Source organism: Phodopus roborovskii, unplaced genomic scaffold (assembly GCF_943737965.1).
Source record: "Phodopus roborovskii unplaced genomic scaffold, PHOROB, whole genome shotgun sequence".
Taxonomy (NCBI): Eukaryota; Metazoa; Chordata; class Mammalia; order Rodentia; family Cricetidae; genus Phodopus; species Phodopus roborovskii.
In genome coordinates this window covers 21,111,797-21,254,948 of record NW_026126517.1, presented here as the reverse complement: position 1 = coordinate 21,254,948, position 143,152 = coordinate 21,111,797, and the positions used below count along the sequence as shown (strand labels likewise).

The 143,152-nt window shown below is 49.7% G+C and overlaps 1 protein-coding gene across 1 annotated transcript; it reads right to left on the bottom strand.

The window, feature by feature from the left end:
• Positions 1-76,943: 76,943 nt before the first annotated feature.
• On the bottom strand, positions 76,944-138,777 carry Nectin1 (nectin cell adhesion molecule 1). The gene is made up of 6 exons (XM_051197200.1): positions 138,559-138,777; positions 92,854-93,204; positions 92,086-92,388; positions 91,671-91,788; positions 89,971-90,122; positions 76,944-80,942 (listed from the first exon to the last, which is right to left on the bottom strand). The coding sequence occupies exons 1-6, from the start codon at positions 138,635-138,637 to the stop codon at positions 80,398-80,400; spliced, it is 1,548 nt and encodes a 515-aa protein (XP_051053157.1). The 5' UTR covers positions 138,638-138,777; the 3' UTR covers positions 76,944-80,397.
• Positions 138,778-143,152: the final 4,375 nt, after the last annotated feature.

Sequence of the window (143,152 nt, the reverse complement as noted above, 5' to 3'; positions counted from 1 at the left end):
CGACACAAATCCACACATGTCCCAGGGGGCAGGATACTCCCTACGTCCTGATTTTGTCACCAGGAAAGATTTCCAGGGAGTGCTCTGAATTTCAGAATTTCAGAACCATCTTTCTAAAGCAAAAGTCTTTTTTTTTTAAGCAAAAGTCAAATCACAGGTACCTGGATAAGGAAAGGACCAAGCAAAAGGGTTATTTGCATTGGGGCTCAGAAAACAATGTCCTAAAGCATGCTGCTTTGAGCCAATGTTACTTTGAGTGGAAAAGCCTTAGAAAGAACAGGTGCAGGGGCTGGAGAGATGGCTCAGTTGTTAAGCGTACTGATACCTCTTCCAGATGATCTGGATTCAACTCCCAGCATCTGTGTCAGGCCACTCACTGGACATCAAGTGTCTCTGCAGACATCTGTACTTGCATGCACATATTCACACCCATACCCATGTAATTAAAAGTAAATCTTTTGTATTTTATATTATTATTATTTGTCTTTTGAGACAGAGTTTCTGGCTGACCTGGAACTCACTCTGCAGACCAGGCTGGCCTTGAACTCACAGAGACCCGCCTGCTTCTACTTCCTGCATTGCTGGGATTAAAGGTGTGCATCATTACCACATGACTAAAGGTACAAGGACAGACTTTCTGTGAAGCTCCCCTGTGAAGCCAGCTGTGAGATGATTAGAACCTCAGCTGATGTCACTTCCTTCCCACATGTCTCACCTGGCAGGAGGGATGGGGTGGAAAAGAAAAGAAAAATTGCCCCTCTGCTCTTGATGGTTCTTTGTAATGAAGTGGCAAGGGCAGATTAGTGTATGAATTTATCAATGTCCCTTCCCTTCTCTTGCCTCTTCCTGTGCCCTCCTCCAGTCCCAGTGATTTAACTCAGGGCCTTGTGTATATTGGGCAAGTTGTCTACCAATGAGCTGCATCCCAGACCCTTTGTATTTATGTGATAGGATTGCTCATGCTGGCTTTGAACTTGTAATCTTGCCCTAGCCTCTTGAATAGCTGGGATCATTGATGTACACTATCACACTAGCTTCCCTACTCTACTCCCTTTCCATAGGGGAGGAGAATAGTGGGGAATGTAGATAATGTTGAATGGGGTAACAAATAATTTTTAGAGGACTCTAATGGGCTTAGAGCATATACAGGGATCTGGGACAAAGTCTGGCCCACAGAGCAGAGAATAATTTGAAAATGGTTCTCTTTATAGGTCCAAAATATAGGGCAATGGCTTGTGACAGAAGTCTGTCAAGTTTTAGCTGGACATAGTGGCATATGATGTTCATCCCAGCACCTGAGGGAGAAGGCAGAAAGATGAAAGGCCAGACTTGGGGCTACTTGGTTTGAAGTTAGCCTGGGCTATGCCAGACACTGCAGCAAACAAACAATCAAATGTCTGTACAGTATTGTTGACAGACTTTCCATCTTTCTCCTTGTGATGGAAACATTTAGTGTTTTGTGTGTGTGTGTGTGTGTTCCACGCATGCTCATGTGGGTACCACAGTGCCCCCAGAGGTTAACAGACAATTTATAGGGCCTTCTCTCCTTCTACCATGTGAGTCCCAGGAATTGAACTCTGGTCCCCATGCTTGGTGGCAAGGGCATTTACCCACTGAGCCACTCTGCAGCCCCCTGCGTAGGAATACAGTGAGAGCCAGAGGAGAAGACCAGAAATCATTGCGTTTTTTTTATCCGTGTGTTTTACAAATCAGGGCTTTGGTGGGTGAGGGCTTCTGGCAGATGAGGGAATGTTGCAGGAAAGCTGCTCCCTGCCCTGAGAAGGCAGAAGTGGTAGGCGAGAGACAGCTGGATTCTGGCGCAGGCTCTAAGACTTCTTGGTGCATCACAGCACCAGTCTTTGGGATGTTTCTTGAACCCCAACAGATGGGTATCACAGGGCTAGAGCTGTTCCCATACCCATAGCCAAGATAGACTGTCACAGCTGTTGTTTGTTCAGCAGGCCTGTTCATCCTCCTGAAAAAGTATTTACTCTCCCTCTAAACTGCCCAGCCTTTCCTCTTCCTTCTATCCCCGATGAAATGGCAAAAAATTAATAAATCTCACTGGATTACTGCTCTCCCATGATGCAATGCTCTTGCTCCCACTAATCTGCCTCTTGTTCATTCTTTCCCTCCCTCCCTTTCTTCCTTCTTTGTGACAGGGTTTCATGTTGCCCAAGTTAACTTCAAACTTACTTACTATGTAGCTGATTCTCCAGCTTCCACCTCCCAAGTGCTAGGATTACAGGTGTGTGCTATGATGACTAGGAAACTCCATTTTTATGCTTGGTACCCACTAGCCATTTGTCTCTGACTCCAGCCCTGGAAGGTAAGTTCTCAGTAACCCTGACTCAGTGATCATGCCACCAAAAATACAGCCATCTACTGGTTGTATCATTGCCTTTTGGATTCTGTGACCTGCTTATGCAGACAGTCAAGGACTATTTTGAGGTCACCTTTACTACCTAACTTTGGCAGAGCAGAACAGCTCCTGGCTTGCTTGTGCAGATACTTAAGGTTGTCTTGTGGGTTTTGCCTTTAAAATTCCTCCCCTCACCCACCTTTGCATGGCAATCTCAAGTTTGGCACAGAGATCGTTGTCTGCTAGCAGCAATCAATAAATCCTTTAATTATAATTGGTATGGGTCTATGGTCTTTCCCCCGGGGTCAAGAACTCCATAACAGTGCCACTACGCCTGACTGTCCATTCATAGATTCAATACTGAACACTCATAGTGTAAAAGAATAATTTCCTTCACCCTCTACATTGGCAACCTGGGGCTTCTCTGATGCCACAAACTTCTGGGACTCCCTTCCATATTCCCCCCTATCCTAGACCAAGAAAGTGACCGGGAATCTGGAAGGACCCTCAGGTATCAGAGTCCATACTCCGCCTGATTAGAAACTAAGGAAGAAAGAGGCTGCTTCATCCTCCAGGTTCTGCACCTGAGGACAACCAGTCTTTTCCTTCTACTCATCCTAGGCTCACTGGCTAGGGCCCAGGAGACAAAAGACAGATTAACTAGAGAAAAACATAACAGGCATTCCTCATGCATATGTGGAAGATTACATTATTCGGTTTTCTATTGCTGTAACAAAATACCTCGGACAATTAATTTATGGAGAGACAGGGTTTGAGTTGACTTATAATTTGAAGGTTCCAATTCATGGTTGATTGGCCCTGTTGTTCCCAGCCTGTTGAAAGCACATGATGACAGAGCAAAGCACCCCATGGCAAAAAAGCAAAAGAGAGAAAGAGGAAAAGTTGGTGATCTCACAACCTACTACAGTGACATCTTCCAAATGACCCCAACTTCCACCATCTCCCGATGGTTTTGGAGGAGGGAAGCTGACAAGCTTTTATTTAGCACATTGGCCATAGGGGGATTCCAAGGCCAGTCTCTAGGGGCTGAAGGAATGGGTCAGTGGTTAAGAATGCTTCCTACTCTTGTAGCAGATCACAGTTTAGCTCCCAGAACCCACTACAGTAGGCTCACAATTGCCCTATAACTCCAGCTCCAAGGGACTTGACATCCTCTTTGGTCTTCAACAGCATGTGTCTTTACACACACACACACACACACACACACACACACACACACACACACATGCAAATAATAAAATAAAAATTTCAAAATCCACATTATAGTAGACATCCAGGGAAAGATTAGTAAACCTTGAAAAAGTGGCTTATATTTCAGACCAACACACCATCTTCAACTGAAACAGAAATAAGGAGCCCAGGGATTGCAGCAATGATGAGGTGGACCAAGGAAGTCATGGTACACAAGAATAAGGTTTGCTTCAGTCGAGGCTTTTCCCATTGACAAATGTCTCTAGTGACTCAGAGAGACACCCTCACAAACGGGGATTCCCCTTGAGGATGCACGCTTCCCTTTCAAAGGGGCATGGCATCCTCAGAGGCATAGCTTCCCCAGTGTCTGTCTGCTGTTCCTCAGAATAACCCTCATGCTGAAGAGGCATATTTCGGGGTGGGTTATTCTGGTCTGCTACAGTCTTATTCTGGGGTGGCATATTTTGTTGTTTTATAATTAACAGAGATGATCAGTGTCAGAACTGAGACGAGAAGCTAGTGTGAGAATGTGGAGCTGGAATTGAGATGGTGAAGGGCCAGAGTCCATGAAGAAGTACATTCTTACTGTTACCCTGCATAACTGAAATTTCCCTCCCTCCCTCCTTCTCCCTCCCTTCCTCCTTCCTTTGCTCCCTCCCTTCCTCACTCCCTTTCTCCCTCTCTCCCTCCCTCCTTTATTCCCTTTCTCCCTCTTTCCATCTCAAGCATCCCTGTGTGCATGCACTTTTTAAAATGTGTCTCTATACTCATGCACTGTTGCACCTGCTTGTGGTGGCCAGAGGCTGATGTTGAGTGTCTTTCTCAGTCTCTCTCCAACTTATTTTTTGAGACAAGGTTTCTCATTGGACTTGCTTCTGATGCAGCTAGATTGACCAGCCAATAAGCCCCCGGAATCCACCAGGATCTACCTTCCCAGCATTGGGATTGTTGGCACATACTGCTGCCTCTAGGTTTTTTAAATGGGTTCTGCATGATTGTACTCAGGTCCTCATATGTGACAAAAGGTTGTGTGGTGAATGAAGCACCCCACCTCGTACTGGTGAATGAAGCACCCCACCTCGTACTGGGACTTGAACCTAAGTCCTTGCATATATCAGGCTAGTGCTCCACCACTGAGCTGTGGCTTTAGATCTATTTTTACTTTTTATGTTGAGATAGAGTCCCTCTAAGTTGCCTAGGCTAGTCTTGAACTTTGGATCCTCCTGCCTCAGACTCTCGATTATCTGCCTCACAAGGTCTGAAAATAAAACAAAACAACAATAACAAACAAACAAACTGGGATTTTAAAGGAAACTCTGGCCAGGCATTTCCCTCTTCTTTATCCTCCCTTACGATGCAGGTGGAGGAGGCTTGTCTAGGAAGAGTGGATCTGGATGTTCATGATAGCCTCTCCAGTTCTGCAGACACTACACTAGGTTTCAGACCTTAGCCTTGGGTGATGGTGACCTAAGTACGGGTGCAGACACCCAGGCTGCAGGCCATTATCTATCTCTAGGAACTTCTGCCTCCCGTTCCACCCTCCTATCTTCCCAGACAGCCACCACTTTTTTTTTTTTTTTTTTTTTTTTGGTTTGTTTTTATTTGTTTTGTTTTATATCAGAGGTCTTTACCTTCCCAAACCGATGCAGAATGCCTCCTGCTGGCTGAATGAGGTTATTGTCTTCTAAGTTCTACTTGGGCGGAATCTTTACAGCTATAGAATTGTCATTAAGAAAACCATTTCCTAGGGTTAGGAGGCATCCTCGAAGCCCCTCAGCCTGTCCTCCTAGTCCTGGACACAGGAAAGGGCAGGTCTGGAGAGCTGAAGGAAGACTCCAACTCCAGAGCATATCGAACCTGAAGGCAGTGGTGGAGTCCCCTTGTAGGCTTGGGCTCCAGGATATGTTAACTTGGACAGACACAAACTGTCCCCATTGCTCCCAGATCAGCTCCCTTGTTAATTATGGCAGCAGACCGTGAAAGTTGAGAGCGGGTGTCTAGTATCTCCTAAGCCCCTCCTTCTGCCCTTGTAGTGGACTGGAATCCTTGTTCAGTCTTCAGTCAGGGATGCCTTTTTTTTTCCCCCCAAACTGCGGAGCGCAGATGCTTGCAGGCTCTTTGAATGACAACAGGGCGGCGGGGGCGGGGGCGGGGGACCACGGACGTCCATTTGTTCTGCCTAGCGGAGGAGGTCGCTAAACAGCGTTGCTAAAGACCGAGTCTCCACGTCCACAGGCTTCTGGGAGCCGTCTCAGCGGGGAGCTCGGGAGAAGATGAATCGTGTTGAATGACACAGGACATGGCAGATTGGATGTTTAATTTGGGTATCTCTTTAGAACACCCCCACACCCACCTCCTCGGTTCCCACTTAGCATCCTACCGGAGGGAGAATGAACCCTGCGCCTTGCAAATTGCCTTGACAGGCACAGAGAAAAATCCCAACATGACTGATTTTTGGGTGGATGCCTCCAAGTGCCCGGGAAGGGACCTGCATGACTGCTTAATGTTTCTTCATACAAAGACAGCCAAGTGCCAGAGCCAGAGATTTGAGTCAGACGTCAGAAAGGACTGCCTGTGGAGGGAGCGGAACAAGCAGGGGCATGAGTTTGAGAGTGCTGTGAGACCCTTTTGGTGGGTCTGGCTTCTCTGTGCGCGGGGGCGGGGGTTGGTGGCGGTACCCTTTGTGAGCCCTGAAGACTAGGTCAGCTGGATCAGCAAGCACACAATGGCACCCTGGCTCCCAGTCAGCGGCCTTCCCTGGCCGCTCTAGCACGACGCCTATATTCACAAATCACAACCTGTCACTGCCGTTTTCACTGCAGCCTCACCTGCCTCCAGATCTTTCCAAACAAGGAAAGAAGCTGCAAACATGGCAATCAGCTTTCTGGGCTGTGGCAGACAGCTGCCAGTGCGCAGCAGGAGCCAGAGCCCGCTTAACTTGCAGAGAAAGGACTGACCCACCCTTGGCAGCTCCCAGCCTCAAGCCAGACTAGACCTCACCTGGAAGCTCCCTTCCTTAAGCAGGTGTCCCCGGGCCAGCAGCTCCTCCTTCAAGAAACAGCTCCTGTGGGCACTGGGGATATGTAGCTCAGTGGTGAAGTGCTTGCCTGCCGTGCATGCACTAAGCCCTGGAGGAGAGGGAAGAAACTAGTTCCCAAGAATGTTGCAGTTCAGGAAGGAACCCTAGGAGGACAGGACTCCAAATTCCTTTTTCTGACAACCATTTGGGCAAGTGTCTTGAACTCTGCAGGTTCAACTGCTGTGCACAGGTAGGGCCCCTTCCTTCCACCCAAAGCTCCTGGAAGTCTCACAGGAGAAGCAGCTAAGAGTTGAACTCTGCTAGGGAGGGTTCTGAAGCTACACTTTCTGCTGTGTAGAAGGGGACTGCTTCCCTGTTCTACACTAATCACTAACCCACTTGGTGGAGTAGTGAAGTGGCTAGTTGGGGTGAAGAGGTACTGGACACATTGCAGTGGAGTGGGCCTCAGCCCTCAAACAGGCTGGAGAAGAGTAGCTCCTGGCACTGCTTTCTGGAAGCCTCCACAAGCCCTGGAGCCAGCCTGCCCAGTCTCCCTGAGCCAGTACAGCAGTGCTTGCAGGCATCCCAGAGCTCAAAGGCTGTCTTTCTGGAACCGCCTGGTTCCTTCTTCCTGAGTGTGAAGACAGATGGAGGGAAGATACTCAGGACCTGAGTATAAATGAATGACCTCCACTGATAGCACACGGTGGGTCATTCATCTAAATCAAGCAATAGAGGACGGCCTGTGGTTGAGGGGCATCAAAAAACAAAACAGGCTGGAGAGCCCTCAGGATCTGATCATTTCCCCCAAAGTCCATCATCCAGTAATCAAGCCCCCCAGTATCAATATGTGACATTCAGTGGGTGGATATTTCAATTCTCAACCATGACAGTCACAGAATGGTAAAGCAGAAGCTTGGTGGGACAACTGGAAAGCAGAGTCAGGAGGATCAGGAGTTCAGTATTATCCTTGTCTACCATGGTGAGTTTGAGGCTAGCCTGGGCTATATGAGAACATGTCTGGGGGAAAAAAGAAGATAAAAAAAAAAGGAAGGAACGAGGAAAATAAAAGAAAAAAGAATGGTGATTGATGGACAGAAAGTTCAAGAGACCTTTAGTCAAAAAACAGTGGTGGTGGAGAATGCTTGTAATCCCAGCGTTCAGGAAGCTGTTGCAGTAGGGTACTGAGTTCAAGGTCTTCTTGGGCTATGTGTGGTCTATAGGATAGGCTAGACTAGCTAACTGCATTCATAGGTGAACATGGAGGGAGGGAGGGAGGGGAGAGGGAAGGAGTGCAGAAAGAGAGTTCTCACTTGGCATGTGTGCCTGGCTTTGTTAAGCCTCCATTTTCCTATCTATAAACTGGGGGTGATGGTAAGACAAAGAACAGGACTGACCGTGGCAGTGTGGTGTCAGGTGTGAGTTCTTTTTGTTATTTTCACTCCTACCTAGCAGGAAGCAGGGCACCTGGCCAGAGAACTTTATCTAAGCAGTGTGTATCATCCTGTGGAGCCACCTCCTACCTGTACAGGTGCATGTTCCCTGATAAAGGTCAAGCGACAAAATAAATAAATAAATAAAGCCATTTCACAGGACCCGGGACAGCTGGGAAGAGCTATTTCTCCGGAGACCTCCCTTCAAAGTAGGGAAATTTGGAAGTTCCCCTATCTGGCTATTTCATACTTTTAGTGTTTGGAATAAGCTGACAGTGGAGAAAGACTATATGAATGATATGCATGCGTCTGGAAGTCATAGAACATTTGAGACCTAACTGAAGAAGGACTGCGTGGTCGGTGAAGCTTATACAGTATTCTGAGTTATAGAAGTTGTGGGGACTTGGGGGCTCTGGGAGGAGGGGACAACAGGCCACAGGCAAAGGGAGGCAATGCTGGTGACCGAAGGCTATCTTCCCATAGAGACAATTTTTAAGACAGCAGACTCTCAGAGAACAGTCACTAGGCTGAGCCAGTCTCTGTGGGAAGGCACTAGCCTTCTGTATCTGCTGTGATCTGAATGTGAAATGTGGCCCATAGGTTTATGCATCTGAACATTTGATTCCCAACTGTGGTACTGTTTTTTTGTTTATTGTTTTGTTTGGTTTAAGATAGGGTCTCACTAGGAAGCCTTAGCTAGTCTAGAACTTGTTATGTAGATCAGGTTGGCCTTGAATTCCAACTGTCTGAGCCACCCTCCTGTTGGGCCATGTTTAGTTTTATTTTAAGGTTATGGAAACTTTAGAAAGTGAGGCCTTACTAGAGAGAGTTTCTCTCTGTTTCTTGAACATATAAGGATGTCAGTGTCCAGCTCCCTCATATTCCAGCCCTGTATCTCCGCCCCTCACCCCACCCTTGGCGATGGGTTATATCCTTTCATCTGTAAGTGAAAATAAACTCTTTCTCCTGTAAAATGCTTCTTGTTGGGTATTTATCACAGCAACCGGAAGAGTAACTAACACAGTCTCTTTTCTGTAATACAGATCGGTTTCTCTAAGATAGCAGGATCCTCAGAGAAAGGACCCCTATCAAGAGAATTCCTCCTGAAGAATCTAATCTTAAAAAGATAAAAGAACCAGGCACGGTGGTACCTGCTTACCAGCCAGCACTTGTGAGACACAGGCAAAGGGAACCGTTGCCAGGTTCCAGGCCAGCCAGGGCTGAGACCCTGTCTCAGAACAAAAGACTCCCATTGCTTTCCACGTAAAGTCACCAAATGTACCAGAGTGTCTTGCCTGAAGGTTTCATCCTCTGAGCCTCCAAATAGGCAATATAGACTGCATGCTCCACACACGAAGACAGAAGGATGACTCTCCTCTGAGTACATCTATCTGCTATAGTCTGGATCTGGGGGTGTCCCCTGAAGTCTCATTTGCTATGGTCCCCAGCCTGGCACTATTGGTAGATGATGGAACCTCTGAGAATTGGGGTCTAGTAGAAGGTGATGGTTCAATTGGAGACTTAAAGGGCATTTATATTGGAGACTTAAATGCCTTTAAAGGGCACTGTGGGACCTTGGTGCCTTCCTCTTCCTCTCTGCTTTGAATTCTGACCATGTGCCCTGCCATGATGTGCCACCTTGCCACAGACCCAGAGCAGCAAGGCCCAAAACCATGGACTGAAATCTCCCAAATCATAAACCCCAAATCTACCTTTTCTCTCGGCAAGTTGATGATCCCAGGTTTACACTGAAGTTGTGGAAATATGATTCTCACTCCATCCCATGAGACAGTGGTGATCTGAGGGGAAATAGCCCTGTTCAGCTGGTCTGGAAGAGAGAGACAGGATAGTACCAGGCGTAAAAGCAAATTCTCCATCTACCTTCAATGCCAGCCTGCAGATACCACCTGGGTATCCTGTGATCCAGCTCACTTCTAATACCAGCCACACAGGGGTAGCACAGATTCGTAGGTTAAGAGGGTTGATCCTCTTTGGATGCCACCCCTAGGTGCAGAATGTTTCTAAGCCCCTGTACTTCTGCCTGGCCAGTTACAAAAAGGAATCCCCACATCCTACTTGGTCTTCAGACGATAATTCACTAGAGCAATTTACACTGACTACTTTGTATCCATGATGTTTGGTTTGGCTCTTGTTTCTTTGTTTTGAAACAGAGTCTCACATGGCCCAGGCTGGCCCCAAACTCTCTTTGTAGCTGAGATGATCTTGAACTGCTGACCCTCTGGCCCTATTTCCTTGGTGCTACAATTACAAGCAGGCAGCACCACACTTGTTTCTATGTGATGCTGGGTGTTGAACCCAGGGCTTTGTGCTTGCTAGGCATGCATTCTACTAACTGAGCCACAACCCCCAGACCTGATTACCATTGTATTCAAATGAACAGCCAGATGATACATGCAACAAGATCTGGAAGAATTCCAAGTTCAAGAACATCTGTCCTTATGGGACCAGGGAGGGCACCCCACCTCCTGGTATATGAGTATCAGTAGGCTCATCCTACCTAGGCACCTGTCCAAACCTCACTGTTTAGAGTTTCTATTGAGATTTCATTGTGTGGGCATGACTGATGAAATCATTGGCCACATGACTGAGCATAGATAGGCTCCAGCCTCTGGACTCTCCCTGAAGCTGAGGGTGAAAGTTCTCACACTGGAAACCAGTTGGCTGCTTTCCTTGAGCATTAGCCCAGTTCTGCTATGGAACTGTCTAGGCAGTCTATGGTGATTCACCTCCTCAGCACAAGCCCAGAAGTAGCTGGGAGGGGCTCATGACAATGCTCCTGTCATCCAGTACATTCCAAAGCAGTTGAAACTGTGTGATAGGAACTAGGGATTACAAAAATGTTCAAGACGTGTGTTTTTTACTCTATTGCACCCTCTTGCTCAGAGAGGGTCCAAACCCTGGCTTGACTGGGAAAGAACAGAACTTATTGGAAGAAAGCAGTATGATTGGGTAAAGCAAAATGTCCCGGGAAGGCAGGGTCACAGGAAGCCTTTAGCTGGCTGGAGGCCTGTCCTGTAGCAGGAAGCTCTTCTGCAGGAGGAAGTGGATCTGTGAGTGAAAGTGTCCTGGAAGGAGATTTCCCCAGCGCTGAGCAGTGATGTCAAGCTCCCTGGAGGCTCCTGGAACTGAATGCAAGTTCCACATGAATGGTGACTCAGTCTCTTGGATCTTTGCTGCATGCCTAGAGCCTGGATATTGCCTGGCAAAGAGTAGATCCTTAGTAAATATTTGGTAGAAATTTATTTGTTGTGTGCCCACTTCTCAAGGCTAGCGAAGGGAAGTTAGAGTGAACAGGATAAAGGCACTGCACTAGTCATGAATCATAAGCTTTAGCCTTATGCAGCCACTGAAAAATGATGATGCTGATGCTGATGATGATGATGACCTTGTAAACAGCTCATAGTTAGCAGGGAGACAGACATTCATCACTTTACCAATAAAGGACAGATCAAACCAATTCCAGTTAAAGATGGAAGGTTACACCTATCTATTAATTGATGCCCTCCTTGAAGCCTGTGGAAATGAAGGCAAAGGGTATTATTAAAGAGCACAAGCCCATCACTTCAAAGGTGATGCACAAATGGAGACTTTGAGGTAAAGGGGGCAGACTGAGCAGAGCAGTGGTGGCACACACCTTTAATCTCAGCAATTAGGAGGCAGAGGCAAGTGAATTTCTGTGAGTTCAAGACCAGCCTGGTCTACAGAGCTAGTTCCAGGATAGCCAGGGCTACACAGAGAAACCCTGTCTTGAACTACCCTTTCCAACAAAAAAGAAAAAAGAAAGAAAGAAAGAAAAGAGGGAATACTGAGCTCACACAATTAATCCTGAGTCTCCTCCTCCTTCTCTTGGTTTTTCAAGACAGGGTTTCTCTGTGTATCCTAGCTATCCTGGGACTCACTATGTAGACGAGGCTGGCCTTGAACTCAGAGATCCACCTGCCTCAGCCTCCCAAGTGCTGGGCTTAAAGGTATGTGCCCCCATGCAGGAAACCCTGAACTCCTTGAAAATCTTAGCGGCATCTGTAATCCCAACCCACTGAGAAGGTTCAGGCAGGAGGATTGCTGAGAGTTCAAGACCAGCTAGGGCTACATAGCATGGCCCTCTTTCCAAAACAAAACAAAATAAACAAACAAACAAAAACAAGGGGTAGGTTGACAGATTGCCTACCTAGCACATACAAGGGCTTAGTGCCATACAAAAGTGGGCATAGTGCACATGTCTGTAATTCTCAGGTCATCCTCAGCTACATGATGAGTTTGAGGCCAGCCTGGGCTATATGAGATCCTGTCCAAAATAAGTACAATGAAACCCTAAAGTGACTTCAAAGAACCTTTACATGGTTTCCAGAGGTCAAACTAAAGATGCCAGGTTTGTATGATAAACACCTTTATCTGCTGAGCCAATCTGACTTCTCTATAACTTCTCAAATTATTCTTTTTTAAACAAGATCTCACTATGTAGCCCAGGCTAGCCTCAAGCTTGCAATCCACCTGCCTCTGCTTTCACAGTCCTATGACTGTAAGTATGCCCCAACACCCAGCCCTGGCCCACAGTCGTAAGAGTAAGATCCGAACATTGGGGTTTGCACTTCTATGAGGAAGGACAGGGACATGAAGGGACAAAACAAAGAGGAAAAAGCAACTTAGCAGAATAAGTGCTATGCAGCAAGAAGAAATCTTCACAAGAATTCTAACTAATGTTCTTAGAGAGGTGGGTGACGATAATCTCATGTAACAGGAAGGGGTGGCATACAAAGAGCAATGACAACAAAGGAGCCCTTGGACATTAAAGATGGGACAAATGAGGAGAGATTTTCAACAGAAGCCTTAGAGGGCAAAGTTTCGGAAATCTCCCAGAAATTAGAATGAGGGAGACAAGAGAAGAAATAGGGAAGAGGAGCCATCAGAAGCGAATGGATTCTAGAAAGAAGCAGCAGAGGGGAATCTTAAGCCAACAAGCAGAAAGTCCTGGGCTGGGGGGGCGGGGGGTGGGCATAGCTCAGTGGTGTAGAGTGCTTGTCTTGCGTGCCTGGGGCCCTGGGTCCATCACTATCCCAAACAAAATGAACAACCAAGCCCTGGGCCTGAAGACATGAAATTCAAAACTGACCTGTGTAATTCTAGCACTTGGGAGGTGGAGGCAGGAGGATCATGAGTTCAAGGATAGCCTCTGCTACATAGTGAGTTCTAAACCAACCTCGGCTACACTGGCTCAAAAACCCAAAAGGTTCACAAGATGTTCACACACTGAAAAACCAGCCCATACTAAGACACATTGTCAAATTCCACTCTGCTGGGAACAGAGAGAAATTTGTAGTCTTCCAGAGAAAGCAGGTAGGATGCCATTTACAAAGGACCAGTTAATGCACGGCACCTTTATAGTCTTATCAGTAAATAATGATCTAACAAAAATAATACAGTCAATGGGAGGCATGAGGGGTATTTTTTTCTTTCTTTCTTGTGTGTGCGCGTGCGTGCGTGCGTGCGTGCGTGTGTGTGTGTGTGTGTGTGTGTGTGTGTGATAACAGGAAGATAAAGAAAGGCAAGTTCTCATTCTGCACAGTTGAAAGTCAATAGATAATGCCCCCAAATGAGAAGAACCATGATGTAACAATCTAAACACATTTTAAGAAAATGTGGATATAAAAGAATTTTCTGGAATCATTGACTAGCAAGTCTTCTAGGAAGTTGCTACCTCTTCCTGAGTTGGGGGTGGAAACCAAAGATCACTCTTCTTTTGTTTGGAGTATCAAATGAAGTAGAAAGGCATGACCCTTAGAGCTGTATGCATGTGTAACATTGCTAAAATAAAAAAGGAAAATAACAGAAAAGTTGGGTGCATACTTTCTGTTACATTGTATGTATTTGTATAGCTCTAAGTTTCCTAATATTTCTTTAAGCAAAACAAACAAGCAGGCAAGCACACAGTCCAGCTTCCTGGGACACTTTCAGGATGGGGGGTGTCTTCTGAGGAAGATTGAGTTTAGACAGAAATTGAAGGGAGATGTTTGGGGAGGTGAGGCTGGCCAGAAGAGAACAAAAGAGTAGCTAACACAGGCCTTTAATATGTTCTTTGTCCTGACTGGCTAATGACCACCTGAAATTTGCTCTCATAGGGAAGAAGGGATAGCTCTTGGGCCAACAGAGGGATCTAGATTTCTTCACCTAGGAACTGGAATGCCTTGAGGAAATGGCCCAGCATGACCAAGGCAGCAGGGAACGAACCAGTAGCTTTGCAGGAAGCCATCAATATCCAGGGTCCTGTGGAATTGGTGCAGCTGGAAGGGAGAGAATAATAAATAAGGGTTTCAAGGTGTAGGAAGAGAGTGTGCTGGTGCAACCTACAGGGAGCTTCAGTGGCTAAAATCACAGGCAGTTTTAAAAAGTTATTAAAGACATTTGCTTGCTTACTGTTTTGTGTGTGCATGTATGACAGATGTGTATGTAAGGTCAGGGACGAGTGTTCCATGGCATGGGCATGTACAGAGAAGGAAGGGAAACTTCCAGGCAGTTCTCTCCTCCCACCATGTGGGTTCCAGGATTAAACTCAGGTGAGCAGCCTTGACAGCGAGTGTCTTTATCCACTGGGCAATCTTGCTGGCCAGAATGTATCTTTTTTGCTATTTTTAAAAATCCATATATTTATCAGGCATAGTGACACACACCTTTTATCCCAGCACTCAAGAGGCAGAGGCAGGCAGATCTCTGAGTTTGAGGCATGCTTGTTTCACAACAGCCAGGGCAACATAGAGAAACCTTGTCTCAAAACAAACAACACCCTGCCTCCAATCAAATGTATATACTTCGTTGATGGGAGATGTCATTCTGTAAATATGTTTCTTGTATTGGTAATGAATAAGGCAAGCAAGATAGGTGGGACTAGGAGACAAGGAGGAAAGAGGAAGTAGTAAGGAGGAGTCAACATGGAGAGATTGGAGAGAGCATAATGCCGGCCCTTCTCTCCGGTAAGATAAGACCATGTGGAAGTACAGTGGAAGTACTTAGATTAATAGAAATGGGTTAATCATTAAGACAGAGCTAGCCAACAAGAAACTAGTAACTGGCCAACAGCGTTATATTTAATACAGCATCTGTGTGTGTTATTTGGGGCTGGTGTGACAGTGGGCCCAGGCTGGGGCGGGGGTGGGAGGGTGGGAGGGAACCTACTCCTAACACTTTGTCATTTACCAAAATTGTGTTGCTGCTCATCACCGAACAAAACAACAAAACTCAAAAACAAAACAAAACAACAACAAAAAAGATCCCATCAAGAGGAAAAAAATCTATTCAGTATTAAGAGTCAAGATTTGCTTCTGTCCTCTGTTCCCAGGGATGTGTGCGTGTCCCCTAGTGAGGGTAAGATCAGGACTATCTCAGGACACAGATGAAGGGACTTAAGCTTGGAGCCTAGACAGCTACCCTTGGGGTAGCATGACAGCATGTGTACACACAGACAGCATGGTTGTGGGAACAGTCTTCCAGCTTGGGTTCTGCCAAAGTGGGACAGGTGAGTGCTCTCCCTCTCACACTCACACATGCATGTGTGTGCCTGAACATGGCTGAGTTTCTTCAAGTGACTTTGTGAGGCTGGGAGACATCTCAGTGATTATGAATGAGTACTGCTCTTGCAGAGAACCTGTTTGGTTCCCAGCATTCACAATGGTTAGCTTCCAACCATCTGTTACTCCAGTTCTGGGATACCTGGTATTCTCTTCTGGCTTCCAAGGAGACTCTCATTCACATGCACCTCCTGCCCCACACAGTTAAAAATAAAGTAAACCTTATCATGTGACTTTGTGGTTGTGAATCATGTGTTTGTGAATCCAGAGTTGCATGTGTACAACTGTAACAAATGTGTGTATAGGTGTGTGGATCTTTCATGTGGATCAGAGTTTGTGTGATGAATATTGGATACACAGACAGGTACATTTGGGCTCAAGGAGTGCGTATGTCTGAATATGAATGCCTATACCAGTCTGATATGTATGTATGTATATGTGTATGTATATATGTATGTTTGTGTATACCCTATATATGCTTGTATACACACACACACACACACACACACACACACACACACACACACACCAGGGATAGGGAGTGGGAGAGAGAGAGGAAGATGGAGAGAGAGAGACAGAGACAGAAAGAGTAGCATGTGTCTCATATAGCCCAGGCCAATCTTAAACTCATTATGTAGCCAAAGATGACTTTGAACTGATGCTATTGTCTCTGTTCTCTGGGTGTTAGGGTTACAGATGTGTGCCATCGTACTGGGTCTCTGTGGTGCTGAGGGTTAAACCCAGGTTTTCACACATGCTAGGCAAGCCCTCTATCAGCTGAGTTCAATGTATATAAAATCACACATAAATAACTTGTTGTGTGTAGATGGAGGTGTGAGGTGTATGGTTCTGAATCCCATTCCTGGAACAGGTCAACTCGTGTGTGTGTTGGGGGGGTGTCTGGGTGAATGAATGAGATGAATGAATGTATAGATTCAGGTCTGCATATATGCATGCGCCTCCATGCATATGATAGCTCTGTGTGCACTGGAGAAGAGGGGCAGTCCCTCTGTCCCAGCCCCCATGCCCTCAGGTCCTGCTCCCATTTGGGTCTAGCACAGTGAGTTCACAAGAGAGAAGAGCACCCTTTCAGCTGCCTGTCACCAGCTCTAGGAGCAGTGACAAGAAAATGTGCTTGTTTATACCCAAATACCTTAATAACCCTCAATTTCACATGTGCGTCCAGGGAGGGATGGGGACAGGAAGCATTCAACTTGAAGGACACGCAGATATTAACACTCGATGTGAAAGTTAATTTGAGAGCGCAGGTAGTGCTTGTAGGGCTGAAGATACACTTCCGAGGCCCCAGAGATCTGGGCAGCATTCCCTTTTCACTTTCTGCCTCGCACGTCTTTTAACAGAGCCTTGGAATAACATTAATTTATTTAATGCGTGCACACCATAAGTTACTTTTTTAATTATTATGATCAAAATATTGCTTAAAATTGACGCCAGCTGCATGTGTTTCTGTCGGAGATCATAATTGCAATTGTAAATTGGGGAGCAGCTCAGTGCTCGAAGCCTCCCTGAGTAACAGCCCTGTTACCATTATGGAGAGGTGGATAAAAATAAACCAGAAGATCGCGAGGCAAAAATACGCCAGCCCGAGTTAAAAGGATAATTAGCGGAGCAGAAAGGGAAGTGTAGACACTTTGAGAGGCCCGAGGGGGCGGGTGCTGCGCTGCACCATGAGGGAGTGCGGGGAGGGGGCGCTGTGGAGCGCGGGTCAGTTTCCCTTTGGGGATTCTGTCTGTGAAAAAGAGAGAAATAAACTCTTGGGGCCCCTCAGTGATGATGAGTCCTGAAGAAGTTTCTAAAGTTCCCTGTCTAAGGAGGTCAGTGTTAATTAATTAGCTCAGAAAGGCTGGATGGTCGTTTTTTTCTTCACCTATCCTATTAGGATTGTTTAAGTTGATTCTCTTTTGAACCAGAACCTTGAGCACGCTAGGCCATTTGAGCTCTGTCCCCAGCCCTCTTTTCACATTTTAATTTTGAAGCAGTTTCATTAAGTTATCCAAGCAGGTCTTGAATATGTCTATAGCCTAGGACTCCTTGGTCTTCAAATTCTGCTTCAGTCTGGCAAATGGCTGGGGTTGCAGGCAGAGAGCCACCAGGCCATGCCTTTGTTTCCCATGCCCCCTCCCGTTCTTCCCCAGAGATTGAGCCTGTTCTGGGACCAGGCACATGCTAGGTAAGTGCTTTATCCCGTGGCTGCTACCCCCAGCCCAGGTGTGGGCTGACTCTTAGGAGGCCTACAGCTCCAAGAGCAGAAGGCTGCTCTATAGCCAGACACTTAGAAGCCCAGGTCTCTGAATTCTTGTTTTTGAGACAGGATCTCACTATGTAACTTCAACTGTCCTCAGATTCCATATGTAGACCAGGCTGGTCTCAAACTCCCAGAGGTCCATCTGCCTCTGCCTCCTGAGTGCTTGGAATTCTTTTATTTATTCATATTCTAGGACATTTCAGACACATCAGTGTACTGGAGATTGGCACCTTCAAGGAGCTTGTAGCACATGGAGCCAAGTAATAAATAGTGGGATAACACAGGAATGGATCCTACAGCTATTAGAAACACACACACTTCAGTTGTGTGATCTTGGTTGAATTACTTGACCCAACGCTGATGAACCTTTTGACCACGTGGGCACATGCCATCATCATGGTGGCACTTACACATCACCTGTTATTCCCAGGTGGTATCCTCAGTGATTGTGTGGTTGACAACTTGTGTGATCCCTAAGGAATCTGAGGCCCAGAGGGAATGTTTTCCTATTATAATAGTTTTTCTGTGTGTGTGCGCGTGCACATGTGTGCATGCAGGGGGCTGTGTGCTCAATGGTCCCTCTCACCTTTATTTTTGAGACAGTGTCTCTCTGAACCTGAGGCTTATCAATTCAGCTAGGGTGGCTGGCCAATGAGTTTCAGGGGTTTGCCTGTCTCTAGTTTCCCACCTCATCTTCTGCTGGGGTTACAGGAGCATGGCCCTGGCTTTTTACATGGCTTCCAGGGATCGGATTGCAAAGATCTGCATGCCTGTATGGTTTTACTTGTACAGTGGAAGAGACTGAGCCATCTCCCGGGCTGGAACTATGTTTAAAGCTTGTGAAGCTGTCACCCCCTGATCCCTATGACTAAGCAGAACTACCCGTCCTTACTTCTGTCCCCTCTACCACATGGGGCTCTGAGTGCAAATTTCCAAACCTGAAAAATGTCAACATTAACAGAGCCTAGTTTGAAGAGGTTATGAAAAATGTGTGTGAAGTGTTTAGTATGGTTTTTGATACATAGCTTATTTTCCTTACTGACCAGTGAGCATTTGATGTGGGGGACACTCATAGTTAGGGGCAGGGAGGAAGCCCCTTACCCTTTAGCCTAACTGTTGACGAGTCACCTGTAACTGAGTGGGCACATAAAACACCATTTGGAGGTCACTGAGGGGTGCTGCCTGTGAGAGGACCTGTGTTTCTGGATTGTTCAAACAGAATGAAATTGGGACTTAAATGAGGATTTTATGTTTCAAGACAGTTGGAAGCCCAGACATAAGTGTCCCATTGGAACATCAATAGAAAGGGATAGAAGACAGACAACAAACCCTCCACCAGACAGAACACAGGTCCTCTGAAAGAGCACTAAGTGCTATTAAACCACCAAGCCTACAGGCTAGCCTTTAAAATAATTAAACAAGGCTTGATGGAATCAAATGTGTATGTGGGTAGGGGTGTGGTTTCCTTTGGAGGAGGGCATTATGAAAGGATGAGACAGTCTGAGTTCCAAGGCTGGCCTGAGCTGAGGGTGGCCCAAGATCCCAGGAAGAGAAGTCTGACTAAATGTCACAGGTTGGGCCAGCTGGCTTTTTGTGCAACTGGGCAGTGATTTTGTTAAATATCTCTGAGACAAATAAGAGTGTTGGAGGGTCTTTGGCCGTAGCAAGGTGCTGGGGAGCAGAGGTAGGATGGGGGAGTAGGGGTGTCATTCTGAAATCTGGGTCTAGTCACATGAGGAAGATTGCTGGGGACAGTAAAACTAGGCTGGGGGACTGGAGGGCAGATTGCATACCCATTTTGTCTAGAGTCTAGAGACTCAAGCGACAGTCCCAGGCTGTCCTGCTGTCCTTGCCCAGGGCTTGCTGTGCCCCAGGCTAGCATGGCCTTCTGGTGGACTGAAGCCTCCTGTGGGAGCAGGGCACCAGAGCAGTGCAACCCCTGCTCTTGCCAGCTCAGTTCTCCAGTCTGAGCCCTGTTTGCCTCACCCTGCAGCCGCCAGACTCCACCCTCCTGTCTTCCTGTCACTCAGGGTGACTCTCTAATGACTATAATCAGGATGTGTTCAGAGAGGCGAGGGAGGCACAGCGAGCGGAGAGTGCTTCCCTAGCCACCCAGTCCATTAGTGGGGCAGCGGCCTGTCACAGCTGTCCAGGGTAGATGGGGCCTGGACTGGCCGTGAGGATGGGGACGTGGGAGGAGAGCCGGTGCCTTTTCCACCCCTTTCCACTCTTTCCCGCGTCCTGGGTACTACTGCTTAGGAGCTCTGCTCTAATTATAAATGGTTGGCCAGGGCCTGTAATTAAAAATAAAGCAGAGACAGGCAGCATTGTCTCCTAACATGCTTTTAATTGGTGGAGTTAATTTTAACAGGGCCTAGCCAGTGCTGTGGAGGAGGGAATTCCAGAATGGGGGGTTCTTGCTGGCATCCCCTAGAGTGCCCGCCTGGTGCTCATCTACCCAGCTGCCTTCCATCAGCCTGGGAGTACTCCCTGAGGCTTTGTGTTTGTAGCTGCAGTGCCTAGTACATTGCATCCAGAGGTAGGATTAACAGGGGAGTGAATGGCTGGGGCAGGGGCCCAAGAGCCTCTCTTTTGTTGGATTCTCATTCTTAGAATCACTGGGCCATTCTTCTCATCAGAATGGCAACCTGCAAGGAAGAGGTTCTCAGGCTGGCTCATGTCCCAGGGTGGGGAGAGACTCTTGGGACATCCAGGAGCAGGACAAGAGAAAACACCAGCTGCCTAGAAATCAGAATGGAAACAGAGAAAATCAAAACAAAAAGCAGAGAAGGAAGTCAGGGCAAATAGGAACTTACCCCATCCTTCCCAGGGGACTTGGCCCCAGTGTGTGTGTGTGTGTGTGTGTGTGTGTGTGTGTGTGTGTGATTATGAAGCCCTGGCTGGCCTGGAACTCATTTTATGTAGACCAGGCTAGCTTCAAACTCATAAAGATCTGCCTGATTCTGCCTCTCCAGAGGAATACACCACCTTGTCTGGCCAGTTTGGCATTTTAATTCCATTAACAGTTTCAAGATAGGCTGGTATGTTGAAATTTAGCTACTTAAAAAAAACAGAAAACACACACACATACTCACACAAAGACTAGGATAGCTCATCCAGTAGAGGAGATTTAACTCCCTGTCTGAGTTCAACCCCCTTCCTGGGATCCAGCTTCTTTGAATGCAAGGAATCCTGGCTCCTGGCAGACATATAAAGGAATCCCAGATCATGGGGCTGGAGAGATAGCTCAGAGGTTAAGAGTACTTATTGCTCTTTCAGAGGACCCAAGTTTAGTTTCCAGCACCCATGTTAGTCACAACTGCCTGTAACTCCTCTTTCAGTGAGATCTGACATATCTGGCCTCTGAAGGTACACATATCTACACATAGACACATAATTTAAAAATAAAATAAATTGTAAAAAAGGAATCTCAGCTCGGACACTCAACCTCTAGTTGATCCCCAGGAGCTGGAACAGTTCTGTTCCCATTCTTTCAGGATGCCTAACTAAAGGTCACAAAAGCAGAATTGTCCTAGTCTTTGAAGGGAACCTTATGGAACTGGGCACATAGTAGGTGCTCGGTAAAACCATACCATGCCATTTCCTACTGAGTGAGGCAGTGAGCCAGATATATTATTTTTTGTTGAGCTAGACAAGGAACAATCCCAACAAGACAGCTCTTTCTATAAATCAAACCTCATGGATCCCCTCATCGCCGTGCTCATCACCTGGGCTTCATCTCTAAACCTTGCCTGTTTCAGAAGAGGCTGCATAATGGTTTTGAAATATTAAACCAATAATGTTCTTACTGGCTAGTGGCCTCCACGCCCACAGAGTCAGTGTCATGGAAGCCTCTGGGGAGGGTGGCTGAAGGCTAAAACAAAGAAGTCAATTGAGCTGTGGAATGGATTTTTTTTTTTTTTTTTTAAACTGGAGGCAGCCAGCCACAGATACAATAGACTATGAGCCAAGTTTAATAGAGCATCAGTCTGGCTTTAAATTCCAAAACGGCTTAGTTTAAACTCAAGACCGACTATAGAATTTTGAGAAGTTAACCATTAAGTGTCTAGGGATGGGAGAGACATTTCAGTGTTGTATGAATTAACAGCCTAAGGTATAAAGGCATTGATGTAACTAATCATGCTTCTTCCTCTCTCATGCTGTGTGTCTAATATCAGCTTCTAATAATACTGACGATCCAGTGACTGAGAACGCCGCGCGTACGAGGAGGCTTGCTACAGGAGAGGCGCTGTGCTGGGGGTTTGATGCTTCTCATTTAACACTCTCAGCCTCATAAACTGATTACCCCTACCAGCTCATGCAAATCGCTGAATTCCTCACAGCAAGAACAATGGGCCTCTGTCTAGTCTTTCAGTCAATGCCATCACCCCTATTCCTGTTGCTCCTCCTTCACCTAGGATCTCTCTTGTCTCTGCTTTTGTAGCTTAGAGAAACCAGTCCCCACTGTCCTGACTGCCCTAGGGGAGGTAACTACTTCCCCTTCTGGGTCACAGCTACATTCCCACAAGGTTTCATCATCTTTGTACTCCCTCCTTTATTTGTTTACTTATCTGTGTATTTATTTGTTTGTTTATTTGGGTGGAGGAGAGGCGCACATGCACCATTTGGTGGTCAGAAAAATGACCTGTGGGAATCCATTCTCTCCTTCCACTATGTGAATTCTGGGGCTTGAACCCAGGTCATGTGCAGGCTTGATCTCAGGTCAAACACCTTTACCCATTGAACCACTCACTGCCCTTCATGCTTTTTGAGACAGGTTCCTTGGGCCAGGCTGGCCTTGAACTCAATATGTAGCTGAGAATGTCCTTAAACTCTTGATCTCTCTGCCTCCACCTCCCAAGTGCTGGAATTACATGTGAGCCCCCCTGCTTGGTTTATGTGGTTGATGCTGGAGACAGAATCCAGAGTTTTGTGCTTGTTAGGCAGCACTCTACCCACTGGACTGCATGACCAGCCCTCACCTTTACACTTTACATATAGAATGTCACTATAATCATGTGCGTATGTGTTTCTTCTTATGTTCGTATCAGAACAGGATCTAGCAAATGACCGGGACTGACAACTGTGAATGAATGACTGAGTGCTGAGTGAGAAGGAGCTTGCCATAGAGCTAAGACCTGGTGTTGCTTGGCTGTGTGAGAAGGACCCCTTCTTAGGAAGCTTGGGGAGCCAAGGAAAGAGCCAGAGCAGAGTTTAGAAGCTGTGGGGTCTGTTCAGTCCTCCATTTTCACTATCTATTTATTTATTGGACATAGGATTTCACTCTGTAGCCCAGTTTGGTCTAGAATTCACTATGTAGACCAGGTTGACCTTGAACTCAAAGCCCAAAGCGCTGGGATTATGGCTATGTCTCACCTGATTGGGCCTCACTTTTATTTTTCACTTATAGATCACAGGTGAGACTGAGATCAAGGCTTCTTCTCCCCCACCCCAAACTCCCAGGATGCAACAGCAGAGGACTTGAGAAAGACCTCAAGTTCACACAACAGCCAACCTAGTTCTTGGCTGGTGACCAGTGTGGAGGAAATACAGAGTGGCCCACAATCAGATAGACATGAGCAGGGCTAGCAGGGAGGGCAACCCAATAGCCATGATCAGTAATATTTTAGTTTTAGTTGTGTATAGTAACATATGCCTATATTGTCAGCACTTGGAAGGTAGAGGCAAAAAATATCAAGCTTGAGGCCAACCTGCTCTACATAGCAAGACCTTGCCTCAAACAAACAAGCAAACTTACTGTATCAGTTCTTTCTATTGTGCTAGGGATTGAGCCCAAGTGCTTGCCATTGAATCATATCGTCAACAGTATATGTATGTGTGTTATAATGATTATTTTAATCATTAATTTTAAAATTTTTATTACATTTTTATGTTGTGGACACATGTGTAGAAGCCAGAGGAAAACCTGAAGAAGGTACCTCTCTCTTTTTTCCATGGAGGTCCCAGGGGTCACACTCAGGTTTTCAAGCTGGGCTGTAGGTGCCTTTACCCATGGAGCCTTCTTGCTGGCTCTTACTATTTTTTAAAGGCAGGCTGACTATATTACCCAAGCTAGTCTCAAATTCTCGTGTTCATACTTGTAATTCCAGCCCTTGGGAGGCTGAGGGAAGAGGAGCAATAGGAGCTGAAGGCCAGGAGTTTTAGACTGGTCTATGCTGAACTAGGGCTCAAATTAACCACTCCTGTGGCACAATCCCCTTTACAAATTGTTGTTGTTATTGTTTGAGACAGGGCCTCACTATGTAGCCCTGGCTGACCTGGACCTCCTGATGAGCCTAACCTTGAGCTCACAGAGATCCAACAGCTTCTGCCTCCCAAGAGCACTTTGCAGAATTTTGATACTATGGTCTGATTTTTGGCATTAATTTTGATTTTCTAAAACCTTAGTATTAAAATATGATTTATTGGGGAAGCAATGGAAGGGTATGTGGTGGTTTGAAAGAAAATGGCCCCCAAAGGGAGAGTGCTATTAGGAGGTGTGGCTTTGCTGGAGTGGGCGTGGCCTTGTTGAAGGAAGTGTGTCACTGTGGGAGTAGGCTTTGGGGTCTCCCATGCTCAAGCTATGCTCAGTGTCAGAGATCATTTCCTGTTGCCTGCTGCAAGATGTAGGATCTCAGCTACTTCTCCAGCACCACGTCTGCCTGCATGCCACCATGTTCCCCACTGCGATGATAACGGGTTGAACCCCTGAAACTGTAAGTGAGCCACCCCAATTAAATGTTTCCTTTTATAAGAGGTACTGTGGTCATGGTGTCTCTTCATAGCAATAGAAACCCTAGCTAAGACAGGAGGGAACCTGACTTTTCCAAGTTGTCCTCTGACCTCCCACATGAGCACAGGTCCCCTATCCCACCCAGATACTCCAGGTTTGTCCTCTCAGTCTCTTCTATAAGCTCAGCATCTCGCTCCCCATCCTGCTTGCTTATTCTGCTCTCCTAGACATCTTCTCAAGGCAAATGCATTATGTGCATAATGGCAAGATTATCCATGGGGTCCAGTCTTTCTGTTGGGATGCAGGCTGTCTGACTTACTACAGCTGGAGGAGCCATTTACATCTGGTAAGTACCTAATAAATATGTGTTGGGTAGGCCCGCCTTCATTGGTCTGACTGAGTGCTCTAATCCTGAGTCTCCCTTCCTTGGGAGGGTGGGGCGGGGGGGGCTGGGGGGGAGTGAGGAAGGAGTATAAGATCCTCCATCTATTTTTTCATTACTGGTGGTGAACCAAGCCCTGGCTGAGGTGCTCCAGCAGCACATTCATGCTTGGAATGGTGGGTGACACAAGCCTGTCATCACAGCAGACAGAAGGGTGGAATTTGGAGCCAGTCTGGGCTATGTCACAGCCTGCCACAAACAGGAATAGTTCTATTAGCTTTCTGGTGCTGTGGTAACAAGTTACCACAAACTGAGAACTCTCCTTATTCTCTCCTGACTATGGAAGATGGCGGTTCAAAACAAAAGCGACGGGACGTCTCCTCCTCTGAGATTCTAGAGAATGTGATCTAACATTCTATGAAGAAGCCATGTCTATATTAAGGACTCTAGACTCAGCTTTGACCATGCATGCATGGCTGATTTGGGCATCATGATTATGGATAAATGGAATGTTTATCAAGGGCCTGAGTTATCTTAATAGCCATTTACAATCAACCTCAGTATCTGACTGAACCTGCACGGGACTTTTAGATAACACTCTCGGAATGTGGTGTTCAGCTTGGCCCAGCTCCGGATTCATCAGCCCTAAAGCTAAGGATGCTGTGAGATAACATCTGGGTTTTGTTGCTTTGTTTTGTAGTGAAGGTATTGAACCCTGGGCCTTGAGTACTGCAGGCTAGGTTCCAGCAAGTGCCACATCCCTGCCCCTCAGATATCATCAAGCCTGAGAAAACTGTAGCTTTGCTGTAGTTTGTTAGGCTTCAATCAAGAGCTAGAGAGTCCTTTACAGCAGAACATGACAGTCAGGATGTGAATGTGGTCACTTCGGTATGGCTCAGCAAAAACCGTCTTTTTTTTTTTTCCCTGAGGTAAAGGTGTTATTTTTATACTTGCATGAAGAATCTGGGCTGGGAATAATCTGTTATCTCAGCACTTAGAAAGCTGAGGCAGGAGGATCATGAATGTGTCCAAAGCTAGCCTGGGCTACATTTCAAGTTCCAGACCAGTTTGGGTTGAGTATAGGAACCCTGTTTTTGTTGTTGTTTACTTATTTTTTCTTTTTTAAAGAATCTTTTTTTTTTTTAATTTCTCTTTTTAATTTCTTTTTAATCCCAGCACTCAGGTGACAGAGGCAGGTGGATCTCTGAGATTTGAGGCTAGCTTGGTCTATAGAATGAGTTCCAGGACAGCAAGAGCTGTTACATAGAGAAACACTGACTTGAAAAACAGAATATATGTCATACCTTGATCCTAGTTTCTGATGGTTCTCAGAAAGTCTTAGAGTTTCTTGGGCCTATGGGATGACTTGGTGGGTAGCCATCTTGCTATCAAGCCTGATGACGTAGAGAACCTAAAACCCACATGATAGATGGGTGGATGAGGAGAATCGACTCTCTTGGGTTGTTCTGTGCCTTCCATATGTGCACCATCACACACACACACAGGCACATGCACATGCACGTGCATGCACACACGCACGTGCCTGCACACACACATGTTAAAAACAAAGGAAAGAAAAGAAAGTCTTGGAGTTTTTTGGCTTGTCAGGCATAACACATCCATCTCTGACTTCCCGTGACATTCTCTGCAGTATGACCCAAAGACTCTCCTTTAATTTTTAAAAAATTTTCTTATATCCCTTTCTTAAAGGACCACAATCACATTGGAACTGGGGTCACCTGACTTCAGTGACCCCATTTTAACTTGATTACATTTACAAAGAATCTGTTTCTAAACAGTCACATCCATGTTCTCTGGGTGACTGTGGGATGAGGGGTGGACGCTATTCAGCACTGCACAAAGCAAGCCCTTCTCTGAAGGAGACCAGAGTCCAGTGAAGTTGGAGCAGACATACCATCTGTAGCGATGGGAAGACAGATGTGGACATGTTGGAGCTGAGAATGGGCATGAGGAAGATGTTGCGCAGCCTCTCGGGAAGCAGAAGTTGGGTAAGGAAAGGTGTGCCAGGCAGAAAGAGAGGAGCAGGCATGGAGGGTGGCCTGGGGAGCTTAGAGACCTTCCAGGAGCTGGTGATGTAGAGCTAAAAGGTGACCAAAGAGTGATGCAGATGGGAGTTGGGGACAGTTCTGAGGCCCCTTGGGTACCATGGCGGCTATCAGAAAGTTTCAAACAAGGAAATATTATAGGAAAAATGTGCCTAAAAGATGCCCCTGGCCTCCATGTGAGAGGGATTCAGAGGTGAGACTGGGGTCGAGCCAGTCAAAGGGTTCCAGGTTGTGGCTAATCCAGGCTTGCAATAGCAGGCAAACTCTTCTAATATGGCTCTTGGCCAGTTTGTCCTTACTCTTCTTCCTGACACAAACTCCACAGATGCACAGTTCAAGTCTCATTTTGTAGGCTGAGCATGACCTCCCTTTTTTAAAAGGGAAGTGAAAAAGGCCCCTGAGATTTTTGGGAGGCTGTCTCCACGGAGGTTTCCAGCCAGGGCTCGCTGGCTGATTTTCTTGTGGGATCTCCTCCACGGGACTGCTTTGCCCTTTACCAGCTTGGCTGCTCCTCACATGCAGCCTGGTGGCATCTGAAACTATCCCACAGTGCCCAGGCGGTGAAGGAGCTCTCGGCTTGAGGATACTCCTTCCTGGGGACTGTGTAATGACCTTCTTCCCAGGGTTAGGGATATCCTCCAAGTACCAATGCCCGTGGCAGAGAGCTGAGACATCACTCTGCAGGGCCCTGCTGCCTTGTTCATTGTGTTTGACTTGGTCACTACTAATCCACGGCAGAGTCCCATGATGCACTTAGGATATTGTGACTCAGTCTTCCTTTTCCAGTGTAGATAGAGGAGACAGTCCACAGGCGACAGCGGATGTGAGTTTAGGATGGGAGTACCAGTGTGGTGGGGTTGACTGGCAGTTGACATGATTCAGGGGGCTGGCTGTGGGACCATGCACTATCTGGCAGAGGAAGGGTGGTCGAGGATTGCCTTGTACAGGAATGCAAGCTGAGGGAGATGCAGATGGGGGTGGCTGGGAGAGCAGACATTTGCTGTGGCATCCCAAACAACCGCTCATTGATTCATTATATATATATATATATATATATATCAACAGAAACAAAACCACTGTGCCAGACTGAAGTGGGCCAAGATAGTTGAAGGCCCTGCTAGCAAACTCTCTCCATCCTCTCCACTGAGGCTTTCGTTGCCTTTGAGCTATTTTACAAAGTTGTGAACATAACAACACATTGGATAAGGACTGTAAAGGCATGGCAGGACTGCGGTCTTCTGTTATGGTTGTTCAAACAGATTAAAGATCTGTTAGAAGTTCTTTGAAATTTGAGGCTTTTCTTTTTCCTTTTTGCAGTGTTGGGAATTGAACCTGGAACTTCATGCTCTACCATGGGGTTACACATCTAGCTCTCTTTTCATTTTTAACTTTTCTTGAGACAGGCTTTCTTGTGACCCAGACTGGCCAGGAGCTCAGTATGTAGGCAAAGTCCTCCTGAATCCAGTGCCCCAGGTGCTAGTCTTACACGCATGTACCACCATGCATGGCCATGAGGTTTTCTCCAAACCAGCTGTCACAACTTACTAATTCCTCTATTAATCAACATGCTAATTATATGTAAAATATATCTTTGACATAGTTTTTGTTGTTGTTGTTTGGTTTTGGGGATTTGGTTTTTTGAGATAGGATCTATGTAGCCCTGGCTGTCCTGGTATTTGCTGTATAGACCAGGCTTCCCTTAAACTCTCCACCTGTCTCTGCCCCCTGGCTGCTAGGATTCAAGGCATGTGCCACCATACCTGGCACCTACTTTCCTTTCTTTTCCCTCTCTCCCTCCCTTCTTCTCTCCCTCTCTCCCTCCCTTCTTCTCTCCCTCTCTCCCTCCCTCCCTCTCTCTCTCTCTCTCTCTCTCTCTCTCTCTCTTTCTTGTTCTTTTGGGACATGGACTGCTATTTAGTCCAGGCTGGTCTTCATCTCCCAGCAATCCACTTGCGTCTGCCCTCTTATAGGTGTGGGCCATCATCTCTGGCTAGCAAATATCTTTTGACTTTTCTGTCTCAAGGCTAATGTTGGAACTACAATACTAGGAATCCAGCCCATCCCGGCAAAAAGCCCACTGTCCAATACAGAAGCACCAGAGAGGCTCATTGGTGGTCAGCATAGGGTGACACTGAGGACACAGATGGAGAAAGTCATTGTGAGATTGGGATTTGGCTTTTTTTGCTGGGAAAAGATGAGTTTGGGAATCAATCAGGTGGTGCTTAAATTTACCCCTTCGAAGTTCTATGACTTTGGCAGGCATGGCTAGGTAGCACTCAGGATGCTGAGATGAGGGGATCTTGGGTCTAGCATGGGAATGATGAATTTCAAGCCAGCCTGGGCTACACGGTGAGTTCCAGACCAGCTTCAGCTTTATAATCTCAAATAAATTGGTGTTTTTTTATTTAAAACAAACAAACAAACAAACTGTAACCTCTGCCTTAAAGGCTTGAGAATTAAATGAGATGCTGTGTGCAGAGCTAGGTATAGGTGCTTACTTAGTAAATGCTACTGGGCTCATGCTTTCTGGCAGGGACTTCAGATGCCCCTCCCTCAGTCAGCCAAGGGCTACTGTGTAAACAGCCTGGGACAGGAAAGCCAGAGCCAGCAGCCCCAGTGAGCAATTTGCTTATGCTGGAGCTTCTGCTTGGAGAGGCTTCAATAGGAATACCCCTTGCACTTTACAGCTCTGGCCTCATTTAATCCCCACAGGGTTTATTTGGGAGGGTAGGGCTCAGGACTGGCCTCATTCCACGGAGGAGGGGCCTGGGCTTCTAAAGGAGGCATCAGCACAGCAGCCAGGTCTCTTTAGACCACATCCCTGCAGAGGAGGCAGGAAAGAAAAGGTGGGGTGAGGGAGGAGTTATTTCAGGGGAGTGAGGGGGGTGTTGGGGACTTGGGGAGGCCAAAAGTAGAGTCAGGCTAGTTGGAGGGAGCAGAGCCTATGAGGGAGGTAGACCAGAGTTCTGCCATTAACATGCTGCAAGACTTTTATCTACGCTGAGCCTTAATTTCCCCTTACCAAGTGGAGGTAATTGGAAAGCTCAGTTAGTAGAGCACTTGTGCAGAAGGCCAAGAAGCCCTGGGTCTAATCCCTAGCATTGCATAGATTGGGTAGACTGGGGCATGCCTGCAGTGTCAGTACGTGGGAGATGGAGGCAGAATGATCAGGAGTTCAAGATCATTTCGGCTATTTAGTGAGCCAGTGTGGGATATGTGAGACCCTGTCTCAAAGTGAACCTATCTGTCAATCAAGGGAAGCAACAAAATAACATAAACTCTGGACAAAGTGGCAGGTGCAGGTAGGCACTCCTTAGTGTTCACTAAGGGAAGAAGGAGGGAGTAGCCTGTGCTCAGCCCTTGTGTGTTGGAGTTATTCGATGGAACAAGATTGCTGTGGAACTCGGTGAAGCAGGGGGTCAGGGAGGGCTCTCCACCGGATCTGGGGGCATCTTCCAGGGGCTGTGGGAAGGACAAGCCTAATAAGACAACTCAATTTCTCTCTAAATTTGTTTTATTATAGTTGGACTGTGCACACTTTTATTCCCACCACTTGGGAGGCTGAGGCAGGTAGATCTCTGAGTTTGAGGCTAGCCTGATCTACAGAGTGAGTTCTAGGACTGCCAGGGCTACACAGAGAAGTTGTGTCTTGATAAAACAAACACATTTATTACATTATCTATCTATGTGTGTATGGACATGTTTGTGCTTGGGTGTATGTGTGGACATATCTGTGCCATGGTCAGATGACAGCCTTCAAGAATCTGTTCTCTCTTTCCTCCATGTGGGTCCTGGGGATCAAGAGCCTTTACCCAGTGTGTCCTCCCTCCATCTCTTACAACTATATATGGAACACCTGGGACACTTTCGCTCTGGAGCCGGGATATTTGGCACCTAGGCCACAGTTAGAAGCACACAAGCTAGTCCCAGAGGGCAATGAGGACAGACCTGTGCAAAGCATCTGATGGCCTAAGCCATAGGGGCAACCTCCAGGAAGGTGGACAGGGAGAGCTTTGCTATGTTCCTGTCCTGGCAGTAGGGCCATGGGCAGCTACCATCACATTTCTTGGGAACAAACTGCTTCCTAACTCTCACCCCAGAGCCTGGGGATTCCTTCCTTATTTCCATTCTTTCTGTAATGTTCCTGGAACCCTATTCCAGTTCTGATAGGTTTTCTAGTGAACTTTCCCTTCTGTTCCATTTATTCTTTCCCTCCCTTCCTTCCTCCTTCTCTTCCTCCTTTCCTCTCCTCTTCCTCCCATGCTGGTAAATTGAACCCAAGGCCTTGGGCACATTGGGCAAGCAAGTCTTCTACCACTGAGCTGCACCTCTATCCCTTGTCCTCCCCCTCCCCCCCATCCCCTCAGGATCTTGCTATATTGAATAGCATGGCCTAGGCTGGCCTGGAACTTGAGATCCTCCTGCCTCTGCCTCCCAAATGCTGGAATTGCAGTTGTATATTACCACATTTGGACTGCATCATGGATGATCTGGAAAGAACGTGGGTTTAGGGGAGGCAGAGGGTCCCCCACCCCCCACTCCTGAGACATTCAAGTCTCTGGTCCCTCCCCACCTGATCCTTGCCAGCTATGCCCACCCCACCCTGCTGGCTCCTTTCTGCCATCATTTAAATTGCTCAACTTACAAAACAAAGCAAACGAAACCCTCTCTCCTAGGGCCCCACCTGTCTGTTCAGATAACATCTTATCTTTCTCCCCAGTGCAAATCTCTAGACCACATCTCTCCTGCTCTCTCTTCATCTCCATTACTTTCCAAGCCGTTCAGAACTGGAGTCCCAGTGGCTTTCTGTTGAGGGTCTGGTACTAGTGTGCCCATTTAAAACCCAGCAGCCATTCCCAAGGCCTTCCTGCTGTCAAAAGACAAAACAGCAACAATTTGGCTTTGTTTTCAACTCTAGAATCAGGCAAATTTTGTTCTGTAAAACAGAGTAAGTATTCGAATAGCCCAAGCGAGATGCTCAGTTTTGCTCGGTTTTACAGAAAAGGGCTTAAGGAAAGACAAACCCCAAATCAAAAGCAAATCGGTCATTTCATCGAGGCGCCTTATATGTGGGAGATGGGAGACAGAACAATAGAGAAATAACTGATTGACTGACATCGGGTTACTTCAGGTTACCTTTTCCTACGTATGTGTAAGGATTAAGCCAGAGGGAATTTTATTATCATGCCAGTCGAAACCAGCCTGTTTGGGAAATTTGGCTGTTATCTCTCTAATCCTGGTTTCTCAGAAGAGGAGATAAACAGCTTAGTTTCAGCTTGGTGACATAGAACTTTAGCATGAGTGACTCCATTTTTATTTTCAGCCTGGACTGTTGGGGTCTAGGTAGAGGCTTAGTCCAAAACAATGTCTCCTATAAGTTTTATTTTAACACTGACTTGGGCAGCATTTGACAGCTTGGGTTCCTGCCATGAGATGCTACACTCTTGGGTTTCCTGGGGCAGACCCGTACTATACCTCTTGGTCTTCCATTGCTAGTTTCCCTCTCTTCCCCCTGCACCACTCCCTACCCCCTGTGCTCTTCAGTTACATGCAGAGGCCTCACTCTTCCAGTCTCCATGTGAACTCATCCTCCTGTGGCTTTCATTACCATGGGGAGGCGGTGACAGTCTCTCCAGTGCAGGCTTGCCTGGGAGCAGCAAGCTGAGCATCCTCAGAGCACCTCTGCATGGATGCCTCATGGGTTTTTACATTCTACATGTGCAAACTTGAACACCCTCTGAACACACGTCCTTCCCTGTCTTCCTGATATGGTCAGTATCCCAGCCAGCACTGCCTCCCACACCCTCATCACAAACTTGGACCTTGTCTTTTTGTTTTGTTTGTTTGAAGACAGTCTCTTCACACAGTCCAAGCTGGCCTTGTGCTCACTAAGGAGCAGAGGCTGGCTTTGGATTCATGATCTTCCTGCTCTACTTCGGGAGTCCTGGGGTTACTGGTGTGTGCCACCACGCTCAATGAGAGCTTGCCCTAAAAAAACTCAAAACACTCAAGGCTAGTCTGGTCTATGTGATAAGACCTTCTCTAAGCAAGTGAACAAACACCAAAACCGAAACAAAAAATCTTCCATGCACATTTGAGAGAGAAAATCTCTCTTGCTAGGTAGTCCAAGCTGTCTCACGATCCTCCTGCCTCTGGCTCCCTAGTGCTGGATTACAGGTGTGCACCACCATGCCTGGTCATCACTAATCTTTTTTGTATGTCTGTTGGATTGGATGGTTTATTTTTGGCATGCTTTTTGGATGGGGTGTTTTTGTCTTTCTAAGTAGCTCTGGCTGGTCTGGAACTTGCTGTGTAGGTAGGGCTGTCTTTCAACTTGTGTGCTCTTCTTGCTTCAGCCCCGGGTGGTGGGCTTATAGGCATGTGACACTTGCAGAATACTGTTTTTAGTGACTTGCTTTGCCTCCCCAGTGTCCCCAGAATGCCTTCTGCCTGTCTCTGCTCATCTGTCTCTGTGTACCAGTCTTGGATTAGTGTTTTTCTATTTTGATGGAAGAAATCTGGCTGGTTTTCACATGCATGTTACAGAAATAGAATTATTGTTCTCTGGTTGCATACCAGGTTCTGCCTTCCATTTTACCAGTGGCTCTTTGAGTGGGAGATCAATTGGACAATTCTTGTTGGGTTCTTGTGTCTTACACACACCAGTGGCTCTGGGAGGTGTCTGCTGGCCTCTGCTGTGGGTGTTAATTCTGTTGTGCTCAGAAAGCAGCACTCCAAAGTACAGAGCTCAGACACACTGAGCACTTTGAACTAAAAAAGGCAGCTCATGACCAAGTCCCCTCAAGTCCTTCCATTTCCTCCTTCTCCCGAGGATGGGGCTGTCTCTGAAGTACACTGTCTTCCGAAGCCTGGGCTCTCTAGGGGAAGATCTCACAGGACAGGTCCAGAGTTAACATGGTCCAGAGCCTTGATGAACTTTGCCCAGACTACTAGTTATTATTTTTTACTCACCTACTTCCTCTAAATACTTTTCTCTTTCTAAATTAGCAGCCTGCCCCTTCCTGAGGAGGCTACACATGCCCTTAAATTTCCCTGCTTGATCCTCACCATCCTGTGATGCCTCATGGAATAGACTTGGGCACTTTTTTTCTCTGTGAACGCTCGGTTTGAACTTTCAGAGTGCATGAGGCACATTTCTCTGGCTCCTATACATCCAGCTTTTAATATTTTAATTTTTTGAGACATTCGTCTCATGTAGCTTAGGTTGGTTTTGAACTCACTATGTAGACAAAGCTGGCACAGAGCTGGGTCTTTGTGGCTTTCTGTGTAGCTAAGCCTGGGGTATTTTGGCTCGGGCTCAGCTCCTCTCTAGTCACTGGGGTCTTGAGGCACTAGGGATTTGAGAGAGGAGATTCACCCTTTCTAGTTGACAGTGCTTTCCTGAGGTGACATGTTCTTGCATTCTACTCAGCTCTGTTTACCTCAGCCTGTCTCCTCTCCTGGTTTTGCTTTGGTCCCTTGGTGGTCCTTGAGAAAGGGGCTGATCGGATTCCTAGTACAGTGCTTGGTCACTGTGATGGCCAGCCCCTTCTAGGCTGAGGGCAAGTGTGGGAAGGTAAGGGCAGAGACACCTGGAGGACATAGCTCAGATGTTCCCAGGGTCCCATCCACCAGTGCCATAAGACCTGGCTTGGGAAGAATGGCCTTAGGCCAACCAGGCCGAGGGTTGGGGTTTGTGGCTTCCAGGATTGGGTCTCCTAACTAAGAGAGAGCCATTTGGAATTGGACTGGCCTAGAGACTTCCTTGCCTTAGAAGGAGGGAAAATTTATAATTTGGGACCTCTGGGCTTCTAAAAACATGGGTAAAGAGACTTGGCTAGATCAGAGTGTCCCAGGCTCTGAGGGATCATCAGCAGCTGTGGTTTGGTCCAAGTTGCTGGGTTCCTTAGGAGACCTGTCCATGAGATCTAAGATGGGAGTTGGGACAGGCAGGAAGAAAGGCCTCAGGTTTGAATCTGGAGACAAGTTGGGGGTACTGGAGAGTAGAGGCAGCCACCACATAGGGTCAACACTGATGCCTGGTCAGTAACTTGATGGTTCAACCTGCCTGATGTTGGGCCTGTCAGGCCAAAGAAGAGTTCAGAAGCTTTCATGAGAAGATGGGGAAGCCTACCTACGGTAGAGGAGATAATAAATCTCTATGAATTCACCCTTCCCATCCTTTCCCACACAGACTGTATGAGTGGCTACTTTCAAGCTTGCCCTTGTGGAACCCTGGAGAGAAGTAAGAGGTCCTCTTTATTGTAGAAGCTGCTTCCTGGCCTGGCCCACTTATAGCAGGAGGGAAAGGATGTGTGTGCATTGTCTCACGAGTGTCAAGGGGGTGAGCATAGCCCAGGGAGGCTGTTGAGAGGAAGCTGGCAAACGTTCTGGAGGACATGGCCCCGGGCACAGGTAGGTAGCCAATCCCAGTGCAGAAGTTTTCTCAGTGTCAGTGCTGGGGGCCTGGGGTTCTCATGCTAGAGTTCAAGAGAAAAAGAGGAGAGAAGAAGACAGGGCAGGACAGGAAAGGACTGGACGGGACAGGAGAAGAGAGGAGAGGAGAGCAGAGGAGAGGAGGAGAAGAGGAGAGGACAGGACGAGAAGGAGTGGGGACAGCAGGCCCCACCCATGCCAGGCAATTCCTTAGCTCATTTCAGCTCTCAGCAGCTTCTCCAAGATGCTGGGAAATGGCCCTCACTCCCGCTTCCACAGGCTCAAGGAAATGGCAGAGTTTGATCTGCACCTGTGGCAGGGACCTAGGGGAGCAGATAGAAGGAACACGTACCCTGGGGGGGGATGTGTGTGACAGTTAACATTAGAGCCTCGAAGGGATGGTCCGCACTTGGATCCTCACCATGCTGATCCCTGGAGGGGACACCTCAGGATGCTTCTCAGTGCCATCTGAAGTCTTTGTGTGGCTTCTCTGAAGTGACTTCTCAAGGGACTGTTTTTGGTCTCTGGGTATGGAGGCTGGGTGCCTTTCTTGGCCTTCCCAGCAGGGGGAGCCCTGACGTCCAGCTACTGTTTCCAAGGTCCTATAGACCTCAGGGTGGGAATAACAGGCCTTTTAAACACAGTGGAGAAAACCTTGGACTGACCACTGCTGGCTCTTGGAAGGGACTTCCAACACCCTTTGCCAGGCTTACAACTCTGTCCTTCTAGGAAGTTGGTCATAATAAAAGTTAGGCCATTTTAAGCCTCCTCCAAAGGAGAGCCTCCACTCTCCAGGTCTGGAGTAAAGGAAGTCTATCTGAAGGCTGCCCATGGGTCCTGGGAGCAAAGGGCACTTCTAGGAGGGGAAGGAAGCTCTCATCAAAGTTTCAGCACAACCCTGAGCTGCTCTTTGGGTACAACACTGTCCTCTCCCTGCCCACCTGCCCTGTGCCTGGCCACCTCTTGGCCAACACATTTGGAAGCTGGGTGGAGGCTGGCCTGGGCTGGGAGGCAGGGAATTTTCTGGTCATGTCATCTCTCGATGCAGCACAGTCCTGCTTCTGAAGGAGCTACTGCTGTCTGTGACTGTGGGGTGGAAGACGGCTGAGGAGATAGAGGATGGTGTGGGTAGGACAGGAGTGACAGAGGCCAGAGGAGTAGAGGTCTATGTGTGTGGATGGTATCAGAGTAAATGATATCCGCATTAGCACGACAAAGGCCTAGGTGTTACAGGCTTGGGCCCCTTCTATCATCTCCTGTGGTTGGAGGCTACAGGAAAGAGCTAACAGGTGCTTCTGTGGGCAGCACTGGTGCTGGTGTTGGGATTGGGGTCTGTAGAGTCAGGAAGCTGAGTGGGATGTGGGAGGTGTATCCCAGGCAGAGGGCAGGCTGGCAGCATTGAATCTTGCCAGTGTGACTTGATGCTAAGCCACGTTCCATCTTCTACCTGAAAATCAGCCATGTGGTACAGCAAAGGGGGTGGGGGGCATAGGCTAGCTTCAAGGCCCTGCATGACTTCATATATGACTTTTGGGACATTCTTCCACCTCCCAAGCTGGGTCACTTGCTTGGCAAACAGCCATAACACCTCACAAAAAAACAGTGAGTGGCCACATTTGACTGCGCTGCGGGACCTCTGAGGTCTCGAAGTTCTGTGAAATTATACTGTGTGCCTTCCTAAGGAGGACTTGAGGTAGCTAACCTGTTATTTTGCAAATGAGAGAACAAGCTTCCTGAGGCTGAGGGACTTAACAGGAGAATCCCTGGAGCTTCAAGCCAAGAACAGCTGCCTGAATGGCCACTCAGCCCCACTTTCTGGCCCCTCCAGGCACCATCATCCCTTGGGGGGACATGGGATGGGCTTGTGAGAAGGCAAGAACTGGCCTTCTCAGCTGTGGGAGCCAAGCTTGGGTGATCCATCGATGAGGGGGTATGGCCGAGTGTCCAGCAGAGGCGATGGGGGGCTTTGTCATGGCCACTACATTCTGTGAGTTTCAGACTCACACAGAATAAGCGGAAGTTTCCTGTGGTTTTGGGGGGGGGGGCAGAAAGGGGACTTGGGGGCTTTTCAGGACAGCAGCAGGCTTTTTCTTCTGCAATCTCACTTTCATTTCTATATGCTGCCACACCAGAGAACCTAAATAGTTAAAGAACAGCAATTTATCTTGAACCCATTGTAAAACAGGCAGAGTCGATTTGCTGCCCGAATTTTCTTCTTTATTCCACCCAACAGCCCCCATCAGCCCCACAAAGTCAACACCAGCTCTATTTAAAATGTACTGATACCCAAGTTCAGAGAGGTTCGATGACTTCTCCAAGACCACAGAGCCTACTAGGGGCTGGCTGGGTTAACTTTACAGCTCATTTTCAGAGTCCCTAGCCCAGGGACCTTTCAGGCACACTCAGACTGGCTGGGGTAGCAAGGATCTAGCTGACCTTGTCTTCCCAGGGTGGGAGCATGTAGGACTCTGGCCTGTCAGGGAGAGTTACATTCACAGGGTGTATGTTGGGGGGGCAGGCAGGGGGTGCTTTGACAGAGCTTTGATGGGGGAGCCTGACTTTGATCTTCTTTTGAAGTTCTGGCACTTGGACCAGGGACTTCAGTGGGGAGAGTGTGTGGGGAGGGAGGAGATGAAAGGGTGGGTTGGGGGGAGAGCATAGAGGGAGGGGGTTGGGGGAGGGCCAGGAGGAAGAAACAGATGTGTGAACAAGAGGAGGGAAGTCAGGGCTGTGAGAGAGAAAGAGAGGCTGGTGGGAAAGGGGCTGGACTGGGGAGTGAGAATGAGGGAATGGTCAGACAAGGCCAAGGGGATGAAGGGGAAGTGCTCAATGGCCTGGGGTGGAGTTGGGGGGCAGGAGAGAGAGGACCGAGGGGCAGGCCTCCAGGCCCTCGTTTCCTTTGCCTTCACTACAGAAGTTAGGGCTCAAGGTAAACCACGCAGAAGTACCCTAGCTCCCCACCCCCAGCCCCAGCCCTTAGTCTTTCTTCTCTCCCAGGAGGAGGCTCTCAGGCTGGTTCTGCCCAGGCTGCTTTGTTTCAAGTTCTGGGCTGAGGTCTCACAGAAGGTACGGAATGGCCCCAAGGAGGGAGTGGCGGGGGTGGGGGTGGGGGTCGAGGAGGCAGGAATAGAGGATATTATTAAGGGTATGGCCCAGGCTTGTGCCCGGTCAAGGGGGAGGGGTGGATGGGCCCGTGCACCTGTTCCTGTCTGACATTGCAGTTTTTGCTGTGGGGCTGCCTCAAGGCAGGCAAGTAAGAACATTGCAGGAAGGGGCTCTCAGGCAGACAGGGCTGAATCCCAGCTGCACAGCCCCCTCCTCCCCAGCCCACTCCACACCTCATTCTTCATGCTCACCCCACCCGCTACTCTTCAGGTCCTGTATGAGCTCGTCAGCCCTGTAGCTCCTCCCTTGTCTTGGGCATCCTGGTTCAGCTGCTCCGGGGCAAGGGTCTCTCCAGGCCTCCCCCCTCCACGTGGGAATGTTTGACAAGAGAAACCCCTTTCCTGGGTTCCTGCCAGGAGCGCCCAGGATTAATTTAGCCCCAGCCCCAAGGACTTCAGAGAGGCTGGGAGGTCATCCAAATGAGGATTTATAGGATTAACAGCTTTTCTGTGCATCTTCTCCCCCACCCCACAACCCCCAGCCTGTCTCCCCAACCCTGAGCCTCATGCCTGGAGCCAGACCTCACAAGAAGTTGCAGCAGCCCCTGAGAGGTGAGGAGGGCAGGTGGGCACCCTCCCTCTTGCCCACAGCATCCCTTCCTGGTGAGGAGATGCGGACCTGGAACAGGCAACGGGCTGGTCCTAGAGCCAGCCTCTGGAAGGATGGTTTGCACATGGCCCTTGCTAGGCCTAGCTTGCCTCTGCTGTATCTCCTATGAGGCTAGAGGCCCCATAGGTGGGGTGCTGCCTTGCTGAGGCTTAATGAGATGCAGCAGCAGAGGTTGGGGGGACAGTTTGTTGGTTTCTGAACCCAGCTGGCTGGTAGGAGTCACAGGCATTTCGCAAGAAGTCCCTTGTCCCTTCTGGGAGCATCTCCAGCTGCCAGCCCTCACTGGACCTGCCAGCTGCCAAGCCCATGCCACCTCTCATTTTGCTCTCTGTCACTCTTGGCCCGTCCTACCTCCTCCATCCTGTCTAAGCTAGTTCCAGACCAGGGCTACTAGGCCAGGGATATTCATATGCAGTTAGAGGGGGTCCTTTGCGCCTCAGGGAGGCTCCTTGGACCCTGCCCCCCCCCCCCCGCCATCTTCCCTAGCCAGTATTCAAGCTCTCTCTGCTCTCTAACCTCCCTGGGACTTGCAGTATCTTCCAGGGTGACACCCTGATGGCTACCTACCTCTGCCAATCAGCTCCCTTCAGCCTATGGGCTCAGAGGTCTTGAGATGTCTACTCTAATGGGTACCACTCATGGGCTAGGAACCACCACAGCCTTGACGCTCTCATCACCATGCCTGGTATAATGCCAGTTAATTGAGTGTGACTATTCAGCCAGATTGACGAATGTCAAAGACAAATGTGGGCACCCAGCCCTGGTACTGGGGACCCCTTGGTAAGAAAGGAAGGTGGAACATCTGGGTGTCTGGTGAGGGCTCAATGTCCATCTGTATCTGTGATGCTGGGAGTGAGCCACGTTCTATGGATGTGAGGGCCACTGGGGCTGGAGGGAGCTCTGGAGATCACCAGGTCCCCTCTCCTTTCTTCATAGGCTTGGGGAGAAGGGAGACAGCATATTTCAAGTCTTCAAGGTCGGTAGAAGTAACAGGACTGCTTTCCAGACCTCTGGCATCTTGGTTGCCTTCTACTTCACCTGGCTTCTGTCCCACCCCAACTGCTGGGACCCAGCTCTGCCCAACTCCTGTCTGCCATGCAGCAGGCACAGTTGTTGTCAGGAAGTGGAAGAGTAGGATGGAGCTGGCAGGAAATACCTGTTGTCCAGAGCTGGGTGACAGGCTAGGGGTCAGGGCTCAGCTGGATGGTGGCATACTCAACAGCTTCTCCTGGCTCTGGCACAGTGGTCTGTGGCCCTGGTACAAGTTTCGGGACTGAGGTGTCCAGCTCGGCATAGTGAACATCACTGGTTTTTAGACAAGAACTCTGGAAATTGGGCAGAGGGTGAAGGAGACAGACCCATGTTGCAGGGAGAGATGGAGGGTGAATGTGTGAGGTGGGTGTGGAAGGAGGAATGGAGGGATGGGCAGGAGAGGAGGGGCCAGAAAAGCAATCCATTAGTGACAATAGAAATCTAAGTTATGGGAGAGATGTTTTATGAGAATGGGTCAGACAGCATCATTTGTGTGCTCTGCTAAGCTATGTCCCTTTAGACTAGTGATTCTCAATCTGTGGGTCATGACCCCTTTGGGGGTTGAATGACTCTTTCACAGGGGTCTCATATCAGATATCCTGAAGGTCATATGTTTGGATTGTGATTCATAACAGTAGCAAAATTACAGTTATGGAGTAGCAATGAAAATAATGTGGTTGGGGGTCGGTCAACATAGCACAAGAAACTGTACTAAAGGGTCACAGCATTAGGAAGGTTAAGAACCACTGATTTAAATCCTGGGTGCAGGTGGGAAGAGCCAATGGGTCTTCTGCTCCTATGTGGGCTGTGCTCCGAGGGTTGATTTAGATCTACCCGCTCATTTTTCAGAGGGAAGAGAGGAGCTCTGGTGTGCCTGGGGTCATGGAAGTTTTCAACGACAGGCTGCAGAAACGGAGTCAGGATGCCTGCCTTTGGGTTTTAGCTGAGCCACTTGCTATGACTTGCCAGGCAGCTTGTTCAACCCATCGAAATTCAGTTTTTCATTTGTGACATGGAGACATAAAATTTATGAGCATTATCACTCCTGTTAGAGCCTAGGCTTCCCTCCCATCCTGGGCTATTTGTGGTACTGCTTTACTCAGGCTCTTGGTTTGATGTGGAAATTACCCGGGGCTGCTGAAAGGCGGAGACCCTCCTCATCTTGGCTGAAAATTTAACACTGGAGCCTAGCCAAGCCCTTCTTCCCAGGCCTCAGTTTCCTTAATGTGAGGGTGGCCTGACCATCTGAGGTTTCTCTGGCTCTTACCTCTGGCTCTTTCTTCACAGTTACTACCTCCTCCAAGACTCAGTGTTAGTCTTTGGGCAGAAAGACAGATTGTCCTGTCCACAGAGCCCAATGGGAGGGCTGGAGACAGGGTCTAGGATTAGGGATTCATGTAATTGGAGGACACCCCTACTAGGTTGACCCTAGGCTGTGCCTACTCTTGGTTGGGTCATCTGAGCAGCTGGCAAGGTCCAGCGTTCTGATTTTTGGTTGCCCTCCAGCGATACCCAGGTGGAACCCATCAGTGCCTGAGGTCATGGACAGGGGAAAGCTAAAATGAGCGCAGTTAGCTTCTGATTTGTCACAAGTGAAAGTCACACCTTGGCACCTTCCTCTGCAGACTTCTGTCCTCCCAGAGCCAGGCTGTAATGTGTAGAATGGGGTGGTGGAATAGGGAATATCTTTTCCAGAAGACAAGGGACCCTAAAGGAAGTCAGTTAGAGACAGAAGGAGGGGGAAAGGCCTGGACTGGCAGGTGGTCTGGGTCCTAACTATGAGTTGTGTGTGGGAAAGGGAAATGAAGGCTAACAGGGCAGGCTGCATGTAGCAATCATAAAGGGCGGGAGTGTTTACTGCAAGCTAAGATAGCATGGAGTTATCCTGCCCAGGCAAGGGTTGAACATGGGGACTAAATCCTCATTTCACATCCCCTCATCACAAGGGGGCCTAGGCCTGGGGCTCCAGAGAACGGGAGGCCTGGGGTGTCTGGGGGCTTCCCCCATGATTTCTCTTGAGAGACCACCAGTGTTCTGGTGAGCTCTCTGTAGGTCCTTCGCAATAACTCTTACTATATGGAATTGCTGTGGCTTTGACCCCAGGAGACTGAAGGCAGGGTGCTGGCAAACGTGGTTTGGGAATACCTTATCTAGGTAAGTGGAGGGGAGAGGGGGTGCTCATTTCACAGGTCTCAAGGGTTGGGGGCTGCCCTTTGAGCCCAGAACACATTATCTTAAAAAATTTTAATAGAACCTCCAGAGATGGACAGAAAGCAGTGACCTATGGTTCCTGTTAGGTAATGCTAAGAAAATATGCATAGAGGGTGTAATGGAGATTTGGGTCTAGTTTCCTCACTTCTGGGTAGTAAAGACTCCAGCCCCAGCAGGAAGTAGGGCACAGATGTGGTGATGCAGACCTGCAATCCTAGAACTTGGGGGCCAGAGGCTAGAGGTCAACCTAGTCTACATAAGGAGTTCCCAGCCTGCCTGGGCTACAGGATGGCACCCTATCTCCAAAAACAAAACAAAACAAAACAAACAAACAAACAAACAAAAAACAAAGCCTCCCACAACAAACAAACAAAAGGGCCAGTAAGGTGACTGAGCAGGTAAAAGCATTTGTGAGGCAAACCCAATGACTGCTTTTGATGCCTATAGAGGAATGAACCCTGAAAGTTGTTCCCTTGACACTAAACACACATAATCAAATTACAAAGAAATTTAAAACAAGCCAGCGGCTGCCTCCACTCCCCAGTAGCTTGGCATGTAGCTTTGGCATGTAGAAAATGACATGTAGGGGAAGCTGTAAGCCAGCGTTGCCTGTGCAATGAGTTTGAGGTCAGCCTAGGCTAAATGAAACCCTGACTCAATGAACAATCAACTCCCAAAAATAAAAAAGGTAAAACCAAAGCAGGGCACAGTCTCTAGCACAAGGCGGCAGCCACCACTGAATGTTTCACCAGTGGTGATGTGATGTGGAAGAATGTGTTCGTTGTACCTCTGAGATACAATGAGGTGAGGTATTTGAAACAGGAGCTGGGCACAGTGACTTTGGGACAGCAGAGGTGGCTTATCATGAAGCCATGTGGATACTGGTACATGAATAGTGAGCCATCACCAGGAAAGCTCAGTGTGAAGGCTGGTCTTCTGGTAGCTTCCAAAGAGACCCTTCTGCACTGGAGAGGATTCAGCTGAGAGACAGGACCTGGAAGCAGGATTCACAGAGAGCCAGAGGGCTCGGCTGCAAGCAGGGCTTGCTATAATGATGTAAAGACCCTGCTCCAGACAGCCCTGACCTAGCTGAGAGTGCATGGACAGAGGTTCTGATTCTGGATCACAACTGTGGCCTTTCTGTCCTGTGAAGAGTGGCTACTGCTCCACGCTGGAGGCTACCTCAGAGACGTCTTTGCTACGCTAGTTGCAGGCTGGTAATTAGGGTTTGAGTCTCACATGACCCAGCTGGGAACATGCTGGACCCAATTGAGGAAGAAAAAATCCAAAGGAAGGAATTAGCTAGCAGGCACAGCAGAAGCCAGATGAACACTCCTAGGTTAGATTTTATCTTACTTTTACAGTCTCCTTTGTAGCTCAGGTTGGCTTCCACTTTTTGTCCTCCTTTCTGAGTCATCTGAATAGTTGGGATTACTGGTGTGTACTTCCACATCTGACTTCAGGGTAGATTCTGACCCAGGGGCCAGAGCAAGAAGCAGATAGAGAAGACATTGACTTTGGGGGTGTTTTCTCAGAAGCTGGGATTTGGCACTAAGGAGCTTTGTTAAGGTTTGAGTCTGAAACATTCTCCACAGACTTATACATTTGAGCACTTGGTTCTGAGCTGCAGGATTTTTTTTTTTAAGTTGTATTAGGACAGTGTCACTTTGAAGGTTACATCTGCTTCTGGGTCCTTCTTTCTGCTTCCTGATTGGTCCATGCTATGGAGCAGAGCTCTTCTGCAACCATGTTTATCTCGCCATGATGGACTCTGCCCTCTGAAACTGTGAGCTGACAGATCTTCCACTCTTAATTTGCTTTTGACAGGTAGTTTGTAAGAGGACAAAAAAAAAAAAAAAAAAAAAAAAAAAAAAAAAAAAGTGACTAACAGAACCCCAGAGGCAGGCCAGTTCACACCACACAGGAGCTGATGCACTACCACCACAATGGTTTCTTGAACTATGGGGAAAGCCTGAATGTTGATGGCCTCTAGTTCTCATGTTGGAATTCTAAGGTGATGATATTAGGAGCTGTGGCTCTGGGAGATGAGTGGGAACCCACCCACTCTTTTACTATGCAAGGGCAGCAAGAGAACGAACCATCTAGGAAACACACATGATGTCTGATGGACATTGAATCTGCTGTGATTTGATTTGGGCTTCCTGGGCTTTGGAACCATGGGACACATATTTCTTTTGTTTAAAGGTCACCTGGTTGTGAGATTTTTATTTTTAAACAACAGCCTCAATGGACTAGGACAGTCAACTACTTGCTCTGGGTTCAATCAACTGTTAGTCCCAATTCATTTGCTGGAGCAGTCTTTCAAATACCAGCCAAAGGACCAGCTTGATAGCAATACAGTTAAACACAGCTTTTGAGTTAGACATATTTCTATGTGTATGTGTGCTGTTGTGTGCAGCAGGGTACAGTGCATGTGTGGAGGTCAGAGGACAACTTGTTGGAGCCAGTTTTCTCTTTCTATCATGTGAGTCCCAGGGATGAAACTCAAGTCATCAGGCTTGGAGACAGTGCCTTTATCTGCTGGGCCATCTCTCCAGCCCTTTGTCAGTTCTTTGAAAGGCCTCTAAATGGAGCTGTGTCATTTACAAGAAGAATACATGAATCCGTGAAACAAAACACACAAACACCCCCCAGTACCAAGTGGGGAACTTTTGTGTTTCCATTTCCATACCTGGGGTTCTGCAAGGGAGAAGGTTCCATTGGTCCAGAACCTGAGGCTACTGCCTGGCCACTAGAACTCCCTTTATTTAGGGCCTAGCAAGCAAGGTAAGGAGCCTTGTGTTAGTAGGGTAATTGATACCAGGAGGAGGCCACCTTCTGCTACCTGATGAAAACAAGGAATGTTTAGAACCTTGGTCTCTTTAACACATCATCTGGCCTGACTGTGAACTAAGACACACAAAATGCCTGGGTGAGAAGGGCAGGCTTTTCAAAGACCCTGGACCCCCAGGAACGGAGGTGTGATCATTTGCCAGCTTAGCCATCAAGACCTGCCAAGGAGGTAGCTGAAGGAGAGAAGCTAATGGACACAGGAAACAGAAAGCTAGCAAAGGGTGGTGGTGCATGCCTGTAACCCAGATCTTGGAAGGTAGAGGCAGGAGAATCAGGAGTTTAAGGTCTTCCTTAGCAACATTTCAAGTATGAGACTGCCTCAAAAGCAGACAGAAACCAAACAAATACAAATACAGAAAGGAGAATGCAATACCAGCCATGACCCTAAAGTCTTCCATGGCTACAGGGCTGTCTCTCATGAAAAGGACCATAAACAATCTGAACTTGGGTGGCGAGGACAACTCTGTGGTCTCAGGATGCTGTAGAAATTGGCTGCAGCCCTACCTGCCACCCTCTGGATCTTCCAACAGTGTTTGAGCTGAGGGCACCCATGGCCCAGGCTGCTCCATCTACTCATCTGTGAGGACTACTCAGTGCAGGTAAATTCCTTCGCGATGGCCATGATGGACTAAGTGTTCTCCATTGTTTGGCCAAACTGTGTTAACATCCTGAGATTCCCCAGGCAGTTCTCCTCTGGCTCCCTTTCCTTTCACCGGCAATAAGGCAGCCTTGGTGAAAAGCCTACTTTCTGCTCCTTCTGTATCTCTCAGAGTCGTCCTCCCAATGACCCCCCCCCATGTCTGATTTCACTGTGGCATCTGTTTCTTGGGGGCACTAGAATCGACTTAGTGACTCGAGTTCCCTAAGGCCAATGAGTGGCATCTTCATCTTCTAGCCTGGACTGTCTATTCACAGGGATCAGTAGATAAGAGCCTCTCTCCTTAAAGGTGGGGCCCTGCCTCCTCTCCCCTTTCTCTCTTGGACATCGTGGATTCACTGGGGTCCTCCCTAAGAGCAAACCTAGAGCAGCACAGCTTTCCAGTAGTACGTGGGTAAACTGCTAGTCCAGAAACTTCCACAGGCATCCAGGAGAGTGTCACAGCCTGGATTAGCACTCTTGGATAAATGTGCAGTGTGGACTTGGTTCACTCAGGGTGGACTTAGGCCCACTCAGGTTAGGGCTACTGAGCTTGGTTGAGCCTGAAGTTGCTAGCCTGCAGGCTCCTGGCTTCTCTGGAGTTCTGTCTCAGTGAATAGTGAATTCTCCCTGTCTCCCTCTCTTACCACTTGTTGAGAAGCAGAATTGATGACAACATCAATAATGTGACTTGTATACAAGCTGCACGGACAACAAACCTGAGTACTGGGGATAAATCCTTTCCTGGCCAGTAATTGCTCTGTAAGGCAAAAGGAATTACACCTTTCTTGGGAACAAGAGTGGAGCCTTCCACAGTGCTGGACTTTCTTCCCTTGGAGACTGCACACCCCACCCCCACAGGCCATTTCACCCAGATATCCCTGTTACACTGCCTTCTGGCTCACACAGGACAGTGGAGAGACATCTCCTGGCCCCATATCCTACCTGTGACTGGTGAGCAGAAGTGGATCCCTCTACTCTTGGTCCTCAGAGGCTTTTGAATAGATAAGCTTACAGAGTCAAGGTTCTCAACATGTGCGTCACAACCCCCTTGGGCTGCATATCAGATATCCTGCATATCACATATTTACATTATGACTCATAATAGTAGCAAAAGTATAGTTATGCAGTAGCAATGAAATAATTTTATGTTGGGGGTCACTGCAACACAAGGACCTGTACTACAGGTTTGCAGTGTTGGTAAGGTTGAGAACCACTGTTCTAGAAGATTCTGTTAGTCCAATTGCAACAGCACTGGAGAAGGGCAGACTGCTCAGAAGGGAGGGGGCTTAGAGCCATGAGTATGGGGCATGGTGCTTAGTGGGAACAAGGAAAGAGGAATGTGTAGAGGGGCCTGAGGGACTGGTCCTGTCCTTGAGTTAGAGCTGCAGGGTGTAGTCTGGCTTCTCCTACATCCCCAGGGAGCCCTGAGACTGCTGGGTAGAATGGGCAGCTGGCAGAGAGCAAGATGGAGGAAGTCGTGGTGGGGATTAGGGCCAGGCGCAGCTGTCTCCTTATATCACAGCGATTATTACAGTATGTCTTGGCCCACTCTACAGGGGATCCCACTGGAGTCTACCCACAACTTTCCAAATTGCAAACTTCCATCATCTTTTCTCCCTGTGCCACAGCCTTGGCCCCTCCTCCCTTTATCCTCCATCCACACCTCAGACTCCAGGTTGAGGCAGAAGGATAATTTTGCAAATCTTGGAAGAGGGGTGGCTTTCTCTTCTGGGAATGGTGGACCTTTCTACTCTATTTTACCTTACCCATTCTCAGCCACCTTGCCCACACTTCTCCTTGCTGGACTGGACATGCAGACAATAGACTTGGGTCCTTTTGCATCAGTAGGAAGCTGGAAGCTGCATAGGGCCTGCTTTAGGCGCCTGTGTCTTCTTTGCACTCCCTATGTGTCTGGTGGTCGGGCTGGCTGTTGTACACAGCACCTGGAAGCAGGCTCCCAGGGACCTGGAGGTGAAAGACCCCCACTATGCTTATTGCCTGTTTAAATTGCTCTTGCTAATTTGCCAAGGCCAAACTATGAGAAAAGTACAGGAGGGAACCAGGTGCTGCTCTCATCCAACGCCAACCAGATATCTGTGGTCTGTAGCTTGGACCAAAGCAAGGTCAGCAGGACAGTGTCCAGTATGCTGAGATAGTCATAACTGAATTCTTTGTATTCTTTGTGCCCAACCCGAATAACCAACTGTCCTTGGTTAACTACAACTGCAACATTTAGATGAAACAATGAAATCCCTATAACCATGCTTCTGCTTCTGTAAGCCTGCTTCTTGCCACCCCAACCCTATATAAACTGCCTGAGTTTTAACCTCAGCACGCTCAGTCCCCCCGAAAGACTGAAGCGTCCACAGGTACCTGTGTAAACAATAAACAACCTCTTGCACTTGCATCCAGTGGTCTGGTCTCGTCTCTTGGGGGCAAGGGCCTTCCCCCTGACAGGCTCCAAACTCTTGGGGTCTCTGGGGGTCTTTCATTGGAGGTTCCACCGAGATTGGAGACCCTTCCCCCTAGAGACTGACACTGACACCCACCGGGAGGTAAGCTGGCCAGTGCTTAATTTCTGTTCTTTGTTGTCTTGTTCATATGTCTTTTACTTGTTGCTTGTTGCGCAGCGATCGGTAATCGGCTAGGCTAGTCGAGTCTGTAGGCGGCTTGAGAAGGAGCTGACGAGCTCGGACTTCTACCCGCCACCCTGGGAGACGTCTCAGGGATCTGGGGCGCCCGATTTTTCGGGGCCCACAACGAGTCCCAGGGATTCGTGGTTTTGGGGGGGCCAGGGGGCTTAAGACCCTCTGTGCCTCCAACTCAGTATCTGGTTTCGGTTTTACGGCCGAAAACGCGCAGCGTGTCTTTGTGCCGGCTGTCTATGTGTTTTGTCTGTTCTGTTTATCTGTCTGATTCTTTATTTCGAAGAAAATATAAAACAATCTTTAACCACCCCCTTAAGTTTATTTTAGATCATTGATGATGTACAGAGCCGAGCTCACAATCAGTTGGTTAAAGGAAAAAAAAAACTGTGTCGGACTCCCCGGTAGCCAGCTGACTCTGAGATCAAAGGGAGCCAGCCACCGAAGGAACCTGCTGAGCCTTTCCCCTGCACCAGGCTGCTGGATTAGGAGGGCAATTTCAATTTCAATACTGGTCTTTCTTGGCGTCCAACCTTTATAATTAAAAAATCTAACAACCCCTCCTTCTCCAAAAACCCTGTAGCTCTCTAACCTACTTGAATATGGCTTTTGCAGGTCCTCCTAACCTTGGGGGTGGGGGGAACAACGCATCTTCCTGGGAGAAACGTCTTATTTGGCAACTCAGTTGCCAAATAAAATTGAAGAAATTTTTCCCCTAAATCGTCCCTGCTGGGACTTTAACACCTACGTCTTTATCGCCAGTTACTCACAGCGGGTCTCCGCGGGCCTGGGACGCTGTCCCAGGAATTTGGCTCAGGTAAAACAGATAACCCAGGGACCGGAGGAAACTCCGACTGCATTTTTGGAGAGGCTAAAGGAAGCCTACCGTATGTATACACCCTTTGATCCTGATAGTAACGAGCAAAGGGGCAATGTTTCTATGGCTTTCATTTGGCAGTCGGCTCCAGATATTAGGACTAAGTTACAGAGATTAGATAATTTACAAGATTATAGCCTGCAGGATCTGGTAAAGGAAGCAGAAAAGATCTTTAATAAGAGAAAAACACCTGAGAAAAAAAAAAAAAAAGACTTAAAAAGTTGCAGGAGAAAAGAAAGGACAAGTTTAAGAAGGAACTAAAGGAGGAGAAAAAAAGAGAGAGAAAGAGAGAGGGATCATAGGAACCGGAGAGAATTAAGCAAAATTCTGGCCACTGTAGCTCAGAATAATCATAGTGCAGGAAGTCAGAAAAGAAAAAAAAAAAAAAAAAAAAAGGAGGCCCAGGGTAGATTGAGACCAGTGTGCCTACTGCAAAGAAAAAGGCCATTGGGTCAAAGATTGCCCTAAGAGACCTAAAACTCAGAGGCGTGGAGACGGACTCCCAAGACCAACTCAGCTTCTAGCCCTAGATGAAGACTAGGGCAGTCGGGGCCAGGAGCCCCCCCCCCCTGAGCCCAGGCTAACCTTAAGAGTCGGGGGGCAGCCAGTCACCTTCTTGGTGGACACTGGAGCCCAACATTCAGTTCTCACTGAAACGAATGGGCCATTGAGTACCAAAACAGCTTGGGTACAAGGAGCCACCGGAGAAAAACAATACCGATGGACCACGGAGAAAAAGTTCATCTCGCATCAGGTAAAGTCTCACATTCCTTTTTGCATGTACCGGACTGTTCATATCCATTACTGGGTCGAGATCTACTGACTAAATTAAAAGCCCAGATCCATTTTAAAGGACCAGGAGCTAAAGTCTCTGGCCCACAAGGGGCTCCACTTGAAATATTGACTTTACAATTAAAAAATAAATATAGACTTTTTAAAAAGCCTCCTGAACAGCAGGAAGGAATGGACTTGTGGTTAAAACAACACCCCCTGGCCTGGGCAGAAACAGGGGGCATGGGCTGGCCATACAACAGCCACCCCTAATAATAACCCTGAACCCAGCCACCTTGTTACCACTGCTGGAGGAACCAGCCTCCCATGACTGTCAGCAGATCCTTGCAGAGATGCATGGAATGTGGCCTGATCTGACCGATCAGCCCTTGAAAGATGCAGACTACACCTGGTTCACAGACAGCAGCAGCTACTTGCTAAATGGTGAGAGACGGGCAGGGGCTGCAGTGACAAATGCCTCAGAGGTCATATGGGCCACTGTACTCCCCGAGGCACCTCTGCTCAGCGAGCTGAACTCTTTGCTCTGACTCAGGCTCTCCAGATGGCAACAGGTAAGAAGCTTAATGTGTACACTGATAGCCGGTATGCCTTTGCCACTGCCCATGTCCATGGAGAAATTTATCGGAGAAGGGGCCTTTTAACATCAGAAGGCAAAGAAATCAAAAATAAAAATAAAATCTTGACATTATTAAAGGCCCTGTTCCTTCCTAAAAAATTGAGCATAATGCATTGCTCTGGACATCAAAAGGGGGAAAAGCCTGGAGGCAAAAAAAAATCGCCTGGCTGATGAAGCAGCCAAGCAAGCAGCCTTAAGCCCCCAACTATTGACTATTAGCATATTGACTGAAAAGAAAACAGCTAAGACTCCAGATTGGGACTATGATGAAACGGATTTGGACATTGTTCAGAAACTAGGTGCAGATTATGACCCCAATCGGCAATGCTGGGTCTACCAAGGAAAGACTATACTGCCTATAAAAATGGCAAAAATGTTAATAGACCACCTCCATAAACTGACTCATCTAAGTGCCAAAAAGATGAAAACTTTGCTAGATAAACAAGAAATTGGAACTTACCTTCCCAATCGGAATTTATTACTGGAACAAGTAACTGCTAACTGTCTGGCCTGTGCCCAGATAAACCAAGGAAAAACCAAACTGAATTCTGGGACCCGGCTTTGTGGCAATAGGCCTGATGTCCATTGAGAAATAGACTTTACTGAAGTCAAACCTGGAATATATGGTTATAAATATTTACTGGTTTTTATAGACACCTTTTCAGGATGGGTAAAAGCGTTTCCTACCAAACATGAGACTGCAAAAATGGTCACCAAGAAACTATTAAAAAAAATCTTTCCCAGATATGGGATGCCACAGGTAATAGAATCAGACAATGGGCCTGCCTTCATCTCCCAGGTAAGTCAGTTGGTGGCCAGGTTGCTGGGGATAAATTGGAAATTACATTGTGCTTACAGACCCCAGAGTTCAGGACAGGTAAAAAAGATAAATAGAACCATTAAGGAGGCTTTATCCAAATTAACGCTTGAAACTGGCTTTAAGGACTGGGTACAACTCCTACTTCTGGCCCTTTATTGGGCCAGAAACACTCCAGGCCCTCATGGCCTAACTCCCTTTGAAATACTATATGACAGTCCACCACCAGCTGTATCATTCTTTGATGCTGACATTTCTGATTTTGCAAACACCCCTTCCATACAGGTGCATCTATGAGCCTTATAGATAGTCCAAGAAGAGGTCTGGAAACCTCTGGCGGCCGCATCCCGGGAGGAACAAAGAACCTCTTGTCAGCCCCACTCTTTCCAGATTGGCGATTCCATCTGGGTTCGGAGACATCAAACTAAGAACTTAGAGCCCCACTGGAAGGGCCCCTACACTGTGCTCCTGACAACTCCCACCGCCCTGAAAGTAGACAGGATTGCTGCCTGGATGCATTTTAAATAGACTGGTACTGTTCAAAAACACACACACACACACACACACTTGTCAGTTGTTCAGGCCCTAGTTTTGACCCAGCAGTACCAGCAATTAAAACAAATGAAAACTGAAAAACCATGAATAAAGGGTTTTATTCATTTTATAGAAAAAGGGGGAATGAAAGACCCCCACTATGCTTATTGCCTGTTTAAATTGCTCTTGCTAATTTGCCAAGGCCAAACTATGAGAAAAGTACAGGAGGGAACCAGGTGCTGCTCTCATCCAACGCCAACCAGATATCTGTGGTCTGTAGCTTGGACCAAAGCAAGGTCAGCAGGACAGTGTCCAGTATGCTGAGATAGTCATAACTGAATTCTTTGTATTCTTTGTGCCCAACCCGAATAACCAACTGTCCTTGGTTAACTACAACTGCAACATTTAGATGAAACAATGAAATCCCTATAACCATGCTTCTGCTTCTGTAAGCCTGCTTCTTGCCACCCCAACCCTATATAAACTGCCTGAGTTTTAACCTCAGCACGCTCAGTCCCCCCGAAAGACTGAAGCGTCCACAGGTACCTGTGTAAACAATAAACAACCTCTTGCACTTGCATCCAGTGGTCTGGTCTCGTCTCTTGGGGGCAAGGGCCTTCCCCCTGACAGGCTCCAAACTCTTGGGGTCTCTGGGGGTCTTTCAGAGGGTGAATGGCACTGTCCTAACTGCTCACTCGGTGGTCTTGGTTGAGGCTTTCAAGTTCACTGAGTCTTGGTTTCCCAATTTATCCAGTAAATATCAACAGGGCTCGTGGTTTAGATTGTTATGAGAGTAAGTGAAATAGCGCTTGGGGTCCAGCCAGCACCCTACACTGCCATTCTGATTTCTTTTGTGAGAGCTGGCCGGGCCATGCTGTACACCCTCCAATGGGGATAACCGTGGAGTAGGGTTCCTCTCCGAGGAGTCAATTTCATGTTTCTTCTTGGTCTGACCACCGGGTGGTCTTTTGTACCCTACATTGTGTCAGAAAGTGGAGGTTGGGCTGTCCTTCTGGGTGCGGTCCCCCAGAAAGGAATGTGACAGCCAGGATTTGGCACCTACGTTGGGCCTTCACTGGCACTTCCAGCTAAGAGGGAGGTTAGCTGTGCTGAGGAGACAAAGGCCTGCCTTGGCCACCAGTGCCAGGAGAGGGGGTGTTATCTTTGGGCCCAGCCGCTCTGGCCTGGGTCTCTGAGCTGGCACCATATGGTACTACCTTCAGTTCCCAAGCCTTCTGAAAGGAGCCGGCTGCGGGCAGAGGTAGCAGGCATTCAAGTGCTGATGGCCCTGTGAGCAGCTGGGAGTGGGGCCAGGAGAAGGAGCCATGAAGGAGCTTTTTGGTGGTTGGTAGAGCCTGGAGGCTTGGGTGCAGGGTATGGAGCTGGGGGTGATGCCTGGGGGAGTGAGAGCTCAGCATCAGGCCGGGCTTAGCAAACTCGGAAGCCCTGTCTCTTCTCTGGTATATACAGATACAGAACCCCTGCCCAGGGGCACTGAAGGGGGCTCCCTTCTCCCCACCCTTCCTGGCTAAGGATCTTATGCTTTCTCTGTCTCTCCCCCCCTCTCTCTGTGTGTGTTTATGTAACATGAAACATATGAGTTACAGCATACATAGAGGTCAGAGGATGGTGAAGAGTCAGTTCTCTCCTACCTTATGAGGATCACCAGGCTTGCCATTCCAAGTACCCTTAGCTGCCTAGGCATCTTATTGGTCCATTGTTCTTATGAGACAGGGTCTCATGCACCCCAAGCTTGCTTCAAATTCCCTGTGTAGCCAAGGATGACTTGGAATTTCTGACCCTGCTCCCTTGACTTCCCAAATGCTGGAATTACAGGAGTGCAGTCCCATGTCAGGATTACACAGTGCTGGGACTAAAACCTAGTGATTTTTGAGTGCTAAGCATTTAGTGCAAACACTCTGCCAACTGAGCTTTATTCCAAGCCCAACATCTCATTCTTTTGTTTGTCTTCTTTCCCTCTAGGGCTGCTAGACTGTGGGGAAGCTGGGCTGTGGCACTGTCCTGGGGTTTAGTCATCCTTACCAAGGGTCGGTAGATGGGGGAGACCCCCAGGTCATAGTAGGAGGGCTGTAGGGGCAGATCTTCTCCCTGCTGTCTTCCCAGCTCCAGATACAGACCCTGGAAGGAAAGAGGGAGCTGCACAGACCACCCCACACCTCGCTGCAGGTGACCGTTTCCATCCTAGAGTTGTTGTGGAATGTTCCTCCTGGTTCATGGGTCCCCACATTCACCACATGGTTGGTTTAGAGGTGATAAAGGTACTCTGTCAGGAGCCAGCACAGGCCGAGCACCTCACAAGGGAATATTGTGTTTTGGTATTGAGACAATCTTACATGACAGAGAAACCTCTAAGGAACCAAGGCTGGTCTTGAGTGCTCTCTCTATCTCTCTCTCTCTCTCTCTCTCTCCTTTCAATTTGATTTTTTCCCTCCCTAACTCTCTTCTTTTTAAAAACAGGGTCTCACTATCTAGCCCTGGCTGACCTGGAACTCACAGAGCTCTGCCTGCCTCTAATTCCTGAGTGGTGGGATTAAGGGCGTGTGCCATTCTTGGCATGGTCTTCCTGCCTCCATGTCCAGACCACTCTACCTTACTCAATCTATTCAGTGCCGGGCACTGAGCCCAGGACTTCACGCATGCTAGGAAAGTTCTCTAACCATTGAGATACACGCCATTGCTGGTTGAGAGGCAGTGAAAGGTTCCTCTGAGGGCTCTGGCTAGGATAGCCTGACTTTGTCGCTTCTCAGGGTGGGGCAATGGAAGGCTTTGACCTAACCCAGGGACACTGACTAGTTCATGAAGGCACCATACTCTCTTCAGGGTAGACTCCCTCCCTGAGGCTAGCTCTCATCCCCCCCCCATTCCTGTCTCCTCGGGCCAGGGGTGTTGCCCTGTGCTGTCCTAAGCTCACCTGAATGTCCTCAAGTGCAAGTTGGCTCTGCCTGTCGGGAGGTGGCTCCAGCTTCTGGGAGGGAGTCAGGTCCATCCTGGAAGAATAGAATGAGGGTGAGTTTAATACAGGTTGGATGGGGACTTTTGTCCCTGTCAGGACACCTGAATGTTACTGTCCTCAGAGCCCTGAGTTGCTGCAGGTGGACAGAGTTGAGGCATGGCTACTGGGCATGGTGAGGAGAGGCTGAGGGTGACCTGTCCATCCATCCTTTCCAGGTACCCTTGCGGTCATCCAGCCCAGCCTGCCTTGGACAGTGTAGGAATCCTGTGAGTCTTAGGTTTCCTAGCTCCCAGCAATAGTGAGAACTCCAGAGAATGCACCCAGGGCCAGGGGAAGGAGAACACAGGGACAAAATGTGGGCCAGCGACCATCTCAGCCATCACAGTAAATCATATTTAATGCAATATTTTTCAAATGAAAGTTAATGCAGAAATCCATGACGAACAAAGTAACACTTTAAGTAAAGGAGGATCAGTAATAACATGCTGAGCCACATTGGAGCCTGAGGCAAAGGGGAAAATCAGTCATTCTAATTCTGTCTCTATTTAAAATGTGGATATTTTGTTCATCCTAGATTTTTTTTACACCAATTTTAATAAAAAAAATATTGCATTCAAGCTTGGCATGAGGGTTGAAGCAGGAGAATGGTTTGGACCCAGGAATTTGAGGCTAGCCTGAGCAACACATCGAAACCCTATCTAAATAAAGAAAACAAACAAACAAACAAAAACCCAAACCCCCAAAACAAACACACACACACACAGACGTGTGTGTGTGTGTGTGTGTGTGTGTGTGTGTGTGTGTTTATATGAAAGAGAAGAGCTAAAATGTTATTGATGGTGATGACCAGAGTTTTGGGCTCCTTCATAAACTTTGTATCTCAATGGTGTCTAGTCTCCAGCTCACCCTTGGTCCGTGGCTAGGTCCAGTGTTTCTCAACCAATGGCCCCTTTGGGATCACATATCAGATATTTGCATTATGATTCATAACATTTAAAAAATTGCAGTTATAAAGTAGAAACGACATAATCGTATGGTTGCAGATCACCACAGCATGAGGAACTGTGTTCAAGGTCACAGTGTTAGGAAGGTTGAGAGCCACTGGGTTTGGAGAAGGTAAACCTGTAATAGTTATATAGCGGCTTCCTTGGCCACAGTCTTCCTCATCTGCAAGTTGTGCACTGACTTTGAGCCACTGTGAGGGTGAGCTGCATCTCTGTGACAGTGTAGGCATAGGGCCCTGCACACAGGACTGTCCCCTCCCACATGGGTTGAGGAGCACCTGACCACCTGAACCCCTGAAAAGGCCAGTGCTCCTGGGAGTATAAGAGCCATCGGGGACAGCAAGGGAGATGGGCTTGTCCACACTTACCCGTCTATGTCAATTCCTAACCTATTCTTCTGCTGCCAGTGGTACAGAAGGACGACGGCCAGAGTCACACCAAGGACGAGGACCATGGCCAGTGCACCCCCAAGGAGCCTGGCTGTACTTCCTGGGCCCCCTTGGGGGAGGGGCTTTTCTGGAACCAAGAAATCAGGAGGAGAGAGAGAAAAAGAGAGACAGAGGGGAGAGAGAGAGAGAGAGAGAGAGAGAGAGAGAGAGAGAGAGAGAGAGGCTCATGAGACAGGAGAGTCAGTAAGGCCAGCAAAACCTAGAAATTAATAGAATCAAACCCTGAGGCAGGTGTCCCCTGCTCCCCAACTGCACTCTGGTTCTAGGAGGGTGATTGCCTGGCTAGGCCAGGAGGTCAGAACCTCTCCCAGAACTGTCACTTCAGTGCAGGCTTGGATCCAGATCTAGGGCATGGAGGTGCGTGGGGGAATCCAGGGTTGGCTGAAGGTGCTCAGAGATGGGGCCCCCACCCCATCATTCCATTTCTGGCCCTGCAGGGGAGATCCCTGACGAGGAGTTTAATTCCTTCCCCTCCCCACCCAATTAACCAAGCAAATGAGCTAATTGGAGCCCTGCCCTCACAGCTCTGGAGAGGATGGGATCCTGAGGGGAAGAAGGCTAGGAGATTAGATGGGAAAGGGGTGCCTGGAGGCTCCTGAGGGAGCCCCAGACTCTTCAGTCTAGAGGGGTTAAAATCACAGGGAGCTGTAGTCTAATGTATGGTGGCTGAGTACAGCTTCTATCTGGGCTGGGGCATGGGGTGGCCCCTCTCAACTTGCTCTATAAAGGATATGTCGTCACATTTCTGGGCCTGAGATGTACTTGTTGGGGCATGGGGAGCTAGTTCCCAGTGTGAGCTGAGCCATCATCCCACCCTGCAGCCAGGAGTACAAGCAGATTTCTGGCTCTGCAGATTTGGCATATGAAGACACGGCAGGGGCCAGGCCCTTGTTTCTCCGTCTGCTGGGCTCCATGTCTCACCTCTGATCTTTGTAGCACTGGGAGGAAGAAACTGAGGAGGCAGTCATATGGAGTCCTTTCTCTGCTTCCTCCCCTCCACCACATTATACCTAATTAAACATGGAGAGGACCTGAATAGAGATGCTAAATTGCAGTTTGCAATAAACATCATGTAGCCAATTTTCCTAAAGTGGATTTGACGAGTATCACCTCCCCCGACACAACCCAGTCCCTATGCTATGAAGAAGAGGAGGAGGGGGGCTGTCTAGCAGGTACCCCAGCACAGCCTGGCTATCACAGAATCTGTAGCCCCTTTCTAGTTCTTGCAGCTGGTATTCAGAGGACAGTCTCTCTACAATGGTTCTACCGAGCCTCAGCATCTCTCCATCCATACACAGCTGCTGGCCTATGGCTCCATTGGGAGGGCTGTGTCTGCTGAATGGAGGCCTTGTACTGTAGTTACAGGCTCTTGAGGCTGGGTTGCACATGTATGTGCATGGTGTGTGCATGTGTTCACAGGGGCTAGGATGCCTCAGGCTCCTCCTTAGACCCTCTGCCTCAGCATCGTGTCTTTTGTTCACAGACATTCGGACTGGGACAGTATAGCCAGATAAACAAACCTTGTCAATCGATCCCCTCTCCTCTAAATGCCACCATCTTGCACAAGTGCTTCTCATCTGTGTCCCCAACCTTCCTGCTCTTCCCCAACTTCTCCTAACACTGCACTCTCTTTTCTCCTCGGGTTTAGCAGATACACACAGGTAGGAGCATCTGGAATGTCCCACAGTTGTTCTAGTCCTGGCCACAGAGATGTGAGGGGATGAGGCTATGCCTCTGAATTCCACCAGTCTTTTTATTTTCCCCCTCCAGAGCTACTTTCATATCATCAGTTGTCATCACAGGCTAAATGTCCTTGCCCCCTCCATCCCAAGTGATATTATTTCCTTCCTTCCTTCCTTCCTTCCTTCCTTCCTTCCTTCCTTCCTTTCTTTCTTTCTTTCCTTCTTTCTTTCTTTTTTCAAGATAGGGTTCCTCTCAGTAACAGCCCTGGCTGTCCTGGAACTCTGGAATTCACTTTGTAGACAAGGTTGGCCTCAAACACAGAGATCCACCTGCCTCTGCCTTCCAAATGCTGGGATGTCAAGACACCCAGCTTCCTTTCTTTCTGAGAAGACACAGTTCCATGTAGCTCAGGCTAGTCTTAACTTACTATGTAGCCAAGGGTGACTTTGGACTCCTGATCCTCCTGTCTCTACCCTGGGATTCTGGGATTACTGGGTGTGTACTGCCAGAGTCATTGTATGCTGGAGCTCAAACCCAGTGTTTAAAGCAAGCAAGCACTCTATTGCCTGAGCTACATTCCCATCCCCAGAATGATCTCCCTAAACTGCAAACCTGGTCAGTCCCTCCCCTCTTACAATCTTCCAGGAGCTCAGAGTGCTCAGCACAGGGTCTTAGTGCCAGGCTTTTGAGGCTCATCGAGGAAAGATCCTGATGTTTCTGTGTCCTCCTCTCCTGACTGTGCTGGATCCTCATGGCAGGGTCGCTGTTTCCCCTCTTGCTCAGGCGCTTGCTGTGTGAGCTGCTTTTTACTAGGGTTTCTCCCATATGCCCCTCTCTGCCAGGTCAACCAGATATCTGCTGCCCTCTTATTTCCTCTATCCCAGTGGCTGTCCTCCCTGGCACTCTCTTTCACTGCCTTGTCTGTGGACTGTGAGTGCCTGGGTGACTAGTTTGACTGGGCTGTGCAGAGGCTTGCCCAGTCCCCCAAGAGCAGTTCTGGGGGAGGGTGGGCCCAGGCGCTGGAATATTACCTTCCACTAGGGGGCAATCTCACCCTGAGCCACCTTTCTTGGCTAAGACCCAATTAAATCTGGTACCATGGTCCCAGCTGAAGTAGTCTGTCATTTCGGGTGCTGAGGAGATGGAGAAGCAGGGGAATGAACACATCTCCTGTTTGGCACTCAGACATCATGTTTCCCTTCTACCAGTCAATCTATGGGGCAGGAGCTACACCAAGGGGGCAGAAGGGAGGGGCAGCATTAGGGCCAAGGAGTGGGGTCTCAGACCCATTTGCTCTTCCTGTTTATGGGTAAAGGCCCTGTCTCCTGGCCCTTCACACATAATCCTCTGGAACCACTTTGGCAAGGAAGGTGGCTGTCTTAACAAGGGACCTGGTACCAAATTGTGTAACACATAGCAAAACAAAACAAAATAAAGCAAAAGAAATATCTGGGAAGGGTTTATATATGCATCAGGGTGGGTGGGTAGGTGGGGGATTAGGAGGACCACGGCCCACAGAGGCTGAGGGGCTTTGAGCAAGCCCTCACGTGAGCCAGGGCCAGGGTGAAGGCCTCTGACTTTGCATCTTCAAGGTTTGCCCGCTCAAAGTAGAGGTACCCACATTGTCCCTGGACCCTGCCCCATTGACCTGGAGGTTCTTTCCCCAGCCTGAGCGGAACAGATACTAGTACAGAGAAGATAAGAGGAATCAAGACAAGAGAAGGCCAAGAGAAATTGGCTTATGTCTGTGGCTTGCTAGGCACTCTGCCCAGCACCTTGGCTGATTGCTGGTTCATTTGATCTTGGCATTAAACTTGCAGAATTAGATATTGTCATTCTTGATGAGCAAAGTCCAGCTTAGAGAGGTGAAGTCATTTGTTCAAAGTTTTTCAAGAGTAGATGGGGGACCCAGGCGTGTGTGACTTTCCCTGGCCTAGGCTATCAGGGTTTCTTAGAGATCCTGGTCCCCTTACCACCTGCTGTGGCCTCCCTGTCCCTTCACAAACAGGGCCCCACCTAGCCCCCTGCCCCCAGTGAGGGCCCCTAGTTGCTTTGTCTCAGAGCCTCCTCTTGACAGCTGTGGGGAGGGGGCCTGGCACTGGCCCCAGCTGGACCACTGGCATCAAGCCCCCAGACACTCTCTGGTTACACCGTGACAAATGTGTTCCCCCGTCTCAGCTCCACAGGGTTTAGAGCAGGCTCTGTCACCTGCAGGCAGCCGGACATGGGCGGGAGAAGAACTAGTAAGGGGCCAGAGGGGGCTGGGAAAGCACATAGGAGAGAAGCAAACGCTTCCACAAAGAACCTACACTGAGCGTGAGCCCAGCCTTTGCCAGCCTCGTGAGGCTGCTAGTGTGCTTCTTGTCTACAGAGGATGCTCACAGAGTTCCACAGCCACTGAGATCCAGTGCGACATTTTTCATCCTCTCCCTTCCTCTGCCTCCTTTCCAGTCTCTTGTAGCACAGGATGTTCTTGGATTTACTACATAGCCTAGGCTGACCTTGAACTCCTGCTTCTGTTGACAACACACTGCTTTTTCCATCCTGCAAAGGGAGGAAAGGGGCCAAGGCTCAGGTCTTGCAGCCTGGACCAGAGACAGCTAGGGCTCCAGGCTCCTTCAGACCCCAGCCCCAGGGGCTCCCTGGGGAGCTGGGCATCTTGTCTTCCCCACGTTCCTGTCCAGGTGACTGCTCTTGACCCAGTGCTCTTGACTCAGGGCTATAGCTCCCTCTTAGCTTGCTCTCCCGCTCCTGCTGCCCCTCTTCACAAGCATACCTTCAGCTCTACACGCTAGGCACTGAGGCAGGGGCTTTTCCTTGGGGAAGGTGGGCTCAGACATAGGCATGGACACAGCAAGTACCACACTTTAAGATACCTGCCTTGAGAGGTCTCTAAAAGCCCAGGATGAGTTTAGAGAAGAGAGTGTTTAACTCTGGGAGTTCAAGTTTCACAGAGCATGGACCCCTTGAAAGCCTAAAAAGAGTTCCCGGAAGTAGAAAGGAACAGCAGTATAGACAGAGGGATGTGCTATGGGGATGGATGTATGAAGTGAGAGGTGTATGAGGAGAAACCTAGTTTATTGTGTAAGGCAAGGAAACAGGCCCCAATTCCATTGGGTAGAGCAGGAGGCTGGTAGTGGAGACAGGGCAGAGAATGCTTAGAGTTCTAAATGGTAACAGCCTTTCTCATGCTGTCCCTGCCCGAGAACAGAGACCCTGCCTTTCTGAACAGCTGGACTGAGTGGCTACACTTTCCAAGTGTAGCTTCCTCAAGAACCCTTTACCCAGGGCTGTCCTGGGTGGGTCAGCTCCCGAGGAGCAGACCAAACAGGTGTTTCTGGGGGGAGTCTATAGATTCTAGGGGAAAGTAGCTACCCTGGTGGGAGAGGAAGAAGATGGGGTTTTTATTTGAGTGGCTGTTTGCTTGGGCATAGGGGAGGGTAGGATAGAGGAAGGGCTGGCTGAACTCTCTGCTCAGGGCCCAGCCAGTGGGTCATATGACCATCCCCCCAACCCAAATGTACAAGGTAGCCTCTGTCTGCTGGTTAGAGGGAAGGGCTGGACAGAGGTTGCTCTGGGCCAGCTCCAGAAGATCAGCCTTTCCAGGGCCCAAGTGTAGCTGGCTGCTGTTTCAGCATACTTGGGGGTTGTAGGAATCCCAGCATTCCGCCTAGAGATGACTGTATCTCTCCTCTGCCTGTAGAAGCCAACTCTTTCAGGCTCTCGCTTTTCACCCAGGCTAGGGTAGATCCACCTAGAGGTATGTGGAGGAGCAGCCACAGTATTCCTTCCTTGTTCTAAGCAGCCAGTGACTCTGCTTGCAGGCATGGCCAAGCTCTACTCTTCCCTTCAGTTTGGGTATAGGGGTAGGTATTCTACCACCAAGGTGCCCCAGGGCAGGGGTGCTAAGAGCCTCTGACCATCTCATCCTAGAGCCCCTGCCTCCAACACTACCTACGGTCTGGGCTATCTGTGCCTCCCATGTGGACCCTTTAGTGAGAAGAGGCTTTCTCTTTTCTCCTTGGCATAGAAGTCGCTTTGGCTTGAAACGTGGCTGGAGGTCACTTAGCAGACACCTTCTCCAGTTCCCATCTCTTTGCTGTCTTGACCTTGACTTCCATTTTGCTTGACCAAGACAGGCATAGATGATGTAAAGTGCTCAGCCTGATGCCTGGCACATAGTCAATATGTAATAAATGGTTACTATTTTTTATCATTAGCTATTCAATAAGTAGAAATTGGTGGTGGTGCTGAAGTTGCTGATGGACAGGATGAGGCGGTTGCTGCTGCTCATCATGATGGTGGTTGTTGGGAACCAGCAGTCTGCTGACCCTGCCCCCTGATGATGGGCGGGATGCTCATGGCCATGTCTGCTCTACATCATGACTTACCTGGCTGCTCAAGCTTTACCTGGCTGTGTCAGGGGACGTGTGCAAGTTTCCCAGGTTCCCTTTTAAAGCAAGTGTGCCAAGCATGCCTCTCTCTCTCTCTCTCTCTCTCTCTCTCTCTCTCTCTCTCTCTCTCTCTCTCTCCCTTGCTCTCTTTCCCCTGGTGATGATGCTAATAGACATTAGTACTGGTTCTCTCTAGGTGGAAATGGTTCCTCCTCTTCCTTCCCCCCTTTTCCTCTTTCTCTTCCTCCTTTTTTGATATTTTGAGACAGGGTATTATGAAGTCCAGGCTGGTCTTGAACCCACTGTGTAGACACAGGCCCTGAAGCCCTGATCATCCTTTCTCTACCTCCCAAATTCTGGGATTACATACATGTACCACCATGCCTGGCTTAGAAATACAGTTTGATAGAAGTGACACTCAGCCAAATCAGACTTGCCACTGAATAATCATATCAATTGTGTCTCACAGATACTTTTACTTAAATTATCTCATCTGACATCTCCATGGCTTAACCTCTGTAGACAGATCAGTAACTAAAGCTCAGAGAAAGTTCATGACAAGGCCAAGGTCACATTGCTGGTGGAGATGAGAGATGAACTGGGAAGTCCTGATTCTTAGTGTGGTGCTCTGGATAGCACAAAGGAGACTCCTGCATGGGTCCCCCACTGAACCTGCATCTAGCTCTCAGCTGCTCTGAGAGGGGGACAAGCAGCTTAGCCTTGAATTCCCCACCTTCTTAGCAAGTCACTCAAAACCTACAAGGGCCAGCATCCCATCTGGAAGATGGGAACAGTGGCACATAGGATTTACGTGTTATTCAGGTAACATGTGTTTGAAGCTTTAGCACAAGTGCCTGGACACATTATTTACAAGTATTTCTTCTTGTAGGGCCCCTTATGAAAATATGCATGCTAGTCTTTCTCCTGCCCTTAGCTTTCCTTAGACTCCTCGCTTATGACCCATTAATAAAGGCACCATTATGATCGCCTTTGTAGGCACAGGATAGAGGACTGGAGTGTGCATGTGCATGAGTGAGTGCATGTGAGTGTGTGTGTGTGTGTGTGTGTGTGTGTGTGTGTTGAGGACAGTCACTTTCCACCGTGCCTATGATTTTCTACCTATCTGAAAAGCTGTCTTTGGTGTCCTCAGGCCCCCTAGCCCCTCCTACCTAACCATTGCACCTTGAGTTGTCATTAGGAGAGAAGAGGCAACTTTGAGCCCTTCCAATATCAGACCCAGCTGGAGAGAGTTACTGGGATTTCATGCACATTCCTGAGGGAGGAGGAACTATCTTTCTAGTGGGGACCTTGCCCTGCAGGGACCTGACCCTCTCAGCCTCTTGGAGAGCAGTGTATAGCAAATCATTTGTGTCACATGGCCATCCCTTACCCTACTGGGCACCCTGGCTCCTCTCCTATGTCAGCTCCCATTTCTCTCCCAGTTGGTGTCAGAGAGCTGCCTTGACTTAGGAACAAGAACCCAAACTGGAAAAAGTGGAAGGACAGTTAGAAGATAGAGACCTGATTCTCCACTTTTAGTAGCATGGCTTCACTGGGCTAAGACAGCCTGTTCGTGCCTCTGTGGAAGGAATAGATGCATGGAGAGGGAGCAGGAGCAGGCCACCAACAGCAGTGGACTGCCTAGTCCTAGTTCACACATTTTCTGGACAAGAGTGGTAGGCAGGAGAGGGCTCAAGACTGACCTCATCGAAACTAAATCTCACCGGCTTAGAGTTGGGGTCACCTGGGAGCAATGTAAACAGCAGGTTCAAGGTCCAGCCCAGGCATGGCAAAGATCAACAGAGTCAGGTCCAGGACCTTTGGGGTTGATCTTTGCCTGGGATCCCTATCCACCTTCCCATACTCAGCGGTGGTACTGAGCAGGGACTCCATGTGCCCTGGGAGACCCTTGTATAAGGGTTGGAAACCCCCATTGAAGCAGCTCTTTAGCCTGATAAGGGCTCACATTCATTCATATTCCCATGCTTATCTTTCTGGGGCTGAGGGCTGAGAATGCTGCTCAGTTAGGGAATGCTTGCCTAGTTTGCATTAAGCCCTGGGTCCCTCACAGGCAGTGCTATGGGCTTCCTGACACTTGAGGTACTTAAACAGATCTTCAGGCATCCTTGGTGGGGAAGGACCTGGAAAGGTCACCGAGTATCTGGCCATCACAGAGTGGGTGTGGAGGTCAGAGGACAATTTTGAGGAATTGTTTTTTCCTTCCATTATCTGGGATCTGGGGATGGAGCTTCATATGAAGATGACATTCCTGGACATAGGACACTTGCTTCATGTATCAGGTGACCTCACAGGGACCCTGGAAGTGCGCATCAGTCTCTTCTGTTGGCTTCAAGTCTCTGGGTTTCTCAAAGGCAGCCTTGTGAGTGTAGACCTGGCTCCACCCAGGTGCTGGTGTGTCTAGGCTGTGTGTTAAGATTCTTGACTGCTGTCTCAGACAGGACTGGGGATCTTCGTGGAGTTAGGAAACTGCAAGCCAGTGGAAACCTGGGGGCCACAGTTTTAGCTTAAGTGGCTTTTTAAAAATTATTTCATGTGCATTGATGTTTTTACCTCCATGGATGTCTAGATTATGAGGGTGTTGTATCCCCTAGAATTGGAGTTATAGACAGTTGTGAGGCACCATGTGGGTACTAGAAATTGAACCCAGTTCCTCTGGGAGAACAGCCAGTACCCTTTTCTTAACTACTAAGCAATCTCTCCAGCCCGTTTTTTTTTTTTTTTTTTTTTGGTTCATGTAGGGTTTCACTCTGCCCTAGTTCTACTGCTTTTTCCAGATCACTTCTGTTTTACCCTGATACCATCTTTTCCAAGAAATCTTCCTTCATGATTCCTGCCTGCCTCTCATAACTCAATTTTATATTAAACATGATTCTCACAAGCTCAGGCTGTCCCTGTCTGCCTGGGGCACTTACTGTTTCCTGGATGAACAGAAACATGTATGGGACCCACATTCACCTCCCAGGAGTGAGTAAGCCTGGTGTGTGCCCCTTTCCTGGACCTGTGCCCAATGTCTCTCTTTTGTATACACACACACACACACACACACACACACACACACACACACACACATTTTTTTTTTTTATTTCCCCATATTCTTCTTAGGTAGCAATCTGGCTTTGAACTCACTCTGTAGGCCAGGCTGGTCTTGAACTCAGGGCAGTCCTCCTGCCTCAGACTCCTCAGTCCTGGAATTATAGGTGTGAGTCACTGTACCTGCCTTTGCCTTTGTTCTTTGTCTTTTTTTTTCCACTTTTGTTCTTGGAATTTGTTCTTTGACAATTTCATATGTATATAAAGTGCATTTTGATTACTGAAACTGCTCACTCTCACTCCCTGTTAGCCTCCCCTCCTCCCTACAAATTCCTTTCCTACATTCATGTCTCATGTAGCCCAGGTTATCCTCAAATGTGTGTGATGTAGCTGTGTTGAGGATAACCTTGAACTTCTGATTTTCCTGCCTCTGCTTCCTAAGCACTGGAATTTTGGGATTGGTTGTATACCATCATGTCTGGCTTATGCAGTGCTGGGAATTGAACCCAGGATTTCATGCTAGCAAGCAGTTTACCAACTGAACTTCTGCCCTGTCTTTGGTCCTTATAGTGGTGGTGGCCAGCGAAGAGAGGGCCTGCAAAGGAGTTATAAGAGTGCATAGCCTTTGAGACAGTCTGGCTGGCGTTAAAGGCCAGCTCCTAATCCGCTGACTCTGTGACTTTGGGCAACTCTGTTCATTTCCCAGTGTCTTTGAATGATAGTTGTAATACTAATGTCTCTAGGACTGTGGTGAGGGAGGGACTGACATATTAAAGTATTCTGAGCCAGATCCAGTTGTTAGTGTGTGATGCTGTAAGTCAATTTCCTATTAATATATTTGAAGTCACTTTGTGATTTCCAAACATTATATAAATGTAAGGAATTCTTATCACATTTAGGTTCCATTTTCCTCATTTGAGGACTGGGGGAAATAACTGCTGAGGTTCTACCTGTTCTAATGCTTTATACCATGAGCTCTTTGTATCCATGATCTGTATTGGAGATCACATGTATCCATGATCAGTATTGGAGATTACCATGTATTCGTGATCTCCAGTCTCTGAGGATATTCAGGAGGCTGGTGAGATGGCTCAGTGTGTAAAGGTGCTTGTGCATATAACTCAGTGGCCTGACTTTGATAACTGGAACCACATGATGGAAGGAGATGACTGACTCTTATAAGCTGTCCTCTGACTTTCACACATGTGCTGTTCCACCCACAGAAATAGAGATGTAAATGGAAAATGTAAAGAAAATATTCTGAAGTAATTGTAGTGTGATTATGTATGGCTGTAATCTCAACAATTAAGGGAATAAATTGGGAGAATTCCCATCTGGGTAAGGGTTAGAGTTATGAAGCCTGGTCTATGTGTTGAGACTCTGCCTCAAAAAAGAAAACAAGATACTGGCTGTGGTTTGGATCTGATATATCCCTCATGGACTCATATGCTGAAGATTTGGTTGCTGGTGCTAACTGAGAGGCAATTGTGCTATTAGCCTCACAATGAATTGACCCATTGAGGAGTTCACAGCCCAATGGACTGTTAGGAGGCTTAGCATGGCTAGAGGAAGTGTGTTGTGTCACTGGGCTGCACTCTGGAAAGATACAATGTGCCTGCCCCAGCTTCCTGACTGCTGTGAAGTGAGCAGCCTTCCTCTACCATGTGGTGTGGATACAGAGCAGGTAAACAGTATAAAACAGAGCCACAAGGAACCTTTTTCCCCATTAAGGTTTCCACAGGTATTTGATTACATTGATGGAAACACTAAGACCATCCCTGTACTGAACACATGCTGGCCCTTCCTTGTCATTATTTTTGAAACATGACAACTATTTACATACCATTTATGTTGTATCAAGTGTTATAAGTAATATAAAGATGGTGTGAGTTATGTGGGAGGATTGTGTGGGTTCTGTGCAAACACTGTGCCATTTTATTTAAGGGGGTGGAACATCTATGGACTTTGGTATATGGACGTCCTGGACTATAATGAGAACAAGGGATGGCTGTCTCTTAAAAACTAGATGATGGGTCTTTTGCTGGGGACTTTCATGTGTTGAACCTTGAGGACAAAAGAATAGGACACCGGGCAGAACAAAAGTGGCTTCAGCCCTGACCTCTGAGAAGGGCTGCTGGTGGGGGATGAGCTCCCTAGTTAGTTGGGCCCCAGTGCCACAATTATCCTGGAGCATCCAGGACAACCAGGACCAACCAGCCAACTGGTCTCAGTACCACAGGGTGTGGGGGTGTCTCCTGAAAGATTTTCATGTAAGGGAATCCACTTTTCATTGCTTATACCTGCTTCTTCCTACAGTGAACAGAGAGGAAAATTCTGGGGACAAAGTAAAGGCACCACCATCGTCTTAGGGGTCCATCCCTGCCTCCACTATGACATGGGAAGCCACTCCTGCTGTGGTTTTCCCTGTCAGAAGGGTTTCTCTGTTCATCTTGGCATGGAGGGGGGCTTGGATCATTTTTGTTACCAGGGCAGATCCTTTATGTCTCTTCAGGGGAAGACAGAGGCGGGCTGTCACTGATGAAGTGGGTTGAGCAGTGTGACCGGGCTGTCCCTTCTCCCCCACCCCCCACTGCTGTTGCTGTAGCCAGATTCCTCTGCAAGCCTGAGCCACACTATCACCCCAGGCACCTGGCCTCAGCATTCACTGAAGTAGACGCAGGCCATGGAATGGGGCATGGCAATTCATCACTGCCAGGCTGTGAGGAGCTTGGGACTTGCTGTCCTGGCCCTGCAGCTTTGTTTCCAGGAGCACCTCAGGAGAAGCCACCATGCCCCCATGTCCCCAGTTCATTGTTCCACAAGCAGACAGGGGCCATGCCTTAGTCAGTTCTGTCATGGAATCAGAGAGGTCACTTGGTGAGGCTTAGAGTTGGGGAGGAGAGCCCAGTCCTGGGATTCAGCCCAGCCCTCTGGGGTGCTTTCCCTGCCTCCTGCCTGGGGTCCCATTCTAAGCAATGCTCTTCTCCTGCAACTCATGATCGTCATTGGAAAAGAAATGTGAGGTGTGCCTCCCTGTCCACTGCCTTCATTTCGCTACCCCCACCCCTGCCAAGGAACTCTGCATTTTGGAATATTAGTTTAAGATGTGTTACATTCACTTAAACTGTGGAATATTTGTTTAATGATGCAAAGATGTGTTGTATTCTTTTATTTGCATTTGCTTAACTCTGTAAAGCTGTGTTACTTTGCCTGCCTAAAATACCTGATTGATCTGATAGCTAGGCAGGAAAAGGGATAAGCGGAGCTGGCATGCAGAGAGAATAAATAAGAAATCTAGGGAGAAGGGGGAGGAGCGAAAAATGAGAAGGAGAGGAGGGGGCAGTTGCACAGCAAATAAGAAAGAAAGAAAGAATGAATGAAATGTAGAATAAAGAAAGGTTAGAAGCCCAGAGGCAAAATGTAGTTAAAGAGAAACAGGATAATTTAAGTTAGAAAAGCTGGCTAGAAACAAGCCAAGCTAAGCCTGGATTGGTGTAGTGAGATAGTCCTTCTGTGGCACTGACCACACCCATTGGGGGGGTGGAGCCATGGGCGAAAGTGACCTGTGAAAGGAGGTCGGAGGGGGCCAGGAAAGGCTCTCTCTTTCTGGCGTGACTCGGACAGGAGAGGATCGGGTTGAATTTCCTGGTGTTCATCTGTCTAGGTTGTAAGTTATTTCTCCCTGAATAAACATCTATTCGGCCTATTTGTTTATCCTGATCCTTATTTACCGCAATAGATTGGTTTTTTTGTTTGTTTGTTTGTATATTTTTGGGTTTGTTTTTTTGAGACAGGGTTTCTCTGTATTGCTTTGGAGCCTGTCCTGGAACCAGCTCTGTAGACCAGGCTGGCCTCATACTCACAGAGATCCACCTGCCTCTGCCTCCCGAGTGCTGGGATTAAAAACATGCACCATCAACGCCTGGCCTTAAACCTGGATTTCATAAGTAAGAATAAGTCTCCATGTATTTATTTGGGAGCTGAGGGGTGGCCACTCAAAGAGTAAAACAAAGAAAAACAAAAACTTCAACTCTGAGTTACTTGGGAGTCAACCATGGGTGGGAGGGGGGCGTCAGAAGAAAGTTTCTCAGCAAATCCTACCTGGGCAGTCAAGGTGGCATCATTATCTTGCTTCACCTAAGATATTTTTATTTCTTTTTTAAAAAGATTTTATGTATTTATTATGCATACAGTTACCTGTATGCGTGCTTGCACGCCAGAAGAGGGCACCAGATCTCATTACAGATGGTTGTGAGCCACCATGTGGTTGTTGGGAATTGAACTCAGGTCCTCTGGAAGAGCAGCCAGTGCTCTTAACCTCTGAGCCATCTCTCCAGCCCCGCTACTTTTTTAAAATTAATTATTTTCAGTGCCTAGAGTCAAACCCTGGCATGCATGCCAGGCAAGACTCCATCATGAGTTACACCCCTGGACCCCTATTTCTACAGATGAAACTTTGCAGGGGAGTCACTCAGAAGTCTTTGCTCTGAAGTAAGCATGGTCTTTTGTTCTACAGTTGGTCTAGTCCCCCACTAATGAAGATGAACCAGTATGGAGATTATAGCAAAAACTACATATGCTAGCTACTACATCCTGCTAGAAGTTGAGATGAAGCAGATCTGAGAGAAAGATACTAAGAGGGTGGTGGTCACCACGGCTTGCCTAGCCAGAGTTGGCATCTTATCTATGATAAATGACTTTTTCATTTCCCTACTTAGGGAAATACATAGTAGTAGATGTTATGGTAAGAAATGATATTCTCTCAGCTAAACCTGACTGAGCACCCCATCTGTCCAGGAATCTATGCTGAATACTTGACAAGGAAGTTGTTTTTCTTTGCTCCACAGCAGCTGCCTGTGGTGGGTACCACCCTTATTGGCTCTCTAGATAGCTAACTCTGAAACATCTTTATTCAACTTAGCAACTTGTTGACATAGAGACAAATCTCAAGGACAGCTGGCAATGTACATAGGTCCACACAGCCGACATTTGGACATAGGGAATGGATTCTGTCTCCTTCTTTTCACTACATTACACGCACATTCACAGTAAATATCTGTAAGACCAGAAGTGTACACACACACACACACACACACACACACACACACACACACACACACAGAGCCAACAGGCAGAAGTTCTGACCCTGATCACAGAGCCACATGAAAGCCATTGCATTCTGAGGTGAGGGGGTGCTGGTTAGAGTGAGTACACATGCAGACTCAAAAGTCTAAACATCCAACTGTCTGTCTGCCCACCCACCCACTCCTCCTTGTTTCCTCCCTATCTACTTATTCACCCACCCACTCATCTAATCCATCCATTGTTTCTCCTTCCTCCCTACCCATTCATTTACTCACTCATTCTATCCATTCCACCCGTCCACCTGTCCCTCCTTCCCTTCCTCCATTCTCACCTACCCACCTAAACATCCATCCATCCATCCACTCATCCATCCATACATCCTCCCAATCTTCCCTCCTGCTTCCTTCTCTTCCCTTTTCCCTCCCTCCCAATCTTCCTCCTTCCCTCTTCTCCATCTACTCAGAAACTCAACCACCAGAATTGAGCCTTTCTATGTTCCATGCCATCACTATGAAGACAGCTGCTTTGGCTGTGCCCAGTGCATGAGAACGGGTAGGTCTGCATCAGGGAGGACACACAATTTCCCAGCCCTGCACCCTCATCATCTCCTGGTCAGACAATTGCAGGCAACAATATTTCACCTGTGCTCACGAAGATGAGAGGGAGATGGTGTTTTTTTCCCCTCAGGAACACTAGGACAACTGGGGGCTTGTCAAAAAATAGACTTTATTTTTTGGAGTAATTTCAGGTTCACAGTAAGACTAAATGGAAGGTAGATAGATTTTTCAGAGACTCCCTACCCTTACATACAAACACCCTTCCACATTCTCAGTAGTCCCACAGCAGAGTGGTTTATTTGTTACAATGGATGAAGCCACACTGACACCTCATTATCGCCTGTTGTCCAGAGGTGACTGGGGCTGGGTGATGCCAGCTTGAGTGCTGCTAGCTCCATACTGGCCTTGAGATCATGCTTTCCCAGAGCTCTTGACCAATTGCACCATTACTTAAGCCCAGCCTGGCCTGACTCCCAAGGGCAGGTGGCCTGATTACTGTTCAGGTCAGGGAAAACTATTTGGATAAACAATACCCAAAGGGTTATCCTAGGAGACAGGCTAAGTTATTTTGTGTGCTCTGGTAGTTGAGTGAGACTTGGAGAGGGAATTTTTTTTCCTGTTGGTCAGAACAACCCTTGGAAGGCCAGGTTACCTATGAGCTAAGTAACTATCCATTACTAGATGCACTGGGATGCTTGTGGATAGCCCTGCCTTGGGAGAGGTTGGCCTGTGTGATCCAAAGGTCTCTTTTGACTGTCACTTTGACAGATGCAATTTGCCTTCAGTTCTACTGAGCACCAGCTGTATGTCCCTCTTGGCTTAGTGCTGGGGATGAGGAAGATACTCTTCCTCTCCTGGATCTACAGTCAAGAGAGAGACTTGTGAGCTCTTTGACTTGTTGCTCCTTGGCTTGTAGACTATGGGTTTCTCCTAAGGCTGAGCATCCCAGGGAAGTTGTAAATTCAAAAAAGAGCTCTGTGCTGGCTAGTTTTATGTCAACTTGACATAAGATAGAGTCATTTGGGAAGAAGAAACCTCAACTAAGAAAATGCCCCCATCAGATTGACCTGTGGACAATCCGGTGGTGCATTTTCTTAGTGACTGATGTGGGTGAACTGGCCTGCTGTGGGTGCTGCACCCATGGGCAGGTGGTCTGGGATGATAAGGAAATATGCTGAGCAAGACTTGGGGAATATATTGGTACCCCTCCATGGCTTCTGCTTCAGTCCCTGCCTCCAGGCCCCTGCCTGAGTTATTGCCCTGATGTCCTTAGATGATGGACTATAATATGGAAGTGTAAATGAAATAAACACTTTCTTCCCTAAGTTGCTTTTGGGCATTGTGTTTTACTACAGCAATAGAAAGCACACTAAGACAAGCTAGATCCTTCAGTTGAGAGGAAATTGGGTGTGAGGAGGTCAGGGGACCTGCAGGGCTCTGGATCAGCCATCCTCCCAAAGTTTTCATTCATTGTGGAATACAGGCCTTCTCAGGACATTTGGGGCCAGTCCTCGGGCAGCGAAAGGGCTTAAAGGGTGTAAGCACTGCCATCTTTGCTACCAAGGGAACTGTCAACTTCCTTTTCTTGAAGCACATTCACTTCTTCCAGCACCATGAACCAAGAATCTCCATTCACAGAGGTCCCATGGGACCTCCGTTCTCTTCTGGAAAATGCCTGCAGCCCCACATCTAGGAGTGGAGTAGCATCAGAACACCTGCTTACAGCAATGGCTATCTCCTGGGCCCCTACTTGCCTCCAGGCGCTGGACTCTGTGACAAGCATCATCATCTAGGACATTGTGTCTTGGTGGTTAATAATGATAATAAATAGTATATCCGGTACCTAAGTCCTATGTACACTGTTTTGCCCTGTCATCTGACTACCCATCTACTTTGCCGTTTCAAATACTATACTTGTTTTGTTTTGTTATTTTGAGACAGGATTTCTCTGTAGCTTTGGAGCCTGTCCTGGAAGTCGATAAATAGACCTGGCTGGCCTCGAACTCACAGAGATCCACCCCCCCACCCTCACCCCCTCACCCCCCCACCCGCACCCGAGTGCTGGGATTAAAGGCATTGCTTTTTATTCAAGGCGTGTGTTGAACTCACAATCCTACCCCAGCTTCTTGAGTTCTGGGATTACAGACAAACATTGTCATGCTTAGTCATGCTCCTATCTCAGGACCCTCCTCTTCTTCATGATTGACCTCTGAGGATGGTCCCAACTTCATGTTGGAGGCTTGAATCTGAATGTTTTTTAGATTGTTCTGACTATCTTGTTTGAAAAAAAAAAACCTCCGAAGCCCCAGAGGTTCTGCCTATATCTGCCTGGGGCAAGGCTTGATGTTTTTAAAACCTCAACTGTGATATAAATCTTGATTGTCAACTTGATAAGACGTAGAATCACTATAGGAACAAATCTCCTGGCTTGTCTGTGAGCGATTATCTAGATTAGGTTAATTAAGTTGGGAGGATCCATCTTAAAAGTGGGCAGCACCATTCCCTTGGCTCTGGGCTGCAGACTAAAGAAAAGAGTAGTACTGAACATGAACATTCATTCCTCTATACCTTCTAACTATGGATGTGGTGCAACCAGCCCTCAGGCTCCTGATGTCATGCCTTCTTCACTGTGATGAACCAGGCTGTCAGAGAGTGGATAATCAAAATCAGAATAAACCCTTCCTTAAATTGCTTTGGTCAGCTATTTTGTCATAGTAACAAGGCAAGTAATTAATACCTTAGGTGATTCTGTACTAAGTACCTTGTGTTCATGGCACTTGTGATGTACATACATGATGCTGTTGTGTTGGTTCTCAAGGCAGACATAAATAATTATTCTTATGCTAATCTTAGCCTGGAATTCATGGTGAACTGGATATGCCAGAAGTGGGGCAGGGTATGAGGTATGAAGAATGTGTGTGTATTTGGGGAGGAGTGGTTGTCAGAGGGAGAAAAAGAGGGGACAATACCACTGACTTTCATCTAAGAGTTGGTGGTACAGATGGGGTGTGAGACAGCAGACCCCAGAAGACCTGGGCATGGCTGCCATCAAGCCTATCAAACCGGGAGAAAACAAGGCTTGAAGACCATGGAGGTTAGCATCAAGGTCAAGCCTGAGGATTGTTTCCTGGAAGCTGCTAGACATGGAGGCAGGTACAGAGGTGCTTCCAGAAGCAGGGTCCAGCTGGTGCTTACTCCAGGCATCAGAAGCCTTCCTCCACCCACTGTGCCACCATTCATGTCCCTCTCATTGTTTTAAACCAGTTGTTGGTGTCTTTCCCAGGAAGTCTTCCTCAATGAGTCTAATATGGTTGGCAACTCTACCCAAAGTTCAGTGTAGCTCCTGAGTGCTTATCTTATGTTCCACTATTGATTTGTGGTCAACAGTAACTTGTTGTAGATCTGTTTTCCTGTCCACTCAGTTTCTTGACACCCTACTCCCCACCATCAGAGGTGGCCCTGCTCATGAGCAAGCTCAGCATACACTTACTGGGGTGTTCTGGGTTCCTATTTTCACTGTAGACTTCAGCTCCTCGTACTGAGAGAGGGGTTGGATTGACATGGCCACTTTGAACAAATAATGACTGAAGTCTGCCAAGAGCACTTGTGACCCACCAATATTTGCAGAACCCCTACACAGCTGTGCACTACTAGAGCCCTTGGTCAGGAGGCCAATAACTAATTTGGAATCTAGGGTCCTTGATGCTCTAGGAGTGGCCATAATCACAGACTAGCACAGTGGCCTGGCTTCCAGTGACCCAAACTGTGACCTAGGTGAAAAAGAATGTGTGATCAAATATAGGAATCACAAACATCAGGTTTATTCCCTTAGTTGTCTGCAGCAAGAGACTCAGTTGGAGAATGGTCCCTAGAGAGCAGGGTACCAACTGGGAGGAGGCAATGGTGCATGCAGGAGGCAGATTTAGCCCTACTCAGGCAGGGACTGCTTCCGGCCAGCCTTGGATTCCTTGCTCTGGCTGCAGTGAGGCACTGGCCAAGGGTTTGGGGCTTGGACAGAAGGAGAAGCCATGGCTTAACTAGCAGGAAGTTTCTCCTAAACCTAACTCAACTAGGAAGTGGATGCGGATGCTGGTATCCTTGGATTCAGGCATGTGGCCTCAGGCCTGGGGAAGGTGTGGGTCTGCCTCTCCCAGAGAAAAGCTCCACCCACAGAGGCTGAGCCTGAGACTAATTGGCTTGCCCTCCTTCCTCAAAGCTGGAGAAAGTCTTGGCTAATTTGCCGGAACGCTCCAGTTAAACGCCAATTAGGATGTTCTGTCCACTGCTCTCTTCCAATATATTAATAATATAATTAAGCATTTATTGCTCACACAAATTAAAAATTAACTTAAACAGACAGCCTGAAAAACTGAGGAAATAACCGCTTAGACAACCAATTTGCATCTCATTCAATATCAACATCTAAACACAGCTCTGTCTGTCCTGGGTGCCTTGGTGTAGCTGTCCAGTGAGGGGCCCAGCCAGCTGCCAGCAGCTGTGGGCTCCTCATCCACGCTGGATTCTGCCTCTCCTAGGGGATCTAATCTTAGGTGTGGAGGAGGCAGCCTTGTTCCCACGTGGACCTGAGGGTTCGATAAGCAGCCCTCTTGTCTTGGCTTCTGTGGTCCCTGCCCCCTCTAGAGCCCAGGGTTCTATGGGGTGGATCTTGGTGAAAAGAGATGCCACCAGGGTGAGTAGAAGGGGGCAGTCCTTGAAGCCCTCTGTCCTCCCACCCTCAGGGCCTCAGGGTGATTTGTCCTGCATTCCAGGCCAGGAGAGTGGAAGCAGATGTTGCTGGCTGGGGTTGGGGGGGCATGAAAAACTCCCTCCACCCAGCCTCCTGGGAGGGAAGGGGGAAGGCTGTGACCAGGGAGAGCTGTCGGGGACAGGGCTGCACTGCAGCCTCAGAATAGAAGGATAGAGCCCCGCTTTCTGCCTTCGGAGACCTGTCTAATACAGCAGGTGCTCCACCGAGGGCTTTCTTCTCAGAGTCACAGGGGACCTGGCAGAGAGAAACAGGATCCCAAGGAAGTGGGCATGAGGGAACCAACCTGGGAAAGGGGTGGTGAGTGAGGCAAAAGCTCTGGAACGGGGAAGGGGCTGCTTGTGGCTCTAGTCAGAGCAGGGTTTCCGCAGCTGTGTATTCCCGTCATCCCTTTCTTGAGCCCACCCCTCCCCCCACCCTGCAAGCCTTGGCCCTGGGCAGCAGGCGCCAGCCAACCCTTGTGCCCTGCTGCTATGCACAGCTCTCATCTTCTCATGGAAGGATGGCTCCATTGCAGCCTACACTCAACTGGAGAGGCCTGCAAGGTGGCTGGTGGCACACATCAGTGAGTCCCTGTCATAGGATCAGGTGCTCTGGTTATCTGAGGTGCTTTGTCCTCCCCACTGTCTGTCTGTCTGTCTGCTGGGTCTCCTTATCTAGCTTTACACACACCACACTTCAGAGACACGAGGCAGATGGGCTTGTTTTAAACACTTTATTTATAAAAAAGTACATTTTTTTTCTCAGTACATTTTCAACCCATCTTTTTTTTTTTTAATACAAGTAAAAGGGGGTGGGACCGCCCCCCTCAGGTCAGAACCAGGAGAATCTGCTGGGCTGTCCCCAGGTCCAAAGAGGAAACCAGCAATGAAGAAACTAAAGCAAACCAAGCTTGGCAGCTTCTTCTGGATTTTGTTTCCATTTGTTAAAAAACAAAACAAAACTCACCCCCCCCCCAAGCCCATTCCTCACAGCCAGGGTCAGGAAGCAGCATCCGTGAGACTGGGTCCCTCAGCTCTGGGTAGCTCTGGCCCAGGTCAGCTTGAGCCACCTGTCCTCACCAGGAAAAGGTGTTTCAGTTGGCAGTCAGGCTTGGGGAAGTCTCCACGTGGCCCCCCAGAGGCCTGGGAGCACCCCCTCTCCTTCCAGGAAAGGGAATATGGTATCTTGTGGGCTCAGAGGAGTGGCCCCACCCACCTGACTTGAGTCCTGATTCTCCCACCTCGAGGGCGGCAGAAGTTATTGCACCAGTGACTGGGGCACACGGGGGTGGCTGGCAGAGGTGGCGCCTTCCCAGGGCTTGGGCCCCTGTCCATCTGTCTTGGACCTGAGCGTTAGTAAGGGCTTCCCGTTCCTCGTGTGTGTACTTGTGCACACACACGCCTGTCTGTGCTTGGTCTGTGGAAGGCGTGTGTCGGTATGCTGGGCATGTGTTCACTGATTGTGTGCTGCTGCTCTTTTCAGTCCTTCTGGTAAGAGACTCAGAGGGGTGTTGGACATCAGAACAATATCAAAACCTGTAGGGAAACAGGAGTCCAGGGCAGCAGAGGGGCAGTGTGTGTGTGTGTGTGTGTGTGTGTGTGTGTGTGTGTGTGTGTAATGGGATAGTGAGGATGACAACTGGAGAGGCCTTGGCACTGTTAACACACCAAGTTTATTCTCTGTGCAGTAAGGCAGATGCTCAGCTTGGCTTGGGGACATGAGGGTGACCTCCGCTGTGCTGCACTGGGCCTTGCACTGTCTGCTGGATGCTGCCACTGTCCCACACACAGGGCAAAGAAAGCCCCTCCTCTCCAGACCCAGCTACTGATCCCTGCCTCATCACTTCCTCTCTTAGCCCAGGTAGCAGCTGCCTGGTAGCAGCGCCAGCGCTGGGATCCTGGATTCTGCTGTGTGCACACCACTAATTGTGCTTTGCTTGGGGGAAAGGCGTGCGGGTGTCTTGAGGGGAGCTTAGGTGCTTTGCCCGGGCCCAGGGCCTCCTCAATCCATCACAAAACAAGGGACAAGGGGGTGACAGTGAAAGGTACAAGAGGTTCAGGACGAGCCTTTCAGTCTTATGGTTCCATAGAACAGAAACACCTCTATGGGGCAGTTAAGGTTCTGCCTCCCGCCTTTGGGGTAAGGGGACCAAGCAGAGGGGCCAGGGCATGAGAAGGGAAGTGATGTGACATGGGAGGGACATTAATACTGCTGGGAGAAGCAGCCCAGCTTCCCTATCTTCCTCTGCCCTGTGGCTACAAAGGCCCCAGAATTTTCTTCCCCAAACTCCACCCCATCCAGTATCCCCAATGCCAAGAGGGGAGAGCCACCACAGGGCTGGCATGGCTTCAGACTTCTGCTACGTGGCTACTGGGCGGCCTGGGCTGGGACTAGGGCAGTGAGGGCCTGGTGAAATGGCCCCAGCTGGTGGGCTGAGGGTTACCAGAGATGGCGCTTGGACCAGGAATTTAATAGCAGCACCAGGGAGGTGAGTGGGGTGAGGGCTGGGGCTCCCTTAGGAAGCCTATGGCAGGGTGGGTCAATGCCCGTGGGGCACAGAATGGTCTGCCTCCCCTCTCCCCAACACTTACTATCCCTCAGAGTGTCACCTTGGGCTAAATTAGCTGAGATCCTAGCTGGCGGGTCCTAGGTCTCTTGTAGCCCACTTTGCCTACCCCAGGACATAGGCATGTCAATTTAGAATGTGGAGAATCTGGGGGCACAGATGGAGAAACTGAGGCACTTTGAGCTTGGGGACAGAGGTCTGGGAAGGGGCCTTTCTCCATGCACTCAAGGGATGGCCCAGCCCCAAATGGCTGAAGAAGCCAGAGCCCCATTCAAAGAGGGACTTTGCATGCAAAGGAGGGCCCTTCTGTGGTCCCCCTCATCTCATCATGGCACCAGGAGAAAATGGTAGGGGTCAGACTGTGGACAAGCAGCAGGTTCCTGGGTGCCCCCCCTTCTCTGATACCTGTGACATCTATACTGGCTTTTCTGTGTGAGACGCTAGCAGCCCCCTTCAGTCTACCAGACTATGTTTGCAGAACTTCCACGAGGCTGCCCTCAACATATAAATACTTCGTTGCCTCCGCTTCCTTCCTGGGATCCCAGCCCCGACTTTCCAGAAGAGTCAAGTGTTGGCAGATTAAGAGAAATCTGAGAAATGTGCACACTGTTTGAAAGGCTGGCACTACACTGACATCTTAGAGTGGCAGTGGCTGGGGGTTCATCCTCACCGTCTCTGGATGCTTCTGTGGACTGATCCCTCCCTGAGCTGGGAAGGAGTAAGAGCCAAAGCAGAGGGTGAGGCGTGGGGCAGGGTTTAGCCTGGGCAGGGTGTGAGAGCACTGGGGGAGATTGGCATAGACCCAGTGGCGTGTGTGCACGTGTTGGCAGGGGCATACAGGAACTGTGGGTAGAGTCCACCCCAGGACACCTGCGTGTAGAGAGTGGACTGGGGATAAAGGAAAGGGATATAGGAGAGTTAGGTCAACCTCCATTGTGTAGGCCATAAGGAAAAAGAAAGAAAGAAAGAAAGAACATAAGCCACCCTCACCAGAAAAGCACACTGCCCAGGGCCCCAGTAGGAACCTCAACTCCATTATTTCACAGACAAGACCCCTCTGGGTACCATGGAGGGCTCCCCTAAAACCTCTTAGGTGCACTGGCTGCATCAGCTTAGAGTGGGGGGCACTGGGTTATTTCTCTCTGGGAAGAGGAGCAGCATGTGGGGCGGGGTGAGGGTGCTCTTCATCTCGAAGGCCCCTTTGCCCTCCATCCCCAGTGAAGAGAACACAAACAAATTCCAGTGTTGGGGGTGGGAGAGGACTGGCTCCCCAAACCCTGGAGGGATGCCCAAGTACACAAGACAAGAACAGGGCTCCCTACACAGAGGGCAGTGGATAGGGTCCTTAAAGGAAAGATACAGCAACACCAAAGTCACAGTAGAACACAACACCGTGGGGAAGGGGGGCAGAGGGAGGAAATAAAAAAACAAAGCCAAGTGGGGTCTGCCCTGAGCTCCCCTGGCTCCCCAGGAGTTTGGGGCTGGTTTAGGGCAGCTGGTCAAGTCTCTGTCGAGCTCCTGGGGCAGTGGGCTGTGGGGGTGGGCAGGGGACGTGCGGGTAGGGGCCAGGGAGAAGTGGGTACCGACAGAGGCTCCAGAAGGCAGGGCTACACATACCACTCCTTCTTGGAAATGAAAGACCCATCGTTCTGAGAAACCATGTTCTCAGCCAAGTCCAGCTGTTCAGGGTCATACTGGTAGCCCAGAGTCCGGTCCCCATAGCCGTCCTGACGGGCCTCAGCTTCATCCACAGTGAAGTAGGGCCGTTTGGCGTCCTCGTCATACTTGGGGTGGGGTCCGCCCACCTTGCGTTCGCCCCCTCCACCGCCCTCCTCTTCTTCTTCCTCCTCATAGCTGCTCCCACCCAGCGGTCCGGCCTTCTTTTCATCATCTGAGTCATCTGGGTACTGTAGGTTCTGTGCCATGGGCGGGTGATGCTGGGGGATTCCTGCCTTGCTGTAGCCATTGCCGTATACATGCTTCTTGGTGCTGTAGTCACCCTTGAAGGTGTGCCGGCGCCGGCGCAGTGCCACTACGATCCCTCCTACCACAATCAGCACCAGCAGGACACTCCCTGCCACGCCCCCAATGATGGCTGTGGGCACCTGCCCCGAACGCCGCCCATGTTCAGGAGACGGGGTGTAGGGGAATTCTGGGTGAGGAAAAGAGATGGAGGGGACAGTGTCAGTGTCTGCCTTTCACAAGTCAGCAGGGGTGTCGGGAGGCAGGGGAGGGAAAGAAAGGCCCAGGACAGGATGTCCACACCCCACGCTAGAGCAGTCCTGGTGCCAGAGGTTCCTAGCACCCCACCTTCCTGATGTCATGTCAGCTGCAGCATTGAGAGCTCGGAAATGGCAGGCAAGAGGAGAGGCAGCTAAAGTACCCAGAGCACCCAGCCTTTCATCCTGACCACCCCTGGACGTGGTGTGGTCCTGTTCTGTCCCATCATAGTGCAGAGGCACATCTGCACGTACCCAACTGTGTGCCCCTCACTGTTGCCACCCCCCAGGGGTGGTTTGTGGTTCACTTACCCAAGGCTACTTAGCCAATAAGATATATTACTGCTTTGCTTTCTTTTCTCTTCTTTTCTTTCTTTCTTTTTCTCTCTTTCTTTCTTCCTTTTTTGCATATAAACCCTGTGCACATGTCACCAATGTCCCTCTGCCTGACATACAGACATTACTGTCTCAACACCTGGAGTCTAGTAGGTAGTCCATGACTGATTTCTTTTGCCTTCCAGACACACAGAAAATGGGTTTCCAAGCTTTAGCTCAGTAGATACTCTGTGGGTGCTAGTCATTTGCCAGTATGCTACAAACTACAGTTGTGACTCTTGGATGTGGTCTGGCAAGCATGGTGGGGACCTGTTGGGATGGCCAGCTTAGGCTACAGGGTTGAGACACCAGAGGGGACAGACTGCAGGCACAAAGTGAGGACAGGCAGAAAGAGGCTGCAGAGGCCCATTGTGTGTATTACAGACCAGGAACATATACATGTATGAGCATGTTTAATGGCCCACAGGCCTTGCCAGGCATGACAAATGTGTACATAAAGATATGCAGATAATGAGGACAGACTGAGCCAGACGTAATAGCTCATGCTTGTAATTTTAGGATTCAAAAAACTAAAGCAGGAGGATTGCTGTAAGTTCAAGGCCAGTTTGGGTAAAACTGTCTCAAAAAAGAAAAAAAGAAAGGACAAAATAAAAAAAAAGAAAAGCCAATGATATGGACAGTGGAAATAAGTTAATAAAGGTGAGGAAAAAGACTAGAAGACTGTGCAAGGAAGAGAAGGCAGGGTGGGTAATTTTTTTGGCAATCTCTCTCTCTCCCCCCCCCCCCTCTTTCTTTTCCAGGTCTCAGGTGGATGGGAGGTGAGGTGAAGCCACAGGCCAAGAGGTCCCAGGGCAAGACGATTCCCAGCACGACCACAGGGTGGCACCGGAGACCACTGGCTTTGGTAAGGATCTGGGGTGGAAGGCTGCTGTCCAGTCCTCTCTCCAGCCTGGTCCAGGAAGGCCAGAGCCAAGATACTGTGCCTGTCTGGGCCCATACATCTGCTCCTGGAAGCCTGCTGCAGCCAGCTCACTCCTGATTCAGCATCGCTCACTCCATCGGAATCACACTCCTCCCATGGGCCCCATGTGAGTGTGTGGGGTGCTGTTGGCAAGCAGGCAGGAGCAGGGCGGAGGTTCTGAATGGGGGAAAGACTTCCCCGTGAAAACATGGAGGCCCCAAAAGGGGGAGACACTTGCCTGAGATCACAAGGCTGAGCTGTGGCCACTCAGATGCTCCCATTTGCCGCCACTGTGTCCTCAGCGCAGGTCACAGAGGACCTGGTCCATAGATGTTTACTGCTATCTCTCTTGACTGCCTACCTCTGCAACGGTCTCTGGGAGCAGTTTCAAACTCCTCTTGGTCTCCTGGGTCCCATTTGCTCACTGCCCTTAGAAGGGAAATGCCTTACACATCTGTCCACTCAGCCTGCTCCTCCCCTTCAGTTCTCAGAGCTGATCCTCATCTGCCTCCGTGTCTTCCTTTGCTTGGCTGGTTCGAAAAAAGGCCCTACTAACCCAGGCTGGCTTTGAACTTGAGATCTTTCTGTTCCTGGACCATACCTACCTGTCTATTTCCTTACTCAGTGAGCAAATATACCCCAAGTATCTTTCTCTCTATGCTCTTGCTATGGAGCCAAATGATGTGCAAGCAGACATCAAGGATGCTGGCAGCAAAGCGCTCAGGAGAAAGAGAACTCTGTGGCACCCACTTAGAAGAGGCTTCTTGGAGGCTGGACTTTGCCCAGTCCTGAAGCATGGTATGGTCTCAGAGAGGCTAAGAAAGTGAGGTATCCATATGGAAGGACCTGCCTGCTGCTTCTGAACTGTGCCCCGAGCCTGCTGAGAGAATCCCTGGGCCCTTGGCTTTCCCCAGCTATCCCAGTGGAGGCTTTGCCTTTGTCTCCAGTTCATGACTTAACTGTGATCCTCCTAGCTTCCCAAGCCACTTAAGTACACAGCTCTCACTCAGCAGCAGACCTGTATCTCTGAAGATCTCTGGTATAGTTTCCCAAATTGTACTGCATGGAACCTTGATCCTTACTTAGAACTCAGCAAAAATAAATAAATAAAGTAAAATAAAACAGTAGGACAAACACTTTGAGAAATATTGGCTTAGATGACAACCCGGGAGCCCAACACCCTGAACTATGAAAAAGATACAGGATGGAGAAATTTCCAGCTTCCTGAAGCCTGACAATCTTCCTGCCCACAGGACCACCCCAAGGAAGTAACATTTAGGGCTATAGAATCACGAAACTTCTGGAATCACCGTCTCAGATCCTACTGTACTGACATGGTTGTCCGCCCTCCTTTGTCATGCTCTCCACTCACCAGTCCTGTCCTGGGGGGTCCCACTGCCACCAGCATATGTCCCCTCCGACTCTCTTCCTCTATTATCTCCTTGTTCCCTTGCTGTTTGTGGGAGATGCTTGAGCCTCTCGCCTTCACTGGGTCTCTGCACTCTTAGCTGTCGCATCTCTCAGCAGATTAGTTCCTGCTGTAAAGTCATGACCACTTTCTATCACAGTGGCCAGCAGCTTGTCCCCATTGCCTGCTGGGCCTTAGAACCTGGTCTGACAAGCCTCTATCACACACCTTCACTGCAGTCCCCACCAAAGGCCTGGGCACTAAAGGCTTGGTTGCTATCATGGCCCTCCTGGGAGGAGGTGGAACCTTCAGAGCTGGAGCCCAGTGGGAGGGAGTCCAGTCACTGGCAGTATGTCTTTGAAAGGGATATGGGGCTATGGGGACCCTGTCCCTTGTCTGTTTGCTGGCTTCCCCGGAATGGCACATTCTTTCCACGATGTGCTGTTTCATCATAGGCCCTAAAGCCTATGTCAAGCAACCATGGATTGCAACTTTTGAAACTGCATGCTAGAATGAACCGTATCCCCCTGCCAAAACAAGTGTCTCACTATGTAGTCCTGGCTGTCCTGGAACTCACTCTGTAGACCAGGCTGGCCTTGAACTCAGAGATTTGCCTGCCACTGCCTCTTGAGTGCTGGGGTCAAAGGCATGTGAACCTTTCCTCTTTTTAAATTCATCGTCTCAGGTATTTTATGACAGTAACAGAAAGCTGATTAACATATTATGCTTGCTATCTAAGTGGGTTCTATGTGTGTGTTACTGAGGGTTTAACATAGAACCCAGGCAAGTACTCTACCACCAGGCTATATTTTTAGCTCTCTTTTACTTCATATTTTGAGGTAGGGTCTTACTAAGTCTCTCAGGCTGGCCTTTAACCTGTGATCCTCTGGCTTCAGCTTCTCAAGTAGTTGGGACTACAGACTCAGCTTAAAGTGAGTCCCTGTTCACAGACAAACCTTTCCTAACACCACACATTCTGCCAGCACCCTTCATTGAATTTAAAACAATTTCAGCTGGGCGTTGATGGTGCACACCTTTAGTCCCAGCACTCGGGAGGCAGAGGCAGGAGGATCTCTGTGAGTTCGAGGCCAGCCTGGTCTACACAGCTAGTTCCAAGACAGCCTCCAAAGCTACAGAGAAACCTGTCTCGAAAAACAAAACAAAACAAAAAATTCTGATTCCAATATATTAATTACATTCATTGCTAATAATAAAGGCAAATTAGGATTAACCATGGTCGGTTCTGATTCCTCCTCTGGGATAAGGGAAGGGCTGAGGGAAGTAGCCATTCATCCTCTGGGGCTGCCTCACTGCAGCACGACCGCTGTGCATAACACAAGTTCTACCATGACTACTTTCCTGCTTTCCCAGCAAAGAGCCAATGAAAAATACCATGCTCTTACATTTAACTCAGCTAGATTGGATTTTCTGACCCTACTAATCACAGAATGACAGGGTTTGCTGTATCATCCGTCTGATGAGAATGGTTGGTGTCCCAAACTACTCTGTAAATTATATTTTGAAATAAATCTAGAATCTAGCCACTTCTCGCCATTCCATCCCAACCACCCTCCTCCAAGACACCACCATCTCTCACCTGGATTATTTATGGCTATCATCATCTAACTGTTTCCACTCTTTCTTTGCTTCTAAGGACTGTATTTGATACAGCAGCCAGCAAGATCCCATCACTACTCTGCCCAGAGTTCCTAATGGCCATTTTCCTCTCAAAGAAAGCCCAAAGCCACGGAGCCTAGAAGGTTCTCCATGACCTGTGCCCTGCTCTACCTCTGACACCATCTTACCCTGCTTTCCTGCAGGCTGAGGGTTCTCTGCCACGGACTGGAACTTCATGCCATCATCTACTTCAGGGCTTGGCTTGAGTATCACCTACTCATGAACACTTTCCCTACTTACCATATTTTAAAATGCAATGTACAAGTCCCTCATCTCCAACACAGCAACCTTTCTCTAACTGTTATTTTTCCTGTGTCACCTTCAGGACCCCATAGTCTTCACAAGGACAGAGTTTGGTCTGTTTGGCTTACAGAGTTATCGCAAATGCCCAGATCATGTGGCAAATAAATCTTTGTTGAGTAAAAGAACATATTCTCCCATGCCATGGCTTTGCCTTAAAGATGAGGCTCACTCCAGGCAGTGCAAGCATTTAGCCCAGAGATAAAGTGGGCCCAGGACACACTGGGATCTCATTTTATAGGAGTCAGGGTAGGAGTAGAGCAATGGCTTAGGGACACATTATCCTTGGTTCTCTACCTCTGACCTCTCCAGCCCAAGTCCTCGTCCTTATTTATTTATTTTTTCCTAAACTCTAATGAGGTTTACTGTCCTGTGGTTGCTTTAGGATCAAAGGGAACCCATGTTGTTTTAACTAGTGTCAGGTCTGTGTAGAGCAGAGGGATAGCTAAGATGCCAAGGTAAAAGCACTAAGTGAGGGAGGTGGAAGGAAGGGGTGGTTATGGGAACTTAATTCATGTGCCAGCAGGAGGAAAGGGACATCTTGCTCCTCTCCTCCACCCCTCCGTTTGTCATAGTCAGCCAGCAACTTCTGTCCCTGTGGTAGAGGCAGAACCATAAGGGCTACAGCTGGAGAGAGGGGAGAACCGAGCACTGGGGTCATTTGTTATTGTTTCCGGGAGCCCAGCTGAACCCTCTCACATCCTCTTACAAAGTGGCCCACCTGGCCCTGCCTCTGAAGGGTTGCACTCTGGGAACCTGGGATGGACCTCAGAGCAATGGGACTTCTCATTCTGGGTCCCTAGTTCCCAGACTAAGATGAGTGGCCCTGGGGGGGGGGGGCGCTTTGGATAGACCTGAGGTGAACTGGAGTTAAGGTTTGTAGTTTGGAATTAGGATCTAGGGTTAAAGACAATGTCTGAGCTTTCTTCCACAAACAACGCTGAATGTTTGAGCAGGCAGGAAGTGACCTACATCAGATCAGGCCAGGAAGTTGTGAGAACTACATTTCCCAGCATGCAATGAGATCAGCCACAGGGAGAATGGGAAGGCCTGGGGTCATACCCTGAGAAGTCTTGCTGTCTTCCTTTTCTACAGCTGAAGCAGCTGTATAGCCCCCCCCCCCATTGTCTGACAGGGCTCCTGCAAGCTAGAAGAGGAACTCCCAGAGAGGAATGGGCTCAGCTGCATTCTCGTACTTCCAAACACACTGCCATTTGCTGGCTTGGAGACGGGCACATTTGCCCTCAGCATAGCCCCAGGCTTCCATTTGCACACTCAGCATGCAGACAGTGGCTTGCCTGCTCACACTGGCTCACACATGCTTACAGAAGAACACACCCACACTCATGTCTGGGCAGGCACACTTGCAAAGACACTCCCTGTGAAGAAGGCCCACCATCCTTGGTCCAAAAAACTGGCCCAACTGGCATGCCCATGGGATGAGCCCAGACTTCACTCACTGGAAGTAAGAGTTGGGACAGACACACTGAGCTTGAGTGGCTTCCCTGCCCTGCTCTTGGGAATGGCAATATGCCAATCTGACACTTTCCTCCTAACACCCTTAGGGGCAAAAGCTATATCCTACTTTGTCATGGTCATACCCTAGACCCCTCCCTACCTTTAGTGTTAGCACTCTGAAATTGCTTCTCAGCACAAGGGCCTTGGAAACTGGTGTCTTTGAGAGCCAGAAGCTATTAAGTGCATCCACAAATTCCACTGGGTTGTTTCTTCAGCTTTCTTATCCCTATGGCCACAGCTTGGGCCTATTTCACACTAGAGTTCAGTCACGGTGACAGTGACTAACTAGTGTCCTGGTGCCACCATGCAGCTATCTGAACATAGTCAAACCAGCCTTGCTATACTACGCACCTTCCAGAGGCTCTGGGGCCCTTCTTCCATCCCCACCACTGCCATCCCAGCTCCTCACCTTCCATGTGTGCCTCCTGCCTACCCCACCCCAGCTGCTCTCCATTCTACTCTCCAGATGTGCCCAGGGCAAAGCTATTACCTGAAAGGATGGTCAGAATGAAATATTAAATTCCACTTATCCCTCTCACTCATGCATTGCCTTTGGACCAGTGTGCTGGGAGCACAGGGGCCAGCTGTGCCCCTTGGTGTGGTCCCCAGAGACTGACTGCAGAGGTCACTTGCTGATGAGGGGAGAAGGGTGATGAGGTCACCTGCCACTTAGAGAATAAACAGCTCTGGAAAGGCTTTCGAATGTTTGGCTGAACCCTTCAGAAAGGCTGAAAGCTCACCCACAGCCCCTGCGCCTGTCCAGAGAGCAAGGAGTGCTATACTTCCTTGTCTTTTTGCTCCTGGCTGGTAGACTTGCCAGCAACAGAGCTAGCATGGTTGACCCTTTTCCAACTGGAGCTCTCTCAGGGTGGCTTTAGACCACCTGTGCCGACGAGCACACACCACCACCTACACAGACCTGACCACGGGTCCCACAGTAGGTACCGGGTACCCATGATGGTTTCCTCCCCATGGCCAGTCTTTTCTTTCTTCTCCTCCTCTCTGCTCCTGCACCTGAACCCCAAGGAGGAGCCCTTCCTCAAGACCATTGCCTTTGCTCCTGGGCTTTTGGAGAAGGGAGGATGCATCCTCCTGCAATTCTGAGATTGGCATACTTGTCCTAGCAGTGTCTCTGGTGAGTCTTCTCGTGCTGAGAAGAGAAATCATTTTCTCAAAGTTCCTGGGTGGCAGATGGGATGCTATAATGGCTTTGGTGTTCCTGTGGAGGAATTAACATGGTCATATGGACCATAGGATGTAAGTTGGACTACCTTCACTTACAGATTGGGAAGCTGAGGTTCAGAGAGACAAAGACATTATTCAAGGCCACATAGTCAAGAGTCCTTCCACAGACATATTCCTGGCCCTCAAGTGACACTGCTCATCACACTGGTAATGATGACTTCTCAGAGGAGGCAGCTGTGCATTTCTTCATCCAACCCCATAGCCTCAGAGCCAGAGCTCAGACTTGGGAGAATTGTGTGATAGTCCTCTTCTGCTTGTCTGTCACCCTATAGGAACTCCCAAGCCCTGTCCTGGCAGGTTACCTTGGCGGTTAGCAGGCTTTAACCCTGGCACCTCTTCTCCTACCAATACTCTCAGAGTCAGGGGCAGGGAGTTTAAGTGACCACACCCTTTTGTTCCTAGGTGACAGAACAGCCCAAGGACAGGTCAGTGTGGTCCCTGGATAGTTCCAGCTGCTTTTGTGCAGATGTATTTGGAATACCCACAGATGATGTCTTAATCTCAGAGCCAGCAAATCCTCAAGCTCCCCAAAACCTGTGTCCTGGGAGCAAAAGGTCACTGTGCACATTATACCCTGCATCATTTAGTGGCAGTGGGATATCCCTTCCTGTTTTGGGAGGTTCTTTGTGTCACTTTCTCACACTGCAGCCAGCTCAGGTTTGATACTAAAAACACTCCCCCTTTTGAAGTTTGGTGGCAATTTGGTGGCAATTTACTCCTTGGTGCATTTGTTTTGATGCTTCTGTTAATGACAATGATAATGACGGAGGTCATGGCAATAATAACAGAGCCATGGCCACTTACTGACAGACTGAGTTGTGCTAGGTTATGTGACCTACATTATGTGTCATTGGACAGCAGCTCTTTCTTCAAGGCAGGTCATACTACCCCCATTTTACAGACGAGGCCTGCTGGGGTCACATCCCAGGTGAAGTCTCTCTGTGGAGCATCAGAGCACTCATTTCCCGACTGACTCACCCTTAGTGTAATGACAGAGAAAGACCTGGGAAAAGAGCAATTCAGTGTGGAGACATAAGTGTCCGGTTCCTTCAGGGTGCTTGCTCACACTCGCCTCTATTACTGTCTGTCTTGTGCTCTGCTTGAGGCCAGCTTTACCCCTGCAGCCCTACAGGCTTCCTCAACTCCAGCTGCAGACCTTGGAGGACATGAGCTTGGGCCACAGACCTGTCCCATCAAGCCAGCCTGACTCCCTGGTGCAAGTGGTCAGCTGAAAACAGCACTTCCCACCCCTGAAGGTCACTTTGACGGAACCCTATAGCATGCCCTTCCCCCCCAACCCCAACACATACACACACACACACACACACACACACACACACACACACACACACACAAAGCAAGAGAAAAATGTAAATAAAGAACCATGGCCCGAGGTGCAGAGAAGCAAGGGGGTGGGTGGGGGAGACACAAACTTCACCAGGTACAATGAAAGGAGTGGGTACAGCTATGGAGAACCTGAGGTTGGGGAGTAGCAGGGGAGGCTGAAGATTCCCACCTGTGATATTGACCTCCACCTGGCCTGAGCGGGTACCAATGGGGTTGGTGGCCTCACAGATGTAGGTCCCTGCCAGGCTGTAGCTGATGGGTCCTCGGAAGAAGAGGGTTCTGTTCTGGGCCTCCACACCCTTGGGGAGAGAGCCGTTCAACCTGCAGGTATTGGGAGACACAGTGAGGGTTTAGGATTCTCCAGAATCAAGAACCAGCCACTGGGGCACCCACTTGCCTCCAATGCTATCTACCAGCTCTTTTGCTGAGTGCATATATTGGGCTCTGTTTGAGACGGAGGAAAGAGTAACAATAATGTCTTGCATTCCAGTTTTCTATTATTCAGTAATTCATGTTTTCCTTCCTTCCTTCCTTCCTTCCTTCCTTCCTTCCTTCCTTCTTTCTTCCTTCCTTCCTTTGAGACAGGGTTTTGTTATGTAGCCCAGGTAGGCTCTGAACTTGCAGCAATCCTGACTGGGCCTCTCTGGCACTGAGATTACAGGGCTTGGACCACCATGCTTGACAATTCATGATTGATCATCTCGCCACCAAAATGTATTCAAGGCAGGTGGATACCACTCCCACATTAACAGATGAGACTCGAGATTCAAGGCCAGGGACACACAGCTAGGAGGCAGCAGAGCAGAGGCCAGCTGGGTCTGCAGGCTTCAGTACAGTGCTTGTTGTACTGCTCCGGGGTCCTCTTGCTGCTCCTTGTCTCCTTGGTAGTGGGTTGACAACTGTGACACCTGGGTCCTGACCCTAGTTCTCCTTTAGTGGGGCTACCGAGGCCAAATGCATTTGGAGAAGCTATTAGGATGGGGAAATGGGCATGGCTAAGCTCCTATTCATCATCTTGCCACTGCTGGGCATGTCTCAAGACGTTTTTGTATGGGGAACATCTTGGGAGTTTGCCAGGTACAGAAGACCTTCATCCTTCCCTTGTTAGCTGTTCTTCAGTTAAGCCAGCAGCTGCTCTGGTTACAGGGTCAGTTGGCCCTGGCAAGCATGTTCTGCCCACCTTCACCTTCAAAAGCAGTTTTGTGGCTAGAAACGCAGGCTGCCAGGAGGACCCTGGCAGGTCCTCCACTCCCTAGAAAATGGTTTAGACTCACTCTTAGCTGCTGTCTTCTGGCCACTTGCATCAACTTTCTTAGCTTCCCCTGTCTGAGTCCCACTTAGGTCTCTGAGGAAGGGATGATGGCTTGAGGTGTTCAAGTTGGCTAGAGGGGTATGTTCCTTTCTGAAGGTCAAGAAGCAGACTGTAAAGCTATTTTGGGGGACATGGGGGTCTACTGCTGCCCCTACCCAGAGAACCTGGGGTTGTTGTACAGAAGGACTAGGAACCAAGAAAGACTGGGTGTTCCAGAACACCAGCTTCCCAGGGGACACCTTGATAAAAATAAATAATAGGGACTGGGGTGGGATGACTCACCAAAGGAAAATGATAAAATCCTTTATTAGTAAGTGAAGGGAAGCAGGTCACAAGGGAAACCCCTACTGGCAAGATTATTAGTCCCAAACCCTAGCACTCAGATGCAGAGGTGTGTGTACATAGTATGTGTGTTTATGTGGGACCTCTTAAACCAACTCCCATGGAAATATCAGAGCCTAGATTCTAATCCTCCCTACTCCCTGGAGGTGTGTGGTTGGGCCCCTGTGGTCCAGCAAAGGGAAGTTTTCAGGGATGGGCCAGCCTACAGCACTCACGTGGTCCAGTGGTATTCAGTGGCTGGGGGGTTCGCATCCGCTTTGCACGTAAGCTTCACATCTGTCCGCTGCAGGTACCAGTTACCATCAAAACCCTCAATGGTCACCTCAGGTTCATCTGTGAGGCAAGGGAGGATGTTGGAAGAGGGTGACATTAGGGGAGCAGGCAGGAAAGGGAAAGACGTCACAATTAAGGAGGGGAGACAGTGAGGACCCAGGAGCAGCTAGAAGGAAAGGCAAGTTGGCTCTGTAAAACCTCGGAGTGAAAGCAGCAAGCACAAAGGTTAGAGGGAGGGGTAGTGACAGAGGATGGACAAATTGCAGCATCTTGGAGGAGAAAGTAGTGGGAAAGACTAAGCAACAGAAGAGTAGAACATGTAGTAATGGTTGGGAAGGGCCCCTGGCCCTGGCTCACACTGCACGTTGAGTGTGAGGCTCTCCCTGAAGCGGTCCAGGTGGTAGTTGACGATGCAAGCCAGGGACTGCCGGTGGGCTTCCCGGCTGGGCACCAAGCGGTAACGGCTGATGACTGTCACTGTGCCATTGGGGTTCCGAATTTCCTGGTATTCTGCCTCGCCCTTTAGCCGTGTTTCCCAGGACACCACACTGGGAGGCTTCCCATTGGCTGAGGTGCAGGTGGCTACCAGGACCTTGTCATCCTGTCCCTTCCTGGCTCGAAGCACTGCCTGGGTACCCTCAATCCAGTTGGTGGGTTTCGCTGTGGGCACAACACCATGGCATCAGTTGAAGTTGCCTGTCACCCCTGCCTCTCAGCTGTCTTTTGCCAAAGCCCTTCCCAGAATTTCTCTTGGGGAGTTCCTCATGCCAGTAAATCCTTCTTGCTGCACAAATAGTCCTGTTGTTAGATTAAGAAATCTGGCATGCTCAAGCCAAGCAGCTTCCTTTCTCACTATGGTGTCTAAAGCACCTGCTGCATCCAAGTCTGCAACACAATGTCCCTTGGTGGGGGGCTCCAACCTAACAACTGCCCCTGCCCAAAGGTAAAGCCCCACCCCCAATCCTCGGAGAATTATGGACAATCTGGCTAGTCAAGTGAGAGGCACTATGCCTGGTGTTATGGGAGCATGCCAACCCAACAGGGGTGTCTGGGGCCACTGAGGCACATGCTAAGGATGGCCAACCCCTCCTGACTGGCAAGGGAAAGAGGCCCAGGGCAGCTTACCCATCACAGTGAGATTGAGCTGGCTCTCGCGGTTGCCTGTAGGGAAGGTGGCAAATTCACAGATGTACATGCCCTCATCCTCCAGCTCCAGGCGGGAGAGGCGGATGGTGCCATCGATGAAGGAGGGTCGCAGGAACTCCACTCGTTTCTCGTAAGGGGGCAGCACGGAAACGCCCATAGTTGGGTTATAGATGGCCATATTCTGCTTGGAGCCATTGGTGGACTTCTGCCATGTGACCTGGGTAATCTTCACACTGGGCAGTGGGTTGGCAAAGCTACAGTGCAGTACCACATCCGTGCCTATGAAGCCATACATGGAGTCGTTCACCTGCACCACCTGTGTGTGAGTGCCTGGCAGAGGGGATAACAGGAAGTGGTCAGTGCCGGGCACTACTCCCCGCCCCTGCCATTCTCTGTCCTTCGGTCTTAGCTTTTACAGCAGTCATTACTTTTGTAATTCTTCTTGCGAAAATAATCACAGGGTCTGGTGGTTTGTGCCCATAACCCCAGCACGTGCGAGGCTTAAGTAACAAGATTGCTATGAGACTTTGAGGCTGGCCCTGGTTACATAGTAAGTTCCAGGCCAACCTGAGATACAAGTGAAACTCATTCCAAATCCCTCCAAAATGAATTAATTACTTGATATAAAAATCGCCTGTTAAGGTGGCTCAGTGGGTAAAGACATTGGTCACCAAGGATCATGATTTAAATGTGATCCCCAGAACCTACAAGGTGGAAGAGACCCTTTAAATTGTTCTCTGACTCTACATACCCACTCTACATGCACATACATATAAAATAAATAAATGAATTTAGTAATAAAGTCTCACTCTAGATAATTCTGAAAAAATACCAAGAAGACAATGACATCATTCACTTGTAGCTCAGAATGGCCTTGAATTCATGTTCCTCGTGTCTCAGTTTCCTTCTCGTCCTCCTCTGCCAAGACAGAGTTTCTCTGTGTAACAGCCCTGGCTGTCCAGGAACTTGCTCTGTAGACCAAGCTGGCCTCGAACTCACAGAGATCCACCTGTCTCTACTTCTTGTGTGCTAAGACTAAAGATGTGTGCCACCACCACCCAATATCACAGCTTCCTGAGTGCTGGGATTCTCCATGTGTACCTGGCTACTCTCTGTATTTTTTTAACATGTGTGTGTGTGTTTTGCACTGAGGTTGATGCTCAGTATCCTTGATTGAGTTCCACCATAGTTTCCTTTCTTTAGACAGGGTCTTACTATGTATCCCTGGCTGGCCTAGAGTTTGCTGTGCTAACCAGGCTGGTTTCAAATTTGCAGAGATATGCTTGCCTTTGCCTCCTCAGTGCTGGAGTTAAAGGCATGAGCTTCCCAGCCGTATACTTTTATGCAAGATCTCTCCGTTAGACCCAGACAGTGTTCATTTGGCTAGCCAGCTTGCTCCAGGAACTCCATCTTTGCCTCCCAGTCAGGCCACTATGCCCATCAGGAATTTGTGTGGGTGCTGGGGACCCTAAATATGGTCCTAATGTTTTTTTATGGCAAGCATTTTATCCAGTGAGCCATCTCCCTAACTCTCTATATTAAAAAACAAAATTAGAACCATACTGTACAGATTGTCCAAATGCTACTTTTCATTTAGTATGCAGGTCAGTGTTTCATGTCAGAAAACATACATCCATATACCCTTTGTCTAGTTCTATGGATGGAGACAACCAACATACTTAGCAAGTCTCTACTACTGCTCTACATTTAAGCTCTGCCTCCCCTTGTCCTCCCAAGATATCTTTGAGGGCAGTTTTAGGCTATATAGTCAAGTCTGATCTTGAACTAAACATCTTCCTGCCTCAGCCTTCAGACAGTTAGGATTATAGGTTTGTTTGCTTGTTTTTTTGTTTTTTGTTTTTTGTTGTTGTTGTTGTTAGGTCTGAGAAAGGTCTACTTTCCAAGAGGAGCTCTAGCTAGGAACTTTCCTTGGCTTCAGCTCCCTCATCTGACAAATGAGCCAGATAACCCAGTCTTCTCTATCTCAGCCGTTGCTCGGGAACCAAATGACATACAGGTAAGAAAGGACAAGGGTGTGGGAGGGCAGGAATTGGAGAAGGGGTACAGAGTCACAGCAAGAGGGCCCTTCCTCTCCAGCTCCTGTGAGGAGCCCACTCAAGCCCTTCCATTAGGAAGTTTGGTCCTCTAGGTTTCCCTAGAACAGCATTCCCTGCCTCAGAATATGGCTGTTTACACCTGACTTCTCTCCTGGACTATGAACTCCTGCAGGGAGCTCTTTCTCTTCCTGAGTCCCCAAACTCAACTCAGCATCTGGCTTACACAGCAGGCTTCCGTGTTTCCTTTTCTCCAGTGCAGCAAATGTTTATTGCTGGGTAAACTGTGGTGGTAGCTGAGAAAATGGGGGCTCCCAGGAAGGAAGGCAGTGGGTGGCAAGGCTTGTATAAGTTCCTTCCAATCTCCACATCTAGAAAGTTCTTTACTTTGAGCCTGAGACAACCAGCCCAGACCCAGGCTCTGCCCTCCACTTCTGTCCACCTCTGGGTGGGTCATGTCCCCAAGGCTGCATCTTAATCACATGATTGTACACACTTCCTGTGTTTGATGAGCGAGCACATTTGTGTACCTTAGATCCCATGCCTTCAGCTTACTGAGTACCATCAATAGTACCAAACCCTCTACTGACACGGGGCAGAAGGATGGCTTCAAGAGAACTGGTACCCAAGAGTGTGAAGCTGGGGCTTCCCTTGCCTCCTCTGTGTGGTGGAGAAATGGGGACTCCTGGGAAGGTCCCAAAGCTATTGGTCACTTCAGCACATTGCTCCCCATTCCACTCTTCCAGAGATCATACTGACTGTGGGATCTCAGGGCATTAGTGTACAGCAGGCTCTCAGGAAATGCATGCTGAGCCAGGCATGGTGGGACATGCTTGTAATATTAGCATTCGGGAGTCTGAGTCAGATCTGAAGTTCAAGGCCACTCTGGACTACACAGTGAGACCTTGAGAAGTATGTGGAGGAAAGGAGATAGGAGAGAGACAGAAACACAGAGAGAGCGACACACACACACACACACACACACACACACACACACACACAGAGAGAGAGAGAGAGAGAGAGAGAGAGAGAGAGAGAGAGAGAGAGAGAGAGACTTGGTTTTCCCAAGCCATGCGCTTGGCATTGAGAATTCCATACACATCCCATTCCTTTTGCCATTCACACTGCACAGCCTTAACAAGCACGTTGAGTGTTCCTGTCCCCCACCCCTGGATGTCTCTTGGAAGCACCAGATATCTCAAGCAGAGGTGTTGGGGGCTGGAGGGGCTGTGAGGAGGGGGAAAGTACGGCACATAGTTGGAGACTGAATTTCCCACTACCTGTGGGACCCTAGACAGTCATTTCCCTTGCCTCTGCAAAGCAGCAGGCTGGCTGCCTTGGGTCTCTATTTTCCTTCTGGCTCTAACTGTCTCACAGCAGCCCAGCCCAAGCCCCACCCAGAAGCAGCCTAAGAGGAGGTCAGTAGGTCAGATGGTCTAGCACTCTTGCTGACTGGTCAGCTGGCAAGCAAGCAATTCCTCCATCCTCCCTGACAGGGTAAATGGGTGCTCCCTGATGCTCCTCTATCCTCCACTCCCCCAGCCTGCTGGAGGCTGCCCAGCAGCTGAGATAATGTGGGCATAATTGGGGAACTTGCGCCACATAAAGCCAAGAACTGGAAAAGCCAGTTGGGAGGGCTTGAGCCACAACTTGAAAGTTGGGGGAAGGGGCATGGGTATCAGGAACTATCTTGGTGCTAGGAATGGTGTCCTTGGAGGGACACACGACCTGCTGAGCCCCACTACCTCATCTCCTCTCATCCCTTCTGCAGTTGTGGGGCAGGCAGTGGGGAGGCCCTGATACACAGCTGATATTCCTATGATGCTTCCCAAGCAGTGACCTCATCCTTCAGGGATAAGTCGGTGCCAGGTATGTTGGGGAGGTTTCTGTGCTAAAGCAGGTGTGTGTGTGTGTGTGTGTGTGTGTGTGTGTGTGTGTGTGTGTGTGTGATCCCTATCTAAGTCTATGCTGGTAGAGTCCATTTTTCTCTCCACTGGGGCTCTCCCAGAAGCAGCTTCAGGGTGGTGTGGAGGCATTCCTGGTATCCCCTCATTGTATACAAAGGCATTCCTGAACCTTTCTGGCCCTGAGATGGGCTGGGTAGGGGTCATGGAGGACCTCTCAGTAGTGGGCATGCTCACATTTACTCTTGGACTCTATCATAGCTGGCTGTTAACAGAGCCTAGGAGGTAGTCCATGGATGGCATGTGGGGTTCCTGGAGTATTTAGGGTAAAGACCCCAGGGTTCTGGACTTGAGAGGAGATAAAAGATTAGCAAAATTAGGCCTTATTTCAACACTCTAGCCTGAGGGACTTGGTTCCCAAGCTTCTATGGGGGCTCCCTGGCCTGCACTAAGTGTGTCAAATTAGATCTAAGTATCTAGCACTTAGAGTGGGTGGCTTTCCAAAGGGAATAGGGCTCATCCTTGAACATGGAGGGATTTGGTGGAAAGCCTGAGAAAAGGAACAGGATTGATGGGTTCCTGCAGGGACAGGACACAGGTGGCAGGAAGGGAGGTCTTAGAGTATGCTCAGTTTTCTCTATGCCTGCTCCAGCTTCACAGTCGGGAAAATGACGTGGGTGGTTCCCAAGCTCTGCATGGCCTTTCTGGCACCCCCATTTGAGGAGCACAATGGAGTTGGGAAGAGTTGGCATCCTGTCTCTGTGCCTGTCAGTGGTCCAATAACTTAACCTCTCTGTGACTCAGTTTACACTGAGGGTGCACATCTGCAAAACGGAGATTCTAATAGTTAACACCTGTCCTATAAAACTGTTGTAAGGATGAAATGGAGTGCATGGGAAACTCAGAAAGCAGCATTAGCACAAAATAAATAATCAATGTTGGTTGCCGCCATCATCATCACCATCACCATCATTGTCATCAACGATATCATCTGTGAAACAGTAGGAATCCCTTCATTCAACAAATGTTTACTGATCATCTACATGGCACTAGGCATTTATGGGGTGCTACAGGCTCCCCTCTTCTGGGATACCAAGATGGTTCTCCTTCCTAACTCTTTGGTGGACACTTTTACTAGGACCCCAATAGCAAATAACCATGCAACTGTACCCATTACTAGTTCCTGCACTTGTGCAGGGTTTGTATCCTGTCACTCAATGGATGTCTAGCTACCATGGGGAAAGCAGGGACATGCTGGACCTTGGGCTGTGTCAATCACATGGCAGGGACATGGCTGGTCCAAGGTTTGGGGAATCTGCTGACTCTCTGGTTACCCAAGTAATAGGAAAGCTCTCTTCCCCTGCAGACTACAGACTGGGGCTTATGACACAGTAGTGTATGAGGGCTCAATGGATCAGGCAACCTGCTACTAACAAGGTCAAGAGGGGTTGGGTCATCCACCAAAGGACATAGACTAGCAGCCCCCCCCCCCCAGCCTGGTTCAAGTCCTATCCTAAACCAGAGTCTGGCTCAATCTATCTCCCTAGGGACCTTGTTCTGGGTGCTGAACTTCTGGGAGATATCCTCAGAAACCTTTGAAAACTACACAAATGCCAATCTCAATACTTGGCCACAGCACTCATAGGTACCTTGTGCTGGAGTCCAGTGACTGTGGGTCAGAAGTGGAATGTAGGGAGCTCAGGCTGGATTGTGCCTACAGAGGCTGTTATGTGCACAGTGGGAAGAATAAAGAGTAGGGACAAGGGGTGCAGAAATCATGGAACCTGTGCCCACAGAAGAGGGGCTCTTATATATAAGGTACACAGTGAGTCTTTCCCTGTCCTGATCTTAATCACTGCCTAGATCCCTTCCTGAGCACCCTATATGGTTGAGGTTCAAGACACAGGTCCCTGGGACTTCTGCTCTGATGCCTCAGTTTCCTTAACAGAGCACAGGCAGGCAATTGGGGTGACCTGGCTTCTCAGAAGTGCTGAGCCAGCAAGGCAAGCATGGGACCAGCCCCCCACAACGTCACAGACCTGCAAAAGCCCAAGCTCAGCAACAAAACACAAAGGCTCTTTAGTTGTGGCAGACAAACCTGCTCCCCAGGGCCCTGCCCAGCTTGCCATGGAGCTAATCTGCAGGGGGTGGCAAGGGTTCCCACGCATTGGGCGTGGCCACATGAGCAGTTTCTCTTCCTGCCCTTTTTGACTTTAGAACTCCTGTTGTAGCTGGGCAAGCTGGCTCTGGGCTCAGAAGGTGGGTGTGTAAATGGGTACTTTTGTGAGGACCACCGTGCCCTGACCTGGCTGGACAGATCTTTTCCAGGCCTTTATTTTCTGAAACTTGCCTCAGTATCTCCAGCAGTGGCTCAAGTAGAGTGTTAGCACAAGAGAGAGAATAAATCTGTGTATATAGGTGTGGGGTTCTGGGCTCTCTGACAAGAACCTGTGCCAAAACAACGTCTCTTTTTTCTTTTGATTCTACTTTGTTGTGAGACAAAGACTCACACTGCAGCCTAGGTTACCCTAGACTATGCAGCCCAGGCTGGCCTCAAACTCATGGCTGTTCTCCTGTCTTAACCTTTTGACTAAGTCTCCTGCCCAGTGTAGGAATAGTTATATGTGAGAGCTACCATGACTATGACACCTGGCTAGAAGAAATCAACACCAGGCGCCCCCCCCCACCGTGTGTGTGTGTGTGTGTGTGTGTGTGTGTGTGTGTGTGTGTGTGTGTGGTGTTTAGGTTGGGGCCTTGCACATGCTAGCTAAGTAAGTGCCCTTCCGACAAGGTACATCCTCAGTTGAAACCAATATCCTTTGCTTCTAGGGATTTCTAGGCAAGCTCGCATGCTCCCTCCCTTCCCTCCAGGAACTAGCAGACAGGACAGGACTTCCGGTGGTGAGAAACAGCTAAGGGCCAGTGGGAATGACTCACTGCAGGGAGGGAGAAGGGTCCCTGAAACCCAGCTGAGTCAGCAAGGTGACCTAAAGCTTTAAGACCCTCCCCTTCAGCAGGCTTCTTTCCCAAATGTCATCTCTCAGGAAGTCCAGGCAGGAGGCATTCCAGAGAGGCTGACAAGGGAGAAGTGGACCAGGAGAGAACTCCCTTTCTGGGGTCATCTCCTCTTGGAAGGTTTTGCCATCTTGTCATCTGGACCTCATCATCCTGCCAGCAAGAACCCAAAAGGGCAGGGCGCTTGCTGAAGCCCTTTGAACTTGCCCTTTCTAGTGTCTATGCCCCAGGCACGGTTCCCCATTAATTTAGGAGCCTCTTGGCTCCCAGGCTGCATCACCTGCTCCCAAACTCTCCTATACACCCAGGACAGGCCACAGTGACCTGGCTTAGAGGGCACTAGGAGCAGATGGAAGAAGTGTCCCATTTCTTGTCCCCAGTGCCCAGCCAGCCCTCCCTGGGGAGGGACAAGAAGAAGACATAGCACTTGTCCTGGCCTGGCATGGTGGTTTGCATCTCCATTTCTCAACTCCTGCAGTTCAGGGACCTCTGCTGGTGAAAAGGCCTGGGGGAATTCTCTTGGGATAACTCCAGGGGCTCTGTGGTCCCTCCACTCTCACCACCAGACACTCGCAGTAGTGATGATGTCCTATGATCCCTCAGTCAGGGGCTAATTGCTACTGTCTGAGCCCAGGCGCCTCCACCCCCAGCTCTGGGGTCACAGAAACTGCCCATGTTTTCCTCTTGACTGAATGCTCCCCCCAACTCCCCACATGGAGTTGGTTAATGATGGGCTATGTGGCTGGCGCCGGTTGCCTTGGGTGGGGGAGGTGCGTGGGAGAAGAGGGGGTGAGGCAGCCTGGGAAAAGACCCAGGAGGAGCCAGGGCTCAGGATCTTCCTCCGACAGACAGACCGGGCTAGCCCCACTCCCTTGGCCATGTAGAAGCCCTGGGGGTGGCAGCAACTATGGGGGTGCTCTGACAAACCCTATCTCTCCTTGAAACGTGGGAAGACAGGCTGGGGGGACAGAAATGAGTCAGGGAGCTGGGCTTTGGTGCTCTCATCAAGGAACAAGGGGTGGGGATGACTGGCCCACCTCCTGCAGGTCCATTTCCTGTAGTCACCTCATCCCCAGGGACTCTGGCAAGCAGGGACTCTACTTTGGTACCCCAAGAACACAGAGCCTTGCTCCTGGCTCTGCCTGTTCCTGGCTCTTCCTGTCTCTTAACTCTAGCCTTCCTCTCTACCTGCCCCTTTCCTCTGGGCTGTGGGTAAGGGAGGGTACCCACTGGATATTGGCAGAGGCAGGCTCTGATCTTTACTACCTGGTCACTGTTGTCACCTGGGCTTGAGTAGGGCTAGTGTCCTTTTCTGTAAGCGGGAGTGGCGAACCTGAGAATCCTGGAGGGGTTCTGTGGCTCTGACCTGCTCAGCTCCCTCTGCCTCTGCTGCTCCTCCTCGGGATTTACCTTTTTTTTTTTTTTTTTTTTTTTTTTTTTTAATTTTTATTTGTTTTTATTTTTATGTGCATTGATGTTTTGCCTGTATGTATGTGTGAGGGCATCCAGTCTCCAGGAACTGAAGTTACAGACAGTAGTGAGCTGCCATGTGGGTGTTGGGAATTGAACCCTGAGCCTTTGGAAGAGCAGCCAGTACCACTGAGCCATTTCCCCAGCTCCTCAGGATTGACCCTTGGGTACTTGTGCACTGACCAGTTGGCTCTCTGTCTTGGTGTGCTGGCCAACTTCTGGAAGTCCTGCTGGGTCAAATCCAGGTTGCACCTCAGCAAAGCTGGGGTAGAGCAGGTTCTCCCAGTCCAGTGTATGGTAGGTCCTTAACAGCTTTTCTCCCTATGCTGCATTTTTCCAGATCTAACCCCCCCCAAGCTCCTCCCATCAGCGCCTTCATCTCCAATAGTCTCTCACTTCCTTCTCTCAACCCTCCTGGGCTGGGCCCCCATGCACAACCCCTTCCTTAGTAACCTCAGCACTCACATCTTATGCCTCCCTCATTCTCCCAAGCCCAGACCACTTTTCACTGGTCCGCTGCAGGACAACATTGAGTGTACAGCCCCCTGACTGGAGCCCCCATAGATTAAACTTCCTCAAGTCCTCAAGGTCAAGCCCAAGGTTGCCTAGGTGGGTTTTGAACTCAGGGCAGTCTTCCTACCTCAGTCTCCTGAGTAATGGGATTGTAAGTGTGAGCCAACATGCCCCAAGGGAAGAGGTTGAAGAGTCCCAGATTAGGAATGTTGAGAAAACGAGGGCACTGGAGACTGCTAGAGGTCTGGCTTGCTATCCCTTCTGCTAAAAACATACACTTGTGAATTCTGTCCTCAAATCCCCTGAGACTTGGCTTCCTGGAGCCCTGTCCTGGCTCTGTTAGGGGTTAGGTGGTACTATATGCTCAGGGTACAAACGTGGGCATGTTCCTGACATAGCACGATAGTCCAAAGCCTGGCACTCAGAACTCACAGGGCACTCCCACTGGTTGGTGGGGAAGGTTGTAAGCCAGTTGTGGTCCTGGGCTAAGGCTAGCTAGCCATTGTCTCAGGTACAATGGCAGCTTCCTCAGAAGTGTGTTAGCCAAGGGGCAGAGACGAAGGGTGAGCCCTCATCTATATTGAAGGGTCATAGCTTAAGGACTAACTTCTTTTTTGCTGCCCAGAAATGGGAAGAACATCCCACAGGATTTGGGCCAGCCTGCCCACCTGCCCACCTTTCAATTCTATACCTTCCTGTTTGCTTCCTAGCTGACAGTCTTGATTCCCCTTCTCTCTCTCTGTTACAGTTCCTAGCACCCTGGCTCCCTTCCTTCCTCACACCAGAGTACAAGGTGAAGAATTGTTTTCTCACCTAAGCTGTGGCAAAGAGGTCTTGCTCCCTTCACCTAAGCCTGTCTGTCTGTGTCCGTGTGTTCTGTAGCTCGACTCCCTCCACAGCCCCAAGCCATTCCTACCTGACCTGGCCTTTCTTGACCTGCAGGCGGAGAAGCCTCTGGCTCTAAGGCCAAGATTCAGAAAGGTTCAGTAATGTGATGGCCGCTGACGCTTCAGTGAACACTACTGTCTCCCTGCAGACAGCCTGGGTTTCCCTCTGTGAGCATACATGCATTTGCTCCTGACACATTTGGGGAAGTGTAGGCAGCAGCCTCTGTGGCAGACTAGTGTTGAGGAGGGAGAGGCTGGGGGCTGCTGAGAAGGCAGAGGAAGAATTCCCTAGGCTTCCCCAGGGGAACCTTCACAAGGCTCAGGATTGACATGTGCCTTCCTTGCCTCAGCGCTTAGAGTCCCAAATACAACCAAGCTCAGCATCTGTTTGGCAGTGGAGGGCTCTCAGGTCTGCCTCGTATCAAGAAGGGCAAGGTGGGCCACCCCAGCACCCAGCTCGGCAGAAGCCTGCTCTTTCGAGATGGCTGCAGGGAGGGGAGGCTATCGGGTGGGTGCAGCTGCCTGCCTACAGGAAGGCTCATTATAAGAGAAAGGGCTTGGGTGGAAGGAGTGTCAGGATAGAGACAGGGTTGAGAGAGTTAGACAGTGGGGCCCTTAGAGAGGATTGGAGTGCATGAAGTAATTAGTCTATGAGCACCGACTTCCAATTCAATGCAGGCAAGACAAGGGTTTGTGAACTGGACAACTTCAAGTGATGTGAATCTCTCCAGGCCTAAATTTTCTCACATATAAAGTGGGGGTGATGATAGTTCTGTTTCCGAGGGCTGGGAATACTGGGAATGCATAGGGAAAGACCTGCCAGGATTCAGGTGAGCTGGCGTCCTGAACAAGGCCACTACTGACCTAGATAGCGCTGACATTTGGGGCCAGACATTCTCTCCTGTGGGGTCTGTCTTGTGCCCTGTAAGATACTTAGTGACTTCCCTGGTGTCTATACACCAGCCATCAGGGTCAGGAGCACCATCTTCACTTGTGGAAAAAAAAAAAAAAATCATGCCCAGACACTATCACATGCCCCCTAGTGAAAAACATGGGACTAGATGATGGGACAATGAGCTCAGGTAGGGGAGGTGAAGTGCATGATGGGTATGCAGGGCCAACCATGGCAAGCTGGGTGCAGACAGGGTGAGGAATACTACTGTGGGACATGATAGGGAAAACTTCCTTGTAGGTCCTGGGTAAAGAGAGAGACTCAGGTCTTCCTATCGGAAGGCCAGAGCTGGGCTATGTGTAGAGAGGCTCGTGGTCAGAAAGTGGGCTCATACATAGGGTTGCTGTCTGACAAAACACAGGTTGTGGAGAGACTTTCCTGTCTCCAGAGGACGCAAAAGCACAGGGAAGGGCAGCCAGGGGAATGAATGGCCAGAACCCTTAGTCAGGGCGAGTGGGGAGGCCATGAAGACAGAGGGCTGCGGGACACTCAGGGCTGTGCTCAGCAGAACTGAGGTGAGGTAGCATCTTCCTTCGAGGGTAAACTGCTATCATTTTGGAAGGATTTTCACCTCATTTGGTTCCTGCTTAAGTGAAATCCACAACATGTGTTCTCTGCATTAGTGGAGTGTTTGTGCTTAATTAGTGGCAAATTCTTTCATATTAAAGTCATTAAGTTTTGCTGTTTGCTCTCCTCACCCTGGGCCTGGCTCTCCTGCTTTTTGCTTTAATGTGGGAAGGCTGACTGGAGAAACCCATGTCCCCCAACATGGTGGCCTCAGGAGGTATTCATGCAAACACACACACACACACACACACACACACACACACACGCATCCTATGGCATTCAGATTCCACTGTTCCAGCCCTGATGGCTGTCCCACCGGGACTGGCATCTGTCCCTCCTGCCCCTTTGTCCATACCCCCAGGCACCTGCACATGGCAGGAAGTTTTCCTTTGGTTCTGCCCCATCTTTGGAGCTACCTTATAGGAAAGGCTAAAGGTCAGAGGAGTGTTCCAGACTGCTGCCCTTCCAGTAGAGGGACAGGGACAATGCAATGTAGAAAACTCAACTGCAAAGGAGGCTGAGTTCCCATGATCCAACTGGTCAGCAGGACTGAGTGTAGACCACTGCCAAGGGCCACTGAGGAATGCTGGGAGAGACTAGAATGCAGGCCATGCTCCTGCTTCAGCCCTCTGGAAGGACTATCTTATTAGTTTCTAAGGCTGAAATACATTGAGGGTGATGCTCTGTAGTTCAGAACTACAGTGACCCCAAAGTCTTGTATATGGCACGGATGATCTTAGCTTCAAGGGTCATAGCCCAGCTCTCCAATACATCCAATGTAGACCTCCAAATCATTCTCCCCCAACTGCCCAACATAACCCGTACAGTTCCAGCCAAGTTTCATGGCAACTCAAGACCACAACAAAACCAGGGTCATGACTCCAACCTGAGTGCTAACCCCTAACCTCTTCCTGGCCTTAACCACAGAACAAACCCAGCATTCCAACCCTGCAGGGACAGCCCTAGTCTCTCTTTTTAGACAGGAGCCTCTTGCCTCAGCCTTCTGAAAAGTAGATCTGGGACTATAGGTGGGTGCCACCATGTTGGCTTCCTTTCAACTTTTGTGGAACTCCAGGTCTAAATTCAGCTAAATGTACTGTTAGGAAGAAGGTGTGTGTGTGTGTGTGTGTGTGTGTGTGTGTGTGTGTGTGTGTGTTTCACCTAGCAGTGGCCTGCATAGTGAGGAAAAGAAGACAGGATCTTCAGGGAGTCCTGACATGGCAATTCAGGGAGAAGACTGCCTCAGTGGGGCACCCTGCTGCCACCTTCAGCAGACCTGTGGCCATGTCCAGGGTCTGCACAACTAACTGTCCCTTGGTGGCTTTTTCCCTGCTAGTACCCAGAAGGATGGAGGTGTAGTAGTGGGTTCAGGTTTTCCTGTCTGACATGGATGACTTCAGGGGTTTCCAGCATCAGTGCCCATGGCCAAGTCTCCCGCCCATCCCAAACCCAACCTTTTCACCTCTCCAGTGAGCCCCAGCCCCACTCGGCTGGGGTGAGGTCACCTCCCCACACTGGGCAGCTTCCCCTGTTCTTGGCACATGGTTGTCATTGTTCCTTTCTTCTTTCTCCACAGCACTCAGAATCGTCACCTTACACTTGGCATACTGCTGAGGGGAACACCTCCCAGCAGCCACTGCAGCCTGTCCTCTTCCTGCCCTGCCTGGCAGGGACACACAGGGTGAGGGGACCTGAGAGTCAGAAAAAGCTCTGAGTCCAGCCCCTACCTGGCATCCTCCTGGGCTCCCTACCCAGTTTCCCCTTGTGGTGTCACAGTTTCAAGTGTGGGGTCTTTCCCACTTTCCTCCCCACAGCGACCATCCCTCTGCCCAACATGAGTCTATCAGGAGCCTCACCCAGTGCCGCTTCCAGCTCAGACTTGTCAAGGTTTCAGGAGTCACTGGTAGGGGCTGGCATGCCAGGGCCTGTTCCTCATCCTGCCTTGCAGAGGAAGCCAGCACGTAGGCACAGGGCATGGCGCCCAGCTGCAGAGATGTAGCCGGCCTCTGCGGCCACCTGCTTCCCTCAGCTACCTCTCCTTCCCATTCCCTTGTCCTTCTGACCTTGCCCAGAGTGGCCTGACAGCCAAGGGGCAGCCTGTGGCAGTGATGTGCTGTGTGTATAGGCACCCCTTATCCTTCAAGTGTGGCAAGAGTATCACCTGTCCCTTTTGACCACCCTGATACTGAACAACACCCTGAGCAACAGAAGCCTTCAGATTCCTGAGGGAGACCCAAGAGGGTCATGTTCTCTGCTGGGCCCCTCCTGGAGATGGCAAGAACAGTTGGCATGCGTGTGTCAGTCACCTGTGCCAGGCCCAAGTCTGAATGCTTCCAGGCCATTTGTTAATTCTCAAAACTCCTAGATGCTAGGTGTCATTCCCATTCTCATTATATAAATAAATTCAGAGAGGACAAGGAACCTGTTCAAGGCCAAACAGCCTATGAGGCCGGTTCTGATCTGGACAGCCTCTCCTGAGGTTAGGCCTTCCATTACAGCACCTGCTGGTATGTCCCTTCTGGGGGCAGCAGTGGTCTACTACCTTCATGACACACACGGAACCTGTCTGATGCGGGATGGGCAAGGGGTCCCTACAGCAGCAGGAGTGAGGGCACCATGCCCTCTGCCTGGCACATAGCTCTGGAAGAGGTTCAGTCTCTCACCCCTGGCCCCCACCTCAGGGCTGCAAAGAGTCACAAAGAGACCTGACTGAGGACTCTAAACACACATCATCTCTAGTCTTCCATGATGCCTAACTTTGGCTTAGTGTTTTGGGAACTGTGTGGTGTGAGCTGTGAAGAAATGGACACAAAATGCTGAGTATTGCCACGGATCATGGAGTGGAAGGTAACAGTGGCTAACAGGCACCAAGGAGCTGATGTATGTATGTATGTATGTATGTATGTATGTATGTATGTATGTATGTAATCTTCACAGCCACAAAAGGCCGCCAAGCTGTCTTTTCCCACAGCCAAAGGTGGAAGTTGTTGTGTTCTTTCCTGACTCATCTTACCCCAGTCCATCTTACCATCATCAGCCCCCAAGTCCAGGGAGCCAGAAGCAAGAGGTACTCATGAGATCCCAGCCCTTCCCTGAGTGGGCCTGGAGCTCCATTGCAGCCCTCAAGATGAGCAGGGTTTGTCCCACCTCCACCACCACCAAATGTTGGCCAGCTCCATTGCTGGCCTTCCCACCAGAGGCTGCTGGGATAGCACGCCAAATTAGCTTAATGAGTGAGGCCCCAGCTTTAATTGGGGCCCTGAGCTTTGTAGCACTGACTCCTGTTTTCATTTTTAAAGCTAGGAAGGGGTGGGTTTTCTTGCTCTCCCGCTCCCATGCATTTTCACTCTGGCTAATGGTTCCTCACTCAGAAAGGCCCCTACAACTGCTAATTGGATTTAATTACTGGGGTAATTAATGATTTGATTGGGAAACTGAAATGTGGAGGGTGAATTCTGGTACATAAATAGGAAAGTCAAAGGGACAGATGACTTAGATTGAGATCCAAGGAAAGTCTAGGCTGTGGATCCTTCAGTGGCCCCCTTAGTTGGGGACCAGCTGTACTGGCTCCCCATTTGTCCAGGAGAAAAGAAAAAAAATCATCGAGGGATTAACTGGTCCAACAGTTGTAAAAAAAAAAAAAAAAAAAAATGTTGGTAGGAATAAGAACTGAGGAGCTGGCTGAAGATGGGTGGGAAGGCATGATTTGGTCCATGATGGCTCAATATGGGCACAAGAGCACCTGGGGAAGACTTATCAGCCAGCCACAAGACCTTAGAAATGTAGTATGCTTGTTTCTCTTGTTGTGGTTACAAAGGCCTTGCCTCTGGGTCACAAGATAAGCAAATGGCTCATCTAAGAAACCAGGTGCAGCAAGAACGGTGGGCGTGTGGCTACAAGGCCACCACCTCTAGCCATACATCTCTCTCTCTCTCCCTTTGGCCTCTTTCTTCAGGTACAAATGTCTCTAAGTCTCCTGCCCCCCTCTCTCCTGCTCTCCCATTTTTTTTCATGCTTGGTTGACTCTGCCCAGCTGCAGCATGAAATGACCAGGATTCAAGAGAACTGGGGGAATATGGAGGACAAAGAATCAGCCCCTGGTACTTTATAGTGACTGTGACTTGGAGACTTTCTACTACTTTCAAAAGAGGCAGGTGGGAAAGGAGTTAAAGATAATAGAAGAGTACATAGCTGGGCAGTAGCTGGGACTGTGATGCTAGCTGCTCAGAGACGTGGGGTAGGATTGTAAGCTCAAGACCAACCTGAGCAACTTAGCAAGAACTTCTCTTGAAAGTTAATGAAACCAACCAACCAACCAATCTAATCAACCAACCAAACCAACCAACCAACCAACCAACCAACCAACCAACCAACCAACCAACCAGGAGTTGAAGAGATGGCTCAATGGTTAACAGAGAACACAAGCTGCTCTCATAGAGGGTCTAAGCTCAGTCCCCAGCCCCCACGCGGTGGATCATAAAAGTCTGCAACTCCAGGTCCAGGGGATCTGAACACTCTCTTTTGGTCTTTATGGGCGCTATCACATACATGATACACATATATATGTGGGCCAATGCTCATGTATGTACATCAAATAAAAAAATAAATGCTACTGAGCATGCTGCCTGCCGATTGTTCTCTTAGCACTCATAAGACTCAACTCTTCAGTCACATCAGTATAGCAGTTTAACTCTCCTTGGAAATTTCTAGACATGGTATTGAGCTTCCTGTCTTTACAAAACTGGGTAACCCTGAAGACAGTGAATCTTTCCTGAGAAGCATCACTTCTAATTGTGTGATGTTAGGGAACACATCTCACAAACACTCTGTTAAGGCAGGTACCACTGTCGTGCTGGGGAACTGAGGCTCAGCCTGGTGAAGTGACTTGTTCAAGGGACACTGCTAACAGGTGGATCTGAACATAAACCAGATCTTATGACACAGCCTCCTGCCCTCTCCACTGCCTTGGGGCAGATCTAAACCAGTATCAGGCCTTCAATCTACCCCTGATTAAATTCCCAGCTTCCTCTCCTACCCCTCCCATGTCTCCACCTGCCACACCTTTGAAGTGGAAAACTCCTACTTCAACACTCAGGTCCCACAGAATCACCTGTTCTATTCTCAGATTCCCACAGTCCCTAGCTCCGCCTTGCTCAAATAGTAATCTTTGGGAGCTCCATGATTGAGTGTGCCTGAATCAGAAGCATCGGCCTAGTGCCTGATACTTGCACTGGGAACGCACTCCGTCTGATCTCCTGATGAACTCTGTTCTAGAGAGTCCAACCCTGGGGAACACACTCAGGGATGTGGGTCTCCATTGACTTCCCAGGTCACTGAGCGCTTTTAATCAAGACTTCTTAGGAAGCTGGCTGATCAAAGGAGGGCCAGGCTCCCTGGCAAAGGCCATGGTTGCTTGCCAAAAGAGAGGATTGTCTAAAGAGGAGGGCTGAGAGCCACAGGGATAAGGGAGCCTTCCCTCTCAGTCCTCTTCTCAGTGAGGAATGGACACAAACCCTTCTCACCCTCTGCTGGCTTGGCTGGCTGGCCAGGGGACATCCTGCCACTCCTTCCTCCAGCCTCTTTGACTTCAGGGTCCAGAATCCTGAAGGAATCAAGGGGGAAGTGCTGGCCATTTTGAGGACGAAAACGTGGAGACTCAGTAGAGGGAAATGACTTACAGTTATACAATAAATGAAAGAACCAAGGGGGAACCCAGGACCCTTTTCACTTTGAGGGAAGAAGGCAGAAAAATGCAGAAGCCGGGCCAGCCACTGGGTGAAAAACAGTGTGGCAGTGTCTCTGGGGGCAGCCTGGCAGCCCATGCACACAGCTGAGAGACCTGGAAAGGCAGGGTCAGGGTGAAAAGGGTGGTGCCCCACCCCCCACTCCCCCTAGGCTGCAGCTGCCCCAGCAGGGCCTCGTGGGTGCAAACAGGAGGTGCTCTAGAGTTCAGCTCTGCCCGCCCCCCCCCCCCCCGTAAGAGGGGAAAGGAGGCCCAAAGAAGCAGGCCAAAGCCAGATCTTCCCACTGCCCTACCCCCAGCAAGAGCAGCACAGCCAAGCCTGTAGGACCAGAACCCAGCACATTGTCCTGACATGTCCTGGAGACACAGCTTGAGTGGGAAGTGAGGGAGTGAGTCAGGGCTTGGAGGTGGGGTAGAGGGGGGTGGAAGTGGGGAGAAGAAGGTCCCTCCACTTTAGAGGATTAAGGGGCTGGCAGGCAGCAGGGCAGAGTGGCATTCCCAGGTGGGAAGGTGGCACTCAGGTTCAGGGGTTCCTCATCCCAGACCTCTGCCTCCCCAGTATGACACAGGTCGGCGAGCAAGGCAGCCTCTGGTAGATAGAGACAAGGTGGGTGCACCTTCTTGCCTCCATTGTGCAGGGAGAAATCAGGTCTGGGCTAGATAAAAGCTAGAGAGTTGAGGCTTGGACTCGCACGATGCACTCCAACCAACAGGAAGCCTGGCTGTGTCCCCTCTTTGCCACCACGGCGGCACAGTCTGGCCTTGGGAGTGGCAGAGCCCACACCCCACCAGAGAAAAGCCTCTTGCCCACAGTAGTTGTGGGGGCGGGGAGGTCCAAGTGAGGATTAGGGCGGGGAGACGCTTTGAACCCCAGAAAGACTGGTGGGAACTGGTTCTTGACTCATGGCAGAGAAGGGGGGTGAGGAATAGCAAGACTCCTGCTTTATTATTATTATTATTATTTCTCCCTCTTTCATGAGATGTAAACTCAAGCAATTAAAAACACACATCTTTAGACCCCCATCTTCATTCCAGCCCTGGTCCCATCATAAAGCCAGCATTTCTCAGCAATCTCCCATTCCCAAACAGAGTGAGTAAGCTTGTCCCCCATCCTTCAGGCTCTCTGAATGGTGGGAAGAGTTTGTAACCAGAGGACTGATTTGTTGTACTCCAGGCTCTTTCTATGTATTGGGCACCCAGAAGTGCTTTCCTTCTAGAATCTTTCACTTTCACTGCCATCTTCTGGAGCAAGTCTTGACACTCCCATTCTCTAAAGGAGGAAACTCTGGCCCTGGTTGGGTGAGAAACTCACCAAGTCATACTGCTAGGGCTGTGGAACCAGGACTCTTCTCTAGGTCTTTTGTCTGAGCCATGTCCTAGGTGCTGGAGTCCTATTCCCTGTCTTGCATAGCAACATATTTGTTGAAGTCTGTAAGTCTAAGAGAATAAGGGCATCATAGGCTGACAGGAACATACCCAGCCTGGGATTCCTTTGGCCCCTTTCAGAGATAGAGAAGGAAAGAAGCAGGTGAGGCTTAGTGGCAGAGCTCCTAGCTGGGAGTCAGCTAGCACCCAGACACCTGCCTAGCCTGACATGCTGCCCAAGGCCTTGGCTAGCAAGAGCCCCCAAGTGGACTAGAATAAAAGTCTTCCAGTGACATGCAGATCTGACCAGGTAGCAGCAAACAGAAGTCACACCTTTCTTAGTGCCATAAACTTCCCAGAGGGAAGATGGTTCAGAGAGGGGCTGTCACACACTACCTAAGCAAGGCTGGCCTCCACACCACCCACCCAGTCACTAACTAAGCTCCTTGTCTTTTCAGGGTCTCTGGAGTATGGAACTTCACCATTGCCCCTGGGAAACTGCTAAATTCACCTACACCCTTTCACTCCTGAGGATGTCTGTCCTCGACTCTTCCTTCTGCAGAGGAAGCACACCCTGTCCCAAGGTGTGCTTAGACCTGTTTGGCCAGGCAGCAAAGCTGGGGATCATTAAGTTCCTCCTCCTAAGGAGAGAAGTGGAGGAGTGGGGAGAGAGCCTGGGAGGAAAACAGCCTGTCCGGGCTCTTCACTGGCAAGATGCCTCGGTCCCAGGAGCCTCAGTTTCCTTACCCACAAAGTAGGTATCTTATCTCAAATGGCTGAAATAAAACAACATACAGACATGATTATCCAGCTGCTGGTCAAGGGACTGCTTAGGAGGGAGAGCTTGATAGAGCTGAGGGATCAAGGCTAGAGCCACAATCTGAACCAATCCTCAGGGCCAGTGGCACCTTTTGCAGCTCCCTAAGGTGGCATCTAGGTTCATCTGTCTGGATTCCCTAAGTTGCCTTATAGAAATCCCACAGCTGGGCAACTCAACTGCTCTCCATCAAATCAGTACCCTCTTTTTGACCTACAGAGCTAGGCCAGGTCCTGAGGTCCCATGGCCAGTGGGCCAGCAACCCAATAGAGTTGCACAAGGCACTGGGCTTCCTCCCTGCAGAGATTAAGTGCAAGTGGCCCAGTGTCTTTCCTGGCCAGGGTGCAAGGGTGTGGTAGGAAGCACTGGGGACATGGTTTCAAGGTGCTAAGGGGCTTCTCAGTCTCTAAGTCCCTCAAGTCCTCCAGACAGTTCCAATTGGCCTCAAGAGAACTGAGACTCCCTTCCATGTCCAGCCCACAGACACAGACATCAACCTTGCTAGGCCCTCTCTGTCCCCAGCCCCCTCCCCACTGGCCACCCAAAGTCCTCCTGCCTAACTTTGAGATCTGGAGAAAGGACAGAGGCCCCTATCCGGGCTGCCTGTTCCACTCCTGCTCTCCAGCACCTGTTCTTGGCAGGTTGCAACAGGCCAGCCAGAAAGCCCTGGTTAGAATCACAGGATGGCCGCAAGGGCCCCATTCCATCTCTGCCTAGTGTAGAGGGAAAGTGGCAGGAGGCTGGGCAGGGCCTTTTGAAGGACTTTGGGCACTGGAGCCACCCAAGAACTCCACTCCCATGGCTCATGGAGTCCTTAAATTTCAAAGCAGGTATCCTAAGACAGCTGGGAAACTGAGTCTCAGCTGCACTCAAGGACAGCCAAAATCACAGTTATATGACAGCCAGGATGCAAACCCAGGCCTGCTCATTCTAGATACTTCCTACTGCCAATGAAGAGATGTGGGAGGGCCCGAAATGTCTCCAAGGTCAGAGGTGGGTGGATGGGACTGTGACCTTGCCCCTGGACACTAATTTTGTAGTTTGACCTCATTGAGCATATGCCCCACATCCCCCAGGGTTTCTTGATTCTCAGAGTCCCTGATGTGACAAATTAATTACTTCCAATGTCATTTATTACACCCTGACACCTGTTCATGAGCAGCATGGCCTGGAAGCCAGGAGATGCAAGTGTTAATTCCTGCTGCCTTGACCCAGCAGGCTATGGCTCTCTCTTTCCAGGCCTCAGTGTCCTTACCTGAGCTACAGGAGGCTACTCAGCCCTCTCTCCCCTTAGCCTTTTCTGGCTTGGCCAATCTGAGGGGTTCTTAACTCTGTGCAACCTTCAGCCACCTCCAGAGGTGACAGGCCTGGGAAGGGGAATGGGTTTCATCTCCACAGTTCCTAGGCATCTGGGGTTTTGTGGACTGGCGTCAATGTTATGATGTCTAGCATCGATGTCTAGATACTGTCAGTACTGTGGGACCCACAGAACAGATTGGATTTTGCAACCCTCCAAGGCAGTGTCTACTACAAGGCGTGGCCATGGAGAGGTTTCTCAGAAAATCACTCTGACACAGCAGGGTTGGGCCTGACTCTGGGAAACAAAGCCAGGTTCTCACCAAATCACGGGGCAACTGGGGTGGCTTCCCGGCTGCGAGAATTTGCACTCACAACCAGGAAGTGAGACAACTGTTAGTGAGGCTTCTTGAAGTGAGTCAGACCCTGTGGTGAGACAGGACAGGGCTCAGGAGGCATGGGCAGGCAGCTCTGTCCTCTGCATTAGCACATGTAACCGCTTAATCTGTACTCCGAAGACACTGCAAACGTGAAACCCTAAGGACCTTGAGGCTGAAGACTTTTTTTTTCAAGATAAGGTCTCTCTAGTATAGCTCAGGGTGGTCTTGAACTAGCAACAATTCCCCTGTCTCAGTCCTTGAGTGCTAGGATTAAAGAATTCTGAAGAGGTTCCAGTATTTCTCCTAAGTCCTATCTCCCAAGTAACACCGAGTCCTGACTTCACTCAGAATGGCACTCGACACTAGATACAGTCCCCACAGCCTTGCATGAGTCAAGCAGTAACTCTGCTTTAGTGACAAAGTGACACGAGACTGGGGTGTTCTGGGGCTCAGTGACCCAGAGAAGTAGACATGGGTGTGGGGTCTCTCAGCTGGACTTCAGCCTCCCCGGCTTTGAGTGACAGACACATCTTCTATCCTCTACTATGGGGGCAGGTGCTGTCCGCAGTGTTTGGGACAGGGACACTGCAGCCAGAGCCTGACCTCTTGAAAACTTTCCTCTTTCCTACTCTGAGGGTGTCTGGAGAGGAGACAAATCTCAGGGAGATGTTAATTAGTTCTGACAAATTAATAAAGAAACCCTAATTTATTTTCCATAACTAATTTCCTTTTCTGTGTTTTATTTTCCTGCCCAACAAGCTGGTGCTGAGGAAATGGAGGGGAAAAAACGGCAGCGGTGGTGGGGTTGGTTTGAAGACAACCCAATCTCCCACTCCCCATCTCTCCATGCCCCACCCCACCCCACCCTGCTCTGCTCTAGGAAGCCAGCCCCAGACATTAAGCTGTCAAACCGCTCCCAATTATCTCCCTCCATGCCTGCCGGCTCCAGGGGTGACAGTTGTAGCAAGCTGGTGTTGACTCATTCTGTCACTGGCCTGCCCTGCTCTGGGAAAATGCAATTTAATGAAGTCCAATGGCAGGGCTGGGGCAGATGGGGTCCTGGGAAGGCGTGGCACCAGTGTGGGGATAGCCAATAGTCTCTCTTTTCTATGGGACAGCGTCTTTGGTCTGTATGACATGGTCTTACCTCCAGACCCTAGGGAGGTCAGCCTGCAAACCTTCCCTCACTTCACCTCTGACAAGAGCTCTGAGCAACAACAGCATTAACCTCTCTGCAAGGGCTTCCACCTTCCTGGGCTGCCTGTTTTAAAAGCGTATGGTCCTGACAGCTGAGAAGTTCTTCCTGCTGTTTAATCTCCATCCTTTTTGCTGAAGGGGAAGTCCATTTCCCCATGCTTTTTGATACTGAGCCCAGGAGTGGATCTGTTACTGCCAGACACCACCCAGGCTAGGGCTAGAGATGGATACTGTCTATACACTGTCCATCCACGTCTGGTGCTAAAATAGTGGGAGATTCCCTTTTGTTTGGGTTGGGGCTAGGTCCCATTCTCATGCTGCCTTCTTGTTCCACCAAACCAGGATCCTTCTGTCTCACCCTGTAGCAGAGAACCTGCTCTCTCTCCAGTTGCTGGATCCAAACCCCACCTCTATCATGGCTAGCTTGTGTGACTTTACACTCTGGACAGCTGTGCCCTCATTTACGACAATGGAATGAAAGCTGAGTATGCTAACACATGCCTGAAATCCCACTACTGAAGAAGATGCAGAAAAAGGAGGGCCATACCTTTAGGCTACCCTGTGCTACCTAGAAAAACTGTTTCACCAAAGAGAGAGGGGGAAAGGAAGAAGGAGGGGGGAGGAGGGGAAGATAGTAATTTCCTTATTATTCATTGATTAGCTGTTGGAAAGGTCAACTGACAAAAAAAAAAAAAAAAACCCCTACATTTTTATTTATTTTGTATGCATGTTTGTACAGGTAGGTGTATACCATGGCCCATATGAACTACTTGTAGGAGTCAGTTCTCTGTCCACCACATGGAGATTAAACCCAGGTCCTTAGGTTTGGTGGTGGCACAGCTACCTGCTGAGCCATCTTGCTGGCTCGGAAGATCAAATGACTTTCTGTAAACTGAGTCTAAGAAGCTGACCCTGGCTCAGAGCAAGTGCTAAGTAAATAATGGTCATGAGTTTCATGAATTGCCATGGCCTTGGAGGCTGCCAGGGTGCTCACATGGGAGACCAACAGTGAAGAGCTGACTGATGAGCAGTGTGACCAGGAGGCCAGGGCATCCTACGGATTCTCCAGCACCAGTGGAAAGGGCTTAGGTTAAGACCTTTGGCCTCAGGTGTCTTTTGTCTGACCATCTGAAACCCACACACAGAGGGACCCAGCTGTCATGAAGGGCTCCTGTGTACAGCAAAGGGACAGCTAAATAAAGGTCTTAGACAAGAAGTGGGGGCATTTCCAGGGGTCACGGAAGTCTCAGCCCCTCACTCTTGGGTAACTTGCTTGTTAGTTTTTTAGTGCTTTGACAAGAGGTAGGATAGGTGATAGACTAACGTGTATCTGCTGTGCACACGGCACGGGACAGAAGGTCCCAAGAGCTTCTTAGGAGCTGCAAGGCTAGAAGACAGCCAGGGTGATTAGTCTACTTGGTGACTGAGATGACACTTTTTCCATGCTTAGCCCAAGATAGCAAACCACTTCCTGTATGGTTTCTACCCTGGATCTCTACCATCCGGTTTATTATTGAAGTACCCCTGTCCTCAAACACTAAATGCTCCAAAGGACTGATCATGGAAGATGCAAGGCGCCTTCCACCAAGTGAGTGGAGTGTGTGTTAGGGACAGCAAGTGCAGGTGCTCATCGTGTGACAAGGCAAACTGCCTTCCTTACAACTGACTTTCCAAACAGGCTCAAATCATATACTTACTGGGTTCTCCTCTCTTCCAGCTAGTTCTCCTTGCAGGAACCTCTTCTTAGGGTTCCTGCAAACATCCAGGGAACATGGTTCTCCGGGCTGGAAGAGCCACTATAAGAAGGTGGTTTACTAAGGCATTGTACCATTTTCCTGAACTTTTGCCTGAGGGTGGGACCTGTCTTCCTCCTTCTTCTGGCCTTCTGGGATAGCCTCATTATTCCCCGAGGTAGAGATGTAGTCAGAGAGGAGAACTTCAGGAGGGAGGGTAAATGGAGTCATTAGCTGCAGACTAAACTACTTGGCTCTAGCACAGTGAGAGATTCCTAGACCCTTTCAGGTCCCGTGTCCATCTGTGACTATCTGTTTAAGTGTCAGGAGGGCTTGGAGTGAGTTCTCTCCTCCTTGGAGTAGGGCCCCCGGTCTTGGGAGAGTAGAGACCTCTCTACTCCCAAAGTACCTCAAGAGATGCTGGCTGAGGCAAATGAAAGACTCAGGAAAGGGACAGAAAGCACACTGTGGCCATGTGGATACCAAGGGCAGTTTCCTGAGGCCAGCCCAGGTGAGCAGCATACATGTGCACGTGTGTGCAGTATGCACACACAGGGGGGTCAGTGTGTGCAAACGCACCGACAGTGGCTTCTCTCTGGGATGTCTACTCATTAGAATATTACTGTAATCACAGGATTCCTATTAGGTCCAGGGATCTAGCACTAGATAAAACATAAAAATTCTCTGTTCCTTGGGAAGCTTGGATGCTAATGATGGAAAAGACAAGAACTAAGAGGAAGTGTCTGCAGGTGGTCTGGGTTTCTCACTGAGTATAGACAACTGAGCAAAACACTAACCAAGACAAGTATCTACTGGGGAGAGCAGCATTCCAGGAGAGAGCAGAAGGTGCAAAGGCCCTGAGGCAAGAGGTCTGGAATTGTTGGCCTGTGTTGCCGAGGTGAGAAGCACAAGTGCCACATGACACACGGCCTAGACCTTGAGCCTGGAGGCGCTGGGGGACAGGAGGAGGAGGCGCCTGAGCAGGCTTGTTTGCACAAGATCTCTGATAACTGCTGGGAATAAGCCTATAGGGAATGGAGGCAGAGAGGTAGGCTACCAACTAGGACACTTCCTGGGAGCACCCCAGGCCTGATGGTGAAGAAGGCATGGGGAGGCCCCCAGCTCTTCAGGTGTGCAGGTGACAGCTGGCAGCCCACCCCCTCTCCCTGCAGACAAGCTGCCTCACCCATCCTGGCCGGAGGGAAGAGGGACCGGGTGGGGGTGGGGGCAATGCCTGGGGTCAGCTGTCACACAGAGAAGAGCCTTCTGGGGTGGCCTCCCCAGGGTCTGCAGCCTGGCCCCACTCCTCTTTCTCCTCACACTTTCCCCCACACTTGGAGATCAGATAGCTTTCACTCAAGGGGAAGGTCTCCTTTCCACTGGGCACCACATTAGCAGGCCCACACCCAGATTAAAAGGCAATTTGGTGGCTTTGCTTCTACTAGGGCAGGGGGTCTGTTTGGCACCTTTCTTGAGACCTGAACCCCCTTGTAAGGCAGTAACCTGGGCCGTGGCCAACCCCTACTTCAGCTTCAAGGACGATTTCCCTGTGCTTTGAGAATTTCTGCCTTCAGATGTTTGCACAGACAGCCCAGGACGATCTGTAAACCAGGGCCCTGTACCTCTCTCTACACAGCTGAACCCTGGGAGAAGAGGGGGCAGAAAAACCCATATCCTCCCATACCCAGATATCATGGGCTGCTCTCCAGTAGTCTGTTTCAAATGCAAGGCCTAGAACTGCCCCCACTGGGGCTTTTAAACCTTTGGGAATGGGATAGAAGACATCAGAGGCTTCAGTATGGTCTCTACTTCTTCCATTCAATAAGGACAAACACCAGCACTCACTTCCAGTCCATTGGTGCCTGCCATTTCTTTCAATCCTCATGAAAACCCTTGGAGTTGGTGGCACAACAAAATAAATAAATAAACAAATAACGTTTGTTTGTTTGTTTATTTGGTGGTAGTTCAGGCTGGCCTTGACTTCCTGATATTTCTGCCCTAGCTTCCCAAGTGCTGGGATGACAGGAATGCCTCACTGTGGCCAGCTGGTCAGTACTTCAGGAAAAGAAACTGAGGGCCAGGGGGTCTGACGTAAAGTCCAAGGGCACAAGCTAGCAGGTGCCAGGGATCCCCAGATCAGTCCTCGTCCCCGACTCAATTCTATTTCTTAAAACCTATTTTTATTTTGGTGTATGCTCGTGGGTATGTGCATGTGAGTTCACATAGCCCTGGAGGTCAGAAGTGCTGGAGTTACTGGTAGCTGAATCACCTGACATGGGTGCTGGGAACTGAACTTGGGTCCTCTGCAAGAACAGCAAGTCAGCAGGTGCTCTGAACTGCTGAGCCATCCTACCAGCCCCAAACCCTTAATTTTTCCAAAAAGGCTATGTGGGTGAGGAATGAGAGGGATTAGGATCTACCATTTGCATTCTAGCAGTCTCCATCAAGTGATCCATTCTTAAGCGACCTTAAAGGATGAGTGAGGGGTGTGATGGGTAATATCGATTGTCAATTTGACAGGATTTTAAATCACCTGGGAGATAAACCTCTGGGCGTGTCTGTGGGGGGAGAGCAGTCTTTCTAAATTAGGTTAATGGATGTGAGAAAACCCACTCTACAGACTGGCATCCAAGACTGGATAAAAAGGAGAGTGCAAGCAGAGATCCAGCCAGTCTCAGTCTGTCTTTGTCTTGGTCTGTCTGTCTCTCTTCTTCCTGAATGTGGCTGTGGCGATAATGTGCTTAGCCACCTTCTACTCCTGCTGTTATGACTTTCCTGTCATGGCAGACTGTATGCCCTCAAACCATGAGCCAAAATAGGCCTTCTTCCTCTGAGCTGCACTTGCCAGGTGTTCTGTGTGACAAGAAGAGTCACACAGGGAGGTTCCAGCAGGTGCAGGTGTGAGGGGCAGCTGGCCCCCTCTCATTCCAGCTGCCCAGACTCACCACTGCTCTTCACCCTTCCTGTGCTGGGCTCCATGCCAGCATATTTTAGGCGCTGGCTCTCTCCTCCTGATGGGTTTTGCACAGCTTCCCTATCTGCAGGGAGTGCCTTCCCCTATTGCCACCACTTCCACTTCTGGATGAAAGCTACCCCATTCTGCTGCCTATTCTGCCAAATTTTCCAACTCCATCTCCCATGCTACTGCTGATGGAAGCGACCTCGCCCATCCTTTGTCCCTTGCTCCCTCAAAAGACACTACTGACCACATGCTGTGTGCCAACACTGTACCTGCTTGTTGTAGGTGGAGACAATAGTGGTGACTGCTAGAAGACAGAGGAATGAGAAAGACAGAGATAGTTTCTTCTTCTTTGGAAACTCAGCCTAACAAGAGCCCCAGACATGAAAACAAGCAATTACTGCATGCCAAGTGCTGGCTTTTGTTTGTTTTGTAAAGTATGAACCAAAAATGAGGGAGGATGCTGTCTGAGAGTGATGGGGATATTACAACCAAGATGAGGCTTTTAGTTTCACGGGAGTCCCTCCGAGAGGAAGACAAGAGTGTGTGGGGAGGGGCATCGGGATCTGTGGCAGAGGCGAGAGTGGTGGGGAGGAGGCAGGGGAGGTGACTGAGTAGCTAGCATGCATGAATCCCTGGATTCAGTCCCCAGCACAAAGTAACCCTGATTGTTCAACTGTGATGTCAGCATTTGGGAAGTGGAGACAAGAAGACAAGGAGTCGACAGCCTCTGCTAAACCGTGTATTCTGCAGGAGTCTCCTAAGTGAGTAAATAAGTACTCTTTGTATTAGATAAGGTTGTAAACCTTACCTATGAGCCACTGGGTGCCATTAGTGCTGTCTGGGCAGAACAGTCACATGGTCACTTAAGGAGGAGGCTTGTGGAGTGCTAAGTGAAAGAGGCCAGACATCGCATGGTCTCACTTCTGTGATGTGTTTAAATAGGAAGCAGTGGGTTAGTGGGCACATGGGCAGGGGTGGAGAAGAGGTGACAGACCTAGGATTTTTTTCTGAGGTGGTACAGATGTCCTAAATGCTAGGGTGGGGATGGCTTCTCAACTCAGTGAATATAATAAAAGCCACTGGGTTGCATGCTCTAGAAGGGTGAATTTGATGGTATACCAAATATATTGTAATAAAAAAATGTACATGGAGAAGGATGGATGGTGGGGAGCTCTATTCAAAGCCAGCCATCAGGTGGTGTTTCTGTGAAGGTCTGAGACACATTCTTACCTCCCCAGCCCAGGCCTGATTCTGCTGAGAAAAGGCTGGGGAGATGACAGGGTGATGCAAAGGCCCTAGGACTCCACCTCCAGGCATGCCACCAGCCTCTGGAGTAAATGTTTCATGCACTGTCCCACACATGATGTCTGGAACCAGCATAGCACACAGGTCACCTGACAAGCTACACCACTTATTTTTGAAGACAGGCAGGTCCCCTGGTAATAGAGCAGGCACAGAAAGGCTTTGCTCTAGATGAGGAAATTAGAGCAGACAATAACAGGAAAACAGAACTGGCAGCTGGATGAGAAGGACCCCAGACCCCTCATATCCTCATATCATATGGGGTCTGTCAGAGCACCTGGGAGACAGACCAAGAGTCACCTGACCTCAAACTGCCACACTATCTCCCTGGAGGCAGAGTTATCTCTGCCACTATACTTGCAGGGGCCTAATATGCTCCCTGAAGCAGGAAGGGGAGAGAATCAGAGGAAGCCAGGGCTGCAGGACACGGAGTCTCAGGCTCCATGCTCTGAAGACATCCACTTCCCAGTGGGGGACATAGGAGGCCCTGCTCCTTAGGAGGCTCATCTGTGGAAGCTGGGGATTCCCTCACATTGGCTGCACACTGGGGAAATGTGAGGACTACCACAGGGAAACTTGGGATGCACAGAAGTGGGGTAGGCAGGGACACAAGAAAAGATACCTGGAAGAAGGTGGTGGAAGCGGCAGGCTGTCATTCCGCTGGGGCGAAGGACAAGGGCAATCCTGCACACCTCAATGTGCACGCACGGAAAGTACTCATGAATGGAAGTGGAGGGAGGGGGAGCAGTGTGTGTGTGTGGGAGGCCAAAAGAAGCCGGGGAAAAGGCTGGGGAGATGACAGGGTGATGCAGGGAACTCCAGCTCTGGGACAGGGGTGGTTCTTATGTCACTCGAGTTCGGAGGTGAAGGCATGGCAAAGGCAGGGGATGGGACAGAGCAGGTTGAGGGGGAGGACTTAGCTATTTTTTTCCCAGCATCCCTCAGGCCACTTCTCTCACCACAAACCTCAGTCTCAAGCCACTTGGTTGTCATGGAAACAGGATGGAATAGAACAGATGGTCTCCACTAGCCAAATTCCAATTAAACAGGGCAGAGATGGATAGGAAAGGGGGTGTGCTCTGATGGGGCCATGAAGGGCTCTGTCCCCCTCCCCACCTTGCACATACCCAGGGCTCCCCTAGGATGGACGGGAGACTTGGGCAGAAAGTCTCACTGCCAGGTACTCCTGTCCTCATGCCTTCAGTTCTTAAAGATGTGGGGCAAGGAGGCTGAGGAAATATCAACTGTGGGGAACAGCACTGGGGGATTCACCTTTAAATTCAGAGCATCACACGGAGGTCCACACAAGCATACGTGGCACACACATATACCCACGTACACTGCACTGAAACACATCTACATAAACAGAAGCACGCAAGAGCAGTGCAGAAGGTTAAGCAAAGTCATTACAGAGACATACCTTTAACGCCGTGCAAAGAAAATGCTTTGGAAACAAAATAAGCAACTTATTCCCATTTATTTAATTAACATCTTGGAAGACTCTTATCAAAAGCTTGCAAATCGGGATATAAACATACACCTGTGATTGGCTATAGTCCCTGGCCTCAAAGACACAGGACAAATGAGCTAATAACACGAGCACTGATTCGGCCAGACTGTTCATAAAGTGCTGTGGCCACAGAGGAGAGAAATGATTAAGTTGGAGAAGGCGACTGGAGATGAAAGGACATATGCAGAGGACGCACTTGGCTTTGAAGGGTGAGTAGGAGCTCACCAGGCAGTGAGGCAGGGCTCTCAAATGGAGAAGATGGCCACAAAAAAGCTGGGAAAGAACATAGTTTGCAGGGGAACAACTTCATTTGAGCGGAATTGGTGTGTAGAGCAATTAGTGGGAGAGAAGACCCCCTAGACAAGGCCTGGCACAAATGGCATCATTTCTGAATCAAACGCTAATATCTGATACACAGAAACACGCAAAGCCCACCTGCAAAGCCACCCCAGCCACAGTGCCCCAGTACTTAGCAAATGGAAAAAAGGATGATTTTGTTTGCTGTGAAAAAAGCGAGTGGGTATAGAGGTGTCAGGAAAAACGGAGCATCCGAAGTTCTCTCTTGGCTACAGGGTGAGAAAGGGTGCCAAGAGCAGCATGGAGAAGGGGGTGCTCTGGAGCCAGCTGGCTCCCATCGTGCTATCATACATTCATGAGGCACCTGCTGCTGACAAGGCTCTGAGCTGGGCTGTGTGAAGGCCCTCCTTATGGAGCTAAGGGTCTAGAGGGAGGGAGAAGAGAAAGCCACACTGCGCAAACTGGGTGTCTTACAGGCAGATGTGCTCAGGGCTCAGCCATCAGCAGAAGTAAGGTCCAGGAACAGGAGTTGGAATGGTTCACTTTAGGTCCAGGTAACAGTATGTATGGGAGGTGGCTTTGGGAAAACATGTCTGGCTGCAGCAGAAGGCTAGACCAGTGATGCTCAATATGCTGCCTGGGAGAATTGCAGCAATGTTTTTGGTGGTTTGTTCTGTCTTGGTTTTGCTTGTTTGAGACAAGGTAGCCCAGACTGGCCTCAAACCCACAGTGATCTTCCTGCCTCTGCTCCCCCTCCCCCAAGTTTTGGGATTACAGACAAGTACCATGCCTGGCTTGAAGACACAGGAGGTACTACTGGCTTCTAATGAGTAGAGGCCAGGGAAATTGCTAAACATGCTACAGTGCAGGGTGGCCCACACCAAAGGATGTCTGGCTCCAAGTGGAAGTGTTGAGGCTGAAAAGCATGGCCTAGATCATGGCGCAGGCACTGAGGTTGGCAGCAATGGAGAGGCCATGAGGGCTTTAGAGTGGGGCAGCCCAAACTTCTCTTCGTTCTGCTCAGGGATGGGGAAAGGCGCTGGGGAAGAATAGCACGACTGAGCTCAGAGGTGTCCCAAGGAGGAGAGTCTTACAGCAAGCAGCCCAGGGAAAGAATAAAAGACAGGGTACAGACTGGGGATTCCAATGGCACAAATGGGAAGAGTCCATGGTGGGCTGTAGCCTGGAAGAGGGGAGTGAAGATCTTGGGGTGCAGGACTACACACAGGTCAGGCTGAAATGAGAGGCGGAGGGTTTCTCTTTGGCTTTCCACCCTTTCCCAGGACCTCCCAAGGCTCCGTGCCCACCTCATTCCACAAGCCCCAGAAGACACAGGCCTTCCATCTGGGGATGTCCTGGTCCGTCCCTAAGCCTCTGGGGCTCAGTGTCAAGCTCACTGTCCTGGGCAAGCCTCTGGGACCCACCCTCATGAAGGTGAGCTCTTCGTGTCTCCATCCCAGCTTCTGCATACTTCAGCCACTCAAGCAGTTCTGACATTCTGCACACCTCCCATGGGGCCAGGAACCCACCTGTTTTGAGGATGGCCCACCACTTTGTGTATGCAAAGAATGAGGGCAAGTAGGAGAGTCCACCCTGGTGCCCTGGCTTCAACTCTGGCCTTTCTTTTGCTTCCCCTACTGCAGGCTTGTAAAACCAAGTAGGGAAACTATACTAATGGCCATCAGGACAAGATTATACTGAAGATCATAAGTCAGGGGCGGAAAACCTTGCCAACCTCCAACCAGTAAGTGCTCCAGCAGTCAGACGAAGAAAATGCTAGAACCCCAGAACGTGACTCCCTCTTTTTACCCTAAATGGCAGGACTTGGTGTATGTGGTCTCAGGTACCCCAACATGTACTAGCTGAATAAGGTCTCTAATCATGTTTCTAGTTGCTTAAAGTATTTCTTTTTGACACACGGTTCATGGCACAAAGGAGCTGCCTATGGAGAACGGAGAATCCATTGGCTCAGTCCTCTCCCAGGTGCCATAGGGCTGAGGAAAGGGCCCACATACAATGGTGGCCCTGCTCACTAGAGCACCAGGAGACCCTCTATGGGTGGCCTGCCCTCCCAGCAGGAAGTATCTAGGAATATCCACAAGCCTGTGGGGGAGGGCTGACAAGGCAGGTCACTAATCTCTCTCAGAGATTACACAGCAGGCTGATTCTGGGTGCCAGAGAGCAGCTGGGGGATGGGGTGTGATGGGAGGCTCTTGGGGAGGTGGGGGGCCCAGAACCAGGCAGGTGGGGCTTCTTTTCTGGGACCTGGACATAGCCAGAAGGACCTCTAGGATTGGGAGCTGAAATTTGGGGGCAAAAACTGCCAATGATTTATTAACCAGAGTTGCCAAAGATTAACCCAAACGCCTGGACCTTAGGCTCGAGGCTTCCTCTGTCATAGAGTTGAACAACCCCCCCCCCTTCCCCAACCCTGCCCACTCAGGTCACTTCTGGTCTAGATCTTATCTTCTTGTGCCCTGATGGCTGCTACTACCCAATGACCCCCATACCGATGATTGACAGTTGTTTGGGACAGGTCCCCAGTTGTTTGAGTGAACAGGGCGGGCCTCAGTTCTGACCAGTTTTCATTTTCAACCCCCTCCCCCCAGGGCTGGCTTGGCTGGACACTGTTAGCTCAGACTCAGGCCTGGGCCAGGCTAGGGATCTGAAGGAGAGGAGAGAGGCGGGAAGCACCACCAGACACTGTCTCTCACAGAAGGGGACTAACGCCAGTCAGGCGGGGTGGGGGAGGTGGGGGTGGGGGGCACAGTGAGTAGCCTGGGGTACAGGCTCTACACAGTGCCACCTCAGGGAAGCAGGAGCTGGGTGGGGGCAGGTGGTATAGATCTTGGGTGACCCCTCACCTCTCAGCTGGTATTCAAAAAGAGTGACCCTACAAGTAGAGGGAAGCTGATTGTCCCCCTCAACCTTTGTTTTGGGGAGCTGGGAGGCCAGCGCCCATTGTGGGTCTCAACATAACTCCAGACATCATCTGGTAAGGACCCTGAGACAGGCTTAAGGCCCACCTGGAGTCGTTTTAGAGCCAGGACAGTTGTCAGACCTACCCCTGCCCCAACTTCCGCCTGCAGAATTTGATTCGGTACCCTAGGGCAAAAAGTGGAGTGCCCCACCCTGCCACATGCTGGGTCTGGCCCTTCCTGTTCTGTGACAGACTACAGAACTACTGCACAGGCAGGAAACAGAGAGGCTGATAGAACATCACCTGCAGTACCCACTGTGATACCCTTTCCATGGCCACCACACTCTCCACGGCAGTCAGGAATTTGGTCCTTAGGAGGGCACTGGCAGCTTGGAGCCCAAGCCCGAGTTACAACACCTGCCCCCCAACCTCCTGGTTAACAGGTGCAGGCAGAAAGGGTCCTGCTCCACCACCCTGGCTGCCCCCAGCCACCTCAGGGCTGCCCCCTACACCCTGATCCTCTGCAATATGCTTGCTCCACCATCTCCCTTCCCCCATCACTAACTTAATTCCTTAATTCCCACTGGAGATAAGCCGATCTTCCACTGCAATTTATAGTTAATCCAAAAGAAAACAGGGGTGGGCAGGGGTGAGGGCCCAGCTAGAGGTTGGGGGTGAAGATGGCAGGAGGCATGAAGTCAGCCTATTCACTCCACCTCCACTTAGATCTCTCAGTCAGTTGAGAATTGAGGCCCAAATCCCGGGCTGCTCAGTCTACTTCTGGTGCACTGGGCTCAGTGTGGGGCAGTACTTCTGCTACTATATCTGGACAGTTTGTTCCCAAAGACAGCACCAGGGATGGCGATGGCAAGGTGTGTGACCCTGGGCCACCAAAGCATGTGGAAGGCAGAGCCTTCAGGCCTCTCTGAGCAGATGATCACAAGGACATCTGATGTGCCCTGGGCAATTCCAAGGGGCATCAGTAGAGCTGGTGGGTAAGGACACATATCCTGGCATAGCTGCATGGGGAATATAGGGCTTTCAAGGAGGGTGGAGGGCTCCCTGCCCCTAGAGTGGTTTACACTGAAGCTGGAAGCTCTACCAGCTGGTAGGGGTTGGAGCAAGGGGGTTCAGGATGTGAATGTGGTAGCACTTTATTTGATTTTTGCCTCCAATACCGAGATTCCAGGAGTTTGACCAACCAGCTCTGCTATAGGGCAGGGACACTCCTTAAGCTGTCTGTGGCTCTACTGGGAGGCTCTCTCTAGTCCTGGGTCTGGTGGGCAAGCAAGGACTCTCCTTGCAGGGTGAAAGAGAACACGGTACCTGGCCTAGCCCAGCTGTCCTTAAGTTCTACACAGGGAAGATTCAGGGAGATCGGTGTTGACATGACCCACCAGGCTGCAACACTTTGTCTACACTGCCTTCCAGGCATCTGTGTTGTGGGCATTCTCACTTAAAGGAGAATTGACCTGAGGTGTCACATGCTGTATGTGAGGGCAGAGGACAGAGGGCAGAGAACTAGTGCCATCTTCTGCTGGGAAGGACATTTTATTTGCTGCTGTGTCCTTGGCTGTCATCTCCAAGGAAATATAGGAATGCACCAGCCCACCACGCTTGCACAAGGGTGGTCAGGAGTATGTAGGAGAGTCAGACTCTTGAGCCCTTCCCATTTAATCCTGGCTTCCAACTTTTTAAGAAAGGAGATCACCTGGAACCAGGTGACCATCTGTGGTGGGGGCACACTTCTAAAGTCACATCTCTGCCCCTAGTCTGGAGGAGAGAAGCTGCTAGGAGGGGCTCCTCCCTTGGAGGCTGAACCTTCTTTCTCTAGACTCAGGGCCCTTAGGTGATGAGCTAATGATGGCTCATGGTATGATAGGCTCTCTATCAGCTTTCAGTTACTTCCTCTTTCAAACCTTCCATCTAAACTTAACAGTTAAGGGAACCTACATTAAGAGGTCATATGGCATCGATCCACGGGCCAACACAGGTCACTCATAAAATCTTGAGATCAAAATAACTTGTGGGTTCAATGGTGAGAAGAAAAATAGTGAATCAAGTTGTTACTGATCCTATAGACAAAACAATTTTGTAAGTGACCTCCGAGTGTCTCTACACGGCACTGGGGACAGCAGATCTTGGCTAGAGGAATCAGCATCTCTGGCTACCTCTTACCTCCAAGGACCCAGACTCTGAACCAACACCAGGAACATGGCGAGAGCGTCCTCTCCATGAAAATGGAGAGCACCTAATCAGGAGCAGACACATACACAGAATGTGCAAGACCTCACGTATGCACACATACACACAGTCATAAACCTCTCTAGTACATACACAGAAGATATAAAAATGCTGATGAAGGACACACATGAACCAGAGATTATTAATCGTCACCACAGCGCAAACTGTGTCCACAATGCTGAGGGGATGGGATAATGGAGGGATGGGGGCAGACAGGAAACAATGCCTGGGAATGATGCTTCCATACACAGCTTGGGGAGTGTGGAAATGGAGACTTCCCAGCTATCCCTGCGGCTGTAACACTGTGAGGTGGGCGCCAAGGATTGTCACTGTCTCCCCTCCTTTATCGCCCCTGCTTTTCTTCAGTGCAGACCCAGGTCCATTATCTGCCTCCTGGGAGGGCTGGGAAGGGTGCTGTGGCAGGGACAGGGAGGGAGCAGGGGAGTAGGGTCTGTCGCCTGAGTTCCCCTAAAGGCCCATCCATCAAGCCATCGGAGATAATCAGTGCTCAGCTGGTTCAGGACACTGATGACTCTCTGGGCACCACAGACACAAAGAATAAATTTAGGAAGGGGCTGTGTAGGAGGTGTCTGAGTAGCAGGGCTGCTGCCTTGCCTAGGAAGGGAGAGAAGGCCCATCCATCATTCTGAGAGATGCAGCAATCTAGGCCAATGAGATGGCGACGCTTCAGGGCGGGGGGTGGTGGGCAGTAATAATAAAATCATCTCGTGCACAGTGTGGCTGCTCTGTCAGTATCTTATTTACACTTGGGAGATGTCCGTGCCCCTGCCTGGGCTCCAACTGGACCCCCCCAGAGAAGATGTAGAACACAGCCCCCATAGATGCAAACCCTCCTGGATGGGGGGTCTTTTGTGATCACCGGGCAATCCTTGGCTTTGGGGAGGGTTCAAGAAGGTCCTAAGCCTGTTTCTTCTAGGGGCTTTCAAGTAGATCCCAATCTGGGATGGCTCTAGCTGGTGTCTGGGCCACAGGGGCCACATTGTGATTCAAGCTAATGGAGCATGGACAATCTGAGGGTCTGGGAGGAATTTCTCTTTGGCTTCGAAGCTGATCAGATGACTGTTTCAGCCCAGCTGACTTCCTAATTAAGCCAGTGGAGCTGTGAGGCCAGAGTCCACGGGGTGACCTGTAGGGTCATGGATGCCAGGGAAAAGCTCTAGCTGTGGATGACCCTGAGAGGGCAGTATGGCTCTGTGCAGACGCCACAGTTAGTCCCAAGCCACAACATGGAGGGTGTATACGCGGGGGAGGTCTGAGTTCTCTGCTCTCAAGGTTGTCTCTGTTGGGCATATTCTCTAACTCTTCACCCTGTTCGCCCTGCTGCATGGTTGAGGATCCCAGGCCCTGGGGGATGCACTGCTTCCACTCCAGCTCCTGGTCTCCAGCTTCCCTGGGGCAGAGGAAGCCCTGGTCCTTTCATCCCAAAAGATCAAAGCTTCCAAAACAAGTGAACACCCTAAATCCTCCCCTGCAGAGGCCCCTCCCTTTCCATCTTTTGGGATCCCTAGGAGACAGTAACACATATAACCTTCCAGAAGCCTATGATGAGCTCTGGACCCACCCATGATCTGTGCCCAACCCAGGAACCTTGACAGCTATTGGGAAGTTCCCTGAGAGAAGCCACTGCCCTGTCTCTTAGGTCTGCATGGAGCATGATGGGAGGCTCCCACAATGGCACTGGTAATGTGCAGACTCAGGGATGAATGAACATGGTATCTATTCCATTCCAGCACAGCCAATGAACACTTCTGAGGTCCAGGATGGGTAAGGACATGAGAAGGAAGGGACAGGATGGTCCAGGAACATATTGATTGCACTTCTAAAGCTACTAATGTAGCTAAAGGACCCACAGGAACAGCATGGACTCTTGAAGATGCAATGCTCCCAGGCCATGAAAGCACAGAACCAGGCTATGTGTGCTTCCTCAAGGGATCCAAATGCAGGAGCTGGACCACTTTTAACATACTGTCTTGTGAGTACTCCAGGCTTAGCACACAGGTTCCTCCACCATTTGCCCACTGTCCTAGAAGAGAAGCTCAGCCAAGTTGAAGCATCATGGCCATTGGGTCCAACTTCCTAGACCTGAACTCTGGCTCTGCCACTCATCAGCTGAGTGACCACAGGCAAGTCACCTAACATGTCTGGGTCTCCTTCCATACATAAAAATAGGCACACCACATCTACCATGAACACTCTATGTGACCTGTGATGGTCATTAAGTTATTAAACGATGCTGCCAACAGTGTCTGGCATCCGAGATCTCTGAATACAAGTTTGCTTTCACCATGCTTTCATCATGCACCTATCTATCCAAGCAGCAGCATTCCTAGCCAATTACAGGGCTGGCTCTGTGTTAGGCCATGGGAAAAACCAACCAAGAGGTACTCTTGGCTTTGTGAAGAAGACAAATCCCAGGTTCAAATAACCAATGAGTTACAGGAAGGCTTCAAGATGAGGGAAGTTATCCACAGCTGGAGGGCAGACCATGAAGGCTTTGTGGTGCTATTAGCTCAAACTTAGTGTTTAGAGTTAGTCTTTAAAGGAAATAGTGGTAAGGTGCAGGAATAGCATGAGCAAAGGCACGGGGGCAGGGAAAGCACTTGGCATGCACTGAGGAGTGTGCAGTGTGGATGCCAGGGAAGTGAGAGGTTGCAGGGAGGAAGCAGCCATCATATGCTCCTGGGCTTACAAGTGTCCATCTCAGCTATATCCTGAGAGTGTGGGCACACTCGAGCCAGGGATTAGGGCCAGATGCAAGCCAGGAGCTATAGTAGCAGCCTCACCAAGGACATACTGTCATCAGAGCACATAGCAGTGTCTGTAGGCTTGGCCCTGAGGCACCTTTTTTAACACTCATCTTAGCAGCTGACTGGGAGGGTGACACCAGGTGTGGCTCAGAGGCAGAGAAGGGAACCATCTCCCCATCCCAGTGTCACTTATATAGCAGAAGTGGCTTGAAAGGACTCACAGGAAATGCCCTTTAGCCATTACTGGTCCCTTGCCCCCTTCCCTCAGTGCAGAGTTGACTGTGTCTGTCCAAACAGACCATGCTTCCATCTCCACTGACTCATCTGGCGGCCCTACCAGCTCACCTGCCGAAGTGTGCGCTACCCTGCATGACCCTCTTACGGAAGCAAGGCAGACCCAGGAGCCTGAGTGTACTCACACTAATTATTTGGGTCTGGCCTGCGTTCTCCCAATAAGCCTAAGGCACCAAGAGGATATTGTTTGTTTTTCATTGTGCCATCTATGGAGCCATGTTGGTGTTCAGGGATGCTGGGTTTCAGGTATAACATAGGAACAAGGGGTACAGGCAGAACAAGGCTGGCTGTTCGTGGGCACTAAGGCCTGTTATGCAACAGATAGCCTAGGCTTCCAGGGACAGAACTCCAAGGTGGATTCTGGTCAAGGTACCTAACTCTAGTGAGGAAGTCGGGCAGCAGGCCCTGCTGAGTCTACTAGGTGGTTCTTGGTAGCAGCTGGCTCTCTCTTTCAGTCTTAGATGAAACTCCAGTTAGAGATAGGGAAAATGCTTTTGCCATACAGGGTCTCTAGGTCTATATCCTCTGCCTTTTGGATAGAAAAACAGGCCAAAATTTAGTTGAAGGCCACTGAGGACTCTGGGTTGTATCTCTGCTCCAGTTGTATGTGGGGTTGATAGACTGTCCCTGTCCTTAAGAGCCCTTATCCAGGGGATAATGATGGGTGGAGCCTATAGCCAGCTCCTTTCAGAGAACAGCCCAAGGAGGGAGCTAGGTCTTCTCCCCTCCAGGCTGGGGATACAACTGAGTCATGCTGGTTTCCAGCTTTGAGGTACATGCATTCCAGGACTTTGGAGGGATCATCTGCCTCCATTTAAACCCATTGATTGACCTCAATCTCTCAAGGGGACGTTCTTGTGCCCATGGCCAATGGCCCATTTTGCTTCCTGGACCACGCCTGCAGCTGGGTCCCAAAGGAGCCACGAGCCAGTGGAACTAATGTCCTCTAATGAGATTCGGGCCAGAGTGGTCAGGCGGGTTTTATTGTCTGTGGCTGTGTAATGAGACTCCTCATAAACTGGGAGTGATTTGGGGTCTGTGCAGGCTAGAGGTAGCTGGGGTTGCCCGGGCAAAGGAGTTGACTCAAAGTGCCAAATTGTACCCCCAAGCCCCTCTTGGGTGCTCTATCCACCCCAAGATGCATTCTGGACTCCTGCTTTCTCCACAATCCAAACTCACACCCTGTCCTGTCATGCCCATGCCCTGGGGTTCCACGCTCACACCTCAGGGCCCTGCCCTTGTCTCAGCCCACATTTCCAGGGGAGGCTGCTCACTGTCTCCCTCTCCTTCACTGCCCCACTGTTAGGCATACCCTGTGCCAACCCGGGCTCTGTGGTCCTCTCCAGCAGCACTTGTCTCTGTTTCCCACTTACCCCTCACCTCCTCCAGGAGCTGCTATGCCTGCCATAGGGCAGGAAGGTGGCAGCTGGTATAGCTGACAAAGCCAGTGACTGTATCAGGGACACAATGGTGACCTGGCTCAACCCCTTCTGCGTGCCCATGCTAGCTTGTTTCTTCTTTCTGCTCTACTGGACTTACTCTCAGAAGCCCAGGGTCTAATTCGGCCACAATAGCATGGGACAGGCAACAAGTCTTCAAACTAAGATTCACTTTCCTTGTCCGTAAAAGGAAACAATACTGATCCTAACACAACTCATGTGAATTCTAGCTGAAGCTCTGAGTGGAGAGTGGTACTGAACACAACGCGTGGCTTCCATCTGCATTATTTTCATGATAATTTAGTGGAAATGTTCAATTTGCAACAGGAGACCCAAAAGGACTCTCTTTACCTGGTCTCTACCACCTCAGCAAGAACTGTTACCTCCCCTGTCCTCAGACACAGAAGTTTGAAGAAAAGTAGGAACAGAGAGTCCCAGGCTCTCCCTGCCAGCCCTAGGCACTCCAGATGGGCAATGGTGCCCCAGCTGGTCTGCAGCCAGGGAGTGAAGCTGGTGCCTGGAGAGCCCTGGGCAACATGCTATAAAACAATGGCTGCCCAGCACCTGCTGCCTGTGTAGGACTGGCCTGGGCAGGTACCTTCAGCCAGTCAGGCCACCCGAGTCCTCCCACCGGGCCAGCAGTTCCCAGGTGGCTACAGCATCGAGTCCAAATAGGGGCAGGGACATTCTCCCTTAGGAGAAAAGGGAAATGAGGCTGGCAGTGAGCAGGCAGCTGAGTGGCAGTAATGCCCAATAAGCAGATCCGGAGGGGCAGGGCCATTCAGAGGAAGGACATGGGAGAGAGAACCTGGGCTCTTCATTATTTCATGTTATCACATGCTAGCACTTTTCAGTCATCATGCTCCACCTCCTCTTGAAATCTTGGCTATCCTATCAGCAGGGTTCCATTTTGCAGACAGGAAACTGAGGCTCGTGCAGCAACTCTGCTAAGGTTTCTTAAGTAGTCATCAGTAGAGCTGGGATTCCACCCTAGCTTGGCCAGTTTTACTAGGATGGGCTACCGAGATGGGGTGAACCTCTGGTTACAAGAGAAGAATAGCTAGGTGACCTATCTCTCTGCCATCTACGGAGAGTCTGAGAAAGGCACAGTTCCCATGCCCTACCCCTGGAGAACAAAACCCTGTAACTTTCCCTTCTGCATTTCCCAGGATAAAGATTACCTACCCATTGCTCTCAAGACCCTACACTCTGTTATCACAAAATCTCTGTGTCTGTCTTAGATCTCTTCTGTTATGCTGGGTTTGCCTCTACTTGTGGAAGGGTCAAAGTTCTAGTAGCATGTCTTGTTTCACATTTCTTCCTCTTCTTCCAGGTCCACCAGGCACTTGGAGATTAAAGGGTTAACTGGATGGAGGGGTGTTATCTCCAGCTTAGGGCATTCCCTCTGAAAGGTGATATGGTTCAGATCTTAAGTTACCTCATGCCCCAGCCAGCACATCTGCTGTTGGCTCTGCAGGCTTGCTCTCTATGGAGTGGGGTCTGCAGCTCAGGGGAATACTTGTCTGCTAGGCTTGGGTGAGGAGGCTAAGCCCCAGAGACTGCTGTTTCCCTATTCCTTGTCCCTCACTGCCACCTCCATTTCTAACAAGTGGGCTCTCTCCTTTGGTTGCCCAAGCCTAGGATTCCATCAGGTACTTTCATGTTGCTGACCTGGCCACCCACCTGACTCTGCAGGCTTCTTATGGGGACCAAAGCTCTCACTCATGATCTTTTAAAAGGGTCAGCGTGGTTGCTAACTCCACCAAATTCCTTTTCCTAAGTACCCATGCAGGAAGAAAAGGTGCCTAAGGAAGAACTGGAAACCTATGCCCCTTGGTCCCTTCTAGACATTTCAGGATCTTGAGAACCTATGGAGCAGACCAGGCCCATCACAGCTCCAGTCAAGGAGACAACAGAAGGCTGACAAGACAGGGAAGTCTTTCCAGGTGTTGTCAAGGTCTTGTGCTCCTCCTGCAAGGATTTAGTGGAAAGCCAAGGAAGGATGAGGAGCAAGAAAGCAGCACTAAGGCTTCCTACACCCCAGAGAACTGGGTCCCAGCAAGCTTTTCTTGGAGTGAGCTAGCTAAGAGCAAATTCTGGGTCTCTTCCCAAAGTCACCCATCAAGTCACTGACATAAACACAGGCATCTGTCAAGGCTCAAAACCACCCATGCAAACCATCTGAATGCCATAAAATATCAGTTATGTGTGAACATGTATTTGGTACTTACAACTCCAGTTCCATGGTGATTGCAAATATGAGTATACATACCCCCTAATTCTAGTTCTTTCAGATCTGTACAGTGAATTGTAGGTGACCAACACCATCACACAAAGCTCCATACACATGCTTATATACGCCCACTCTGGACCAAAGGCGAGTCTGTCAGAGTGTTAGCCCAAGTCCCACAGCTGGCTACTGTCCATTCTTACCTGGAGTGCTGGCTAATGTTCAAAGTTAAAAACAAAAAACAAAACAAAAGCCCAACAGGTGATGAAGTCACCTCTCTGCCCCTTCCTCATTTGGAAGGTTTTCAATTTGCCAAGTTAACCAGGAAAGATACAATCGGAAGAGTAGAAACTATAGTCACACCTCCCTTGGGAGTTTTCTATTTGTGCTGAACAATGAACATTAGTCAGCTGCTAAACAATGGCAGCATCATAGATGCAGCAATGGGAGCAGACCCTCTGGCCCTCCATCCCAGCCCACTGGCTCAGCTGTGGGCACAGCCATACTGACAGCCTACAACTGGGCCTACGGGCCAGGCAGTCCAGGCCACTGCCCAGGTGGACTCATTGTGCAGAGCCAAGTGGCTGAGGAAGGAACTGGCAGCCTACAACTACTCCCAGCTTGTTTTAGGGAACCACTGGCTACATGTCCCACATTTGTACTAGTACAGGTTCAGAAACCTTCTAGGCCACTGGGCCAGACCTGCTGGGCCCAAGCTCTGCAGTGTCTAGCCTTCCCTCCAGCCTCCAGGATTAGGCCTTGATTCTGACTCAGATGCTCTCCACAACACTGCCTGACTAATAGGCTTGGAGACTGCTATGTTTTACACTGCAAGCTCAGGCCAGGAGAATGGATTCGCTATAATGCCCAGCCCAGTAAATCCAAGCCCACCATAGTCTTTGAGAAACAGGCAAGAGGAAATACACCCAACACCTTAGCTTTGGGGGCTTCAAAGGAAGGTACCAGGAACAGGCACTGTACACAGACGGCCTAAAGGGAATGAATGCTGTGGCCTGACAGGTCTTTGCATGGCGAGCATGATACCTAGGGTGTGGGTTTTCTTTCTAGACCAAAGGTGTGGGGAAGCTAATTAGAGAGGGTGTGGTATAGGTGGCACTTCCCAGGCAAATTCTCCACCCCTTCCTCTCCTGGTTTCCAACCCTCTGTAGATAACACGGACCCACTCCTCTAAGTGAGCACCCTAGAAGGAGCCTGTCATCTCGGGAAACAAAGAAGAAGCTCCTAGGCCCTTTCCTGTCCTACCTGTACTGTCTACCATATAGAAACATACTTCTCTGTGTACACTTCAAGAGCCAGGTAGGCTGTGTTGTGACATCAGGAGTCACCATGCGCGCGTGCGTGTGTGTGCGTGCACACACACATACACACACACACACACACACACACACGCACACACACACGCACACTGGGGGACTCCTTCCTCTCCACTTCCACAGTGCTCCCTGTCACAGCCCAGCAGAACCCAGGAAAGAGCAGCAGACTGGCAAGTCTCCAGGGAAAGGCAGGAGCAGACAAGCTGAGGGAGAGAGAGGGGTGCACAGTAGGGATGGGTTGCACAGTAGGGATGGGTTGCACAGTAGGGATGGGTTGCCAAATGGGGCCTCCTAGCTTTCTCAGTCCGAGGAGCAGACTGAGTGTAGCTGTACCCACAGCTTTCTGTCACAGTGGACCTCAGAAGGCAGACAGAGCAGCAGGCACACAGAAGCAGGCTCCATCTAGGAGCTAGGTGAGTCCAGGAACTTCGGTTGCCTCAGCTGCACTCATCCATTGGTCACAATCAGTGACAGAACACTTATTAAATACCTCCATTCTGGGCATCCTAGCTTGGAGTTGGATTTTTGGTGGGGGAGCTTCTGCTTTGAGCCAGGTATCACTTCCCTGTCTTCCTGTTGTGTTGGCACAGCCTCTACCCCCCCCCCCCCCAAGGATGGAATCAAATGTGATTCAACCAAAACAAAACAAAACAAAAAACCCAAAACAAAACAAAGAAAAACCGGGATGTAAAGCAACAAATAGAAAGGGGTAAGCTTCCTTCCTGAAACCCTTTGGTCCTTTGTCCATCCTGGGATTAGGTTAACCCCTAATGTGCTAGGAATCCTACAGGCTCTTGGTGAGTTCTCCTTGCTCTGGGTTCTGGGAAAGGTTAGGGATTTAAAAGGTTCTCTGAAGCCCAACCTATACTGACCAGGTAAATTCTAGACACTGAGTTTCTGCACGTACTGCACTTGCAGACACCATCAGTGAGAAAGTGGATGAAGACCTCTCATTCCCACCCAGACCAGTATGGTGGAGGGTTCAGCATTCTCCTGTGGACAGTGACATGGAATGTCCCCTCCTGGGACACAAGAGGGCCACACTCCACACTGGCCCATGTCCCTGCTTTCCCAAATTGCTTTCCTGGCATCCACCACTGATGGAGAGGTGCAGTGCCCCAGCAGCGAGCAGGCTGGCAGGAGAAGGAGGCAGTAAAGGAAGTAAATGAGGCCAGACTCTTGTCTTCCAGGAGTGCATCCAAGCCACACCTGGACAGTCAGCCCAGCCTCTTCCTAACAAACTGCCCGGCTAGCCTGCAGAACTACAGTGGCTGGGAATCCAATATTCTTAATCCAGCACTTTATTCTGCCACCCCGAGTTGACGTCCACCAGCTACAGTCAAGCTTCCCCTAGCTCCCCCCGCCCCAAGATCCCTCCTCCTAGGACTAGAGCTCATCTCAGGTTTGTTTCAGGGGCAGGGTGGCTAGACAGATACTTCCCCCACCTTGACCCAAATTAGTGTCTTACTGGCAGCCCCATTGCTTCCCCAGGGACACAAGGGGTTAAATCCAGGCGAGGGGACTCAGTAGGATTTGCCTCCTAAACGCATTTTCCAGTTCATTCCCCAACACAATATGCCTGGGCTGGTCCCAACCTCCGCCCCCACCCCATCCGTCAGGATGGGCCACCACGGGCCACCCCAGGGTCGGGCACGGAGTTAACCCCTCTTCTGCCGGCAGCTCACACCTCGAGGAAAGACTTGCGGGACACTCTCGGGGCCTCTCGGGAAAGTGGGTCATGCGGCCACCTGGCTGGCATGAAGCCCATGGTGCTTCCTCCTGGGGGAGCCCTCAGCTTTAGAAGTGGAGTTCCAAGGCTGAGCCCAGTCCCGCACAAGGCCGGGAGTTTGCGATCCCCAGGCGGCCCGGCCTCACCTTCCAGAAAAGGAACTGCAGGTGAGCAAGAAGCCGCCTGTACCGCAGAAGCGGCTCCTAGCGCCCGCTGAGGGGCGATGTGGGGCAAGAGGGGGTCCCCCCGCGAGCCCGAAACCATCTGACAAGAGGCTGCCAAAAGAAACGAAGCCCCCTGCAACCCTCCAAACCCACAGCCCACCAGCTCGGAGACTGACGCCCTCCCCCTGGGGCTGTTGTCTCATACCCCGAGCTGGTGATTACGGTGATTATTTTGCATTTATGTAACACTCACTGTTTCCAAACTGCTTCTCGAGCTGAGAACTGGTTATTAAATAAATAGAACCCTATTACATATTATTATTTTTGTGAAGAACTGAGCGGAGAAAGTGCTTTCTTGCTACGTAGAGACGTGCATCCGATTGCTTCCCTGCAGGGCAGGCTGTTCGGCTCCTCAACCCCTTTCTCCACGGTTGCCACCTCCTGCGCCCCCCTCCCCATCCAAGCGTGACCCAACTTTTCTGGCTCCGTTCATTCTCTACAACCCAGTAGTGCCCGTCACCCAGTTCCCAGTCCCGGGGAGACTCTGGTTGGTTGGGTGGGGAGTATGGGGGGGTGGAGGCAAAAGCTATAGCCTTACCTGGGAAGAAGAAGGCAGCCAAACCGAGAGCGAGTCCCCACCAGCGTCCAGCGGCGCCCGCAAGCCCCGTCCGAGCCATCGGAGGGCGGGGGTCCGGCGAAAGGGGCGGCCAGGAGGGTGCTCCTCGCGCTCCAGAAACCAGCCTGGAAGACGAGGGCGGATCGCTGGCGGCCGGCTGGCGCTCGGAGGATCCAGGTCAGCCGCAGCCGTCGGCCGGGGCGGGATGGGCTGGGTGGGATCCGCGCGGCCGCAATCCGGGCCCGGGCTGCTGCCGGCTCACAGCCTCGGCAGATGCCCGCCGCAAGTTGCACGAGTCATGCCCCCTTCGCCTCCTCCGCTCTCCTCCTTGCCCCGGTCCCCGCCCTCTTCTTCCACGCAGAGCCGGGCTGGGGAGACGGACCCACCCCCGGCGCGCCCGGCTGCCCAGCTAGCGCGGCGCAGGCTCCCGGCCCTGGGCGCGCTCACACCCTCCCGCTCGGCTCCAACTTGCAGGCGTCCATGGCCGGCCGTTCTCCGAGGGTGGCCGGGCGGTGCAGAGGGCTCGGGGCCCAGGCGGTGGTGTGCAGCTTCGGCGGCCAGCTGCCCTCGAGGCTCCGGGCTGAGCGGTCTTGGAGGAGCAAGGGGAGCGAGCCGGGTGCGCCACGGGTCCCCACCGCTGCCGCTGCGCCTGGTGCGGGCGATCCGCAACAATGTGGAGCTGCCTGGGAGCCGAGGCGAGCCGCGCTTGCTGCTCTCCCTCTCTTTCTCTCACTCGCCGATCCAGCCTCTCACCCGCTCTCCCGTGATGTCAGCCCGGGGGGAGGGGTTAGCGTTAACCCCCTCCTGGCTCCCACGCGCCCGGCCCAACCCTGGCCCGGCCTCCGCCCGCGCGCCTACACCTCCCAACCCCAGGCAGCTGCGGCTGCGAACGTGGTCGTGGGGTCCCGCTCAGGCCCCTTCTCTAGCGAGATGCCTCTTGAGTCCCCTTTCGGGCGTGGAGAGGGCCGGAGGGCTGGCTGCCCTCCCCGGTCGCTGACAAAGGGAGGCAGTGACCCCTAGCGGCCGGCAAGGGGGAGAAGCTTCTCGGTAGGGGTGGAGTTAAGATGGGGAGGGGGCGGCCATGGGGAGTCGTGTGTAAGCTGGAACTGGCTTTGTCCGAGCTCCGAGGGCTTTTCCAGCCCTCTTCTCCAACCCTGGGCCCATTTCGTAGGCGAGGAAATAAAGGCCCAGAGGAGGGCATAGAGAGTGCTCCCGGGCAGAAAGAAGCCGAGAACAGTCTAGAACTCAGCTGTCAAAGCTTCTGCTCCCCAAGATGTGGGCTCAGGACAGAAGCAACTTAGCAGAAGACAAACCGTGAAAGCTGTGGAGAAGCAGAGGGAAGGAAGGCATTAGTGGATGAGATCAGGGCACTCAGGTTTCTAGTGAGACTTCGTTTATAATTCTCATTCCTTCAGGGGGATCCTTGACCCGACATTGAAACATTCTCCTTTTCCCAAATGGCAAGAAACCAAGTCTGCTTACATTGCCCGCACCTCGTTTCTGAGCGGTTTGCGGGATTCCCGCGAAAGTGGCCCATCCAGTCGGTGTCCCAGAATTACCAGGACTCTCCGCCCCATCCTGTTCGCCACCCACCACATCCGGGTGGCTCCTTGCCAAGGTGACTGAGTCGGAGGGGCCCTTAGCATTCTGAAGCCTGGACCTTCTGTTCCCCATCCTTGGCCTGGGAGAGGCAGACAGACAGGGTTTCCCAGTCAAGAGAGCTGAGCACTCCCAGGAGGCCTGACCAGACAACGTCCCCTTTGCCCAGCCCCAAGGGCACAGAGGCATAGGGTAGCAGCCACATTCTGATAAAATGTAAATTTCCCTTTCTGAGAGAGTGGGAGGGGCAGGAAGGTGGAAGAGGGAGTCACTTTCCCACTACTGGGCTCTTGGCCTCGGGTCTCCTAAAGAGAACAGGAGTACTGACTCTCTGTAGCCTTTTATGTTTCTCATGTGTAACTCAGGACCAGAATTATACCCCACTAACAGCCAGACCTGGGGGTGCATTGCATGGTCTCATAGTTGGTCCTTGCCCAAAAGGAGGTGAGTCTAGTTGGGGAGAGAAAGAAACAGAAGTTCTGAAGACTCATTCACCACTGTGCAGTAGGTTTTCAGAATGACCAGGAAAACATCTCAGCCTGGGCTGGGCTGAAGCCTTCTGTGGGAGCAGAGCTCCTGGGCTGTCTGAAAGTCTCAATCAGACACAGTCCCTCAAGCAACTGAATTCAAGGTAGGAGTCAGCACAAGGAAAGCCAGGAAGGTGAGCTAGAGAATTGGGGGGGGGGGGCTCATAAATAATTGGTCCTAATCCAGCCTCAACTTGAGGTAAGGTCAAGTCTGTGAATCAGGATTATGCCAGGTAGTGGCCACAGGAGGGTCTTACGCTGGGGAAATGTCCTATTAAATTTAGCAAGTGGTGGCCAGGCTCCCAGCCAGGAATCTCCCATCTGGCTGGCAAGTGCTTTTAAGTTTGCCAAAGCCAAAATGAATTTCTTGCTTGTGCCTGACACATCATAGGAGCTGAATGATTGTGTTCAAGGGGGGGCAATTCCAGGTACACCAAGTTCTGTCAATTTTCCTACCTTCTCCATGCTTGCAGTACATTGTTGTTCTTAAACTGCACCCAAAGCCGGGATGGCAGCACAACCTTTAATCATAGCACATGGGAGGCAGAGGCAGGAGGGTCTCTAAATTCGAGGCCAGCCTGCTCTACAAAATGAGTTCCAGAACATCCAGGGCTACACAGAGAAACCCTGTCTTGAAAAACAAACAAAAAGCAAAACAAAATAAGGCATATAAAAAGGTGTGTGTCTTCAGGAGGAACATGACTTCCTGAGAGTGGAGAACTTGCAGGTTAAGTGACCAAGGCAGTATACTACCTTCTGCTGTAAATATTCCGAAAGGCCGCTTGAAGAGGCAGCAGGTAACTGCTGCCCTTAAGGATTGATCAGATTTGAACTTAAAAAACAGAAGAGAGAATTTCAGGAAGATAGTACTATTGTGCAAAAGTGTGGAGATGTCTGAAGGGTTCTGCCTTTGTGAGAACAGCAAGTGGTCTGGTTTGTTTTGCAGTCTGAGGGAGTATGAGAGAGGGGCAGGTATGTGCAACAGGATTGCAAATGATCAGAAAGATTTCCTTTGCTGATAGGAAGCAAAATAAGACCAGGCTTCTGGAAGGGACTGGGTGTGGTCCCAACTCCTTTGTTTGTTTGTTTGTTTGTTTGTTTGTTTGTTTGTTTGAGATAGGGTTTCTGTGTGTGCCCCTGGCTGTCCTGGAACTCTGTAGACCAGGCTGGCCGAGATCTGTGTGCCTTTGCCTTCCAGTGCTGGGATTAAAGGCATGCACCACCGCTGCCCATGCCTTTAGTTCTGCTCTCATCAGCCTTATCCCTGTGCCCATGATTTCTGCCTTGTCCTCACAATACCCACTGGCATAGACATGGTAGAACCATCAGGTTTTGCTTTCAAGCTGAAATGTGACAATTAAGTGGAAAGAAGGACTCCTGGGCTCCTAGCTTAAGAGTTGGGACCATAAGGTAGAAGGTGATGGCACACCCTTCCTTTTTTTTTTTTTTTTTTCCCCCAAGACAGTGTTTTCTCTATGTTGCCCTGACCTAGAATTCACTATGTAGACCTGGCTGACTACATCCAGTTTAAGAGGTGAATTACGGGTTTTTGTTTTTGTTTTGTTTTGTTTTTTGTTTTTTGTTTTTTGAGACAGGGTTTCTCTATCCTGGAACTTGCTTTATAGACCAGGCTGGCCTCGAACTCCCAGATATCCACCTGCCTCCACCTCCCAAGTACTAGTATTATAGCTGTGAATCACCATGGCCAGCTTTGGACTCAAATTATTTTTAAATGCTTATTTTATTATTTTTAACTATGTATGTGCATGTGAGTACAGTGCCTGAAGTGGCCAGTGGCATCGGAGCTCTTGGAGGGGGTGTTGGCAACCTATTTTGTCTTCTGGGAGGGCAATATTCACTTTTAACCGCTGAACCATCTCTTCAGCCCTGGATTCAAATTCTTAAATGTCAGCTCTGGCCCTCAGTAACTGTGTCTTTAGACAATAGCCCTCAGTAACTATGTATCTTTAGATAAATCCAAACTTGCAGAAGCTGTCCCATCAACCTGTAATTCTCTCTTTTGCCTCCCTTTGTTCAAATCTGATCTATCCTTTAGGTCTGCAATCTTGCCAGCTTAACTTCCATGTGCTCAGCTTCCTTGTCTGTAAAATAGGAATAGATAACTTAGGTTTTAGGATTGTCGGGGGTTAAACATGGTATACACTTGGAACAATGCCTGGTATACAGAGAAAACTGTTTTAATGTTGGTCTTCATCATTCCTGTGATCTGTGTTTCCACATACAAGTTTGTTCTTCTCTGCCAGAGGGATATATGCTATATACAAAGCATGATACAGACATTGATTCCCATTGTGTGCATTTGAAGTCTATTTTATTTTGAGATAGGTTTGGATTTACAAAAGAGGTGTAAAAGGCTGAAGAAATGGCTCTGTGGGTAAGAGTATTTGCTGCTTCTCCAGAAGACCTGAGTTCAATTCCCAGAACCCACT

What these genes read in the sequence shown, in the direction of transcription:
- Nectin1 (XM_051197200.1), bottom strand. Translation starts at nt 138,637, where the DNA reads ATGGCTCGGACGGGGCTTGCGGGCGCCGCTGGACGCTGGTGGGGACTC. An exon ending in ACTGAATACCACTGGACCAC is followed by an intron (nt 90,123 to 91,670) that starts GTGAGTGCTGTA and finishes CAATACCTGCAG; the next exon opens with GTTGAACGGCTCTCTCCCCA. An exon ending in GGTGGAGGTCAATATCACAG is followed by an intron (nt 80,943 to 89,970) that starts GTGGGAATCTTC and finishes TTCCTCACCCAG; the next exon opens with AATTCCCCTACACCCCGTCT.